Genomic DNA, 143,681 nt, shown 5'->3' with positions numbered 1-143,681 from the left:
GCATGTGGTGAGGCAAGGACAGAGATGAAAATGGAAGCAGAGTCCATCTGCTTGCACTGGGATTTATCCATAGAATCCCAGCCTGGTTTGTGTTGGAAGGGACCTTAAAGCTCATCCAATTCAATGCCCCTGCTTCACTTCCACTGGAGCAGCTTGCTCCAAGCCCCTGTGTCCAACCTGGCCTTGAACACTGCCAGGGATGGGGCAGCCACAGCTTCTCTGGGCACCCTGGGCCAGCGCCTCACCCCCTTTCTTCCTTAAAAGCTCTGGGGAGCAACTTCTCAGTGCAAAGCATCCTGATGTGAGGAACAGCTTCCATCCAAATTCCTTTACTACAAGGACAATAGTTTTCAAAGCCTTAAGGAGCAGAAAGAACTCCTAAATGAAGGTGCCCTGGCTATTGTGCCTGCTTCCAGGTTATAAGTGAGGTGAAGGTGTCTCTATTCTGGGATGTCTGGTGGTGATGATAGTCCTGCTTGGACTGTAAGGTTGGGCCAGAGACCTCCAGAGCTTTACAATGAGCATCACAATAACTTAAACCCATCTTCAGATCTCAGCCGCGACCTGATTGCACTTGTAAATGCTTGACATCCAGCAGGTTGTACACTGAAACCAGACCTCCTGCAGTATCTCCAAACCAGGTTTGTTGGAAGCTCTTCCCCAGCAGCTGTTGTGGAATAATCTGAGCCCATGTGAGGCCCACAGAGCTGAGGATGGGAGAGGACCATCTCCAAGCTGCCACAGAGCACTGGCAGGGGGTCCCAAGGCTGTGTTGGCACTGCAAAGCTGGGTTGATGCCAGGGACTACAATGGGGGGCCCTTCCTATCTCCAGTCCATGACAACATCTGCCCACTCAGCTTGAGGCAACACGAACAAGCCAAAAGACTCTGGTTTATGTCATCCAGAGGGATGGTTTCCTATGCTGGCAAAACCATCCCCGCTGGTATAAGCTGTCTCCTCCTGCCTTGGCACAAGGCAGACAAAGCCTCTGCAGTGCTGGCAACACAACCTGGTGCATTGCCCAGGTCTTCCTGTAAATCAAGGAGGTTCCTGCATCGGCAGCTGAAAGCCCAGTGTGCGTGCTGGGATGCTCACCTCTAGTGCGGTGGCTTGGCCATGCTATGTAAGACAAGGGGTAAGATGTGATGCTCTGTAAAAGCTGGTCCTAACCATATGGGATTCCTGTCCTGTGTCATAGAATCATAACTGAGGAAATACACATCAAGTGACCACCTTCCTTCTGGCAGCTAATGGGAAGAATGAGTGGAGTTGGGTCTTGTTCAGCAGCCCTTCAAACCACACAGCCTGCAAGGGATGGAAGGAGCCTGTTTCTCTCACAGGAGCTCAAACCTCATTTATGTTGGCCAAGACCTTTATCTGGAACTTGTAAACTGAAAAGAAAAGGCTGTGGGTGAGCAGCGCTCTCTCTTTTCCCTGCTCCCACCTCATGCCTTTGTTGAACAACCCCAGGAGAAGCAGTGATGGTGCCAATGCTGAGATCTCCAGCAGGCAGTGCCCAATGCCCCTTGAGAAAGCCAGGCATTGCCAGGCTTCCCAGCTGATGTCTAGACTGAAGAAGCTTGCTTTAACATCCTCGAATGGTTTTCCAGAATGGAGCCCCAAAGCAGCAGGTCAGGTCTGGTAAAAACAAATTGGAGCAGAATAAATTGCAGGCAGGAGGGCTGGGTTTCCACTGCAATCACCAGGTCTGCACGTCTCCTGTTTGAAAGTGCCACTTCTGTCCATACCGGGAATCAGGGATGTGGCACAGCCCCCTTGGCTCAGGGTGGAAGGGTTTTTCCAGCTTTATAAAGGAGGAGCATGGGCTGGGTCCTCAGCTTTAACCTCAGGTTTAAGTTGTTCCCCATTCTACTCCATGTCTATCCTGGCCAATCTCTCTTCTGAGCAATACTAAGTGGCTGAATGGCTTCAGCAAAAGCAGAAGCAAGAGGCTCCTCAAGCCCTGGGAAGGAGCTTTGGGAAGTGGGGTTGGACAACCACCTCTGTGGTGGATACCAAGCCTCTCTGTGTGGACCTCCAGGTCTACATTCCCTTTCCAGTCCACAAAGACACTGAAATGAAGGTGTGTATGGGCTGAAATTCCATCTAAATCCATGACCAGCCGATGGCCTTGGGCTTCAGTGGGAGCTTACAGTTTCCAGTTAATAAATGACCTGAGTACAGCAAACACATCCCCCAGCTATTGCTTTCCCCATGCTTCCGTATCCTCAAAGAATGTGGGAATTCCCTGCCCTGAAGACAAATTCCTCTGCAGTCACTGGCACTGGACCATGACTGGAAACGGGTTTCACCAGTGGATGAACCAGTGGCTTTGTCTCCACTCCCTGCTCCAGCTATGAGCTCTCTCACTTCCTTTTCTTCCTTTCCTTCCTTTTCTCTAGACCATGCATGGCCAATTCCCCCCTTCTCAGCTCCCTAAACTGAAGTGTGCTTCATCCCCAGGCTCATCCTCCTTAAGCCATGCACTGGTTCGGATGCTGTGCAAAGATAACGAGATGGAAAGGTCTCCATGAGCCACTTTTGCCACCTCAACTGGTGGCAGGATGGCCACATATCAGTCCTAAAACGCATCAAGAAAGGACCCAGGTTTGACCAGACAAGAAGGATGGAAGAGGGTAGGAGCAGACATAGGTGCTGCTGATGTCTCTAGGATGGTTATCGACCTTTTGTCCTGAGTATTTGCAGTCAAGGCAGGGTTTACTCATCATGTGTAAAGCACTGGAGTAGGTTGCCCAGAGAAGCTGTGGCTGCCCCATCCCTGGCAGTGTTCAAGGCCAGGTTGGACACAGGGGCTTGGAGCAAGCTGCTCCAGTGGAAGGGGTCCCTGCCTGTGGCAGGGGTTGGAACTGGATGAGCTTTAAGGTCCCTTCCAACCCAAAGCATCCCATGATTCTAGTATATGATTCTATGACTGTGTCCCCTCTGTCCAGCACTGGAGGTGGAAGAAATCTATGTCCTGAAGGCACCCATGTCTCTGACCTCCGTTGCCTGTCCAGCCATAGGAGAAAGGCAGTGGTACAAAGAGGAATTGAATCAGCAAAACTGAAAACCTCAGAAAGGCTCCTTGCACAAAAATAGCTGTTTTGGAAGCGTTTTTGGCTGGAGGCCTGTGATCGTGCTGTGATTTCACCCTGGCAGAAGTGACTGTGAGTCACCTGGGAGATCTTTATACACCCTAGAGCAACCTTTGCAGAGACTGAAGTGTCCGTGTCCCACCAAGCCTTCATCCCTGCGATATTAAACCAGATTTCTTCTGCGGTTCACTGGCAGCCTTGGCATCTCCCAAGGATGAGGAGGGGACAGTGGGGTCTCCATGCATGTGCTCCTCCACAGTGTGCTGGATGGAGCAGATGGCTGCCCGGCATCTGCTGACGTCTAAAGCCATAGCAGATGCCAAGGATGAGGGGAGACCTGGCTGCAACGTGACCCCCTTCCAGCCCATCAGGTGGAAAGGTGAACAGGGGCTTTTTCCCAGCTCAGCTGATGCAAAGCCATTAACTCCTTTTGCTCCTTCACTGATGATGGAAACCCCGGAATGGGCTTTCTACACCACTACCCTTCTGCTTACTGCCTGTTTAGCCTATTGACCTCACCCATCGCCTTCTGAGTAAGCCAGGGAGAGTTTAGGGTGCAAACCAAAAAGGAATGGAAGGGAAAATAGGGCCAGAGAGGGAAACTTTCCATAGCACAAAGCAGCTGATTACATAAAGGCATCTTTGCCTCATCTGTGGCTGGCATCTCCGGAGCAGTGATTGCATCTGCACCAAGCATCTAAAGAAAACATTATCACGTTACCTTCCAACTCTTACAATTAGCTTGTGCAAGATACGTGTGCCAGGGCTTTTATCATTCTGTGTACATTGGCTATGGAGCTAGACACACAGATAGGGGTTTCTTTTTGTTTTCCAGCTAGGAAAATATTTGGAGTCTGGTGTGGCAGCTGACCCAATTCCCTGTGGAAAGGGTGGCTTTGAGGTTTTGAAGTGATGTGTAAAGAGGGGAATATTGTTATGGTCTCCTTCAGTGCCTCCTGGGCTGGTGGGGATCCAGTGGGACGAATGGCAAAGCTACGGCTTGGCTTTCCCTCCTCCTTCCAATGCTCTTTGATTTCTCCCTTAGTGCTCTGAAGGTGGGGAAACCATTTCTCACTTGCTAAAGAAGTGACCTCCTTTGCAGGGAGGTGTTGCTCCCATGGGTTTCTGCTCTGGCATATTAAACAAACTGTTTTGCTCGCCCAGCTTTGGACTTCAGAACCAGATTTGGGCTTTGAATGCTTCTTCCATCCCTCCGGATACTCTACAAAAGGGAAATAAGGCTTTGAAGTGGATGCAGAGGTTGCAAACGATTTGGTTTGATGGAGAGCTTTTCATGTGCTCTGCCTTGCTTGTGGAGCTGGAGCTGGCCATGGGATAAGGCTCTGCTCTCTGAGGGCAACCTGAAGGACATGGCAGCAAGCCTTGGGGCAGGGATGGAGGATGAATGAGGCATAGATCTGGGTTCCTCCTCATTTTCCGTTTGCTTATAAACAGCCTGAGAGCACTGGAAAGCACCAGGTCTGCTGCAAATGCAATGGTGAGGGGATACATCCAAATGTCCCCCAGAGAAGCTCCTACAGCAGCATGGTGTGTATCTCTAACCCCACATTGTCTTTCAGAGCTCTGATGGACCAGCATCGTTTGGCCAAGCACACATTTCCTTACCTCCCCCTTGCTCCACGCTGTGCACCACTATTACCGTGTTTACAGACACGTTTTGCCTTGGGATATCTCATCTGGAAAGCTTCCCAACCTCAAAAAGCGGTGTCTTGGACACCCCATCAAGCCAGTGCATTGCTGGAAAGCGGGGCTGTGCATGGGGGTGAGGACCAACATCCCAAGGACCTGATGGGAAGGTGTTTCTGATTGTGTTGTGGGTGTGTGCAGCTTGGATTATCCATCCTCAGATGGAAAATGTCCATGTAGAAAGGGGTTTCAAATCCTCCCTCTTTCTGTTTTGTGTTTTTCCACCCAGAAGATACAGAGAACCAGAGGATGGAGGAAGAAGGGGACAACAAAGCTCAACAGAGCTGTAATTAGGGCCAGACCTAATGAAACCCTGTGAGCTGCCCTGTGGTGGCTACATAAACAACCCAGAGGATGCAAGGGGAGGCCTGCCCAGAAGGAAAACCATTTTGCTGCTGTTTGCAATCATTCTCAAGACCTGCAGGACCTCTGGTGTCAATGCTCAGAACTGGTCTTTCCAGTAAAGGCAACCCCATAGGGTCAGACAGTGCACAGAGAGCAATCCATGATGTCTCTGTCTCTGCTGATATGCCTCCAGCTCAAACCCTCTTGAGGTGTCCTACAGCCTTCTGGCTTTTCCTACAGCACGCCATGACTGATACAGAACCTTTCTCCACTGCCCCTATCAGCCAGAAGATGACCATCACCTCTCACATCTAATGGGCAATGGCCTTGTTCTTACTGGAAGAACCTGTTACAGGCTTAAACACTGGATTTTCACTTACAGCATGGCCTCCTCCCTCATTTCTAGCCAATAAGCCAATAGCCAACCCAATGAGCATCTCCTCCAAAGCTGCAAATCCTCCCCATGATGATTGGGTCAAGCTCTGCTCTCCCCAGCCTCTCCACATCTCTCAGAGCAGTGAGGTGTGTAATCATCCATGTCTCATGCACAGCCCACCCCTTCCCCTGGTCCCCAAGCTTCAAACACATCTTAGGAGAGGCCTTTAACCTCTGTCTAGTTGGTGCTTCCACCACATGTGAAGCCAAGTGTGCTCTGAGCACTGACACACTTCAGCACCATGGGGAGTGTGTGTAGGGATCCAAGCAGAGCTCAAAAGCAAAAGGAGTTTCAGGCTGTTTTACCCTGGGGCTGTTGGGGCAAGTGTGTCCTAAAGCAGACCCCATCCCCTCTCAAGGACATGCTGATGACCAGGGTACCTGAAGGTGAATGTAACTGACCTCAAGACGATGATTTGAGACCCCTTATTTTCCATTAGGAGAATTATTCCCCCCAGGAAGTGATGACCCTTATATATAGACCTTCTTCTCAATCATTTCTTTCCCAGGCTGGAGATTTCTAGCCTAGGTGGTTGTTCTCATGAAACTCAGCTCCCTACCCCTTTCCTTTCTTTGTATCCTTTCCAATCCTATTGTATCTTTTATGGGATGTTGTGACCTGAAGCCTTGAAGGAATAAAGCAAGGCCAGGGAGAAGCTCCGGGACACTGGTTTTAAGTGGAGCTGTGGTATGTGTTAGATAGGGATGAAGATCATCCCATAGCAGTGCTGGTGCTGGAGCTGGCAAAGGAAGAGCTTGGACACTGGCTACTCTGCTTCACAAAGACACAGCAAGACACGTCTCTTGCCACGCATGGGGACATCTGGCTCTGTGCACAGAGCTCATCCATCGCTCTGGCCTCTTTGTCCTCTCTTAGAGATATCCATAACCCTGCATTGCATTTCTGTCCTAGTTCGAGCCTTAGAGATGACAAATTACTTGAGCAACAGCGTGACCACACACCAGCTCTCCAGAGCATCCCTTTTCCCTAGTTCCTTAATTCCAGCAGGTTTCCATACTGCTCAGCTCACCACAACCACCTTGCACTAAGCAAATAGCCCAAACACCCTAGATCAGGCCAAGGATCCATCCAGCCCTAACGGAATGGGGAGAAGATCTTGGTGACCAAGCCTCACAGCTCCTCCCCAGCTCCCAAAGCCATGCTTTGTGCTGTCCGTCCAACCTGAATCAGCACAGCATCTATAGGTTAGAGCCAGGCAAAGGGTCCTGGTGCTTTGTGCTGGTATAAGGATGTGCAAAGGGAGAAGGAAGCTGCCTGGGGTTGAACCAGCACCTGGTCTTATCCCTCCTCTATTGTTTCTCAGCCCTACCTTGAGCTCAGGGCAGCAGAATGCCTCAGACATGCATGTGGAACGGGAAGCAGTTGTGAAACAAGCTCCAGAGGGGCCTGCGCACATGTTACCAGCTTGCACGTCCTAGATCTGGGGCAGAATTCATCCCAGCACAGCATCCTTATTAATTTGTCTGGGCTGTGAGCAATCCCACGTTGTTCATCTCACCTGCGCCGCTGACAGGGACTGCCGCGGGATCTGCCTCTACAACTAGCACAAGTGTTCTCAGTGTCTCTCCTCTGTAGGCTTTGATATGAATCCGTGCTGATGAATTACTCAGACAACCCCAGGAGGTTTTAGAAGTGTTGGTGGCTTTGGGGCAGTGCTTCAGACAGCGTTCAGCTGGGAGCAGGGCTGCAGTGATAGCCAAGTGACGCAGATGTGGATCTCTGTCTCCGTTCATTGTGGAAAGAAGCATTTAGGCAAAAGCCATCAGGAAGCAGGCAAAGGAAGGAATTAGGAAGGAAAAGAAGAAACCCCTTCCTCATACAGTGGTAGCTGACTGGGGAGCAACCTGCCATGGGATGTAGTTGGTGCTCAGTGCGTACCTGTGTTCGTGGGGAAGCTTGACAAGTTTGTGGACCAGAAATCAAACATGAGCCAGTGCAAAATGCACGAAGTCAAATTACAACCATAGAAACAATCGCAGACTGATTTGGGTTGGATCCAAAGCTCCTCCAGTTCCAACCCCTGCCACAGGCAGGGACCCCTTCCACTGGAGCAGCTTGCTCCAAGCCCCTGTGTCCAACCTGGCCTTGAACACTGCCAGGGATGGGGCAGCCACAGCTTCTCTGGGCACCCTGGGCCAGCGCCTCAGCACCCTCACAGGGAAGAGCTTCTGCCTAAGAGCTCATCTCCATCTCCCCATGTCCATGACTGTATCGAGGGAACATAAAGCAGGATTCCTATTCCTGTGGCTGTGGGGTTTTCTTTCCTGCTTCTAATCTGGCACCGTCTCTGAAGAGCCATTATTGCCAATGTCAGTGTTGCATTGATAAGCCATGCCTTTGTCTGGTCCTGGTCTGAGGTGGCTGCACCACCAGCAAGGCACTGCTGTGGGAGGAGGGAATGGAGTTAACCCCCCCCCAGATGTCAGTGGTCTTAAAATAGCCGGATGTTTCCCGCTCACGTTGACTCATCCATCACAGACCGCACATTCCTGCGGCACGTCCCAGGGATGTGGGGAAATGGCCTTTCTCTGCCCAAACAGCCCATGTGGTTGTCTCCAGAGTGACCCTTGGGCATCCTCGGAGGGACAGCCCTGTCCTCACAGGCATTCAGGGTGGTGGCACTAAGGGGAGATGCGCCAGCATCCCAGCAGAGTGGGCTTGTAAGGAGGGTGGATGAGCATCCTCATCCTCTCCTTCTGTAGGGGTTTGATGGGGTCCCTTTTGGCACTCAGACCTAGCAGTGGGGTTTTCTATGCCTTCAGGCACCCTCCTCCACTGCAATAAGGTGTCCAGCAGAAAGCAGGACCTTATAGGATCATGGAATGGTGGAAAGGACCATGAGATCATCCAGTTCCAACCTTCTGTGTGTCCATCCCCATCAAGCTGTATTTCAGCTGTCTCTGGTTCAAAATGCACTCCCTCCTCCAGCTCAAAGTCCTCCCCATCTCTACCCAAGGGCCAGAGCTTTAGCCCCGCATAGGAATGGCTCAAAGGTCTCTTCTCACTTGGTGTTTCCAGCTAAAGAGCAGAAGAGCTGGAAAGACACAACCCCAGTTGTTTCAGAGATGGGGGGACCAGGGATTTGTCCATCTGGGATCACAGCCAGGGGCAACACAGCCTCCAATAGCCACCGGGCCACCCCAGGAGCCCACAAAGACGTGGGGTCCTGTTGGCAAGAGGGGTGGTGACCACAGGAGATGGGATAGAGGAGTAGGTCCATGTATTGAAGCTTTGGTACCAGCCAGCTCCCTTCTCCATGCAGGATCCCATCCTGTCCCACTCAACCCTTCCCAGCAAGAGGTGTCCCCTCTCCAGCACCCAGATCCTCATGGCCCTAACCCAACCAACCTCTGTGGTTTGATCACTGAGGCCTTCTCCCACCAAAAGAAAGGTGCAAAAGGATGTGCTTACATTTCCTGCCCTGCTTGGTCCTGCTGATGCAAACACCCAACCCATGGCTGCAGCTGGGGTTAAAGGAAGGGTTGTCATTGATATTAAGGGAACCACTTCCTTCCCCTCCCCTTCTCCAGAATAGCTTTTTGTCTTTGGGTTTATTTTCTTTCCTTGCATTAAAAAGGTTTGACCCTGATGTGTTCTGAAGGGGTTCAGCAGCACTCAGTGCCTCTTGGGATGTGGCTTTTTTTGGGTAAGAGGAGGAGGAGGGAATTTCATTGTGTCCAAACAATCTGAATACAAATGCAAACGCAAACCTCAGCTTCTCCTGCTGCTCTTGCTCCCTGCCTGGGTCTGTTCCTCCCGGACGTGACCCATGTCCTCACCCAATTCCTCCTATAGATCAACCGAGGCAGCTGCCCCCACGCACACCACTCATCCCTCACAGAGCTTTCAATGACAGCTCCACCAGCAGCACTCCTCCGCAGTGGTAAAAATGGGGTATCCATCTCCTGGCCAGATCTGATGCAGTCTCTTTATGAGCTGCCAGGGGTCTTCACCGCTCTGCTGCAGCATCACAAGTCACCCCAGCCCCTTGTGCTGCTGAGACCTCCTGGATGGATCTGAGTGCTTCTTGGTCCTCTCCTATGGGGCCAGGCTGAGAGAGCTGGGCTGGGGCGGCCTGGACAAGAGAAGGCTCCTGAAGGGGAGACCTGAGAGCAGCTCCAGTGCCTAAAGGGGCTGCAGGAAAGCTGGAGAGGGGCTTGGGACAAGGGCCTGTAGGGCCAGGCCAAGGGGAATGGCTTTAACCTGCCAGAGGGGAGACTGAGATGAGCTCTTAGGCAGAAGCTCTTCCCTGTGAGGGTGCTGAGGCACTGGCCCAGGGTGCCCAGAGAAGCTGTGGCTGCCCCATCCCTGGCAGTGTTCAAGGCCAGGTTGGACACAGGGGCTTGGAGCAAGCTGCTCCAGTGGAAGGGGTCCCTGCCCGTGGCAGGGGTTGGAACTGGATGAGCTTTAAGGTCCCTTCCAACCCAAACCAGGCCGGGATTTGATGATTGTGTGCTTGGAAACTCAACCACCAAGTAACTAGTGCAAACCCAGGATCTTCCTTAGTACCCACCACAACCTGCTTTCTCCCTCTGCCAAGTGCTCAGAGCACATCACAGATAGTTACAGAGGGTACTGGGAGCCCCAGGTGATGCCAGCCTGCAAACCTGGCTCACAGATGGGTTGCATCTGCCGTGACCGTGACACTTGGCCCTGGGATTCCTTATGGACCCCCTGTGACCCGCACAGATGGCAAGGTGACAGCGCTCTGCAGCAGGGGTTGCTGGCAGTGACTGATGGTGTTACATGTGGTTGAGACCTGTTTATGATATGCATTCATCCCATGGATGAATATCAGCCAATAATATCACCCTCTTGAAAGAAAGAATGAAAGGTCTGGCTAACCATATGGCCTTTTGGCAACACTATCAGAGAGTCAAAGGGTCTTGGAGACCCCAGTTACATTTGGGCTGTCTTTTCTCCCCTATAGAAGAACCAACATTGGTTACCAGAACAAGAGCTTGTTGCTATTCTGACTGCAGAAGATGATGGCGTTTACTCTGCAATTCAGTTGGCAATGAATGAATCCCCATCCCAAACGCTGCCCCTATCAGATCTCTCCTGGAGGTTCACAGACAATGGGGAGGAAGCGACTTTTGATTTGATTCCTGCAGGATGAAGAGCAGTGAAATAACTGAGCTGCAGCAGCGCTCCCCGTCCCCAAGCTGGAGATCAGGAAATTGCTGATAACAACAGAGAATAGGCAGAAACGCTCAATAATTTATCTCCTGGCTTGGGCAAAAGCAGGCTGGTGTCCTTGTATTGCACAGGGGCAACCAAGTGCTTTCTAGTCCATTAGTAACCAAGGAAGGCACTAAACGGCGTGGCCTAGGGATAAACGTTTTTAAACAGTGGGCTCAGATTAATTTGCTCCCAAGAGCCCCATAGAAGCAGGATGAGGAGCAGTGCTCATCCTCTCTAGAAGTCCTGGGATTTCTGATCCCGGAAGGCTGGAATGATGGTAATTGCAGGGCAATATTGAAGAGAAGGGGGAAGAAGAAGAGCCGGAGTGATGCATCTGAAGCTGGCAGAAAGTGATGCAGGACTGGAGGGATGGAGCGTGGGAAGCTGTCAATATAAATAGATGCCTCATGCAAAATAGGACTTTGCAGATTCTTTCAGCTTCACTTGGGGCAGGATGTATTAGATGACCCAGGCAGCTTCACAGATGGGAATATGCGGTGTGAGGTGCTTTGGTTTGGAATGACATGGTTATTCTGGTTAGAAAATGAGTCTGAGTTAGCATTAAAGTGTATGGTGAAGAATGGTGAAGTGATGGATCCGAGTGGGCGCCAAGGGCTGGGATAGGGATGTTTCTAGCTGGGATCCATGGAGGTCCTCCCAGCTTTCATCCTCCCTGTGCAGCTGATACTTAGAGAAAACAGGACCAGGAAGGGGAGAAACTCACTGATCCTTCCCCGTATTTCCCCTCTCACAAAGCTTTTTGGGGATACCTCACACCTGAGGTTGCCTTTGGACCCCCTGAATGGTTTAATGCCATTGGAGGGCACTCATTCTCCATGACTCCCGGTCCCTTCTCACTCAACCTAATGGCGTTTTGTCCTCCATGAATATTTAGCAGTGATTTCTGCAAGGGAATGTGAAAAGCTACTTCATTTGCTTTATCTTTAGCCCAATATTTGAGTGATCTCCAGTTGCATCTTTAGGAAGAGTGCAGAGTGGCATCCACTCATCGCTTCATGCTGTAAACAGGCACCTTAATCCAATTTAGGCTCTGCAGTATGATATGCTTGGAGTTTTGGTGCTTCTCAGGCACTCTGGGAGTTAAAAATCACTGTTTCCCTCTTGGAACTCCTCTGCATCTCTACAAGAGGCAGGGATACCAGTAAGAGGCATCCCTGGAGCAAAAACCATCCCATTGCTGTGATTCCCATCTCTTACCTGAGACACTGGCCACTGCCAACCCCCAGGGAGGCAGAATTCGACAAGGTAATTCATGCCAATTACTGCAATCAGCTAATTAGCAAACAAGATCGATTGGAATGAAGTTAAGGTGTCAACAGCTATTATGCAAGCTTGCCTGTGCTGGAGGAAAGCCATTCTGGGAGAACCTGTGAGAGCTTGGGGGTCAAAAAGCCCCCATGGGTGGGAAATGGGATGAGGAGAAGGGGTTGCAGTGGGTAGCAATAGAGCTAAGGGGGGAAAAACATTGCTGAGACAAATTAAGGAGGAGAAGTGTCAAGAATGGGAAGTGATCCAAGTAACTGCTTGCAAACATGAAAGGAATGACAGAGGGATGATGCCCACCAGCTAGGTTGGGATGAGAGAGGGAAGTCAGTTCTTCATTGGGGAATATCTGGGCTACTCCATAGGGAACATCCCCAAAGGAGAGAGGGGAGAAGGGGGGTTTCTCCCCTCTGGTGCAATGTCAGGGTCAAACAGCCTGGGAATAGCTTTCCTTTCCCCTCCCTGGCCGCAGTGCAGGCAGAGGGCAGGAGGTGATGCGCATCCACATCCATGACCCGCACTAGAATCAGCTCTGCAATTAAACATGATTGCCACTTTGGGAAATGAGTTGCCAGCCTGGGCTTGCTTGCGATGCAACAATATCCCAATGGGAGTTCGAGCCAGGCTTGCTCCATTTCTGCCTGCAAGCATCTCCTTTGGGAAACGCAAGCCTGAAGCTGGATGGGGCAACCAGGGTAGGGCATGGGGCTGAGGGACCAGCTCCAACCCGGAGCTGGCATAAAGCCTGCAGAGGCATCAGCTAATCCTCCCCTAAGCCTGCTGCGATGGATTTAAAGGGTGTTTGTGTCACTCACCCCCGGGATCAAGATCCTCAGAGGATAAGTGTCTGAAGGAAATGAAGGGATTCTTCTTATTCTTCTTATTCTTCTTCCTGCAGTGGGGCTTGAAATAGAGACATGGCCCCTGATGGGATGCTCAAGGGGTGGCGGGGGGGGGGGGCTGGTGTTATCTCCTGGCTGCACCCCCCTCAGAGGAAAGGGATGTGTGCTGTAATCTTGTGCTGGACTTTGGGATGGGAGTTTTGCTCCGGAGCTGGCAGATGCCCTGGTTTTATCCCGGCAGCTGGCCCAGGGAACATTATTCCTCAGCCCAAATCTCTGCCGCTCTTTAAAACCTTGGAGGGTGCAAGATTGCTTTTCACCCCCATGCCGAGGGTGGGGAACTGAAGCAAAAGGGTTTTTCCTGGTTCCTGCCCTGGCCAAAGCTGGGGCTATAACCAGCTATAACCACTGTTATATCCTTATATAGCTTCTCTGCTAAGGAGGAGGGGAAAAGACATCAACAGATTGATCATAGCGTCCCAGCCTGGTTTGGGTTGGAAGGGAGCTTAAAGCTCATCCAGCTCCAACCCCTGCCACAGGCAGGGACCCCTTCCACTGGAGCAGCTTGCTCCAAGCCCCTGTGTCCAACCTGGCCTTGAACACTGCCAGGGATGGGGCAGCCACAGCTTCTCTGGGCATCCTGGGCCAGCGCCTCAGCACCCTCACAGGGAAGAGCTTCTGCCTAAGGGCTCATCTCAGTCTGCTTTTGATGGGGAGCCCATTGAAAAAGCAACTTGAGGAATGCCCTCCAAGTGGATGCATCCACACCACTGATGCTGGGAGAGCTGCGCTGTCTATGGAGGGAACCATGGCAAGGGGACATTGCTCGTGGGACTTGTAGGACTTGTTTTTAGACCAAACAGATCCCTTTTACCCCCTTAAACCCAACAGGAGGAAACGCATTTAACAAAGCAATGCCACCGTTCCTGGTCTCTGGAGCTGGAGGCTATGCTCCTTTCTCCCCAGGTCCCCCGCTGCCAACTAGGCTGGCTGGTACTGCTCACTGCAGGAGGGGGAAATAATCCCTCCTTTCTTTTCCAGCCGTCAGGAATGCAGCTCACCTGCTGCCCCCGGGGAGTGTTTGCCGTCCCGGTGGGCGAGGGGCCTGGGTTTGTTTGATCAGGGATTTATTTCCTTTAACGTTGTTATTAAAAACTACTTCGGGCCCCTGCGAGCGTGGAGGGGGAGGCAAAGCCCTGGGCGGGCACTGAGGAATGTCAAGGGGTTGGTTTGGCCGGTCCCAGCGCTGTCGCGCAGCCCTCCTTGAGCTGCGGCTCACGGGTGAGATGAGTTTGTTCGTGCTCTGCAGGTCACACAATCGCTGCTGTGGCCGCGAGGCTGGGTTTGCAGATCTCTTCTCTGGGCTGCATCAAAAGGAGCGTGACCAGCAGGTCGAGGTGATCCTGCCCCTCTGCTCTGCTCTGGTGAGACCCCGCTCGCAGCACTGTGTGCGGTTCTGGGGTCCTCAACGTAAGGACATGGAGCTGTTGGAGCAAGTCCAGAGGAGGCCACGAGGATGATCAGGGACTGGAGCACCTCCTGTATGGAGATAGGCTGAGAAAGTTGGGGCTGTTCAGCCTGGAGAAGAGAAGGCTGCGTGGAGACCTCAGAGCAGCTTCCAGTGTCTGAAGGGGGCCTACAAGGATGCTGGAGAGGGACTCTTCATCAGGGACTGTAGCAACAGGACAAGGGGGGCTAGGTTTAAACTGAAACAGGGGAAGTTTAGGTTGGAGATAAGGCAGAAGCTCTTCCCTGTGAGGGTGCTGAGGCGCTGGCACAGGGTGCCCAGAGAAGCTGTGGCTGCCCCATCCCTGGCAGTGTTCAAGGCCAGGTTGGACACAGGGGCTTGGAGCAAGCTGCTCCAGTGGAAGGGGTCCCTGCCCGTGGCAGGGGTTGGAACTGGAGGAGCTTTAAGGTCCCTTCCAACCCAAACCATTCCATGATTCTATGATTCTATAGTTCCCAGTTTAGCCCCCACTCAGTACAATCCTCAACCATTGCTGCTATGGGCTTGTGGGGCTGCCAAGCAGCCAAGTAGAGAGAAACTGAGGTCTGCAGGGTTAAGAACATGCTAAGGATGACACAAAATGTCAGCAGCAGAGCACAAACCAAAGAGCAAACTTCTCTCTGGGGACACAACGCTGCAAAACCCGCTCCTGGCTGATGGGGTCATCCCGATTCCCAAAGAGATCAGCCCCTGCGCTGTGCAAATGCAGCTGCATCCTGGCTTGGGAAAGCATAGGAAGGGAGGAAGAGCACAGCAGCCTGCAGATCGGAGGTAAGAGGAGGGCAAACCCCTGCTGTGCAATGGCTGGCCAGGGAGCAGCTCGGCAGCAGTGATTTATGATTCACATTAAAGGAGGAGCTGGAAGCTGTGGAGAACATCAGGGTCTCCCTGAGCCTGGCACGAGCGCTGTGCTTTATGGGCTGTGTTCAGCTCGCTCCTGGAGGTGGGGATTTATGCCTATGCTGAGCTGAAACTGGGGGGAGCTCTGGCTTCTCCTAAAGGCCTTTTGAGAGATGTATGTGTCTGGGGAGGGAGAAATTCATCCTGGTCTTTCCCAGAGCCCCCCTGCCCTGGCAGGGAGAGCAGGACCACAGTGCATGGAGCAGGAGAGCCATGGGAGGCGTGGATCCGCTCTGTGTAATGCAGGAGACCATAGGAGTGCAGCTCAGCATCCCTGATGGATTTGGGGATGTTTTCATCCTCTCCTTTCTGTCCTGGCCTTTCTGAGCCATCCCAGCTGCTTCCCGTTACAGGGACAGCTCTCCCTGGCTTTGCAGCTCGGAGCAGTCGCACTGGGTGGACAACAACAGGGCAAAGACGCATGGTCCGGCCAAAGCAAACATGTCCTTGTCCCATTGCATTGCTGGAGGCAGAAGACCCCACTGAATGGAATTGCCTCTGAGGCGGGATGGTCTTCCCATTCCCAGCATCTCAGGTGGGATGGTTTATGGCTTGGCTGTGCCTCCAAGTGCTTGAGAAGGGGATGTAATGAAGGCAGCGGTCCATGGGGAGCAGGACGTGCTTGCACTAGATCAACTGATATAATTAGAAAGCAGGGACAAGGAGATGAGCTCCTGGGCCTGAAAGATGGGCTGGATTTTTCCAGCTCCAGAAGCTGGGCTAATAAAAGCTCTGACCTCCCCTTGTGCATTGTCTCCAGAGTGTCTGCAGGGCACTGAGATGGACGTGAGCTCCCATCCTTCAGTGTCTCCAGGGATGGGGCCAGGTTGGAGCAAGCTGCTCTAGTGGAAGGTGTCCCTGCACATGGCAGGGGTTGGAACTGGAGGAGCTTTAAGGTCCCTTCAACCCAAACCAGTCTGGGATTCTATGATTTAGCAGGATTTAGTGACAGGAGAACAGGAAAACCCTGGCCATCTGGAGAGTGCAGACCGTGCATGAGCAGGCTGGGGCAAGCAATGATCCATTGCAAGGATTTATTGGACATTGCCTCCTGGTTTGGAGAGGAAGAGGTCCAATGTGCCCTGCTGCCTTGGGGCAAAGGGGAGAACCACTGAGAACCATGAAGAACCATGGCAGGGGCCTTGGGATTAGGTGATCTTGAGGTCCTTTCCAACCCAAAGCATTCTATGATTATATGATTCTATGGGGTCTATAAGAAGGCATCTTGAAAACCTGGACCCATAGAGAAGAGCAGTCCTGTAGGTATATAGGAGAAGCCCATTGATACAGGATGAAACCCAACCAAGTTCGCTGGGCTTGCTCTCACCTCCCCTGTTAAACAAACCCCCCATTCCATTCTCCTTCCTGTCTTGTCCCTGGCATACACGGATCTGTTGGGCATTGCTCTGCTTCCAGAGCTTCCTATCAGGGAGCAAATCTCCCCCCGGATTCACTAGGTGCTGGACACAGTCAGAAATTGCTTATCCCAGCTTATTTTCCTGGCTTGGATCATTATTGTTATTCCTGGTGCTGGGCTTCCAGAGGAAAACATGTCTTTGGGCCTCATACCAAGGGATTTGGTTAATTCATCACCCGCAGACGCACATGTATTTATTCAAAAGCTCCTCTTGTTATGTTCCTTGGCAACTTCTGAGCCCGTCTATTTCTCCAGCTGATAAATATTTGTGAGCTTGGTTGTGTTAATAATATCATCCTCTTCCTTCTGAGCTTCCTACAAAGAGAACGGGATCTGTTTCATCTGCCTAAACCTGGAGCATCCCGCTGCTCTTTGATCGGGGTTTGATCCCTTAGGAAGAGGAGACTCTCTTGTCTCCGTACTGGGGCGAGGATGAGGGATGTGGGTTTGGTTTGCGTTGATAAATGCTGCAGTTCCCACTCCAGCAGCACCCACTGAGGACCGAAAGGCTGGAGGTGGCTGTTGGGTGGGTGGTGAGAGCGGGGAGGGTGACAGGAGATGCTAAAGGGCACGGAGAGGCTCCGAAAGCAACCGGAGAGAAGTCATGGAGCAAAAGGGAAAGCTCAGCTCACTGAATAAGTCCCATAAGAACCAAGTGCTGGAGGCTGGGAGGGGTTCTCTGACGTCTGAGCTGGCCCAGGCTGCAGGTGCAGCCATCATGGACCCTTCTGCACATAAGGGCTGCCCATGGTCTACATGCTCCAGTGAGGCTCCAGCTGCTGCAATCGCGTTATCCCATGGCCTCTCCCATTTCTATCCAGAACCCTAAAGGTTTCCAGCCCCTGCGGCCACTCCACGACTCAACACACATGGGTAAGAAGGAAGGTGCCAGCCACTGCAGTCAATGGGGAGGAGGCAGAAACCAGGTCTCATTTGGGGTCAAACTCCAGCAAGTTCAGACAAAACTCATATTTCTGACCCAGGAGCCAGATAAAACCAGCAGGATCCACACATTCAGTGCAAAAATGAATCCGAAAGGATAAAACTCAATGAAGATCACTGGGAGCCCGATTCCAGCCTTGCAGCAGCTCTGCTGAGATGAAGCAGGAGCTTCTGCAGCTCCTCCATCAGGTCAAGGGGACTTTCAGCTCCCTTTGCCAGGAGAGCTCTTGGCTCCAGCCAACCTTGGATTATCAGCCATAAAGCATCTCCCTCTTCCCTGATAGCTGCTTTAACACTTGGGTTTGCTGCACTTGCTGTTCAAGGACCTATGTGGACCTTCTTGTGCACCAGGAAGGTGGTCCTCCTGTGGCAGTGCTCTCCTTGCCTGGTCCCCTCCTGTTCCGGCATCCTCACTGTAAGTCTCAGAATCATAGACTCAAATAGATAGGAAAAGACCTTTGAGATCATCAAGTCCCACCTTTACCCAGGAAAGAGATGTCCTTCTCACCCACCGCCCCACCAAGATGTTTTCCTGCAGGAACAGTAGGGAAAGGCTAAAGTCCATCCCTTGGCTTCCAAACAATGGGGGGTATCAGTGCGGTCCTGTTCCCCCGTGATGGTGGTCTCCATGATGGGAGAGATGAGCTTTGGGTGCACATTGCTCCCTGCTGGGTACCATATGGACCATATGGTACCCTACTTATTGTAGGGTCTCAAAGCACTCAGACCACCACCACCACCTCCAGGGTGGAGCATCACATCCTACCCAAGGCTCCTGATACCACAACATCCTGCATGGAAAGGACTCCCTGGCTGCAGAAAGCACAAGCAAAGGAGGAATCCAGCCCCCCAGCATGGGGTATAAAGGCTTTATCCATGGAGAAGAAGCTTGGGTGAGGCAGAGGGGATGGGGGGATCCCTGCATGCTCCCCCTATAGCCTGCAGGGCAGGGATGATGGGGCTCCTGGACCTGTGCCTCCATTCCACTTTGAGATCCTTCAAATACTAAGGGTGTTTGCCAGCTCCTGTGACAGGAATGACTAATGGGGAAAGATCCTTGGCAAAGGGAAACGAGAAAGCTCCTCCTTTCACCCTTTGTTTGCTGGATTCCTCTCACAGCCCCGGCCATGGTTGGCCTTTCCCTGGTGTGATCAGTTCCCCTTCCTGAGACAGCACATTTTGAGCCCTACAACAGCTCCAGCAACTCCCTCTTAACTCTTCAGCCTCCTCATCGGGACATGAGTCCCTTCAGAAACTTTTAGCATCCCGGTTTATCCCGGTTTATCCTGCTCCACACGGAGTTATCAGGCAGTGACTGCCTCTGCTGATGCAACGTGGTTTGCACAGTGCATCTGGAAAACACCCTCCCCATCGACCTCCCTTTGCAAGGCAGGGGACTGTCCTCTGGGGATGGATGGGTGAGCAAGGGATGCCCTCATCCTGCACCATGACATGGTGATGCTCTTGCAGTGGGTACCCAGGGCCAATGCTGCGTGGATCTCTCCCACCCCTATCTTTAATAGGGCAAGGTCTCCCGAATACCTTCTCCAACCAGGTGTTCTTTCCAATGCTTTTCCACCTCTTCCTTTTGGATTTGGAAGCTGAGGGGTTGTTCCCTTGCGATATCAGCCCAGTGACCCAGAAAAGAAGAGTTCAAGGAGGAGGGAGTTTCATCCCTGTATGGAGCCCATGCAGCCGCTGCGTTGCTTTCTAAACTCTCACCCCTACAACAAGGAGCCAATGGGGGGGGGGGACGACACTTTCAATCCCTCCACACGTTCCTCCTCCGCCCCATTGTCATCGCAAGCCTCGGGACAACATTCCCGATTCCCTTGTGGGATCCCGGGCATGGAATCGCGCCTGTTTTCAGACCATTCCCTTCCCAACCTTTGCAGCAAACACATTCCCCAGCCAAGCTGAACTGGGATGACAGCATCACATCTATATATAGCCACGGCACATCACCGCTCGCACCAGGGCCACACATAAACAAACCTCATGGTTCCCTGCATGGAGAAGGGGATGGGTGATGGAGGAGCCTCCCACCCCTGGCTGCTCCAGGCTGGGGATGCTTTGAGCTCCTGCACTTGCTTTTAATGCCAGCACCTCCCCTGAGGGCTCAGCTGCTGGCATAATCCGCTGATGGAGAGGGTTTGAGGATGAAGGATGCGCTGGAGGGTGTTGGAAGCAGAGCACAGGGGAGCTAAGGGGGTTGCCAGAGGTTACCCCATGGGGCAAGTGGCATCCCTCGGCTTGAATTGCACCCACAGGCTCCCAGCTTGAATTAAAGATGCTGTTGGCATCACCCCTCCTGTGTACTGTGATGTGGGGCAGGAGATGCCCCTGTACAGCATCTGCCCACCCCTCCTACCTCCATTGCATCTCCCTTCAACCCTCCTGTGTGCTTCTGCCTGCTCCTTGTGCTGCCTCACCCTCTGCCATGGTGCGTGAGGCTGTATGGAGCTGCATGGGGCTGTATGGAGCTGCACAGGATGCATGGGGCTGTATGGGGCTGCACGGGGCTGTATGGGGCTGCACAGGTCTGAATGGGGCTGCACAAGGCTGCATGGAGCTTCATAGGGCTGCACAGGGATGCATGGAGCTAGATGGGGCTGCACAGGGATGCATGGAGCGGCACAAGGATGCACGAGGCTACATGGAGCTGCACAGGGCTGCATGGCGCTGCATGGAACTCCACATGGATGCATGGAGCTGCCCAGGGCTGCATGGAGCTGCCCAGGGATGCATGGAGCTGCACAAGGCTGCACAGGGTGCGGAGCAGAGGGAAGAGGGACCCAAGCCTGGCACAGCTGCAGGCCTTGCCCTGCTTCCCCAGCTCCCCATGCACGTAGGGAAGAGCCAAGGAACGCCTCGGGAGTGTCCAGGGAATGCCCAGGGGTTGCCCAGGGGATGCTCAGGGAGCTGTGGAGCATCCAGAGCCCCGATGCTCTCCTCTGGAGCAGAGGGACCAGCCGGCCTGGGGGGGAGCTGCTCGCAGCCACAGGTCCCCAAGCTCTCCCTATAGGTCCGAGCAGTGCATGGGGTGTCGGGGGGGTCCATGTTCTCCCCCAGGCACACCCACAGCCCTGCATGGGGCTCTCTGCTGCAGTGCTGCAGCTCCAGCCCCGTTCTCTCCCGGGGAGCTGGCAGAGGGGACGCCTGCCTTCATCTTTCCTTCATCACAACACCCTCTCTGCTGCTCCAAACCCGCTGCGAGCAGGATGAGCCATTGGGAAGAGCGACGACTTGCTCCTCTCCTGCATGGGGATGGGGCCTATGGGGCCCCCTGGGGAGCACCCAGGGCTTGGGGGTTGCAATGGGTTGGGGTGGGACGCTCAATGCCTACATCCTTACAAAGCCAACGAGGCACCGGTGCCTCCGTGGGTGAAGTCCCAAGCGGGGAGCCCCATGTTGTGATGTCCCCCCCATGTCCTCCTCATTCCCTCCTTCCCCACCGCTGCTGGGCGAGGGCCACCCTGCACCGAAGTAGATGACATAATTCCCGACATAATTCCCAGCACGTTAATTACTCGGCCGCCAGCAACCTGCTTTGCCTGGATCCATGCATCCATCCCCCCCTCCCATCCCCAGCCACCGCTCCCCTCCCTGACATCACTGCCAAAGAAATAAGGAAATAAATGAAAGAAGATGGGAAAGGGGTGGGAGCGGGATATGGACATGACCTGATCCTGCTGGGCACTGGCAAACAGGTCCGGCCCCCATCCCCCTTTTCCCTCCCTTCCTTGCACTCTATTTTTGGGATGCTGTCATATCCAAACGGCCCCGAGGGGCAAAATCCCGGCAGCTGCGACTTTAGGCACAAACAAGCTTCCCTCCTTTCCATCGCACCAGACATCGGCGCTGGCAGCCCCTCCTCCACCTCCCTTCCCAAAATCTTCCCTTCCCCCACCCCAAAACCTTCCCTTTCCCAAATCTTCCCTTTTCCCTCCCCAAAATCTCTTCCCCCTCCCCCTTCCCCAAATCACATCACCCCAGCGCAGCTCCAGCATCACCTTGCTCCCCGTGCACCCCACATCCCTCCCACCACCAAGGGACCCCCTTCTCCTCGTCACCCCCACCCTGTCCCATGTCCCCCCCGCCACCCTATCCCAGTCCCGCTTCCCATTCCCCCCCCCCCCCCGTATCCTCACTGTTGGCAGGGATGCTCGGAGCGGGCAGGGATCAGGCAGCGCTGGCTCCGCAGCCGGGTGGCCGCTCCCGTCCGAGGGGTCTCATCTCATGTTGTCACATGTCACCATCGCACACACTCGCAGCCACGTTTGTCCCCCCCCTTCTTGCGGCAAACGGCGGCCAGCCCCGACGCCACCCCCTGTCAAAGCGGCAGCCTAACAGCGAGGAAGGGAAGGATGGAGGCAGGATCTGCTCGAGTTGCCTTTAACCCTTCCCTCGCCACCCGAGCAGGACAGGGCTGTGCTGGGTCAAGCCATAGCCCTGGCTGGGGATGGTGGGATGCTTCGTGGGTACCCCCCCTCCCCACCCTTTCCACCCCATGGCTCTGCGACGTGGGATCTGGTGATGCTGTGGCTCTGCATCCCACAACCTCGCCGTGTCTCTTTGCTTTCGTGCCCCCAAAACAAGAGTCCTCCCATAGAGCTGAACCCCATGCAGTGGGTCGGGGAGGTGTGGGGTGTTTTGGGGTCATGGATGGTGTTTGAGGGCACAGACAGCCCCATGGTGTGTGGCTGGGGGTGGGAGCTGTGTCCGTCTGCCTGTGTCCACCTTGGGATCATGGAAAACCCATTTTGGTCCTTGGTTCCCCTTATCTCTAAGAGCAGAGCCCTTTGGGGTGGCACTGATTGACCCCTTGGGGGTCTTCACCGATGGTGGGATGGGGGAATAAAGTCATATTGGAAGTGAAAGCTTCTTTTCCCACTCTATGGAGAGGACAAGGACCTGAGCTGTCAGAGGGGGCAAGCTCCTCAAACTCCCTCAGATGAGCTGGCAAAGGGACATGCAAATGTTAAGCAGATTTGGCCAGGGGCTCACACTGAAGCAGGGCAGTTCCCTGCATGGAGTTGTCTTCTCCAAGGAGAAATGAGAGGTGCCAGAAGGAAAAGGAAAAGGGAAAGGAAAAGGAAAAGGGAAAGGAAAAAGGAAAAGGGAAATGGAAAAAGGAAAAAGAAAAGGAAAAAAGTAAAAGGAAAAGAAAAAGGAAAAAAGGAAAAAAGGAAAAGAGAAAAGGAAAAGGAAAAGGAAAAGGAAAAAAGGAAAAGGAAAAGGAAAAAGGGAAAATGAAAAGGAAAAGGAAAAGGAAAAGGAAAAAGGGAAAAGGAAAAGGAAAAAGGGAAAAGGAAAAGGAAAAAGGGAAAAGGAAAAACGAAAAGGAAAAAGGAAAAGGGAAAGGAAAAAGGAAAGGAAAAGGAAAAAGAAAAAGGAAAAAGGAAAAGGAAAAAGAAAAGGAAAAAAGGAAAAGGGAAAGGGAAAGGAAAAGGGAAAGGGAAAGGAAAAGGAACAGGAAAAGGAAAAGCTCATGATGCTGTCCATGTTCCCACACATGAAGAGGTTGGTGGCTCATATCCCTTCTCCCAGGTTCACCCCAGCACTGGATCCTGCAACACGCACCATCAGGTTCTGGTTGTGTCCTTATTCCCTTCCATGGATGTGCAGTGGTGACCAACCCTGCTCACCTGGTGGGGACCTCAAGAGGGGGAGAAGAGGCAGGAGCTGCTGTCACCTATTGCTGCTGTGCTTCCCAGGGAAACGGCAGCTCAGGTCATGGATTATTCTTGCTAATAGCGCCGGACTCGACTGCTCCCATAGGATTGTGTGCTGAGTATCTCTGCACAGGTCGTTGCTGGCAGATCTCCATGGGGTATGTGTGATCCTCCTTGGATGGAAAGGGCAGCCAAGGCCCTCTGACTTACTTATGGTCACCTCTGGGGACCGGGATTCAAGTGTGAGGTATCCCTACCTATGGCAGGGGGCTGGAGCTGGATGATGTTAAGGTTCTTTCCAACCCAAACCATGCCATGATTCTATGATTAGAGCCTGGGACAAAGCCATGCCTCCTATGGGTGGACTCTGCTGCTTCCCACCAGCACCACCAAGCAAAGGAGCAGTTCAGATCCTGCATGGACAACTGGGTGATCCTTTTGGCTGCTGAGTCCGGCAGGGTGAAGGCAGAGAGCAGGGATGGATGGAGGAGGTCAAGTCAGATGTTCCTGCTGGGGCTGCCCCACCAGAAATGAAGATGTGCCTGGGGCACAGCAGGATTGGTCCCATCCATGCTCAGAGGCAGCTTGGTCTCCTTTGAACATGGTGGTGAAGCCTCTTGCGGGGGACATGCAAGGGTATGGGGTGTCTCACACAGGGGCTTTCTGTGCTGCTGCCAGCCTTGGATCATAGAATCATGGAATCACAGAATGGTTTGGGTTGGAAGGGACTTAAAGCTCATCCAGTTCCAACCCCTGCCACGGGCAGGGACCCCTTCCACTGGAGCAGCTTGCTCCAAGCCCCTGTGTCCAACCTGGCCTTGAACACTGCCAGGGATGGGGCATTTACCACTTATCTGTGAGACTGATGGAGCTCTTTGCTCAACCCTAGGATGTCTTTCCTGCAAGTTCTTCCATGCCTGGAGATAGAATTCCAGAGACCCCATCAGTCCCCGGCTATCCAAGCGTTTGCACTGTCTACAAAGAGCTGGTACTTGCTGAAAAGAGCAGATCTGAAACCACAGTTGGCAAATTGCATCAACAAGCATATTCTCAGCAAGGCATTGTTCCAGTTTGTATATGTCTGAAAAGAACTGTTCAGGCATATGTTAAAGTTGGCACCTTCTCCCTGGGACTCGCTGCAATCTGACGCTGGAGCATGAGAACCACATCAAGACACAGCAAACACTCGGCAAACCAGGGAAAACAGAGTCCACTGGAGGTGTTGGAGGGGCTGTGATGAAGACAAGGAGCAGGGGCAGTGCGATGTCCTCTGGAGAGAGCTCGGCCTGGGCTGCCATAGGAAATGATGGTATCTGCAAGGATGACTTGGAAAGGGATCAACAGCGGCAGGAGGAGGAGAGCAGAAAACCTGCTTCACAGTGCTAGTCCCAGGGTAGTCCTCATGAAAAGACAGGGATCGAAATGGGAGAGGATAGTGCTGCATGAACATAAACCATGGGTGTCCTACAGGCTCTGGGCTTCAACCCAGGCTGAAAGAGGCAAGGCCTTGCAGTAAGGATGGACTCACACCGCACGCAAAGAGCTCTCATCCCTTATGGAGGACTGGGCCTTTCCCCTTTGTGTCCGTGGGAAGAGGAGCTGTACACCCATCAGACCCTTGCTCTGCCTGGGTGTCTTTGTGGACAGCTCACCCTATGGAAACCCCCTGAACTGAAAAAGTTGGAGAGCGTTATGGGGAAACATTGACCTGGTTTTGTGTTTCCTTGGGTGCCCATGTACAGCTGCTATGGAGCTGCAGCATCAGAGCATCCTCTCAGCTACAGAACTGTCCCTGCCCCAGCGTAAGCATGTCCCATTGTTGGGTGGGGGGCACATGCAGATTCCCTCTTCATCCCCTGCTATCCCCTCAGGGTGTCCAGGAGCATCCCAGTGCCCCTTGGAGGGGTGGAGAGTGGAGCTGGAGCCCATCTCCCTTTGTATGCAGCTGTCTCAGTGTTGATGCTCAGTCCTGGAGGTGTGTGGCTGGGGGATGATCAGAGCGGGGTTCTCCCTGTGAGGGTGCTGAGGCGCTGGCCCAGGGTGCCCAGAGAAGCTGTGGCTGCCCCATCCCTGGCAGTGTTCAAGGCCAGGTTGGACACAGGGGCTTGGAGCAAGCTGCTCCAGTGGAAGGGGTCCCTGCCCGTGGCAGGGGTTGGAGCTGGAGGAGCTTTAAGGTCCCTTCCAAACCAAACCGTCCATGATTCCATGAGGCTTCCCATGGATTTGCAGACACCACAGTAACCTTTGAAGGAAGGGTGGGAAGATGATAACAAGTTGGGCTTGGCATTATGTGTAAGGAGATGAGCAAGCTCACCAAGTGCGCAGTGCAGTCTGATGAGACAGAGGTATCTTCTCCCCACCATCGATTAGGACACAGCTCTGTCATGGCCCATGATCTACTTTCAGCTTGCAAACATCCAGGGCAGGGATCACATCCTGCTCTGCACTGATAAAACACCCCATCCATCAGCTGGATGCTGATCCAAGAGCAGAAGGGTCAGTGCTTGGATGGCCCGTTCTCCATGGAGGACTACCAAGGGCGTATGTGTTTAAGACAGCAAATAACCAAGAGACCATTGTTCATAGCAACCTCAGTGGAAATATTTTTGTGTGTGTATGTGTGTGTGTGTGTTTTTGTGCTGGCATCCAACTTGGCACTGGTTACTCAGCACAAGTGGGCGGCCTGTCCCTTTCTCTCAGCTGGAGTCTCCTCCTCCTCACAGGGACCCAGGAGAGGGATGAAAGTGGAGCAGATGGTTTGGGGGTGCTCAGAAATATCAATGCCAAGGGCTGCCTCATCACCATATAGAGCTTCAGGGCATGTTGAACGTGTTCAAGACCAAAGAGGTCTCTTCAAGTAAAGGGGGGACTCAGGAGGCTGCAAGAAACTCTTGGAGATACTGATGGTTTCAGCTTTTGGTTGGATTTTGAGGAAAAGGGGCTTAAATTGAGATCTTTGGGGTGTTGTACGAAGTGTGGAGTTCTGTGTCAAATCTTCCTCCCCAAATCCAAAGGAATTTCAAGCCCTGATGCTCAAGGGACGTTGAAAGAAGCCATGCTGGTTTTGATAGGAAGAAGTCTCAGGGCTTTCTCCAAGTGAGAATCCATGGATGCAAGCCCAGAGACCAAGACAGACTTAAATAGGACATTCAGGTTGGAGATAAGGCAGAAGCTCTTCCCTGTGAGGGTGCTGAGGCGCTGGCCCAGGGTGCCCAGAGAAGCTGTGGCTGCCCCATCCCTGGCAGTGTTCAAGGCCAGGTTGGACACAGGGGCTTGGAGCAAGCTGCTCCAGTGGAAGGGGTCCCTGCCATTAGAACTGAGTGAGCTTTAAGGTCCCTTCCAACCCCAACCATTCTGTGGTTCTAAGCTCCAGATTATCTCCTCTCTGAGTGCTGCCAGTGGAGAACCTCCCAGGCTCCCATTGACAGCTTTGCTGCTGCTCTCATCCCTGCACAAGTGAATGGAGAGATGAGTCCTAACCTCCATCCCCCTTCCGCAGCTCCCGGCACTTTGCTCTCTATGGAGCATCACACTGCTGCTAGAATCAGCTGAGATGAAACCGAGCTGGCTCCTACACACCTTGGGAGCTCAGGCAGGGCTGCTTCCCACGCAGTGTCTTTCACCCAAATGAAGCAGCTCGCAGCTCTTAGCTCATGATGGATGAGCTCTGCCATCCATCATGCCAGCCTACAGCAGAGCTCTGCTTGTTTGCTTTGGGTTCGCGTTTAGCGGGGAAGGAGTGAGGACCTTTGTCGTTGTGGATGTGTTACAAGGGGCACACAGTTGAGGAGGTTATGGGGCCATCCTTGAAATCACACCGAAATCAGTGGGGGTCTTTAAAAATAGTGAAGACCTGGGGATTGAGGGCTATTTTCGGCTGCCTACTCATGTTCAGCATTCAAACGGCATGGAGAGATGTAGGGTACCTGCTCCCCTTTGTGTCACTCCACAAAGAGGTATTGCTGAGATACTGGGTTTCTGCAGTCAAAATAGACCTTGATGTTAGGAGGAATTTGCTGGCCTGGGATTCAGCTGCATTAAGGTGCCCACCTTCAGAATGCACTCGCTTTTTGTCCGTGGTGTCTGGGTGTCATTAGCTGACCATAGCTTGGTGTCTACATCAACACTAAGGGAGCAGCTCTCCAAGCTGCTCTATTGATTAGAGCTCGGTTCAGTTAACCATGTCTAACCATGTACTGATGTCCTGGAGTATTTAAGGTACAACATAGAGCAGATAGACACAGCGTAGGGTTTCTGTTAGCATCACCTATGGTGGTAGTTCTTGTTGGATACCAAATACTGTCTGCTTTCCCTTGCAAATAAGATATCAGCCCATACGAGCTGGCATCTGTGTCGACAAGCGTGTACATCCAGCTATTTGAGATGGGAAACTGAGGAGCTTTGGCCATCTCAGCTCCCTGTGATGGAAACATCCATACTGCTCATGCCCATATCCACACTTGTTTCAGATGGCTGCATCCTTTATATCAAACCCGCTGCACAGAGCATTGATTTCTGGGGTTGGTTCAGCAGCTCTCCATCACATCTCTGGGTGGTCAATGAGCATCTTCCAGCTCTACATTGTGTAGCTTCACCTTGGGCTCACTTCAGCAAGGTGGAAACCTCTGGCTCTTTGCTGTAGAAAGGCTTTTGGGAGAAATCATCATGAACTTGCTTTCTGACTCGCTTTTCAGACCCCCTTTCAGGGAGGGCATAGCCTTGGCCAGCCCCTTGCTGTCTGCTTGCCTGAGAGCAGCCTGAGGGAATGACCTTAGCCTCAAAATGCATTATGAAAGGTCCTCGTTAAACAAGGCTGTTCTCAGAGCCAGCGTTTACAGGCATCCTAGGCAACCGCCTTGGGCTTCTTCCAGTCCTCCAGGGAGAAGCACAGTCCCCAGGAATCAATGGCTGAGTTCTGTTAAAGTCAGCAGGACTTTGGCTGGATCTAAGCCACTCTCTCCAATGATTTCACTCTGCTGGAAGCAAATCAGGGGCCCTAAACAAGAGCTGGAAGAGGATCAGCCCTGGCCCTCTGTAAGGGGATGGTTTAATGCTCCCCGATCATGCCTGGGCGCCTGTGTTTCTGGTGACCGTGCTGCCTACACAGAGCCAGACAAGGGAACGTAAAGCAGGTTTGGCTGAAAACACCAAATACTGTTGTTTTTCTAAGTGGGAACATCACCCTGAGGCTCTGCTGAAGTGGGGAGGCTCAATCCCTCCTTGTCACATAGGGCTCAGCTCCCCAGACTGACTTCATCTTCAGGTGTCCTCCTTCATTCTCTTTAAAACCAGGTTCTTTCCTACCTACATCACCCCAAGGGCTCCTTATTTACCATGAACCCAGCTTCTCCCCCTGTTTATCTTTTCCCCTCCCCAAGACCTCCACAACAGCAAACAGAGCTTGCCTTTATATTAATTGCACTTCCAGCAGAGCTTTCTATCTCTATGTCTCTGGACTACAAGTCCCAGACTCCCCTCAAGCTTAGGTTAACAGCCTTGGAAGGCCTTTTTCTCTGCCTCATAGAATCATAGAATCATAGAATAGTTTGGGCTGGAAAGGACCTTAAGATCATTCAGTTCCAACTCCCCTGCCATGGGCAGGGACACCTCACACTAAACCATGGCACCCGAGGCTCTGTCCAACCTGGCCTTGAACACTGCCAGGGATGGAGCATTCACAACCTCCCTGGGCAACCCATTCCAGTGCCTCACCACCCTCTCAGTAAAGAATTTCTTCCTTAGATCCAATCTAAACTTCCCCTGTTTCAGTTTGAACCCGTTACCCCTTGTCCTGTCACTGCAGTCCCTGATGAAGAGTCCATCCCCAGCATCCTTGTAGGCCCCCTTCAGACACTGGAAGCTGCTCTGAGGTCTCCACGCAGCCTTCTCTTCTCCAGGCTGAACAGCCCCAACTTTCTCAGCCTGTCTCCATACAGGAGGTGCTCCAGCCCCTGATCATCCTCGTGCCCTCCTCTGGACTTGTTCCAACAGTTCCATGTCCTTTTGATGTTGAGGACACCAGAACTGCACACAATGCTCCAAGTGAGGTCTCACGAGAGCAGAGTAGAGGGGCAGGATCACCTCCTTCGACCTGCTGGTCACGCTCCTCTTGATGCAGCCGAGGATACAGTTAGCTTCATCCCCATCCTGCATCAATCCTGAAGGAAAATGCCATAAACCATCAGCTCTCCTAAGCCCTTGGTGAAGGCAGGCTGAGGGCATCCTGCTGTTACCCAGCACAGCTCATGGCTGAGCCACAGAAAGCCCACCAAAGGTCCATTCTGATGCTGGAACACTATGCAGTGAAAGCTAAGGATGCTCTGTGCTCCTCTCCATGGACAGGAGCTGGGTTTTGAGCCCCGTTTAACACAGATGGTACCTGATGCCCATTCAATATGTAATTGTTGGTAATATGTTTTATGAGCCAATGCATGGGATGCATCAAATCAAGCTCCGCAAAGAGCTCCACATCCCATCAAGGGTCAATCCTGCATCCTGCTCATGTGCCTGCGGTTCAGGGGGAACAAAGGAAAATTGAAGGAAGTTCAGGAAAGCTCCACATTTATAATAGCCTGAGAAACCTGATTCATGGCCAGAGATGTAAAGAGGTCGGTCGGGTTTGTGCAAGAGGAGGTTAAGTGCTGCGTGGGTCACATCCTGACACCATTTGCACTGTGAAGACCTTTCAGGGGTTCATGGCTCATCAGTGTAGCCAGGAAAAGGCCCAGTGCAAGGCAATGATGGGAAGATGTAGCTGCCTGCATTCCCAAGTTCACCCGTTTTTCAGCAGCGAGGGTGTTTTACCAGCTGGACAACTTGCAATTGGATCCTCTCCCAGTCTTTAAACTGAGCCCATCTGTGTTTCTAAGTACTAAGTTTAACCCTAGCAATAATGAAGCTGTTAGCCACATTCTGGAAAGATGGGGAGCAGATACACCTACAACCCCTTGGAAAGCAGAATGAACCAAGGCACCTTTCAGTAGCAAACCCCAGGACGTCTTGAAACACATTTGTGCTATGCCTAAAATGAGGTAGCAACAGCTGAAGGTCATAGGCACTGTATAAATAGAAAGGAGATTTGACTGTGACATGTCCATCCGGAGCCATTGCTCTTGGGTATGCCATCTGGGATGGGAACAGGAGCCTGTGCGTTCCTACTGGGATAAAGGAAAAGAGATCCTTGTCTTTGCAAGGAGAGTGAGATGATATTGTGTGTGTGTGTGTGAGGGGGGGGTTAGTGATGAGGTTGTAACTTTGCTCCTAATTTTACCAGTTCTCAAGGAAAATCAGATGTGCAACGGTGACCTTTGGAATGCAGAATCCTCCTGTGGGGATTAAATCACGTACCCAAGCAGAGACAAGGGATGTTTTCACCCAGAAAGAGTGTTTTCTATCTGTTGAAGACTGGCTTATAATGACCGTGCTTCTAAGTTGGGTACCTCAATGTCCCCAATAGCAGAGGTGATGGGGCTCTCTCATGCCCTTTAGCGTGTGCTGGTAGGACTTTGGACTATCAAAGACCTTTCCTGGAGGTGGCCAAACCCCTGCTGCCTGCAATCTCTCTGTGCCATCCATCAGCTCCCTGCACCCAAACATTTGTCCTCCTTATCTATTTGGGTGATAAAGTGTTCAGGATCTGGAGTGGCGGATGCTGAACCCTTGGTCCATGTGCCAGAACAACAGCTCTGGGAGGTTACCTCCAACAACCAGCAATGGTCACTCCAGCAACAAGTCGAGGTAGCCATGGAGGGAAGATGAAACCTTCACTTCCATTGCTTGGCATCAAAGATAACTCCTGGTATTTACTGAAGGACAGCAGCTTGAGAGGAACACAGGCTGCAAATCTTCAGGTCTCATTGCTGGATGAGATCCAAAGGGTCTCCCAGCTCCATCTGAGCGAGGTCCCAGTTCATCTAATGGGGGGATCTGCTTTACTGATGGAGGGAACAGTGTCATGTCCTGTCTCATGATGGGGTGAACCCCAGTGAGACCCAGGACTGGGTTAGGGATCAGAGAGCTGAGTGCTCAGTGAGGACCCTTTCTTTGGAGACCTAACCCTTGCTTGGGAGCGGGTCCTCTGACAGATGCTCAATGCTGCCTCCTCCTCCATGATCCAACCCCTCAGAAGATCTGTTTTCACCATGAATATGGACCAGGAACAGCACCGTGTCCTATAACACATCCCTTTTACAAGATACAGGCTGCCCACACCTCTTTGAGCAGGAAAGTATGGATAACTGCCCAGGGAAGACCTGGAGATGAAGGGATGCCATAGCCACGGCAGAGTAATCAAGAGCTTCAGCCGCCCAGGTAGTGTTAGATGTACTCCAACTGAGTCTTGCTTTTCCCACTTCAGTATAGGATTGCTGAGTTCATTTGTTATTTGTCCTTAGGATTAGTTTTAGCAAGTGATAAGGTCTGGAAGTCTTCTGGAGCATTGAAGCACCTAGAGCTGGCCTGTTGGAAACCCATAGGAATAAAAGGAGGAAGGCGCCAGCTCTTCTCTGTAGTGTGAGGGGAGTGATTTTCTTCCCCTCCTTGAAGGACAGCTCAGTGTGTGGCATCATAACCACGTAGAGGAAGATATTTGCTTTCCTGCTATGATGGCTGATATGGTATTGGATTGTGTGTTGGGTTACACCTATTGATCACAGCAGGCTAAAACAGAAACGACCAATAAATAACTCCTGACATCCCAGCCGTGCCACAAATCCCAAACAAAGGCCTCTTGGGAAAGCTGTTGTTGGTATTTCTTTGTCCTTCTCCTCTGGAACATGAGTGGGACAGGTTTGGTTTAGTGACTGGGGCTCACTAAATGGTTCCGCTGGGCTGAGCTATCTCATTCCTTAATCCAACCGTTCCTGCAAGAGCATCACCAGCCATGTTGGAATGGGGCATTGCTACTGATGCTCAGCCCTGTGCTGTTCACATGCCTGCTCTTGCTAACACCAAGACGCCGTGGGCAGATGGTTAAGAAGGTAAGGATGTCTCTCCTGTTCCTCCACTGAAGCTAGTAATTTCTTGTGCTGAATCTGGCCTTTGAATTCATGAAACTGCATTATTTTGGCAAAAAAAGAGCTGCGATAAATGCTTGCCAGGGAGGCTGAGGTGAGATTGTGCTTTCTTAAGGAAACTCATCCCCAGATGGTTCCGGGGTGAAAGAGCAAAACTTGGTTCCTGCAGAGCACCAGGGACCCATCCAGAGCTTCTGCCAGGATATAGAGATGGTAAGGGTCAAGAGGCTGTAAGAGATGCTGTGGGGAGCAGTGGTACACACGATGCTGAGGGTGCAAACTATAGGATGGGGCAGACAGACATAGAGCAAGAGCAAGGGATCAGCCTCCCACCCAGCCCATTGTGCTGCTGACCAGGACCAGGGCACGAGGGGCAGAGGCAATCCCCTCCATAGAGCACATATGGATCCCACATGCTCTTTGTGGACTGACCATGGTGAAGGACACATGAGGAGATGTGTGGGTACCATGTCTCTTTCTTCCTCTCTTCCTCCCCCTTTGTACTTGTTTTCACACAACTGACATAAATGCTCTCCCCACACAATGACGATTTGGTCTGGTCAAGTCAAGTCATTCTCGAGCTGGGGTCAAGCAGTGATTTGCCTTAATGCTGCTGGCATGGAGGTGGCTGTGCTGAGAGGCTCTTGCAAGTGAGGTCCCACCAGCATCACCCTCCTGCTCAGACCTACCCTTTCCACAGGAGCAATGGTTTAGGTTGTAAGGGGTCTAGGAGAGGCTGGCCACAAGCAAAAGAGGCTTTGACAGCTTATAACTCATGGTCTGGGGGCATTTCCCACTTTATAAGGGGCAGTGGGGCTAGGGGTTGGACTAGATGACATTTGAAGGTCCCTTCCAGCCCAAACTATTCTATAATTATGATTATGGCAACGTGTTTGCCTACTAGATGAGTTTTCTCTGCTGCCAAACTCTGCAACGTAGCACAGGGCACACTGTGTCCTGCATTTCCATTGCAGGAGGGACAACGCATAAACCAACTTTGCCAAGAGCAAGACGGATCCAAAGGGAATGAGGAGTTCCAGGTTCCTTCCAAAGGAGCAGGGTAAGTGCTGAGAAAGCTCCAGAGGACACCCAGGCCCCGCTGTGAACCCAAGGAATAAATCCATCCCATTGCAGAGAGATGGAAAGTCAGCCAGGGAGGGGAAGGTTTATTTAGAGAAACAACCGTGGGCTGTCTGCCCACATCAGCCTTTTAGCTGATGAGCTGCACGTGCCATCGCTGGGGGCGGCTGGGGAAGGAGTCCACTATTAAAAGCCTTGCAGCATCTCTACTGAACGCTGCTGAAGCCTGGGGAGGGCCTGATGCGGCAGGATCCCACCTCCAGCGGTACCTTGCCTGACCTTGGCCAAATCAGAGACAGCTCCATGGCCTGTGGTCCCCTGTTGTTCCTGGGGAGCATCCAATGGGGAACACCAGCGATTAGGGCTGGAGCAGCTCTGCTCTGGAGCCAGGCTGAGAGAGCTGGGCTGGGGCAGCCTGGACAAGAGAAGGCTCCTGAAGGGGAGACCTTAGAGCAGCTCCAGTGCCTAAAGGGGCTGCAGGAAAGCTGGAGAGGGGCTTGGGACAAGGGCCTGTAGGGTTGGAACTGGAGGAGCTTTAAGGCTGCTTCCAACCCAAACGAGTCTGGGATTCTGTGAGAGTAAAGATACTTTCCTTACCTGGAGTTTACCTGCAGGAGGTGACAAAAAGGGAGGAAACCCTCATTTGCATTGTTTGACCTGAAAAAAAACATGTCCTGGCGCAAAACCAGCCATGGAGCAGGCAGGGCTGGTGCTGTCTGGGCATTGCTGTGTTCACCCTTTGCACCCCATGTACAGCAACACCACTAAACCCCATTGCTCAACATCATCCTGCAGCTTCCCTGCCCTCCCTGCTGCTCATAGGGTCCCATTTGGCTAACACTGATTGATTCTCCATCCTTCTCCTGCCTCTCTGCAAGGATGAGCTGTGATTTGCACTGGGTAAACCTCCCAGGCACCACCTGGGATGGAGCAAGGGGAGACCAAGGTCAATAGTGCAAAGAGCAATGAGGCCAATGGGGATTTCATGCATCAGCATCTTAATGGGAATGGGTTTCTCATCCAACTCACCCAGGCTGCATCAAGGGCACCCGGCTGACTGCTCTCTCTGTGCTCTGCATCCCTCATGTACCGCTCTCATCTCTTTAATTAAATGTCAAGATATGCATTTTAGTTCTAAGAGCCCTGTGCTCAGGAAGATTCATGGAGAGCTCAATGACTGTGCAGGGAGCAGGTGAGGGAAGGAGCTTCGGGTAGGAAAACTATGGAGAAAACAGGGATCAGAGCCAGGCAGGACAAGGGCACTGCGTTAGCTTTGCCTTGGCTGTGTCCAGGGCTGCAATTCCAACCTTATTGCAGCAGGAAAGATGCTGAATGCTGGCGTGTCTCCTCAATGCAGAAGAAAACCCATCTCAGTGATCTTTAATGCAATGAAGCCATTAAGCCCTTAGATGAGGAAAGCAGCACAATTAAGACTGATACATGCTCATGGCCAGCCTGCATCTGGTAGAAGTACTTTGGGTTGTTTATTTCCAAGGATCTATTAAAGCAAAGCACCTCCATGAGGTGCAGCTCCTGCATCTCCAAAGCAATGGTCAGTCCTTGGGCATCACCCCAGGGAAGCCAGCCCCATCCTGTCTCAGTATGGGCTGTCCTGAAGGGCCCAAACTGCTTTCAATAGCAAAAGGCTGCCTGGCATGGACCCTTCGGAGGTGTAGGTAGATGCTACCACCCTTTGTTGCTTCTCCACACCAAGTCCTCTGCAGTCACCTCCTTTCCTGCATGCTTCCACGTTAAAGATGCCCTATGGAAGACGCGGTGACCGATGTGGAGAGATGCCAGATGTGCTTTCTTGCAGCTGATGGAGCGCTGGATGCCGAGTGCTGGCACTTCTAATGGAGTCATTTGGATGGCTCTGTACAATTTGTGCTCCCAAGGAGGTCTGGAGATGAAGCAGGAGATGAGAGAGCACAGCAGGAAGCAGTAGGCATTTAAGGTAGGACACATTCATCACCTCCATCTTCCCATCATCCAGTGTTCGGATGCACACAGCTCCTGCCCCAGGCCACCACCTTGGATCAGCTTCACCTCCTCTCTTGGCTCATTGCTCCAGCCTCAGACCTGGCCGGAGTCAGCACTAAGGCTGGGAAAAGCCTTTCTTTAATCTTGATTAACTCTCAGATCTCAGCCTAAACCCTGCAGTGCTGACAGTGGGGCTTGGAGCTGCTCTGATAGGATGGGATGTGGAATTGCCAGCTTCTGGGGAGCCCACAGCACGAACCAGCTTGGAAAAGAGAGGATTTCAGTGGTCCAAAAGAGCCATCATTTCTCCTGGGAAGCACTTCTCCAATGGCAACAGGAACAGGCAGCCCTAGACCCCCCTCCATCACCCTAGGCTATAGCGGGAGCTGACATGTGCGTATAGACCAAAATTCAGGTGATGTGATCTCCAACATACCCCATTCTGTCCATTCCAGCATTCCAAGGATGGCCCAATGATCCTAATACGATCCTGAGGATCTGTTGAGTGCAGCCATGCGCACGTTCTCCATGTTGCATCACTGCTCCAGGATGCAATGCTGGTGCTTCCCACCCTCCTTCTCTATAATTCACAGTTGCTTTTCTGTTTGATGCCTGCAATGGAGTGAAGCAGGAGAAGGGTGGAGTGGTCAATCCCTGCGCTCGAATAAAGGGAATGGTGCCTCTGTCTGGACAGAAAGCCCTTGGCACAGGGAAAAGGAGGCTGGAAAGAAGCACATCCAAGTTCGGGTGAATCCTTCAGGATTTCTGTGCTTTAACATAAAAGAAAACAGATTTTAGAATTAAAAATCCTAAACATAATATTTCAGACTCAGAATTCCTGGCATCTTGGGTAGGATGCCAAAGGACCTGGGAAGCTGACACCAGCGTGTTGGTCTGGTCCCGGTGGAAAGCCATGAGGACCCTCTCGGGATGCTCAGCCTTGATGAAGCTGCTCCTTCTCCTCATAGTGCTTGGCTATCTGGGAGGCATCACAATACAGTTCCTCTGGTGGGATCTCATTATGTGACGAGCTGAACATCTGGGTTAAACAAGATCAAATAGTCACTAAATCCTAAATAAGCCTGAGAGCTCAGCAGCAGCCACATGCTTCCAAGTGACAAGCCCAGGAACCGCTCTCCTTGCCATTGCCTCACACTTCATGCAGTGATTTATCCCCCTCCAACCCAGCTCTGAGGGGAAACCTTCCTGCTTTTCCTCCCCACCTATCCCTGCTCTGGCCATCCTCTGATCCAGTAGCCTAAAGCTCTTCTTTGCAGGGACATGTGAGGGCACGCATCGTGTCTGAGCTCTGTTCACTATGAGATGGGTGAGCGTTTACCCCATTGTGCAACAGATTTGGTGGTAGCAATTAAAGGAATACAACTAATAATAGTAAAAGGGAGCTGGAAAAGAAAGAAACGCAGAGCTTTGTTGCTTAGCATTCCTGCTTGGCTCAGACAGGGGTTCAGCTGGAAAAAATCCTATAGGAGCATGGTAAATACTAATGGTTTGTTGCCTGTATCCTTGTTGGGGACCAGGAGGAAGTTGGAGGTCTAGTGGGCTACAAGAGCATCTTCATCTGTTTAGAGAGCATGGAGGGTGGGATGGACTGTTGCAGATGCAGGAGGATGCAGGACTTGCAGAGATGCTGCTCTTAATCATAGAACCCCAGCCTGGTTTGTGTTGGAAGGGACCTTAAAACTCATCCAGTTCTATGGGCAGGGACCCCTTCCACTGGAGCAGCTTGCTCCAAGCCCTTGTGTCCAACCTGGCCTTGAACACTGCCAGGGATGGAGCAGCCGCAGCTTCAACTGCTCTTGTCTTAGCAAGGCAAAGGCTGAGGTCTTGTGAGGTCTTGGCTGGAGCTGTTTTTAGCTGGTTTCAGCTGTAACAACGCATTGCCCAATGGTCATCGGAGCGGCGCTGGCTGTGACAGCCCTGTCTGCCCAGCGGCCATGCAGAGCCCATCAGGCGTTAGCAAAGCCTTTTGCAATGGGGTGGTTTCACCCTGCGAACACCCCATCAGTCAATGAAGGCCTGAAATACAGAAGGGATCGTTCCAGGACCTGATCCGCCGACTGGTGAGACACAAATGCCAGCAGCAGCCTGCTTGATGGGGTGTGAAAACAGCACCAGTGACTCCCCAGCACCAAGCAGGGCAACAAACCCACCCTCAGCACCTCCAGCAAGAGAACTGGGGTGCTTTGATTTGCTGTGATGGCTCTGAGGGAGCACAGAGTCATAGGAGGGGTGAGCACAGCATTAGAGATGGTCAATATTATCTATCTATCATCTATCTATCTATCATCTATCTATCTGTATCGTATATATATTATATATATGATATAGATAACAATTGCAATTGAATTATTAATGGGAATTAGCAGTGATTGGGTAGTTTGGGTGCCACATGGGTGTCTCATTGCAATGAGGCTAACAAAAATGACTTGCTTCACTGTGATCTGAAGGTTAATGAGACCAACACTAAGCTCCCTGCTCTGTGCATAAGGTCTGCTCCCTTCGTGCCTGCTGCTGCATTTGGAGTGCAACGCTTTCAGATAGAATAACCTGGAAATGGCATCGGCTGCTGGGCATGGAAAAATCAGGACAGGCCATGATCCAGGCTGGATGGAGACATCCTGCCTCCTTCCTTTCCTCCTTCCCTTCCCACGGTTTGAGGGAGAGGAGGATGGTGGTGGCTGAGCCATGTTGGATCAGCCATTAGTAATAATGACATCAAATGGGAGCATGGAGGTGTCCCATTGGTGTCCCCTTCTCTCCATCACCCATGGACCCGGTGGCACCAGGACACAATTGAAGGTGAAGGATGCACATGGTAGCCCATATGTAATACTTCATAGAGGCCAGATCCTTCTGGGGGGAGGTTCAAAGGCCCAATTTGGGCTCAGTGATGCCTCTTGGCAGAGGAAAGGATCAGGAATTCACCTCTGGGATGCACAGCCTGAAGGCCCCAGCTCTTTGTTTGGGGACACAACTCCCCAGCCTGCTTCTTTCCCATTTTTCCACAGAAAAGCAGTTTTTCCTGCAGGAGGGGCTGGCTGTGCTGTGACAGCTTCGGATCCACGCAATCCTTTACCCTTCCGGGCGAGATCTCTCGATTTTGCAGATCTCTCATTCTTTTGGAGGGGAAATGAGGAGGAAATGCCATACAGGAAGGGAACTGCTAACCAAGGAGCCCCCCCCAGGGCTTTGTTTCAGCTGGAAAACACCTTCTTTCCGCCTTTCCCTACCTGCTTTTCCTTCTGCATCCTGGGAAAAGTCTGGATTTGGGGCCAAGGACAGCGCTAAGGGAAGGAGCAGGGTGATGGGGGAAGGGATGCTCTTCCCACATCCTTCTCCTGCCTCCGGTCCTGCCTGCTTGTGGCCGATCCCTCCTCGGTGCAGGGTGATGGTGATGCGCAGTGACACTTGACTGTGCAGAGCAGGGAGACGGCAGCTCCCGCTCCCACAGCACCGGGGCTGAGCCAGCAGCACCCCAGGAGCTGCTCCCGTGGTCCCAGTACCACATTCCCTATGTTCATCCCTTCAGCCTGGGGTGAGGCTGTTGGGGGGTCCTGGAGCTCTGGGGTGATGGGGGAAGGGGTAAATGGGACCTGGTGCCACCGGGCTAATAAAGAGCCTCTTGCTGGTGAAGAATCACCCCATGGATGGGGCTGTGCGAGGGCACGAGTGCTCCTGGGACAGGGGCTTATGTGGGGTGCAGGTTTGGGTGATGGGCTGGGGGGGAGTACCAAATAGCTGGGGGGTAAAGGTGCCTGTTCAGCCTGGTGTCACCTCCTCATGGCTCAAACGCCAGCCAGGCTGTGCCTTCTCCACACCCAGCCTCCATTTAGAATCATAGACTCATAGAATAGTTAGGGTTGGAAAGGACCTTAAGATCATCCAGTTCCAACCCCCCTGCCATGGGCAGGGACACCTCACACTAAACCATGGCACCCAAGGCTCTGTCCAACCTGGCCTTGAACACCGCCAGGGATGGAGCATTCACAACCTCCCTGGGCAACCCATTCCAGTGCCTCACCACCCTCACAGTAAAGAATTTCTTCCTTAGATCCAATCTAAACTTCCCCTGTTTCAGTTTGAACCCGTTACCCCTTGTCCTGTCACTGCAGTCCCTGATGAAGAGTCCATCCCCAGCATCCTTGTAGCCCCCTTCAGATACTGGAAGCTGCTCTGAGGTCTCCACGCAGCCTTCTCTTCTCCAGGCTCAACAGCCCCAACTTTCTCAGCCTGTCTTCATACAGGAGGTGCTCCAGTTCCAGCCTCCCCATCTCTAACCCCAGCTTCCCTGCACCATCCCCCACTGCCCTTTCTCCATTCTCACACTCACAGCCAACCTGTATCAACCCCAGCCTTCCTTTCTCCACCTCCAGCCTTGCTTTCTCCATCTCCATCCTCCCTATCTCCATCTCCAGCTCCCCATCTCAATCCCTATCCACCCTTTCTCCACCTTCAGCCTTTCCTTCTCCATCCCCACCTCCCCATCTCCATCCTCAGGCTCTCAGCTCTTTCTTCTCACTGTGTGCTTGGGAAAACCTTGCCTGGAGCCAGGAGGAGGAGAAGGATGAGGATGCTCCACGTCTCTGCTTCATACCCAAGGTCAGTGTGGGGAGAACCTGAACACTGTCTGCAGGTGACAAACCCGATTCCTCACCCCTGGATCAAGCAGACAAGGAGCAAGGGATACAGCATAGCTTTTAATGGCAGCATTTAGTAGTTCCCTGCAAGGCAAGCCAATCCAGCTTCCTCTCCTCGATGCTTCCCAGCCAAGCTGGCCTGCTGCCTTCCCAGGGCTTAAGAGCTCATCCACATAGGATGGAGGGGAAAATGTGACTGTGCAGCCTCCTCGGGAGCCCAGATGTGCTGCTGATTCATGGGATCATTGCATAAGCCCCGGGAGTGGGATGCTCTGGCAGCCGGGAAGCATCTGTTTCCTACTTGTGCACCAGCACAGGGGCTGTGTGCAGGGATCACCATCCCTATGGGGGGAGAAGGACCAGCCGTTGCTCAGGGTATAGGGCAGAGGGATCAGGATGGGATGCAGCACCTAAACCCCACAGCACCAAGAGGTGAAGGAGGTGGAAAAGAGAGCATCATCATGCTATGGCTGGTGGGAACCAGGTGAGAAGATGCAGGAGCACTCAAGAGAGGCAACCAAAGGTGGCCAAACCAGTCCTCCCATCCCTCTATTCAAACCCCAGAGGCGCGTTTTGCCAGCCTGAGTGATGCAGTGGCCCTCGCAAAGGGGCAGATCTCTATGGAATGCTCCATGCAATGGTGTGGATATAATGTGATTATTCCTTCCTAGGAGTTCAGCATCACAAAGGGAAAGCTGCCTCCAAGCCGAGCCCTTGCAGCCACTGCTATGACATTGGTATCGGGGCGAGAAGGGTCAGAAACTGATGGGCTGGAGAAGCCACAGGATGGCTGATGGCATTCCAAGTGCCCTGTTCCAGCCCATTGCTGTGTCCCCAGCTCTTGGCTGTGCCTGTGCCAGGGGTAAACCAGACTGCAAATGCATGTGAGTGGTCCTGTGTTTCCTTGGCACTGTCCATGCATCACAAAGATCACAAAAGCTTCCTCTGAAGGACTCACTTGCCTTGGTCTGGGATCCTGGAGCTCACCTTGGTTCACCCCATCCCTTGTGAAGCAGGGACACACTGGATATGGAAAGACTTGGGCACAGATGTGGGGATCCACCTGAACCACTGTGAAGGTGTGCAGGGGCTTCCCCATCCATCCATTCCCCCAGTCCATGAAGAGGAGTGTGGGGCACTCAATGCAATGGGAATTGCCTGGATGTGGAATGCTTTTAGGATCATGGACTCAACCAGGTTGGAAAAGCCCTTTAAGCTCATCCAGTCCAACCATTCGCCAGCACTGCCATGGCCATCACTAACCCATGGCACTGAGGGACTCATCTACATGGTTCTCCCATGAATATTCTCCCAGAAGCACATAGGCTGGGCCCTTCTGGAATACTTGGAAAGCCCGGACACTGCTTTTGCTCCAGGGTACATGGAAATTCATTTATTTTCCAATAAAGACACAGAATCATAGGATTATAGAATCATAGAATTATAGAATCATAGGAATAACCAGATTGGAAAAGACCTCGAAGATGATCAAGTCCAAAAAGGCATCAACACCAAAGACCAGGATAGTCTTTCTAACAGGGTTGCACACCCATCCTGCAGAGCGAGGAGGTTTCACCAAGACCCCATAACTGCTGATCTGGCTTAGCAAGAGCAAATAATGAGTGATAAGATGAGCTTTCAGCAGGTGGGGATTTCAATAGAAGGCTTGGTAGTGGATGTATGTGTGCATCTCTTGAGTGTGTTTGGTCATGCGCAAGGCAACAGAGGTTTTAGAGGACAGCATTGCTCAAAGCAAGAACAGCATAGACTCATAGAATGGTTTGGGTTGGAAAGGACCTTAAAAGCATCCAGTTCCAACCCCCCGCCATGGGCAGCGTGTGTTATTCTTTACCAAAATAGCATGAGCAAGAGGAGAATATTGGGGTGCTCTACGTTAGAAAAGAGCTGTTACCTTGTGAAGGACTTGCCAGTGTCTCCTGCACACCCATCTTCACTCAGCCTGTGCTGCTACAAGTCTCTATCTGCAAGTTTGGGCCATTGGGTTTTGCAGGCTGGTGTCTATGAGGATGAACAGGTCTGCCCCACTCTTGTGTTGTAGGACAGAGAAGGCACATGGGTCACATACACAGCTGCTGTACTGAGATTTGAGCCCTGTTTTGGGGGTTCCCATAGGATCTTCCCCACTCTGATGTCCAAGACAGTTGCCCACTTGTGTGACCATGACCTGCTCCTCCCAGCCAAGAACATTATCCATGGACCTGGAGCAGGAACAGAGAGGCAGCTGTGGGAGAGACCTGACTCCAGCTCATCCCACAGCCTGGTTGCAGGGCTTGGAGCAGCACCATCCCTCCTTAGCAATGCACCCCCAAGCCACCAAGTCCTCCAAGGCTGGAGCCTGGATGGAGCAGCCGATCAGCCCAAGCATCCCCATAGCAAATCCCTGATGGGATGTTAGCAAAGCTCACTGAAGGGAGCCAGAACAACGTGTGCTGCAGCCTGTCCAAGCCAGACGCCCCGAGCCTGCCCTCTGTGCTGACTGCTTTTGTTCCATGCTTTATGGACACGATTGCTCCGGCTGGAAAGTTTGTGCAACCCTCAGCCACGGCCGTTGCATCACATCTCTGTTTGGTTTGGCAGAGCAGCAACGAGCATCCTGACCTCATCTGGATCCCATTGACACCCTGAAAGAGAAGTGGGGTTCGAGAGAGGTGGGGAGATGTGCATGGAAACCCAGCACAGCCGGACCAGAAAACACCTCTGGTGAGTCCGGCCCTGGGCTGTTTCTCATTCAGAGAGGGGTGAGTTATAGGGAGAGGTGCTAAATAAGAGCTGAGATTTGTTGTTCTTTCCCTCTGGCCCACAAATCTTCCTTCCTAAAAGGGAAATGCGTGATTCCATGACTTCAGGAGGTCTGGCATCAGGGAATGAAGCAGCCAGCACCTTTCATAGGAAGTGGAGAGCAGAGATTTGACCATGCATGGTCAGTAGAGAGCCTGTATGATAGCAGATCAATTGCAATGGTTTAGATGGAAGAGGTTACCTTAATTTCCCCTTGGGGCCATCTCGGCACAGCGCAGGTTGTCCTGGGAAGGTCTCTGTGAGCATCTGTCAGATCCTGATGTGCTTTGCTCCGTGCCTCAGTTTCCCCTGCTCCGGAATAGGAACCTGCACAACCAGCTTTGATGGGAAGCGATGGAGTTTGCTCCGCAGGGAGAAGAGAAGTAAATCCCTGGGAGGAGGTGTTTGCTTTCCACATGGAGTTGCAGCTTGTTATTAAAGCAGAGCCCAAAAAGCCTGTTTGGGACAAGGCCATGACAAAAGAGTTCCATTTCTCCAGCTAAACAGGACGGTTTGTGTCCTCTGTCCATCCCATTACTGCCAATGGTCTCCATGGAAAAGAGGACACCTCCCACCACCTTTTGATACCATCAAAACCCCTCTGTTGATCCACTGTTGGTTAAGTATCAGCGTCAGCTCATTTACAGGGGCGAATCTCTGCCTCCTCTGCGTTTCCATCCCTCTTTAACACATCCAGATCTGTTTCATTTCCAAGCCCCCTTGCTTTGGAGTGTCCTGTGGAAGCCGGTTTCATTCCTCATCCCCTGCTTTGTTAGCGGATCCCATTTTCATGGTTTCTCATGACCTTCTGGATGCTCCCCTGCATGTTCTTGGCCTCAGTGCCTGGTGAGGATGAGTCAAATGGCTCCTGCCTTTTGTTTCCTGGATGGAGGAAGGATCAGGAGTGGGAATCGTGTCCTGCTCGGTGGAACACCGGCTCAGCCTCCAATAAAAGGACCTCAGAGGTATCAGCAACCAGCTCTTGGATGGGGTGAGAAGATGGGGAGAGGGTCCAGGCAGGCAGGTTGAGGAGCAGGCGCTGCTGTGGCTGGTTTCACCCTTCCCAGAGCCTGTTGAGGATGGATTAAGGATGCTGAAGGTCCTTTCCAACCCTAACTATTCCGTGATTCTGTGACTCTATTACTGCTAAGAGCAACTTGGCTGCACGTGTGTGGAGCTGGCACCCATCTGCTGACACCTGGCCTCAGATGGAGTCATCGTCCTGCCATGAGGCTGATTCACTGCGTCATGAGTCCTCATTAGACACAACGTGCTGTGTGATGAGCATCTGTGTTAGCAGGAAACACTCCGTGGGCAGTGGCCATGGAGGAACAGGGGATGGAGGCAGAGGAAGGTCCCATTTGCACCTCGAATCCTGTGTTCAGCTCTGGGCCCTGCACTACATTGAGGTGCTGGAGCAGGGCCAGAGAAGGGCAATGGGGCTGGTGCAGGGCCTGGAGCACAGTGTGATGGGGAAGGGCTGAGGGACCTGGGGGGTTCGGTGTGGACAAAAGCTGATGCTCTGAGTGATGGGCGATCATTGGCCTCATCTTTACATCACCATCAGTGCAGAACAAGGTTTCCCAGAGAAAACAATTTAGAATGAAAACCAGAACTGTTGTCATACAAGGAATGTGAAGCTTTGGGGTTTTGTCCAACAGCATCGACCCATCCTGAGGAGAAATGTGGTCAAAAGCTTTAGTAAAAATGTTTTGATATGGGGGGAAAGGGCAAAGCGGGGGATTTCTTTTCTTTTTCCTTTTGAATGAAAGGCTTCCCTGCAATGTTTGGCAGAGGCTGAAGCTGGCTCTGCTCATTCATATCTCCACCAGCTTCCAAATGCGCAGATGGGAACAAGCCTGTCTTGATACGGCAGAGATGGGAGCCTGTGGCTGATGAAATACTTGTGGGGGGTTCACCATGACCCAAATCTAGCTTTGCTTCCCATTAATTACAGCAGCATTCCCAAGTCCCAGCCATGTGGGATGGATCTAGGAATGGATCCAGGCTGCTTCATTCCTACTTGCATGGGAAAATCACAGTGGTACCTCGGACAACAAACAGCTGCTGTTGGAGGGAGCAGAGCATCACACCCGGGCAGGCAGGACATGAGGAGACAGCAGCTCTCTGGTTTCTATGACAACCAGTTCAGGTGTCACCAACGGAGGGGATGCAGGTGGAGATGCCTCCCGGGGCAGGGGACAGGAGGATGGGGTCGACGCTTTGCCATGGATCCGCATGCTATGGAGCATCCGAAGTCTCCTCAGGCAAACATCAAAGGGGAGCTGGGATTGACTTACACAGCTCGATCTGTTTGGCTCATCTCAGCAAGTGAGCTCCCGTCTCCTGCAAACCTAAGGACGTGGTGTGACAGCAGCCAGCAGGGCTGGGCAGGCATGGAGGGGACGTGCTCATGGTGTTCTTCACACTGGGAAGACCCTGTTACCTTCTGGGACCTGGTGGAACCACACAGCCTTTCCTCAGTGCTGGCTCCAGCTCCAGGAGCCTCCAGCTCCCACTGGGACTGTGGATCTTAACAGGGTGCCTGAATCTGGGTGGTTTCCAAGCTGCTGCAAACCCAGACACTCTCCTGGGATGGTGGAGAGGAAGAGTGAGGCTGAGAACATTGGGGCTGCTCAGCCTGGAGAAGAGAAGCTGCGTGGAGACCTCAGAGCAGCTTCCAGTATCTGAAGGGGGCCTACAAGGATGCTGGGGATGGACTCTTCATCAGGGACTGTAGTGACAGGACAAGGGGTAATGGGTTCAGACTGAAACAGGGGAAGAACAGGTTGGGATAAGGAAGAAGTTCTTTACTGTGAGGGTGCTGAGGCACTGGCACAGGGTGCATGTTTCTGCCATGTCCAAGAACATTGACTACAGTGGGGTCTAGGCTTGGAATGAGCATTTGAGAAGAGGATGGTGGGGGTGAACTCTAGTTCCTATGGTCTATAAGGGAGGGAGCCTTTGGTCCTTGCTATGGATGAATCCTTGTTATGTGAAATGGGGAATGCCCCACCACATTCTTATTACAGAGCTATATGAGACCATGAGGGGTGTGCTTCTGTGTTGGGATTTCTCCTTTTCCGCTCTTTAACACAAAGAGAAGACCCAACAGGCAAAGGGAACACTTCAGAGACGCTTCCAATATTTAAAGCTCTCTTTGGTCTGAAAGGCTGGGGTTATCTCTTGGGTGGGTTTAAGAACAGGACCTTGCTTCCTTGGAAGCAGCTGGCCTGGACATCATTGGTGCAGCCTCTCATAGCTTAGAAATGAAGTCCACCCACAAGTCATTTCTGAGGCTGCTTTGGACAGACCACGACGTTGCCCGGTATAAGGAACCCTCGAGCAAAGGATGCCGCCACATTTGCAGACATCACTGGTGCTTTCTGCTGTCTGCAGAAGCAGTTCACTTTGTATTCGAGCTTTAGTCTATTTATATGTGCCCAGACTATCTTGGTGTGCTGTGAGTGGCAGCTCTTTAGGAGCACTGTATGTGAATAGCCTCCTGCTAACTCCGTGTGAATGCCTTCTGCCGCTCAGGCAAGTGATTACAGCAGGGAAATCAGGCAAGGAGAAGAGAAGAAGGACATGCAGCAGCTCTGGGAATGACCAAGCAAGCCCTGACCTGTGCCAAGTGCCTGCTGTTGTGTGAGGTCCCTGAAACGTGATCCTGTAGTCAGAGATGTGGCAACTGGCTTCAGTTCTTAGCTTTTCCATTCACCAAGGTGCAGGATGAGCAATGGTTTCCAGTGGGTCAATGGATCCCATGGGCTGTGTTTGAGAGGCACCCTCCCATTCCAGCTCATCCCACTCCCTGTCCAAGCTTCTTAGGATGAGCGCTGGTCTCCAGCTTAGCCATAGCCATGCCCATGCCTGGCTGTGGACCCTTTGGCACTGACCTTGGACCTGCCTCATCACCACCAACTTGCCTGAATGGTTGAGCAGAGCTGTCATCCATGGGCCTTTTGTGCTCACCTTGTCCATGTCCTATGGAGCTGGGCACCATCAGAAGTCCCTGCCCTACCTCCGTGCCATGCCACCCAGCTCCTGGCTCTCCATCCCTTTGGGATGTAGCCTGCACATCACAGACTGCTGAGCTGATGAAAGCTGCAGCCCATCAGAGCTGTTAACATTACAAGCTGAAATCAGGTGGCATCATCCCAATGCTCAAAGAGGCAACTTCCAAAGGGAAAGTGGGCGTAATCCTTATGGAGAAGAAACCTGAAAGTATACACGAGAAGGAGCCATCTGGCAGATACCTATGGATCCCAGGGATGCTTGTTTTCCTAGGGAGCCATATCTGCTGTGTCAGTCCACACACCACAGCACTTCATCAGCCAGAACAACACAAGGGAAAGGTCTGGTTGTGCTGTGTCAGGTCCTAGCAGGGTGACACCAGCATGGTCAGCACCTCTTGCTGGGTCTACAGGCCCAAAGGGAAAGATCTAGCAACTAGAGAGCAGTGCTGGGGCAGGAGCAGCATCCCTCCTGCTCTCTGTTGGAAGGAGCAGGTTGAATCAGCTCCAGGGTTCAGTTTGTGAGTCCACAAACAATGTGGAGAACATGTTTATGGGTTCAAAATTAGACAGGGGAAATTCAGGTTGGAGATAAGGAAGTTCTTTACTGTGATGGTGGTGAGACACTGGAATAGGTTGTCCAAAGAAGTGATAAATGCTCCATCCCTGGAAGTGTTGAAGGCCAGGCTGGACAGAGACCTGGGTGACATGGTCTATTGGAAGGTGTCCCTGTCCACGGCAGGGGTTGGAATTAGATGATCTTAAGGTCCTTTCCAACCCAAACCACTCTCTGATTCCATGATTCTAAGTTACAGTTGCTGGCTTATCCTCACCAGCATGGAGGGGCCTAACATTTGATGAGGAGCTTTGAAAGCATCACATTGAGCACCCAAATGTAAAGCATTAGCAAAGCAGCCTTGAAACCTTAGTACAAATCCCTTTCCAAACACCTTCTCGAAGATCTCTTTGAGCTATTCCCTGACTTCAAATCATGTTCATGCCAAAACAAACCCCTTCTTTCTAGTTCTCCAGAGCAGGTCTGAGCTGGGTCCATGGGCTCTGCTTCATGACCTGCCTGTAATCCACCCCTCCCGTGAATGGCATCAGCCACAGATGGAGGGACAAGTCCCCAGCGGCCACTCAGGGCTCTGTGGTGCCTAATTGCATATATACAACAGCAACTGTAATGATTTTCCTGCTCCAGGAGCTGGATGCTGTTAACATGAGTATTAGTGCCTGCTAATGAGCTCCCAGTGCTGCTCCTGCCACAGGCCTGGAGATGGATTACAGCACATGTGCTAAGCAGCTTAGTTTGGGTGGTAGTGCCCTGGGATGCAGGGAGCCGAGGGGGAGCAGCAGGAAGGGATCTAAGCTCACAAGTGTTTCCCTGCCAGTGGCATCAGGCTCACTTGATGCTGCTGCAAACACTCTGCTGTCAATGCTGCCATTTCCCCCTCCTTGGTACATGCAGGAGCTGTGCAAGTGTTGTAATAGCTTTTCCCTCCTGCTAAAAGAAGCCTGGCATCATTAGGGTTGGAAGGGACCTCTGGAGAACATCCAGTCCAACCCCCTGCCAAAGCAGGGGCACCTAAAGCAGGTTATACAGGAATGCATCCAGGCAGGTTTGGAATGTCTCCAGAGAGAGAAGCAGCAAAAGAAAGCTCAGTAACCTTGGCTAATTCAACTGGTTTTCACCTCAATTCTCTCATTGCAGCACAGGGCAAGGAGCAAAGCTCCAAGCAGCCTCTTCCCACCTTTCTCCAGCCCTGGGAAGCTGGGACACGGGCTGTCTGGAGGGGGGAAGGAACGGCTTTTCCTAACCTTGTGGTCTCCCCCCAGGCTCTGGGGGATGCTTCACTGCGGTTGCCATAGAAATGCTGCACGGGGGGGGATGCGAGATGTGCTGCTGCCATCTCCTGGAGGAGGCCTGGATGGCGTGGGGTGGCTCAGGAGGAGCTGGGGAGATGTTCCAGGCTGAGCTCAGCCCAGGGACGTGGGTACCACGCCGTTTGGACCACGGTGGCACTCATCTGTTGCCACCTCTTATGGCCAGAAGCTTGCAGAGCATCATCCCAACATCAGATTGCGAAACAAACCATGAACTATTCAAACAGCCATGACCCCATGGAATCACAGCATGGTTTGGGTTGGAAGAGACCTTAAGATCATTCAGTTCCAACCCCCTGCCATGGGCAGGGACACCTTCCACACACCCAAACCTGCTCATGTGGTATTTTGACCTTAGGTTTGTCCTTGGTTAGCTTCACCCTAGGGAGATTTAAGCACTTATTCTGCTTGACAGGGCTCTCTGGGAGGATGCTGAAGGGCTTGTGAGGTCAGCTCAAAGATAGAGAATGGCTTGGGGGTGATGGCTTTTGCAGGAGGAAGCCCTCAACCAGTTACTCCTGGTCCTTAATGAAAGTAGCAGCAAGGAAGTACTCTCAGTAGTACAGGGTGGTGTGTAAATCAGGCAGATGGAAGAGATGGGTGCGAGGTTTAGCTGTGTGCAGGGAGGAAGCACAAGACAATGAATGTGGGATGTGTTAAGAGCTGCAGCTGGTCCTTGCTCAGTGTTACGACCAAGATCTGTGGCTCTGCTGCAGACTGGAGTTTGCTTGGAAGCAGGAAGCCCACATTGAGCAGAGACCCCAGAGTGGCTGCTTCCATCCAGATAGAAACCTCAGGCTGTGGATGGCTTCCTTATAGCGAAGGTGAGGGGAGTCATGGACCAGGATCTTCAGTGGCAGGGACCCAAAGTGTGTCCCCCTGTGGGGCAGCTGATGGGAGATGCAGCCTGGAGTCCTATAGCTGATTGTTATGGGGACAAAGTGATCAGTTGAAACAGGACTGCTTGTGCTGCTCACAGACTGGTTTGGTTGGAAAGGACCTTAAAGCTCATCCAGTTCCAACCCCCTGCCACGGGCAGGGACCCCTTCCACTAGAGCAGCTTGCTCCAAGCCCCTGTGTCCAACCTGGCCTTGAACACTGCCAGCGATGGGGCAGCCACAGCTTCTAATGGCCAAAATCATTGCAGTGTGACATGATTTTCAGTGGGGGTAACCTGACTGTGCTGGGTTGTCATCCCCCAGGGAAAGGTGTTCTCAAGAGCTGCCATGCTCCCTTGGGATGACTGCATCTCACCCTGGGGTTGACTTTGCACTGGAGCAGATGGGAAATGCTTGCACTATTTGCGCTGCCTGCTCAGCTTCAGCAGCACCTCTTGCAATCCCTTCTGCAGTGGTTGCCCCATCACAGCCTTTTTCCTTACTTGGAGCCTTCCCTCCACGATTCCCACTACTTCCCCTCAGCCACCTTAATCTTGCCTTCCCAAAGACCTCATGCAACACATGAGAAGCTCACACACAATAGTCCAGAGGAGCATCTTCCTAGCAGAAGGAAGAACCTAAGTAACACAATGCTCCCCAGCTTTTCAGTGGGACACTGTCCAAAGGTACCAGCACAACCAGGGCACCGTGTCCTGCACTGAGCAGTGCAAATGTGACTGCGGTACCCACGCTCCTCATTCCTCAGTCCCTTGCCAGGCTGAAATGAGGCCATTGTTCTGCTCCATCCCATGACCTTAATTTGATGCTGGCAGAAGGTTTTCCTCTGAGACAAACCTGAACTCTTTGTCATTGCAGTGAGCCTGGACCCACCTGACCAGGAGGTGTTTTAGGAGGAGATGCTTGTCCATTCCACAGTTCACATCCAATAGATAACCTTAAGGTCCTTTCCAACCCTAACGATTCTGAGCAAACGCCATAATCTTCTCTGTAACCATTCTGATCCTGCTTTTAGGTTAACCAAGCTTCAGGCCACTAAAATGGCCTGAAAGAAAGAGAAAACGGAATTCTGGGCCAGATCCTCAACAAAGCAGCCCTGAGTACAGCCTAAATGACCTCCAAATAATGATGTCTCCAAAACTGGCTCTCCCCCAGAGCTCCGCTGAAGGGCTGGTTTTCTTTGCCACCTCCCCTGCTGATGGGGCAGGCCATGCCAGTCCTTTATCTATTTGGGATACAGTCATCAAAGCTTGTTCGCCTTGCTTGATGCTATGTGCAAGCTCAGCACTTTTGAGAACATGAAACAGCTGTACAGGTGCTTTCAGAAGGAGATAAACAACATCAGGGGTTGTCTGGTGTTAGGTAAGTGCAGATCTTTGACTCAGAAGGGAAATGAATTGGGTTACTGGTCAACAAGTAAAGCTGGAGTTGTTCCTCCAATCCACCACCAAACCAGCCTGTCCCGGAACAAGAAACTCTATTAGGAGACAGTTCTTCCCTCTGAAATACTGGCACAGGGTGCCCAGAGAAGCTGTGGTTGCCCCATCCCTGGCAGTGTTCAAGGCCAGGTTGGACACAGGGGCTTGGAGCAAGCTGCTCCAGTGGAAGGGGTCCCTGCCCGTGGCAGGGGTTGGAGCTGGATGAGCTTTAAGCTTCCTTCAACCCAAACCAGTCTGGGATTCTATGATTTTGAAGGGTTGTCCTGGTTTAGCAGTAGCAGTCATTTTTTCTCCTTAGTAGCTGGTGCAGCGCTGTGGTTTTGACTTTTGGCCTGGGAATACTACCGATAAAAAGCTTATGTTTTTGGTTGCTGATCAGAATGTTTACCCTCACCAAGGACTTTGTGAGTCTCATGCTCTGCCAGGGAGTAGGAGAAGCCGGGAGGAAGCAGGGACAGGACACCTGACCCAAACTAGCCAAAGAGGTATTCCATACCACAGCATGTCATGCCCAGGAGGTAGAACTGAGAGCTCCCGGAAGGGCTGGATCACAGCGGAGTGGGAAGTATCGGTCGGTGAGGTGTTGTATTCTCTTCCCTTGTTATTTCCTTTATCATTATTATTATTGGTGGTAGCAGTAGTGATCTGTGTTATACCTTAGTTACTAAATTGTTCTTATCTCGACCCATGGGAGTTGCATTCTTTCAATTCTCCTCCCCATCTCTCCAGGAGCTGGGGGAAGAAAGGGTCGGGGGGGGAAGTAGACTGTGTGGTTCTGATTTACGGCCTGGGCTTAAACCACGACAAGGGTGAAGAAGAAGAAGACAAAAAGCAGCTCATATCACAAATAAATACATTGAAAGGTTGTGATGGTTGTTGTTTTTACATTTTTAACCTGTAAATGCTTCCCATAGACTAATTCTTCCACTGAAAAAGAAGCCGGAGTTTCCCTTGATGAGATCTCACCTTGTGTCATAGCAAAACAAGGTTTTCAATCTCACTTTTTCTGGCCTTTGCCTTTGGCAAAACTAGGCCAAGCTCACACAAATGAGTTCATTATTCTTATTACTCATTCCATCTACAATCCGGGAGCTCCTGTGCTAGTTCAGAGGAAGAACATGGTGCTAAATGCTGCATAATGCATGGGCAAAGTTTAACAGAAAACAGGGATCCCCCCAAGTAATGGGGGGGATGTTCCAGCTTTTTTAAAAAGATAAAAGTAGATTGGATAAAGCAGCAGGAATTAAACCACCAAAACCATCCTAATTCTAACAAAGAGGGGGAACAGGAGTAGATGTCCTTGCCCAAAGGTAATTCTGATGAGGGATTTGCATCCTCAATGAAGAGTGTGTGTAGAGCTTGGCTGAGCACTGAGCCTGGTTCTGAGTTGTAAGCTCTAAACAGGTAACACGCACTGGCAAAAGTACGAGAAATCACAGAATCAGCATGGTCTGGGATGTAAAGGACCTTAAGATCATCCAGTTCCAACCCCTTGCCATAGGCTGTACTAGCAGGGCAGAAGGAAGCTTCCACTACAGTGAACATGGTGTTGTTATGTGCACAGAAACTGAGTGTATTTTGGAGTGCTTTCTGTGGATTTAATGTAAAACCTTGGCTCTTTGACCACCACACTGCGGGCTGCAACACTGCTACTGGCTCCATCTCAAAATCCTTGAAATCATTGAAAACACCATCTCTAACAGAAATCTCTGCAACTCTTCCCATGCTGTTTATTTTATTACAAGAATAGTTTTAAGACAGAATAAAAATATCAGGTTAAAATCCATTTTTGAATAACAAAGAGACTTGGCAAGCCTCAAATCTCAAGTCATCTCTGCTGGCTCTCACTGTGTGCAGCACAGCAACAATGTACCGATCCCTCACCTCAACATGCGGTGCTGCACCATAATCCTGCACTCCTGCAGAGCACCCCATGCAGCAGCAGTGCAGACGTTACAAAGGAAATGCTCTTCTTTCCATTGTTTTATTGCTATCTCATCGCAGTGATGATGCAGCTTTCAGTCTCCTCGTGTTATCTCTAAATCTGGCAAAGACAAAAGCAGCCCCTTGTGCCCTCCCCAATTACTGTATAACCACATAGATTCTGTTGACTTCAGGAAGGAGAATTAACAGGGCATCAATTAGCCTATTAAAAATTACTATTCTTGTGCAGGAGTTATATTGACCCCTACAATAAATACATTAATCATCATTAACTTGTTCATTACATGACTCACAGGGCCTGAGTTCTATTTAGAAACACCCAAACATCCAGAACACAAACTCCATGGGGAAGGGGTGGCTGAGGGCCTCAGACCCACTTACTTCAAAGGATGAATCATCAGCGGCTGGTTGGTATCAGAAGTGGCCTGGACAAGCAGTGAGGTGAGTTAAGCTTTTCCCTGGAGGTGTTTCTGTCTCTTGGCTACAGAGAAATAACGCAGCTTGGCTGTGAGCAAACCTTTTATACTACATAAACCAAGCAAAAATGTATTTATACAGCAAACCTCTGGGAGCAAGTGCTCCTTCTAGAGCTTCAGTACGTATTTCAGTAAGAACAAAGACACTTCACAGTATCTTCTTTTTACTCTATCCTTCCAGTGTTGACACAGAAGACAAAAATCATGCCTCCCCCCTACACACCTATTACTCTGTGTTGTAGGTGTCATTGCTCAAAGTTATGCAGCTCTAAGTGCAGAGCAAGCACGTGGAGAATTCTGAATGCCATCAGAATCAAATATATCTGATGCAGACATCAATGTGGAAACAATAAGTTTGGGTATAGGCACATGAGGCTGCCCAGGTAACTGTGTGTAACTTACTGATATTCCTGAGGTACAGATACAGAGTGTCTTAGCCCTAGTTCTTGGCTACCTCTGTTGTACAAATGACTGTCCTATTGTATAGCATCTCTAGCAGAATGAAAAGCAAAACTTGCCATCAACTCCTGCAGCTGACACTTAAAAAAGCACCATGACTGGACTAGTGGGGTTCCTGCTTGGTTTTAATTAAGTGGCTAATTCATTATAAGGGTAAACACTTGCTGTATCTTTCTCACACCGGATTTTATGCCATGGTTGAAGCAGTGGCTCTGCTGTCGGGCTGGAGGTTGATGAGGGAATTGCTCGCTTGGGCCAGCTCTGCGATGGAGACTCGCCCTCGCTGTTTGATGTACTGAGCCACAGCAGCCATCTCCTCTGGAGTGATGTAGATGAACTTGCCTCTGTCATCAATCACACCTACAGGGGGAAAAGAAAGGACCTTGAAGTCAGCACTTCGGCTCCTCTCACTTCCCCACTGACATCAGTCGCTTCTTTTGGAAGGGCCATTCAAACTGCTGAGGCTGCATACCATATCTAGGGCAGGCAGAACAACGTGCCAGCAGCCAGGCTTTTATCTCCTCTCTACTGCTGGGTCTTTGACTAGGGCTATGACAATAGGCAAGTGCATTGGTAAGAGTGTGTTCAAAGTAATACATTCTTTTTATTGTATACAGCTATTTGGGAGTACCACAGCAGTTACTTCAGGTACATAGTTTTGGTGCTGATGTTCTGGGTCCCCAGGGGCTGGTGGAGAAAGGCAGAGAGCAGGAGGGTCCAAGAGGTGCTTCAGAGCCCCTGTGGGGCCCAGCTCAGCCATTCCAACCTGCCCTCTTAAAGGAAATGAAGCTTAATTCCCATATTTCAGTTGCACCATCAAGAATGAGAACAGAACTCTCTGTTCCTAATGCATTACAGGATCACACACAAGGCAGAAAACCTTGCTGCGTGTCTTTGAGGCCCCAGACACAGACAGGGGAGTATACACCCTTTATGCTTTGATTCAGAGCACTTTTAGGTCATTGGAATGGGTATCCACATGCATTCACTAAGACAGTTCATTCCCAGCCATAAACCACAGTATCAGGTCAATAGATGTTTGTGTTGGCACCTTCCCTGACTTCATCCTTGGAAACAAAAGGACTGCCCAGCAGTAAACCAGACTTGTGCAGACAGGGAGCTGCCCACAGGCTTAGTCTCTGCTTACATTCCAACTTTGATTGTGTGGGCACATGGCTAGGAGCAAGCACTTCACTTACTACAGCATCCTGGAGAGCTCTGGGATGTTTGCTCTCCCACAGCATGCCCTACCCCAGTCCTGGCTTTAGCCACAGCACCTTTGAAACAGGTTTGCAAACCACCCCAATACATCCAAGGGATTTCTTCAAATTCAAGTTTCAGAAGAGATCATTTTTAGCTGGCTCTGCATCTCCTGCAGGCCTTCAGCAGGGCTCAGGCAACACACAGAAGCCTTCTGCTGGTTGCTGCACTGTTGCGAACATTCACCCTCCACCTCTGTAAAATGTATCCTAGGAGCAATCATGTCCCATTGTGCTTTAAACAGGAGTTAAGCAGGGATAATAAAAATTATAGAATCCCAGACTGGTTTGTGTTGAAGGGACCTTAAAGCTCATCCAGTTCCAACCCCTGCCACAGGCAGGGACCCCTTCCACTGGAGCAGCTTGCTCCAAGCCCCTGTGTCCAACCTGGCCTTGAACACTGCCAGGGATGGGGCAGCCACAGCTTCTCTGGGCACCCTGTGCCAGCGCCTCAGCACCCTCACAGGGAAGAGCTTCTGCCTAAGAGCTCATTTCAGTCTCCCCTCTGGCAGGTTAAAGCCATTCCCCTTGGCCTGTCCCTACAGCCCCTTGCCCAAAGCCCCTCCTCCAGGTTTCTTGTAGGCTCCCTTCAAGCCCTGCTAGGATCCTTTACAGTTTCAAACAGGCATTACGCTGGAAGTCTCTCTCTACCATAGCAAAGGAGTTCTCTGCACCACCTATTCAGCAGCTGTCATAGAGTCCCCTTTGTGTTTTGGCTGTCACCTGTTAGAGTGCCATCTGCCATCAGGTCCTGGATTCTGTTAATTGCATCCTGTTCAGAAAAGAGAAAGGAATAACAAATGGATCAAGAGGGAGGCAAAAACCATTTCACACATTCAGATGAATTACAGGTGGAGGCTTCGATTTAATTGCTCAGTGTTAAAAACTTAACTGAAGGATACACATGAGTATTTCCACACAGACAGATGCAATGAGCCCTTTGGTTTTAGAAGAATAAAGTAAGCTTCTACATTCTGGGGCATTGAAATAACTCCCCTACCCCCAAAAGAGACTTCTATTGCTAGGTTACCTGGCTGATTCCAGGCACTGGGGGTGGTTATAGCAATCTTCCCAGGGAATGGCTGTACAGTGCCAATGCAAATCTGAATACACTCAATATATTCCAGAGCTTTTTATATTTTTCCCTCCTCCATCAAAGAGGAAATCTCTTTTACCAACCCAAAGCAACAACTCATTGCATTTATTGTGGGTTAACTCTATAGCTACTCCAAGCACACAGATCCATTACACCTTAAGCTAGCATCTCAGCCTTGGTTTCCACAGTTCTGCCTCTCCCCCTTTCTTGTATTTATGTGACTGCAGAAGCAGATTATAATTTAGATTTCAACCACATCAATTCCCTTAATGGACTCACTGGATGCTTAAATGAGGTTCTGGTTTAAGAGAGGCAGGGGCACAGCAGCCTGGGCTTACAGCAGTGCACACTGCTGTGAAGGGGCATCCTGAGATCAGAACAACAGAAAACATTGGTCACTTAAGAGATATACACCAAATGTGCTCTAATTAAAATGAACCAAGACACAAGTATTCTTCCGAGTTAAACTATAAGATGTTTAGAGAACAGAAAAAGGATGGGGAGAAAACCAGCCTTTGCTGTTTTTCACCAAAATCCAAGCATCTTCAGCAATGCCATGACACGGAAATGGGTTATTAAGAATAACACCTACTTTCTCTCCTCTCCTTCTAAACCCATTGTTTCACTTGCACTCCAACAGTTAGCACTTACCTGTGTTCTTAAACCCAGATGTGAAGCCAAGTCCTCCAGCTGGATGACCTTTGTTTTCTATGGGAACAAGCAAGAGTTAACTGCAGCTGATGAATTAAAGGGTTAGCATACTTTCTTTGCTTTCAAACAAAAGATACATCTAATAGACAAAGTAGAACCTGTCATTCTACTAACTTTGCCTAATAAGCACTTTTCTCTGATGAAAAAAACTAAAGTTACTTAAATCAATCTGCTTTGTGGAAAGACTGAATGCTCCAATGCACTTAAGTGAAGACTCAAATACTTTTGCTAGTGTTCATCCTGAACCTTTCCTTACATAGTGGAAGGCATCCCTGCTCATGGCAGGGGGTTGGAACTGGATGATCTTGAGGTCCTTTCCAACACAAACCAGTCTGATTCTATGATTAGAAGGACAGGATGAGCACAAGGACAAGAAACAGCCATGGCTCTGCTACCTGAGCTTCTCAACTTTACTTTTCATTTCCAGTGTGCATTAGCCAGATCCCTTTTTGTTTGAGAGATGTTTCAAAGTACCTTTGAAAATGATCACTGGTATATCAATGCATACATAAAAATCCAGGCAGGACTGGCAGTATTAAGTGCTTTATTCTGTTTTACTAATGTCATGTGTATTAATGCCACAGTAATCTTCCTAAGCAAGTGATCACCTTATTCAAGTTGTCAGTGTTGGAAGTGTACCGCTAACATGCTCCTTTGCAGGCAGTGTGATGATCTGAGAGCAAAGGCAGAAGCAGGAACTGCAAATACTCATTTTGTTGGTGACAGAGATTCTTAGCGCAGCCTGTCGGGTCAGGATGCAGCCACCACTGCTCACATCTGGTTTTATGCTTCTCTGTAGCTCCAGAGAATCACAGAGAAACACCTCGTGCACTCATTTGGAGCTACTTGGTTCCTGTTTTCTGATTGGCAGGAGTTCTCAACACTCATCTGTTTAGATGCAGTAAAAGGATGCCCTGTTTGTAAGGAGCTTGGAAAACATAACACCTTCGAAACATTCTGGACTACATTCCTAAGAACTCATATATACAGCCACAAGAGCTTCATCTATAGTATCAGATGCAATACTTCTAACATAAATGCATTTGGTTCTAATCTTGGAGGACACTGAAGAAATAGAGGCTGAAACAGATAAAGCTTCTTAGTTAATAAAATCAGACCCACGCGCAAAAAGCCACACACAGACTTAGTAGTTGTGAAGTTTGATGCAGCCAAGCTAGAGAACTGAATACCATGGACTGAATGCATGGAATGGGAACCAGTCCATGGAATTCAGTTCTCAGAGCTGGGAACTGCCAAGGTTCATCACATCTTCTTTTAAAGGATGGGGGGGTGGGGGTGATGCAAAGTCACAGAAACAAGAAAAACAGAATTTAAACCTTCCCTTCCAGATATTCACCCTCAATGACCAAGTTTAGTGGAAGCTTTCCAAGATAGATCCTGCCGTGAATAAGAGCCCAGAGGGTAGGGTGGAATTAGGATGCATTCCCCACACACACTCTGAAATTTAATGACATTGATCAGTGGGTCCTCACAACACACTTCACCACACGCTTCATGTTTTAGAGACAGGCTTAACTTTCATATGGCAACATACACACACCCACATTTACTGAATTCATTTAACTTCAGGTGTGATCCTGCTGCTGTTCTCAGCAAGGGACGAAACAGAGCAAGAGCTCTCAGGATTAAGATGAGTATGAATTGGATCTTTGTGTCCTTATCCTGTAAACATCATTTTTCTTAAAGGAAAACCAGGAAGGGGTAAAGCCTCTGAGCCCTTCACTATCCCTTTCAGATGCAGTTTGCTGTTTCAATTCACTGGCTGTAATTGGATGCATTCAGCGATACCCTATCAAGCTGGGTGAGAACAGTCTGATGGACAAAGTGCAAGCTCCTGTTTCCCTGGGCCAGCAGAGCTGGTGCTGCAGAGGCAGGGAACTGCTCAACCACTCTTTAACCTCTGCCTTTTGAAGCACTCAGAGAACCCACAGAGCTGGTTTGGAAGGTGAGTTGCCCAGCAACAGCACTGAGCAAAACCATAGAGCTCCTACTAAGAGTTGCTTATTCTGCTCCTATGAGAACAGACCCATTGAGTATGACTTGAGGACTTGCTGCTGTGAGAAGCAAACATAAAACTGCAGCAGAGATGGTGGCACGGCCTGAGAGTAATGTGGTGACACTGCAGCACATGGGTTAAACAGGCTGTGGCACTGCTGTGAAACCCCCGCAGGAGGGGAGATGCTCAGCTTTCAGACAAGCAGAATTAGGGGGTGTCAATCCTTTTGGTACCTTTAAGAAAAATCCCATTTAGAGCAACTCCACGTGGCAGAGCTGGAGGAAAGAGGCTGCATTTTATTTCCAACACCGATAGGAACAAAGCATGGGGCGAGTTATCTCCAGCCATTTATACCAATAAAGTTATTCAACAGAAGAGCTAAAGTACATTGGTTTTTAATCCATCCATTTTCAGACTGCTACTTGCAGCTTAGCACTGCTTTTTGATACAACTCAGTTTCTGTAAATAGAAGAGATGGGAGCAATGCATAATCCATATATTAAACATACTTCATATTAAATAGATTAAAAGCAGTATTAAAACTTGTAGAAAAAAGCAATGCCCCACTTCTGCAACTCATCTCCACAGAGGAAATCAGATGTCAAAGTGCTTCTGAATGAGCTTTTCAGCCTGTGCTTAATTTCTCTGACGTCAAGTAGAATTGACTAATATAAAACTACACATGTGTGCTCAAACACTGAACCGAGAGCTTGTGACTAATCTGTTCCAACCACCACAACCACCAGCGCAACGTGCACAGTAAGACCCTCCTTCGTTATCCCTTGGAAATGCTCCCAATTTTCATGGAAGATCCCAAGGGACACTGAAATATCCTATTGTTCTACCTACTGTTGCCCCAGGGGAGCTTGTTTATCAGAAAGGAACAGCACATTTTCCTTAAGCAGCAGCTTGGCAGTATCTTGAAAGCCTTGGATGGAGAGGTGAACTGGGATCACAGTGTATCACATAGCTCATAGTAATTGAGACAGAGGGAGGTCTTAACAGACATGGCCAGTTCAAAGTTCCCATCTCTTTCACAGAAATTCCTCTGGCTTCCATGGAAAACAGAATATTGAAGCCCCTTTTTGCATGGCTGCAAAATGAAATGTGCCATCCCATGGTTCACTGCTGCCCCATGGTTTTATTTAGGCTTTTCAAACATGTTACCCATAGGTTTTCCAATCTATTCTCAGCTGTCTCATCCACTTCTGGTGGTGCTTCTGATCAGAGCTGACTGGCTTAAGCTGGGGACTTACTGAACAGGGGCTGTTTCTGTGTGAGCTGCAGCAATGAAGGTATGTCCTAATCTGAGTGCTACTAGCTTAGACATTTCCACATTACTACCAGAGATCACGTTAATCAGGAAACTCCTGACAGAGGCAAACCCAGCAGCCTCTCACTGCAGCATGATGGCAGTGGGATACACCACCAAAGTGCCACTGAGACAGGAGGCAGACAGCAGCACAGCAAAAGATGCTTGTGCCATAGGTGTGCAGCGACTCTACACCGAGCAGGGGGTTGGAACTGGATGAGTTTTAAGGTCGCTTTCACCCCAAACCAGCCTGTGATTCTAAAAGCCTTTGTTCAGACTTGTGTGGCAGTCAGTCAAAATTGACTCCTTATGGAAAAGTACCCGTGAGACAAATCTGTTCCTGCGTCTGGGGTTTTGTTGGGATAACGGACATGCAAAACTGGCCCAGTGTGTGAGATTCTGGAATAACAGAATGATTAGAGAAGCTGTGGCTGCCCCATCCCTGCAGTGTTCAAGGCCAAGCTGTACAGGGCTTGGAGCAAGCTGCTCTAGTGGAAGGTGTCCCTGCCTGTGGCAGGGGGTTGGAACTGGGTGAGCTTTAAGGTCCCTTCCAACCCAGCCTGTGATTCTATGATTAGGACTTCACTAAGTATAGAAGCGATTTGCTTACTAATGAAGCCTTTCACACACACACACGCACACACCATGCACTGTCAGATAAGATTCCAGTTTCCAGGAAAGGAAGGAAAGGGTTCATTAGGACAAAAGATTTGCATAACATTGTTAGAGTAAGAGTAGAATAAATGCAATTGACCTTTGATACATCAGTTGTGGAGAAAGAAGCACTGTCCTTACAGATCAAAAGTAGAAATCCTCCTGAGCACACCACAGCTTTTAAATAACCAACCATACAATATGCTGAAAGGGAGACTGACACACCCTGTTAAAACAAGTGATCTGCTTAAATATCCCTTCCGAACATTAAAACAACATTGCAAATTGCATAGATTCAAAACAAGAGAAGAAATTGCATGAGGAGCTGAGTTGACCTTTACAAAGCCAGTGTTTCAAACACAAACACATCCTGCATGGCAGCCACACGCTGGCACAGCAATTCTCATTCACGCTGAGCTGAGATGTAGAGATTTTTTAAGTCAGCAGCTGATGTTCACAAACAAAAAGCCTGAATGTCCCAAATCCCAGTCAACAGCAAACACTGCTCTTCATAAACAGGGAGGGTGATCCAGCAGGGACAGAGTTCATAAAGCTTGTCCTTATGAAAGAGGGTTAAGAGCTGCAATCCTGCCCCCAAAAGCCAAGACACAGCTATAATTACAAACCATTTTAACAAGGATGGACATGCTCATGCATGGTTAAGTAAATAACACAGGCTTTAGCTAAGGTAGCACTTTTGTTACTTATTAAACATTGAAGTAAATCAAAGAGGAAGTAAAGATTTCCCTTCTTTCTGCAGCTCAGCTCTTAGACAAAGGTATTTTATACAATTTAACAAGTATGGAAAGAGGAGAAAGACCAGTGGTAGCTTACCTTAACGTATTCCAGAAATTCCATTAGGAAGCTGCGAGACTGGATAGAGCAGGAAAACAAGTGTTAGTTTAAACTCATGAACATTAAACACATCACAGCCTTGTTTAGCCTACATCCTTCCAAAGCTTTAAACATACACTGAGGGAGATTTTGAACTGGAAAAGAATATGCATCCAGATTTAATCTTAACTAGGAATTTATGAGAGGTATTTTCGAAGGCACAACGTGGCTCAAGTACAATTTGTGTTTCAGTGTCTCTTAAAAGGAAATCTTCAATCTTCTCTTCTTCACATCCTACATACCCCGAAATAAGCACATCTGGGTGAGTTTGTGTATTAAGTTACGCACACACTGAGGACATTTTGTACAGAGGTAGAGTACAGAGCAATTGAGGAGACAGAGCTCATGCAGATGGTCAAGGGTAGCACACAGCTGTGCAACACATGTGGCAGCTGAAGCCGTTTTCAAAGCTACACACCTGAAATCCGGCATTTCAATATAAGCAGCTCAATTTTCAAAGGCAAATGCAAACAATGTGCATTAGAGTTAACAGGGGATCAAGTTCCTCTACAACCCTGGAAATCAATCAGCCTTCATTAAGTGCTTTGCTCTGGACTCAGGGTTGTAATTTGCAGCATGAGTTCCAGCACGCTGGCCTCAACACAAGGCAGTCAGCTCTTTGTAACAGGATGCTAAACACTTCAGTACATCATCCACCACAGGGCAGAAGGGTGGTTTGCCATTTCTGCAAGGCTGGTGTCTCCAAATAACTATGTCCCTGTTATTGTTTCTGAGGATGACTTTTAAATCACCTACTATTAAAGTTCTAACTCCTCACTCCTACAAAAGATAATCTTACATTGAGATCCAGGCAGCATCAACTGCCTCCCAAGCTCTTTTGAGTGAGGAACACCCCTCTCTGCTCCCACACAGAGAAAGATGAATATCTCCTTGACAGGCAGCTTTAGGAACACATTCTGGCTCTAAAGGGTGGTCTCAAGTGGAGCAATTTAATATTTAGGTATAATCTGATCTTCTAAGAGGCAAGCATGCATTTCTGAAGGAACTCGCAATAGAAAGTATGCATTTCGCTGTTCTCTGCATCTTAAGGAATTCCCCATCACCAGATACAACTTCTCTTGGAATGGTGGAGGAATTATGTTAATGGAAAGGGATCCATAGTGAGACCTTGTGACTAATGTCAAGCAGCACTGGCTCATTACAAACTCCTCAGCCCAAAGCACCCTCAGCCATGCTAAAGGCAACTCCATTCAACTCAACAGGGTCCTTTTGGCAGCGGAGCAAATGCATTGGGCAGCCCAAGTTTGGCAGCTTCAACTCAAGAGCACTTTCAGCACTTGATAGCAATTAAAACGAGACTAACAGGTTTTCAGCAGGCAGGAGAAGAACGCTGCCTCCCACAACACCGAAACTTCTTCAAGTTTGCTGTGATATTATGTCAAGTACCACATCTCAACCACCATCCCCGGCAGTGCGTCTGCAGGCAACCACAGCAGGAGCATGCAAAAACGTTATGCATGAGTTTGAAATAATCAACCATAGCTATCATTTGCAGCACTGAATGCCCAGTTTTCCACTGGACAACCCACAAGCACACAGGTTATGTCCTGTGAATTCTCTTAACAGCAGCCTCTAAGGCAAGAGGTTGGTTTTTCATTTGATTTCACAACAGCTCCGTTGGTCTCGAAAATAAAACCAAAACCAAGCAATTCCCCCCAGATATGTGGGCACTACCAAACTCCAAATTTAGCCTTACTTTCATCTGGCCCACTGTAAGTGGCCAAGGCAGAGCTGATGACAGTAAAAGATTATCTGAATTCTAGAATGAGTTTTATTCCAGTGCTGAGATGAAGGGAGGAGAGATCTCATTTCAAGCAATATGCATTTTGCCTCAGCACTCTAAGTTGTAGGAGTCTGGTATGAGGAACTACAGCATTCCCCAGGAAATACTCCAGGTTAACCTGTGCCATATACACAATTTAGCTTTAACAAGCAAAACTATTTGGCTGACTCCTGCTTTAAAGTTCTTTTTCATGAGACAGAATGCACTAAAGACAACCTGAGCCTTAACAAAGAGAAAGGGAACTGCAGGAACAGCCTAAGACACATACCTGTTCTTCTGTCATTGATTCTTCAACCCCTTCCTCTTCAACTACAAAACTCTCCTTCAGCTTCAGGTACTCTTCATACTCTCTCTTTTCCTCTTCTTCCTTCGCCTTCCTTTTTTCCTCTTCCTGTATGGAAAAGATGACAAGTGATCATTTTGCTCCTCCCCACATCAGGTTTAAAGTAGAGTCGCATCTTCTTTATCTGGTTTTACTAGGACAGGCAGCAGATTCTAACAGGTTCTGAAATGAATCTAAGTTCTCCCTTGATGGCATAATTAATTTCAGAAGCCACCCTTCAGGTAGTAACCATCTCACAAGGCAGTAAAGCTTGGACACAATACACCTAGGCTGGCTCTTAAACAGATCTGAAAGGGAGAAAACCCCTCTTATATTGCAACCTGCTTGCTTCATTTGCATGAATAGGTTTCTTCTGCAGATCCCATGACAGGAAGTCCCTGCCCCAACTGTACTTTTGATGCAACATCTACATTGTCAGTAAGTGCCCCAGTTCTGCTCTGACATGCACTGATGTACATTGGGTGCAATCACAAATAGTGGGGTTACACTGGCATCCATGTGTGTGTGAGAAGAAACTCGCTTGTAAAAGAGCTTCAAGTAAAATCTCTTACGATTTACAAGCAAACTGTGCCTACAGGGAGTGTAAAGACCTGTATAAAGTATTTTAGGTATAGGAGGCAAGATGTGATTGTATTTAAACCAGGAGTTTTTACACGTTGGATTGTTAACCAAAACCTATAGGCTCTGCTTTTAACTAACTGCAATAAAAGCTCTTCCAGTTACCCACCCTCATAGAAACGTTAAACACTTAAAAGCGATAATGCTGACCCAGCAAACTCCAAGCCTGGTATCAGTGAAATGGTGATGCATTGTGTAGAATAGTTGCACATTCACAAAGCAAAACTCTGGTTAAAAGTTTTGGAATGTGATAGGTCACTGGAATGTTTCAAGTAAAACCAGAGGTTTATTGGTTTACTTTGGTTTTGTCCTTCTCCAAAATACTTCACACATGTAACATCACACAGAAGGAAAATGTTTCCTTACAGAACAGTTTCTTCCACAGAGAAACTCATGTTTGTCCAGCACATGGTACAATGAGAGTCCCATTTGCTATCACATTGCAAAGGCTTGATTAAAAGCAGGAAAGATGAGTCCTTGAAAGTCTAGTGACAACCTCAAGGCATTCCTTCACTGTTAGCACAGGAACTGATCTCTCAAAGAACAATTATATTGATTTCTAAATGCTTACCATGCTGCATCTTTGACACTAATATGGTAATTGCTTCCTTAAACGGCTGGGAAACAAACTCTTGTTCCATTAAATCAGGAAGAGACAGGAACAGGTCATTAAGTATATTGAAAACCATCCACATTAAAAGAGTTGCCATGTAAGGCCAAAACCATCAAGGACCATGAGGATGATCAGGGGCTGGAGCACCTCCTGTATGAAGACAGGTTGAGAACATTGGCGCTGTTCAGCCTGGAGAAGAGAAGGCTGCGTGGAGACCTCAAAGCCGCTTCCAGTGTCTGAAGGGGGCTACAAGGATGCTGGAGAGGGACTCTTCATCAGGGACTGTAGGGACAGGACAAGGAGTGATGGGTTCAAACTGAAACAGGGGAAGTTGAGGTTGGAGATAATGAAGTTCTTTACTGTGAGGCTGGTGAGGCACTGGCACAGGGTGTCCAGAGAAGCGGTAAATGCCCCATCCCTGGCAGTGTTCAAGGCCAGGCTAGACAGACCCTTGGACAACATGGCCTAGGGTGAGGCATCCCTGGCCATGGCAGGGGGTTGGAACTCTTAAGGTTCTTTCCAACCCTAGCTATTCTATGATTCTACGATATCAGAAATGGGGATAGGAGAATTGCCCTTCAGTAAAATCTCAAGAGAAAATGTGCTTGGTCCCAACTTTATCTAACCAAACTTCCAGAAAGTCACAAAAAGGAATGCCACCAACATGCAACTATGAAACAACAGGACTGGAAGGATCTTACTGTACACACAAAGTCAAACCTAGCTTTTAAACCACTCTCTCATGACAAAACCTACAGATCAGAGGGAGCTCCTGAGACAAAACAAGACCATTTTCTGGGTCATTCATCACCGTAACATTTATAAGCAAAAGCCTAACAGCAGATTTTTTCCCTATAAGCACTACAGGTGCCAAGAGCAACAGAATCATATTTCATTTGGAAGTGACAGCAATTCTTCGTTCCTTGCAAGTGCATTACATTTAATCTCGATCTTGGAAATAGAAGAACAATGTTCTTCCCCTGGTCTGTTAACAGAGGTTGGAATTCTACAGGATTTGAAATGAGGAAGAAAACAATCATGGCAAAACCTGAAAACTCCTTTGGCAAATAGTTTCTAGATGGTTCTATAGGAAAACACCAGGATACAAAGTCCCATTTATAACTGAGAGCAACAATAACTAAGAAGTATTTTCCTGTTTCTGGAAGGTCTAACGACAAATGAACAAGGCTTGTTCCTGTTTTCTTTGCCTATTTGAAGAACATTAACTTCTATTTTATTTAAGCACACCAGCACTTTACTATGTGGGCTTCCATTTCCAATACATGCAAAAAAGCAGTTCTGTTGTGAGACTGGCAAAGCACTCAGCTCCCAGTCCCTGTTTTAAGGTCTCCTTAAATGCCACCATGAGTTTGTTTTCTAGATCCTAAACTTTGATGCTACAATCAGCAGAGCATTTCCAAGTGGTCTCCGCCACCACTTTGGTATCTGAAGTGTGTCAGCCCTCAAAGCCTCACATTTCCTGGTGGCTGCAGCCTCCTCCTTTAACACTAAGTATTTCCAGAAGCTTTTTTATCTAATAACTACCAGTCCCAGCTGCGTCCTGCACAGTTTCACATGCTTTGTTACCTAAATTCACCTATGATTCAATTTGTAGAAAAAGATCTGTAACCTGGTTCAAAGCCAAGAGAAAAGATGACTTTGCACGACTGCACTGGGAGAAGTCGTCAGTGAGTCAGGCTGCTGTCAACACATATTCTCAGCTATTTTATTCCACCATAACACTCACACCCAAGTTATGCAGGAATTGCATGGAAGGTGCAGGGTCAAATTTAGGCAGGTTGCATTCCCACAAAAAGCAGCCTGTCTGTATGCACAACCCACACGTGGAAACAATCTCAGCGCCCCAGGGTCTGTGGATGAAACAGAGCCAAATGCTTGCTTCATGCAAGTCACATGGAGGGCACCCAGCTCAAATACAAGTTTAACCCCCACATCTTTATCAGCCAGGTTTCTTTGCCTATCCCCATTCTGATCTCCTTATCTGCTGTAGTGAAGTGGTGAAGCATGTGGCTTAGGCGAGAGGAGAGCTGGGCCACCTCCCTTCAGCAATGGGTGCGGTGCTGGGGAAACCCCAGCACCATGGAAATTTGTAACTGCAGATGCTCACCTGCAGCTGCTTGGGTTTTATCGAACCAGGTTTGCTTCTCTCCTCCCCTACATAAATGCTGCCCAAACTGGGGTCTTGCTCCAGCATACAGACTTCTTTTTGATCAGTTTAATACAGTGCATGTGATGAACAAACTCTCCCCCTTGATCATAGCATTATTGGAATAAAAACAGTCAAGTTAATCACACAAACCTTCTGCCTTCTCTTTCTGACAAAATGTCCACATAATCACTGCTGGATCAACATTACCTCTGCTTGCTTGCTACAAGTCTGGTCAGCACCAACTTCCCATAGCACCCCATCCCAGCCCTTCCACTGACCCCCAGGCTCCCTCTGTCTCACTTGCCAATCAAGGACCTGGATTTGCAGTGATGCTCCTTTCAGATCATTACCTTCTGTTCACTTTTTACCTTGATAACAATTATTTCCAAGGCATCAAAAGCATTGTAAGAGCCTGTAGGGACAGGCCAAGGGGAATGGCTTTAACCTGCCCGAGGGGAGACTGAGATGAGCTCTTAGGCAGAAGCTCTTCCCTGTGAGGGTGCTGAGGTGCTGGCACAGGGTGCCCAGAGAAGCTGTGGCTGCCCCATCCCTGGCAGTGTTCAAGGCCAGGTTGGACACAGGGGCTTGGAGCAAGCTGCTCTAGTGGAAGGGGTCCTTGCCCATGGCAGGGGTTGGAATTGGATGAGCTTTAAGGTCCCTCCCAACTCAAACCATCCTGTGATTATATAGTTGTGCCAACTGCACAAGAGCCCAACCTTTCACCAGGTGAAACCCACAGCATCTTGAAAACTCTTTCAGACTTAGAGCTGGAAACAGACCTTGACTCTTGAGATCACAAATCCCAAATCACACTCTTGGGATGCTGTTTGAGCAACTGCACTGTTCCAGCTGGTTGACAGGTTACAGCCTTTGAAGGGTTATCACACATTACTGTTTTTAGCAAAGGGCGAGGACCCTTGCAGTACTGCCCAGCAAGATGATATCAAACCACCACTTCCAGCTCTGTGTAACCCCTTTAAGGTGGGACTGAGACAAAGTGATATCACCTTATGGAGTAAGTAGCTTTTCTGAGAGCTTTGCCTAAGCAGCTTTCCCAGAGAGCAAACTGGTAGCTGTGTGCTGTGCCAGCTCTCCTCCAGATCAGATAAAGGACCAACTTGCTGACAAACAAATCATTTATAGGCAGCTTATTCGACTGCTAAGTGGAAGAGATCTCATTGCTGGTGAGGAAGGGAGCGCAAACACTGGACTCTCTTCACCTACCACTTACCATGAGTCATTCCTTGTTTGTGGCCATTTCTTTTAACACACAGAACGAGAAAGAACATACTGGTTCCTATGCCAAATGCTTCGAGGATCACGGACCAAAGAAATGCTCCTTGTAGAGCATCCAGTTTTGTGCTGTTAGTGCAAGGAAGCAAAAAGGGACTTTACAGTAAACAATTTGCCATAGAGCAGATGGATCTCCAGGATTCCTGCCTCCCTCCCTGTTCAGACACACAGTAAATACCTTTAGAAAGGGAGATGAGATGTTCATCATCTCCTCAGAACCAGAGCAGAAGTTTTCTGCAAGCTTGCATGACTTGGACTTCCTTAGGAGAAATTAATGCTTAAACTGAAACTACGCAGTAGTCCCCATTGGCCTCCAGAAATACACCGTTCACATATGAACAGTGGCTATAAATGCCAAACAGATACTGAAAACCTCTGCTGGAAGCACAAATCTTGATATTCATATAATGCTACATGTAATAAAATATCTCAACCAACATTTAAAACTTGGTGCCTATTCTGATCAAATACCAAATCAAAGAGGCAAAAATTTAGGGTCTTAGTTCACAAAAGCTTCACCAGGACCCTTAGGATCATGAGCTGATCCTCTATTTCTACAGCTCTGAAGATCAGACCACTTTTATTTAGGCACTTAAATGCTGAAGTGAAAGCCTAAATGGATTTGCCCTAATTGGGAGGCTTTGGGCACAGCTATGCTTGAGCAACACAGACCTTGTTTCAATGTAACAGAAAACAAACACCAATCCCCTCTCCTGCTGTGGGGCCTTTTGTTTCACAGCAGTTAAAAGCTTGCTTGCTGGATCACTGGTCGTTTTTCTTCTGTATCAAGCTTTGTTTTCCAGAGCAGTTCATTCTGTGATGGATTTACAGCAACATGCCCTGTTCAACACCACGTTTTAATATGGAATAATGATAGCTGTGAGCCCTGCATCTTCACAAGAGCTTCCTTAGCGTTGCAAAGCTAGGCTGAGGGAGTAAAATAGGGAAAAGCTCTTATGAGAGCAACCTGCAAAGCTTTGTATGAAGGCACTGTTTTGCAACATCAGAGGAAGTTCGCTCTCATTGATAAGGTGTCCGTTGGTAAACCATCTCACCACTAAAAAACTCCAAGAGTGAAAGGGAAATCCCCAGGGGTAAAGCAGAGCTGAAGCAAATGCCAATTATAAAAGGAGCTTCCTCACATGCAGAGCCAATCAGGTCATCAGAACGCTGGAAAGGAAGCTTGAATTTAAAAATACATTATCTGGTTTGCAACACTGCAGCCAAGGGGCAACCACACTTTATTTATATGTACATACAAATAACTTTAAATAGAATCAGGTGGTTATTACTCTCTACAATATGCAAGATTTTAGCCCCCATAACTCCCTTGAAGGTGAAGTTCCCACCTGTACTATAGCTGCGTGTAGAGCTGCCCAAAACCAGTTGGAGATGTCCATTTGCTTATAAACCAAAGTGAGTTTTCGTCTGATTCAAGAACTCAGTATTTCCACTAGACTCCATACCTCAAACTGCTCGAGGGGTATGTGTGAAAGGTTTAACAGTGACTTTATCACGGATCAACATAGGGGAATTTCTAGATGACCTGCAAGCTGCAACATGATTTTCCAACCCTGAATCTATTTGGCTTCCCCTCACCATCGGACACACTTTTAGATGGTATTTAATGATACAGGAATCAGCTATTGCTGTTCACTAGGATTTAACTATTGGTTTAAGGCTGTAGCTGAAACACTGAAAGGAAGCTCTCCTTTACACAAAGCCAATCTCAGTGTTCACAGAAGTCAGCGCAATTTAGGTAGCACTTCTTGGGCGAGAGACTGAAATAAAGATTCAGCTGAATTTTAGCTAACAAAGCTGGTTGTGCAGTTGAAGACTTGCCATTGTCCCTGTTACCTGCAGAAATAACCTGAAGTACTAGAAAAGGAAGGGGGAAAATGAAGCTATTTGACAGCCATAACATTTGTCTGACAAACTTTGATGATAAACTCCAAGTTTCTTGTGCCTCGTGGGATTATATGAACTACAGCAGTGGCAACAATCAGACTGCCTCCAGAAATCATACACCCAGCTACCCTCTGATTTTATCGTGTGACTATCAATCACTACTTGAGCTACCTAGTCTAATTCTGCCTTTCCACCTCCTAACTTACACAGGGGACAACATGACTTGTCGGAATGAAGAATCCTTTGTCTAGAGGAACATAGACATGACATTTGTTCCTATGTATTCTGTAAAAGCACAATAAATCCAATGATCTCTTTATCACTTATAGGGTCCTAGAAGAGAGAAGCAATATCTTTTACATCACACCATCAGTCTGTAATAAGATTTGAGAGGTGCAGTGTTACAATCATAAAAACAGGCTGTGCTTACATGCACAGCAATCCAGAATCTTTTCATTCTATTTGTTTCCCCTCCTAGTCAAGCCTAACATATTGAAGTCTTGTTATGCTCCCCTGTTATCACAGATTCCCAGCCTGGTTTGCGTTGGAAGAGGCCTTAAAGCTCATCCAGCTCCAGCCTCCTGCCATGGGCAGGGACCCCTTCCACTAGAGCAGCTTGTTCCAAGCCCCTGTGTCCAACCTGGCCTTGAACACTGCCAGGGATGGGGCAGCCACAGCTTCTCTGGGCACCCTGGGCCAGCGCCTCAGCACCCTCACAGGGAAGAGCTTCTGCCTAAGAGCTCAGCTCAGTCTCCCCTCTGGCAGGTTAAATAATACATAAATAACAATGCTGCTTTCTTTGCAGACTGAAGCAGGAACTTGACCAACACAGCCTAACCATCTACAAAGACTTGGAAGAAGATGGAGACTTAAAAGTACTAGAAAACAGTTGAGGATGGACATTAGATATTGTCAGACACAGTTACTTGGATCCATGCTCAAAATGTTCAGTGGTTACTGGAATATCAACTTAGAACCAGGCAAAAAAAACAGTACTGAAAGCAGTTTTCCCTGAGCAGCAGAAGAACATTTGTGATGTAGAATGGTGGGTTGGCTTGATGCCACCACAAAGACTACTGGAAACAAATGAACCACACAAAAAGAAGCTTGAAATGGCAGACTTTAAGTATTTAAGGAAGGTATTGGCTAAAGCAGGCTGGATTCAGGCATCTGAGCTATTTTCACAGTTCTAGGGAGGGCCCCTTTGGGCTGTGTCACACAAAAGAAAACCAAACCAACAAAATCAGAGCCTTAGTTCATATTCCTCTTTTCACTGAGTCTTGCAACATGGAGGTGGGAGTGTTCTAGTGCAGTCTTTAGGAATACTGAAAAGTAGAAGTGTTTCCTCATTCAGCCAACATAAATTATTCAGCCCTAAACTGAAAAGCAGCAATTCAAAAAAGCAGCTAAATATGTTAATAAGCACCTTCTGCATGAAGGCATCTCTAGTTTGAATGTCACCCCTATTTTCTAGTCAACTTTTCAACCATGCCTGACTGGTCCTGATAAGCCAGCTACACCGCTAACCCGCGGGTCAAACCCCTAGGCAACCAACAGGATAACAACTTTGTGCTGTGCTACAGCTTCTTAGGAGCAGGCTGGCCAAGCTCAACTGCAGTTTGCTTAGCAATTCACCCGTCCTGCTGGCTATCGCTCTGGAAGGAACTGAAATTGTGTTCATAAGCCTCTTCTGAAGGAAGTGACAATTAAACAATGCATTCAGCCAGTGTATCCTTCCAATCCCCCAAAGTATTGGAGGCATCTGGTTCATTTCAACCAACTGTTCAGGGTTTCAGGGATATTAAATTCAAAGAACCTCAGGAAAAAAAAAAAACCAACAATGAAAAATAATAATCAGGGAAATGGATGGCAACAAAACACTTAAAAACACTGAGAAGACTACACCACAAAAGGGAAATCTGCTGAGTTACCTGTTATGCCAAGCTCCATGGCAAGAAGGATGTGCTTTGGAAGCAGTCAGAGCTCAACTTGCCTCTTTCAAAGCTGGAATTATGAGGAGAAAGTGGAAATACTAAAGAGAAAAGCAGAGCGGTCTCAGGAATCACAAGGGTAAAGCTGGTGCCACTGGAGTGTGTGGACACGGATCCAGAGGATCCGGGTCTGATAGTTCTGCTGCTAATACCTTGCTAATCAGAGGAGTGAGTGGCTCAGGCTAGCTGAGATCAGTTATTCAATATCAGGTTTCATGCTCTGACCACTACCAGGTACTTCTAAATTTGCACATCTTTTTTCAGAAGGGATAACTGAGGGACAGCTGAGGGATAACTGGTCCCCGGGAAGTTTGTTTAAGTTGCTTTAGAAGTCAAAGCCTCAGACCATGCTATATACCCCGATGCTGTAGTGCTGACATACTCCTCATTCATTTCAGTTTCTGACATTCATCAGCTTCCCATTGATGAAGTGGAAATGAGAGTTCAGAAGATAAAGGATTTGGAGGGGGATAACCTCAAAGGTAAATGTACATTCTACTACAAGCTGGGGCTGCACTCCCCTGGGATGGCAGCTATTCACTCAGCATGGGGTTGTGCAGAACACCTTGGTCTCTGCTTCCAGAAGCACACTGCAAAGCTACCACACAACTTGTTCAAGCACTAGAGAGCATGAAGCTCATTCCTGGTTCTTAGTAGCACTGATGGCCAGGATATACAAAGCAGCTCTGAAATAAAGCTCGCCTCCCTCACAGATGAGAAGCATTCAACAAAAGCATTTCAATTGCACAGTACTTGTTTTTCTGGGTCACTCCTGCTAACACATACCTTTGTATGAATAGTTTAGACACCTTTAATTGTGAAGCACGTGTAAATGTGTATAATTTGAATCAAATCACAGAATGTCACACAACAGTTGCTGATGTCTTTCGCTTTCTGCCCTGCTTGGTTACATCTGCCAGGCCAGCAGCTCAAATGAGCATTAATCATAGAATCAGCTGGGTTGGAAAAGACCTTTAAGATGATCAAGTCCAACCATTACCCCAGGACTGCCAAGACCACCATCTAAACAGTGTCAGAACATGGAACAGGGGCCCAATGAAGTTCTGACATCTTCTTGAAGGGACACTTGAAGTTGGGCTGGTCAAGATCCTGAGCAACCTGCTCAACTGGACATGGTCTGAGCAGGAGGATAGACCCGATGGTTTCCAGAGGCCCCTTCCAACCTATTATTCTATGTTTCTGTATCACCCAAACTTCTCTGATCATACCCAAGCAAGCAACCCCCTAAATTTCTCTAGTGACTATACCTCCTTCCTTCATATATCTGCACTTAAACATCTCCCAGATGAACTAACAGCCAACTTTATCAGCTGTGCCTGTCAACAGAACAAAGTGACCAAAGAATGTGTTACTGTGGCACACAGCAGCAGCAGAACCACTACCAGAAGCCTGGGTTTCATTTTGCCCCGGACTCGACCATGGGTGGGTGCTTGCTGCTACATGTGAGTACTGATGATTGGAGCAGTTTTCACTTCTGCCAAGCAGCTGGCGGAACAAAGCTGGGATCTGCGGTTGAAATAACTGAGTATTACTATAATTGAAACAAAAGGGATAAAAGAAACCCAACCCCAAATAAAAGATGTATGCAACAGTAATGAAAGCCAAAGGGAGTTCTGCTGATCACAGGACTTCTACAGAAGAAAACTCAAAGACAAACCTGGTTCAAAGTTTCCATCTATAAATACAACCAATCCCACCTGCCGTTCCTCCTCAAGGCGTATTCTCTCCTCTTCTTTCCGCCTTTCCTCCTCTCTTTTTGACTCAAGCTTTTTCCGTTCTTCTCGCTCAGCTTCTTCAGCCTAAAACATAAAATACATCATGCAGGCCAAGCCTTTACTCTGCCTTTGTTAATTCCTATCTTCCTAGATGCACGTTCAGAAAGAAACAGTAAAGAGAGTAATAGAAAAAGTCATCATGGTGTGATTTAACACTCCCCCATGGCTCTTTCGCACACTTGATGTGGTAAACATAGAAATTACCCTTCTCACTTGCATTAGCTGTATTTCAAGAAGGGTTTAAGCTTCAAACTTGCATATGAGCTTATTACTATAGCGAAATTAGGTAATATTGTGTCATGGTGTCTGAGAGTGCAGGGAGGAAGAAGGGGGGGAGTGAGTGAGTGGCTGTGTGGTTCTGAGTTGCCGGCTGGGCTTAAACCACAACACATGGCATTCCATTTCTCCTCACTTAAAATTTAGTTAGGATGAACCATAAGGAGAGGGGAATATAAACTCTCTAACACCAAGTACATCCAAAATATATCATTAACCTGGAATCCTTTAAAGAAAAAGCTGTACTGGTCTATTTAAATCAATTTACTATTAGTTTTTAAACCAAATTTAGCAAAGGTATTGTTACAAAATGGGACACAAATATAAAGGGTGTTTATTGGGTTGTTTAGATGTTTAAGTTGTTCTTCAGTCTCTTCAGTATATTGCAATTTGAAACTATATTAAGAGAGCAAGCAAAGACATTCAAATGGAGGATTTCTGGCTTTGAATGCTTCAGAGAAAAAGACCTAACTGAGGAATTTCTCTGTCTACATGGGAAAATAAAAATCAGTGTGTTTTAAATTGAAGCAAAAGATCCCTCACTCCAGCATCTGATACTTATCTAACTTCAGCTTTGCTCCAAGTTTCCACAAAAAGACAGGTTCATTGAACAGAACGAATATGGAAAGTAATGAGGAAATGGTTAAAGCACAGAGTGAGAAAAGAATCATAATAGAAGTTTATATATAAACTTCTATCATATATATATTATATATAAAACTATTCTATATAATTACAGAAGTTTATATATAAACATAAAAATCAAGTTTATTGCTTACTGTCCTGTCTATGGTGTCTATCACTACATTGCAAAGCAGAAACTGGATTAAAACCTCAGGTGATGCTAAAATTCTTAAGATGGGATTTCACTACACATTAAAAATGTCAATAGTCTCATAAACCCTGTCTTTTTAGAAGGTGCAAGTCCACTCGGCACCCCAGCCTCTGATATGCAAAAGCTGTTGAGTTATATCTACTCTTGCAACCCCAAGTTACAAAACAACACAGGGTATGCAAAAGATACATAGAACAACTAAAAGGAATTAATGCATGAGCTGCTGCCATCCACGAGCATGCTTCAGAAAGTGAGTTTCTGTGTAATTAACAGCACAATGCTGGGCAAAACTGAGAAAATGCAACAATATTTAAGCACTTTACACACAGATTTAAGAAAGAACAACTGAAAAGCTACAGTATGTTCACTCTGCATACTTGGTCTCTATCTTAAGAGCCAGATTTCAACCAAAATCTGTCTGCATCACAGATTTCAGTGGATACTTCTCATCTCCCCCAGTCCATAAAAACAATAAACACAGATAAACCCATGCAAAGCTTTTGCACTATGAGAGCACATGAAATAGCACTGCTCACGGTTTTGGTCACAGACCCAGGGTTTCAACAATCCTCTGTGGGCTTGAGGGTGTTTTTAAGGGGAGACAGTGGTGACATTTAAGGGGAGACAGTGGTGACATTAAGCTGTAAGCCAGGGGAAATATCCACTGAATGTATATGTGTGTGTGTGTGTGTGTGTATATATATATATGTATATATATATAAAAAAAAGAGCATTTAAGAGTTTAACTCCTCTCTCCTCCCCACAAGAATGCCAGAGAATCTGACAGAAAGAAAACGAGACACCATTTTTCCATGGATCTCTTGGGATTTTTTATTGTCATATTTTGGGATATGACAATAAAAAGCTGAACTTTAGAATTTAAAATTTAAACCAAACCCACAACTGCAGTGATGACACTGCCTTTGCCTTCTTGGGGTGCCTGTTACCACCAGTTCTTTGCTGAGTGCTGCTATTCAGGCTCTGCTCTGGGCTCTATACGTGGCAGGAAATGCTTACCTCTCTCTGTGCTTTTCTGGCTTGTTTCTCTTCTAATTTCCTCTGCTTCTTTGCTCCAATTTTCCCAGACACCTGAAATTCCGGCACGTCCTCAGCATCATCTTCCTCTGCAACATCACACAAATGACAAATGTGAGATCAGTTGTGGAGAATCTCTTCGAGAAACTCCACTGCTTCCAAGGAAAGCAGCAGCAGCAGATGAAAAGGAGACACACATGCACTTCAGACAAGGCCTATTAGATGGAAAAAGGCAAAGAAAACTCACAAGAGACTGCCAAAGCCACAGAGTAGAAGTAACAACGCAAACACAAGCTCCAGTCAGAAGTAAAACCCGACTTGATCTTTTAAAGGAAGGTTTTCCATTAACATTTTCTGCCCTCACAAATTAAATACCTTTTCATACATAAAATGTGCTGATGGCTGTAATTATAGCAGCTTAACACTTGTGCACAGAGACTTTCTTCCCAGTTACCTTTAAGCTTAGCACATCAGATACCCATTAAAAAAGAGAGATTTGGGGCATGCCACTCATCCACTCGTTAAAATAGACATTAAGGGAGGAGGAGAGGGGGAAATAAATCCCTGTAATGCAAATCTTGGGAATGACAGCAACAAAACTACATGCAAATAGCTCCCTGTTGTACAACAGTTGGTTGTTTGTAAAGATTATTTCTGCAACTGTGAAATACGAAAGCGTCATGCTCAAGTGGTGTGCAAATGCCTCATTTTCTGCTCACCCAGGGGCTAAGGAACACTAAAGAAAGAGCTTTGAAAAACTCTCATTCCTCCCCACCCAACGCCTCAGGAACATTTGGCCACTTTATTTGCTAATCTAAATTAGCCCTTGATCCTACAACATAAGTACTGTGGATTGACCTCAGTGTTCAAAGAGAAATCATTAGCTCACTTCACGGAACACTACACAATATAGAAAGATTTGATGTCTGAATCAGATGGCAGAATCAAAATGAAAGATCTTAATCACACTGATACCTTTTGGGGTAATTTATACTTTGAGCATCCACAAGGCTGTTAGACTTGATGCCAGCTTCAGATCCACACACTCAAACTCCACTGGGTGATCTGAGCAGCAGCACTGCCAGCTCCTGCTGCTTTCCTGCAATGTGGGGTTGATTTCATAAAATCACAGCATGGTTTGGGTTGAAGGGACCTTAAAGCTCATCCAGTTCCAACCCCTTGCCATGGGCAGGGACACTTTCCACTAGAGCAGCTTGCTCCAAGCCCTGTCCAAATGACTTTATAATTCTGACTGCTGGTCAGCAATAAAATCCCCGCTGTTTGAGGGAGGACTGAAGTGCAGTACCTTTGAAGCTATTTTCCCTTGTCCTCTCCCTACAGGCCCTTGTCCCAAGCCCCTCTCCAGCTTTCCTGCAGCCCCTTTAGGCACTGGAGCTGCTCTCAGGTCTCCCCTTCAGGAGCCTTCTCTTGTCCAGGCTGACCCAGCCCAGCTCTCTCAGCCTGGCTCCAGAGCAGAGCTGCTCCAGCCCTCGCAGCATCTCCATGGCCTCCTCTGGCCTCGCTCCAGCAGCTCCACGTCCCTCTTGTGCTGCTGCCCCAGCTCTGGATCAGGACTGCAGGGGGGGTCTCCCCAGAGCGCAGCAGAGGGGCAGGATCCCCTCCCTGAGCTGCTGCTCACACTCTGGGGGTGCACCCCAGCTGCATCAGGAATGTGCATTCAAGGGGAGAGAGTACAGAGGAACTTCTCTCAGTTAAGTTTTAGCCCTCATCATTGGGGGGGGAGAACCAAACAATTCCCCACTCTCATCTGAGCCCTTGGTTTCCAAGACCAGGCTAACAAGAAGAAAAAGCCCCTGGTATTTGATAAGCAGCTTCATGAGAACCTCTGGCCATTACACCCAGAGCTGATTGTTCTATGGCAGTCACCAGAACTGGTCTGGTAGGGCTGGTGCCAGGATGTTTTCCATATGAAGCTTCCTCCAGAGCACCCAATCCACTCTTTTGGGAACTTAAAAAGCTGCTATTAAAGGAGCATATGAATAAATAAGCCTCCCCCTTCTCTAATATGTAGAATTAGGTTTGAAACAGTCTTGTTTTACTAATTCCAATACATGCTATGGTACTATGGTTAAGCCACTGAGACACATCATCAGAAACAAATGCAATTGAGAGCTGTGTAGGTGGCTCTCAAATAGCTGAGCTGTTTTCAGGCTATGGAAGTTAATATGAGGCAGGCTTGCTGAATTGGGCTTCAGAGAATTGCTGTTCTCTGATTACTGAGATGATCAAAAGGGTTCCCCCTTCCTACACCACAAAGAGAGCAACAGGGGACACTCAGGCTTGACACAGTTGCTTCTACAATTTTGCTGAAGCTTAAAATAACCTTATTTGTGTTTTAAATACAGGGCCAAGGGGAGTTCCAAACACAATGAGTGAGCAACCCAGCATAAGCAGGTATTACTGCAAAATTAACAGCTCAACACTGGTATTATTCTTTAGAAAGTTATTTCTGGGAAACACCCCAAGTATAAAGCACCATCTATGACACTCTTCAACCTGAGGCTCTGAGAGCTTCTCAGATCTCATCTACATTAAAGAGTACCTGAGCCAGAGGTTAGGCAGAAATCTAGGGAGGCTTTTAAATTCTTTTTCCAGTCCTGGATCAAATATGCCTTTGTTCTGTAGCTTTGCCTTCCTCCTGTTTGAAGCATCTGACGTGATCCCTTAAGCACCACTTCCTCCAAGCTTTCTCTAGTGCAGAGTTACATCCAGCAAAGGACAGACAGTGATGCAGATACAGCCCATGATTCAGCAGAGCTTTAAAGGTCAACAATGCATTAAACCTGGGTGCAATTAATGCTGACAAGAATGTAAGTACATGGTAAAAGGATTTGCTGAATCAATTGGTTATTACAGCAGAATAGCTCCACCAAAAGCAGAGCGGATGCTGCTCACCATCAGCAAGGTTGTATTTTGGTTTTTAAATAAAGAAGCTACTGCTTCAGCAGCTTTTAAAAATCACTTTTCACACACTCCAAGATGCCAACACTTGTAGCTCTTATGGGAGGTCAGGCCATAGGAACGTGCACTCCAGATAAGATGTGAGGTGCTCAGTTAGCCGTGCTTGCTTGTTGTGAGAGCAGTTTAGCATCACAAAAAGCACTAGGGGAAACCTAACATCAGACATCATGGTATAGTTGAAGCTGAAAACGTATTTTTATTTGGGGGATACTGAAGGTGCTCTGTAATTTATCTGATGTCTTAAAACATTACTGTTCTGGGAAGTACACAGGGTTGTGGCAGGAACAGGACAGAAGTTTAGTGCTCCAAACTGGACACAAGCAGGTTTCAGTAGTGGCTTTCCCTAACAGATAAACAGTGGTGTTACAAACAGATACAAGATACAGTCCTGGTAAAGAAGACCAAACCCCAAGGCACACAGGACCCTCTTCACCTGAACTGCTTGGACTGTTTTCAACCCCAAACTCAACCCTACCAACACGTTCTGGTCCATCTTTACAGAGTCCAACATAACTATGCCAATGCTTCCAGAGCTTACAAAGCATTCCCACCAGCTCTCAACTCAAAGAGACACAAAGCAGAAATAGTCCAACTTAGCACAATACTTTCACTTCACACGTTCAGCTTTACACAACTATGGGTTGGCTCAGGTGGCCAGCTGAGTGACAGCTTCAGGGAATCTGAGCTTTTCCTTAAAGTTTTCAACATATGGAAAGGCAGGACAAGAGGAACAGGTAATGGTCATACAGTCTTCCAATCCTTGATATTTAAAGACTACTTAAAAACATTTCCAAGTAACCTTTAGAAAGTGTACTGGAGTGCTGATGGTCTCTGTCAGGACAGGAATTTATCAGCTACTGTGTACAGAATAAGCAAAAACTCCAAATGAGACAACATATATATATGACTATATATAATATATGACTATATATATACACTATATATCATAGAATACATTATATTCAGTGATTTTACTATGGCAAAGGGTCTGTCTCTCTTCCCATTAAGTTTTGAAAATCAAACAACTGGATTGCCAGAGTCACAAACTGGTTTACTTAGAAGGGACCTTAAAGCTCATCCAGTTCCAACCCCTGCCACAGGAATGGACACCTTCCACTAGAGCAGGTTGCTCCCATCCAGCCTGGCCTTGGACACTGCCAGGGATGGGGCAGCCACATTTCCATCCATGAAAAATGATGTGAGCTGCACATGAGGCTGTTCACATGAAGTCCTTTGGGCACAACTAGCTGCTTTACTTACTATTTATGCAGCAACTAATGAAAGGAGTAAGAGATGGGAGGGAAGATGCCAGGCAAAACAAACAGTTCTGCCTTCCAAAGACATATGCACTTTATTAACATTGAATAGATGCATGACACCCAGCCACCGGAAAGGAACCAATCCACCCCATGGAAAGGTGTGGGCATTCATGAGTAACACAGCCCTGAGGTGGCATAGTCATAACAATATCCAACTTACTTTTCAATTTGGTATCTATCCAGTTTAGGAACCCAATGAGACATTGGCACTAATGTGCAGCCAAAAAATCACCTTATACTTTGGACAGCAACAGGACAGCAAAGAAAGGACGTGAGCCCTTTAGAGCAGAAGTCAAAAGACTTGAAGTGTTTTCTCAAAGCCATATGGCATAAGTGAGAAACCACACACCTACCTCTTCCACACACCATCTGCACTTGCAATGTCTCAAGGGCAGGCACACACTGTGCATACTTTGACAACGCTGAAGTCACTTTCTATATGAACAGCAGCAAGTCAAAATTAACTTTTGATTCACCAGTTAGGATATTAGTAGTCAAAGTTTAACTGTACTAGAAAGGTTTTCCTACTGATTAAGCATTAAAATGATTTCAACTGCTACATCTATTAATATTGATTACCAGCTTGCTCATGAGAACAGCATGGGACCACATCAGTGCTTCTAAGTTTACAGTTTCCAGATTGTTCAGCACACCAAGAGTATGGGGAGATGAAATGTTCCACGTGAGGTAGAGCTTTTGCTCAGAAACACGCTTTTTACTTTGAGAAATGCAGAACAAACATTCTGTTCAAAGTATCCAGTATCCATCACCAAATGAGGATTAAAAAGAAAATAGTTTATTCTATTTCCCCCCCAAAAAAAAACCTACTCATGCAAGATTTTTTTAGATGCAAGATTTGAATGCTGGACTTAGATGTTCCACAGAGCAACAATGGGCATTTTAACATAGTACCATAGAATGGTTTGGGTTGAAAAGGGCCTTAAGATCATCCAGTTCCAACACCCTGCCATGGGCAGGGACACCTCACACTAGACCATGTCGCCCAAGGCTCTGTCTAACCTGGCTTTGAACACTGCCAGGGATGGGGCATTTATCACTTCTCTGGACAACCCATTCCAGGGACTCAGCACCCTCACAGGGAAGAATTTCTTCCTTATATCTAACCTGAACTTCCCCTGTTTTAGTTTAAACCCATCACCCTTTGTCCTATCACTACAGTCCCTGATGAAGAGTCCCTCCCCAGCATCCTTGTAGGCCCCCTTCAGACACTGGAAGGCTGCTATGAGGTCTCCACGCAGCCTTCTTTTCTCCAGGCTGAACAGCCCCAACCTTCTCAGCCTATCTTCACACAGGAGGTGCTCCAGTCCCTGCTCATCCTCGTGGCCTCCTCTGGACTTGCTCCAGCAGCTCCATGTCTTTCTTATGTTGAGGTCACCAGAACTGCACGCAGTGCTGCAAGTGTGGCCTCACGAGAGCAGAGGGGCAGGATCACCTCCTCTGACCTGCTGCTCACACTCCATTTGATGCAGCCCAGGATACATGTCAAATTATCACGTTTTTTAAAACTCCTAAAAACTTCTATTGTTTGTCCTGTGCTTTCTTCCTCACCAGTGATTAACACTTACAAAGAAAAACACGAGATTCTGATCTTTTTCTTCTCTTTTGCCAAGCCAAAGAGGAGAGGAACTTACAATTTAATCTATACTGGAATCATTAACTTGCTGTTATCATGTTTTAATTTACATGCCAAAGCACTCAGTCTGTCAAAAGCTGTTGGCTTTATTATTACTGGTTCTGTGGGAATTAGTATATTTAACCCAGTATTCACTGTACTGGACATTCCTACACCTGTGCTCAGCTGTACAATCGTAGAACAGTTAAGGGTTGGAAATGACCTTAAGACCATCCAGTTCCAACCCCCCTGCCATGGGCAGGCACACCTCACACTAAACCATGTCACTCAAGGCTCTGTTCAACCTGATTCTGAACACCACCAGGGATGGAGCATTCACAGCTTCCCTGGGCAACCCATTCCAGTGCCTCACCACTCTCACAGTAAAGAACTTCTTCCTTATATCTAACCTAAAACTTCAGCTGTTTAAGTTTGAACCCATCAACCTCTGTCCTATCGCAGCAGTCCCTGAGATGAAGAGTCCATACAACACTAAAAGCTCAAGTGGATGTTGGAATGTTTAAACTTTTGGAGTTATATCCTGCAGCCTAAAGCAGAGAGCTCATAGCTTGTACCAGTTTCAAAGAAAGGTTGTTGTCATGGTTTAAGCTCAGCTGTAAATCAGCCACGCAGCCTCTCTCTCACTCCCCCCTTTCTTCCCTCCACCCCGGCTCCCAGAGGGATGGGGAGGAGAATCAAAAGAATGTAACTCCCACGGGTTAAGAACAGTCCAGTAACTAAGGAATAACACAAACCACTACTGCTATCACCAATAATAATAAGGGAAATAACAAGGGAAGAGAATACAATACCACCCGCTAATCGATACCCAGCCTGACCGAGCAGTGATCTAGCCCTTCCGGGAACTCTCAGTTTACATCCTGGGCATGACATGCTATGGTATGGAATACCTCTTTGGCTAGTTTGGGTCAGGTGTCCTGTCTCTGCTCCCTCCCGGCTTCCCCTCCTCCCTGGCAGCACATGAGACTCAAAGTCCTTGGTCAGACTAAACATTTGAGCAGTAACTAAAAACATCGGTGTTATCAGCGCTGTTCCCAGGCCGAAAGTCAAAACCACAGCACTGCACCAGCTACTAAGAAGGAGAAAAAAAATGACTGCCACTGCTGGACCCAGGACAGTTGTTAACAAAACCCAATTATCTCTTTGATGCAGTGAGCTCTGTTCGTTACAAACCCCAAAGAAACAAAAAAAGCCTGTAATAATCCATACAAAGACCCAGTTTTTGGCAACACTTTGTACAAGTCAGAGAAGTCATTTGTTTGTAAGATTGAGCATCTTTTAAAAGCAAACCTTTGAAAACATGTCCTGGAAATGTCCCAGGCTACCCAGGCTCTCCTGGCACCTCCTGCTCTTTTGCGTGGTTTCTTATCTAGCTCAGCCTCACCCTTAACACCCACCAAAGCCTCCCACCTAGAAGATCACCCGGTGGTCTCTGCTTGGTGTTTTGGAGATTGCCATCGTGTCTTAGACAAATCTGTTTCTTTGTACCTACCCTGAATCATGCTGTGGTGACACCCACCAGTTTCAGCCAACAAAAATGCCACCCTGTCAAATCAACAGCAGCAAGTTACGGTCCAAGAGACAACCTTCAGTGACAGAAAAGCTGCGTCCTGCTCACCAATAGATTGAACAAACCTGGAAAAGGCACTTTGCCTATGCATGCTTCTGTCCCTTCACAAACTCTGTATTGTGTGCTGCGGCAGGCAGGTTTCACTGCATGTTCATACAAAGTCTCTGTCAGAAGTAATGTAGAACAGTCCTTCAAGCAAACACATTTAGCTCAGATCATCATCATCCTTGGTATTTTTACCACAGCAGGAGCAAGACGACCTGGCCATACTTGCTGTTACAAGTTCATCCCCATGAGTTTCTTATCACTTGATAAGAAATTACAGTACTAATGTGTTTCTGCAAACATCAGATTGGCTGGGTCACTTTCTGTTCCACAAAGGTTGCGTCAAGAGAAGCACGTACTTCACTGCAGAGCAATCTGCAGTGTTCAAGGCATGAGGAGAAGGTTGGAAGCAAAGGCTCAAGGTGCGAATCGCACGATTGCTTTTACTGCAGGTAACCAGAAACCAAATAAAAGCTTTCAATAAAACATCTTTACATGTACCCAAAGTGATCAAGTCCAAGTGAATGAACTCAGAGAATCAGTCAGGCAAACCCAAGAGTCAAAGACACCCTTTTCAGTCAATAAATAAGTGGGATCTGAAATTGGAAACTATTTAATGCTATTTATTCACACTACCCCACATCCCAAACAACCCTCAATCTGACTCCAATTTATCCCCTTTCCCACACTTCCTTCCACCACTTAGCTTGGCCTTTCCTGCCCTAAATGATTAATGCCTGAAATCCACACACATTTATGCCTTGCAATGAATTTATTTTCCTCTTGGTTGTAGCTAGCCATACAAAGCCACTTCTGTCTGGCTTCAATTTAAACTAAGATACAACAGAGCTAATGAAGTCTGCAAGCTGGGATATCAGAAGCAATTTAACCACATGAATACAGAACTCTCCTTCCAGACTCATTATCCACAGGGAAAGGCACAGAGACACTGCTACAATGTGCAGAGCAGATGTGTTCTGAGGCATATAACAGCTCTGTAACAGTCACCCAAATTGCACTGGGCTGCATGAAAGAGAGTAGTGTTATGACTAGAATTAAGTTGGGCAGTAGAAGTCAACCAAACCCTGTTCTCTAACGCCGGGCTGAAGTCACACTGGTGGAACACAGCTCAGGGGGGTCTCAGTCATTTTGAGAATGACTTTGTCAGCCATGAAAAATCTCTTTGGTCATCAGAGGATATTAATAGCTCTTGATATTCTCATCAAGTTACCTCCTTTGAGTACTCAACTAACCACTGAAAAACATTACTCAGGCAAACCAAGCCAGCGTAGGCACAGCGGGTCTGTCCCCCATGTACAGCACAGCCCACACGGAACCCATGAAGAAGGAACCTGTGTACACCATGTGGGTTGCAGTTCTGGTAGGAAAGTCAAGGCATTTAGTGTTTCACTGTTTGCTTTCTGTCTGTGACAATCAGCAAGCAACTTAAGTGTCTTACCCCACCCCACGGAGCTAAAGGAAGGATTAACCGCTCCACTGGGGATGGGTGTAGAGCTGAGTATTCAAACACTCTCCTTGTCTGCATTAAATGAATCCTTATCCAGACTTACAAGGAAAGAAGATGAGGATTTCAACTACAGAAAACACAATTAAAAGTTACTAAGGTTCTGATCCTAGTCCTGCAATTTGTTTTGGTGCCCTTTGAGACAAGGGGGGCACAAAATTACAAAATGAAATATATAACCCTTTAGAATCAGTTTTAAGTAATGTTCAGTTTGATGGCTTTGTAACAGTAGCAATGGAAAATTACTGAGGAGCATGACGCACAGAAAAAAATAGAGTACAGCTAGAGAACATACTGAGAATTCTTGTACAAGATAAACCATTGTAGTTAACATAGTTTTAGGCCCTATGACCTTAGTACAAAATGAGTGTAAGAAAAACAAGCTAGAAGAACAGGATGCAAGGATAAGGAGTATCTGGGAATGGCAGGTGTCCAGGATGGGCTGCAGTTAAACTAACTGATAAACAGAAGGACAGAAGGATTGCTGTGTCTGTGGTGTTAATGAACCAGTTAAGCTGGTATAAGCATCTACTGAGTGCTTCAAAGGCTGCCAGAAGTGACAAAGATTGTTGGAAGAAGTAAACGACCCTCAGAGACCACCACATTTTTGTTCACATACAGGGAACTTTCTAGAAAATGATGTAATCCATACGTAGCCTTATGAATATGTATATATGCCCAGTAGCTATATAAGGACAGCTTGTGTAGCAATACAGGGACACATGTTAGGAGGAGCTATCCCCCATGTCTCCCGGCCCCCGCAACAAAGAATATCTGCTTGTTAATTTGAAACCTTTGTTGGCAAGTTTGTTCCTGGAGTTTTCACCCAATCACCCCCATTATACTGGGAGAGATTCAAGCACAGGCAGGAGAAACCGTGAGCTACTATTTCAGCCTTGAAGCTTTCTTTGTCATTCTGGAATGGAAATGTGATTGTTAGATGGAAAACAAAAAGCCCTCGTGCTAACCACAACTCCAAAGCCTGCAAGTGTTGACTTGAGACCATTTCCTAGAGGCAGAAGAACTGGCTCCCAACAGGCAGAATGCTTTGGTGGTAACAGCAGCTCCTACTTGACTCCATTTCTGTGCCTGTAATGGTAACATGAACATGGCCAGAGCACCCTTAACGCCCTTCCAGAGTTCATTGCCAGATATCTTAACAGCAAAGTCCTGCACCTAGGCTGGGACAATCCCATGCACAACTACAGACAGAGAGACTGGATGGAACAGCCCTGAGGAGAAGGACTTGGGGATGTTGGGTGAGGAAAAGCTCCCCATGTCCCAGCTGCAGTGCGCGCTTGAGACCAGAACCCCACCATGTGCTGGGCTGCACCCCCAGAGCGTGAGCAGCAGCTCAGGGAGGGGATCCTGCCCCTCTGCTGCGCTCTGGGGAGACCCCCCCCTGCAGCCCTGATCCAGAGCTGGGGCAACAGCGCAAGAGGGATGTGGAGCTGTTGGAGTGAGGCCAGAGGAGGCCATGGAGATGCTGTGAGGGCTGGAGCAGCTCTGCTCTGGAGCCAGGCTGAGAGAGCTGGGCTGGGGCAGCCTGGACAAGAGAAGGCTCCTGAAGGGGAGACCTGAGAGCAGCTCCAGTGCCTAAAGGGGCTGCAGGAAAGCTGGAGAGAGACTTTGGACAAGGGCCTGTAGGGACAGGCCAAGGGGAATGGCTTTAACCTGCCCGAGGGGAGACTGAGATGAGCTCTTAGGCAGAAGCTCTTCCCTGTGAGGGTGCTGAGGCGCTGGCCCAGGGTGCCCAGAGAAGCTGTGGCTGCCCCATCCCTGGCAGTGTTCAAGGCCAGGTTGGAGACAGGGGCTTGGAGCAAGCTGCTCCAGTGGAAGGTGTCCCTGCCCGTGGCAGGGGTTGGAGCTGGATGAGCTTTAAGGTCCCTTCTAACAGGAACCAGTCTGGGATTCTGTTATTTGGTGTTATGCTGCACCGACCTGTGGCAGAAGTCAGAGTAACACAAAGCAACATTAGGTAGCTTTGCCCAGAGCTACCCACAGGCCTAGAGTGGAAATTCCCCACAGAGAACAGAAACTTATTAGTAAAACATTTCAATAAATTTAACCGTATTTTAACAAGCCACTTCAGGTGCAGATGTTCTAAAGCATCAAGAACATTTACAAGTCAAGACTGAAGGAACCAGACTGGCTTGTTTTCAGTGTTTGTGCCTCCATTGCCAAAACGCTTTGCTTTTCAGTCCTCAGTGCCCCAACTGGTCCTGCACTGCCTGCACTGTATGTTGCTGCATTCATTCTGGGCTCTCTTGCCATGTGAGTCAACTAATTTTTGTAACACAACTCTGCTGTAGGGATAACCTGCTATTTCAAGAGGTTCAAATGGAGGAAATTACTAGTCAATGCTGCTCTATATTGCAGTGACACAGCAAAAACGCATGAGAGGAGACAAATCCAGAAGTGATTCCAGCCTTATGCTACACGTCCACTGAGTGAGCTTCAAATCATGTAAAACATCATTTGTTAACGGATAAACACCCCCAAAAACCATAGATAGCTCAGGGCCTGGCTAAAGGCTTTGCAGCACAGATGCATATAGTCCATGACAGAGTGGGGCTGATCTCAAGTAATAAAGGCCACTAGTCATTGCACACCTCAACGTCGGGGAACCAGGGACAGATGCTCCTCTCCACAGTTCTACTGAAGTCTATGCTGTTTCCAAAGGCTTTGGTGTTCCTGTTGTGCATCCATGCTCAGGCACTGGGGAAAGACTATCCCAAAATAAGAGTAAAAACACACACAGCAGCATGAAACAGAAGCAAAGAGCAAGAAGTTGTTTTAATTTGAAAAAGAAAATTAACCCCCCCAAACAAATAAACCAGGGATGACATTTCAAAGGAAACTTAATGCATGAGCTGCAGCATCTGATGTACAGCAAGCTGCAAAGGAATTATTTATAAAGCCCAATGATACAGATTCTTCCGTTCCTAAAGTGACAGAGATAAGCTGCTTGCTTTGACAGCTTCACTGTCGGCCTTCGGCATTCAAATTTTTGATGTCTGGAGTTTAAGGCAAAAGCTTTTTAGATTCTATTTTCTTTTCCAGGATGTTATCACATGAAAAGAAGGAAGCAAAGTTGAAAAGTTCAGACCTGCCAGTTTTCTACTTGTGAAAGGGTTGAATGTAATCAGCTTGAAAAAGCACGTTTACCTGCCAATATGAGCATGAGATGCTCTAACAAACTGCAAGACAAGTAAAGCTGAAGTGCAACTAGTCCCTACTCAAGGCATCACACAGATGCGCTGTTTCTCACCTACAGACCAAAAAGAGGCCATGACCTTCACTGCAAACCCACTTTCAACAATACTTGTGCAGAAACCCTCAACACTTAACACACCATCTGAAAAGTAGAAGGAATCTATTTAGGTGAATCATGATATCACCTTCTTTAGCAATGAAGATATGTGTGAAGTTTCACCAGAAAAAGGAATGAGGTTTACAAGGTATAGTAAGATTTTATCATCATATTCTTGTCTACAACACCACCACAGAAATACAGCCATTAACTGTAGATCCAGCATGGGAACTGAGGACTTATCAACAACCTGCTGGCATCAGATAAACTGCTACAGTCTGTGATGAGCTCCAGCTCATCAGCTTGATTCTGATCACCACCTGGATGGCTTCTTGGAAAGAAAACTCTGGATTCTGCAGAGTACATTGGGGAATTAATGCTTTCCACCAATTTGCAAGGAACCAATGCTTTAATATAGCTTGTCGCTCTACTACAAGATGGGGATTCTGTTTACTCAACTTTAACCTGCATGGCTAAATAAGAAATACTTCCTAGAAGCTGCCTTTTGTAAGTGAAGAACATGTTGTGATGCCGTGCAGGCACAACACATTGCCAGAATTCACCACAGGAGGAGGTAGACACTTGAGTTAAAGGCAGGTGGTATCTAGAGATAAGTGATGAGGTATGGAGAGAAGCTGGGCAGTCAAATTGATTATAAAAATGAATAATAATAATAATCCACAGTCAGCAAAACTGGAAAACTTTCTTTAGGAGCCACCTACACCACTTCACCAACTTTAACATAGAATGGTTTGAGTTGGAAGGGACCTTTAAGCTCATCCAGTTCCAACCCCCTGCCATGGGCAGGGACACCTTCCGCTAGAGCACATTGCTCCAAGCCCCGTCCAACCTGGCCTTGAACATTGCCAGGGGTGGGGCAGCCACAGCTTTCCCAGGCACCCTGTGCCAGGGACTCACCACCCTTATAATAAACACAGTAAGATCTGGTGTTAAGGTCCATTTCTGTGTTGGCAAGTTGAACTGAACCAAACATTACCTTCACCCCAGTCCTGGGCCTGCTGCGCTCTCCTCTGGGCTATCAGCCGGTTTGCCATGTTCCTCCGGCGCCTTGGCATCCCATCTCCCCTCTCATCCACATGGGGCCGCGGCCTGGCTGCTGCTGCTGCCACATCTCTCTGGTGTTCCTCATCAGCTGCAAAAGGGAAATAGAACTGATGTGAGACCCATCACCTCTGCTTGCTGCAGTTGTCCTTTTACCAGTCAGCTGTTGCAATCCAAATGGCAATGCCAGTGATGCTTTTCAAAAGAGAAAATGCCACCCCACTCTCATGTGGTTTTTTCCTCCATGGCAGGAGATACCTGCAAGTTGCTTTCCATGATTAAGCAGGATCACGCACTGGAACTTTCTTATTTCCACTCTGTGCAATGGAGATTTTATTCTGACAGCAGTCTCTTCTGCAATAACATCTAGATCATTGTAAAGAAAAAGCTAATGTGCTAATTAGTTATGTGCTAATGTTATTTCAGCTGACAGAACCCACCCACCCACAACAAAAATAAATCAGCCCACCAAAGACAGCCCCCCAAGTGCTCAAAATAATATCCTTAATGTAATAACTTAATCTAATAGTAATCTGTTTTTCCCTTCTGCTAGAAAACTATTCCCTTTTATATGGCACTCTAGTAATTTCTGAGTTACCAAAAGGCAAGGACCCAGAAGCACTTTTTCTCCTTCTAAAGTTGTACTAACTTAGAAGTAAATTCATCTGAACTCAAACCTCAGAGCATGCATGTTCAGAGTGGAATATGTAAATCCTTATACCTGAAACAAAACCTGAAGAGCAAATAATCATTACAAGTTCTAGCTTGAACACATAGAATAACTTCATTCTACCACCCTGACTGAACTGTGGGTCTCCCAACAAATATATGTAGGGGAAGACAGAACCCCAAAGGTTAATGCAGCTCCATTCCATCCTCTCTGCTTATGCTTCAGTTACTAATTAAAATGTTACAAAAGAGGAATATCCTAACAGAGGAGCAGCAAGGAGACAGCATGATAGGAAGCAACAGACCAATGGGCTCACTTCAGAAGGTCTCCACAGAAAATCCTCCACCAGCTTTTTCTCTGAGACCTCCATGATCCTGTTGGTATAAACAATGGTAGTCATGCTCAAGCAGTCAGATAATGGTAAAACATCACCATCTTTGATACCTGCTTTGCATATTCTGTTGATAAGCAGAACTGATATTTGTGTAGGTTGCTACTTGCTCAATCCTGCAAAGAATTAACTGCTGTACCCTCATTCAGATAAATATTCAAATGGTCTCACGGAAAGCTGCACAACTACTCATTTACTTCAACTTAGGACACTTTCTTGCATTTTGCTGGATAATATTGTGTACCAGCAGGGACACAAAATGCTTTTCCCATTCTGCCAACTCTCCAGCATCCTCTGATCCTAAAAAACCCTACTATTAGCATATTTATGACCAGAAAATAAAATTCATTACAACTACATCTATGTGACAATCAAAGCTGTGCTTGGAGCTCATCTTTCTGCATCTCAACTAGCTTCAAAGCAGCTAACCTTGTTTCTGATAACACTATAGCTGAAGCCCAGGTTGCAAACCAGAGTAACGTGGGGGAGTATTTGGCCAGCAAAGCCTGTAGCAGTTCAGGATCGCTACAGCAATGATGTTAGCACTGCCCCAGCCAACTCCAGCACTAACTCACACTGGGACATTCTGAACTGAGTCACTGCACTACCACACTGCTGTCACTCTTTTTATCCACTCCTTTTATGTGTGGACTGCAACAGGTCTACCATAAATTACAGAGTGCTGGCTCCAGAGATCTGACAATCTTGCTTCAAGGCTTGCCCAGTCTTATTTATAGCATGATAATGCTTATTTTTGAATGCCACAGAACATGCAAAGGCAGAGGAACAGGTCACTTACTGGGACACTATCAAATGCCAGAAATACTCAGTCTGCCAAAGACTTTGTACACAAAGGCAGTATTTCTCTTAATAAGCTTTTGAGACACACTGCAATTCCAACCGTAGCATCCTTTCACCGGGAAGCTTCAGTGGGTCTAGCCCAGTAGCCTCCAGTGATGGTCCTGCATAGCTAGACATTTGCTCATTCTGGGGCTTGGTTTCGCTTCTCAGTGTCCTGTGAAACAGAGACTGGTTTGCATTTTGTGAAAGAGGAATCTATTTATAAGCCACATATTCATTTCAAACTGAGGTGATTAACCCTCACAGAGACCAATGCGTGAACCAAGCCACCCTGTCTTTTCAATTAAATTCTTCACAGGAGACTCCGTAATTCCTCAAAGCTGACCAGTGTTAAAGGAGCTTTGAAAGTCACAAAAATTCCAACCCATACCGTGGTCAAATATACAAGGCAGTTGCTGGACAACACTTGTCAGACCTCCAAAGCATACAGACAAACAGCAAAAGACACCTAAACACTATGGATTGTTATTTAGTAGAAAATAACATGCTTTAATAAAGCTTTTTTCGTCCCTCCTCCCCCTAAAGCTTCTGTTTGTAGGCATTCATCTGGACAGACATTTGAGAAACATGAATGTTAGTCACTGCATTTCTCCCAATGTTTCACGAGGGGGAGGAGAAAAGAATCATTCACTCCGCCTGTAACATGTTTCTACCTGGCTGGCTCTTCAGGGGTCAGTGACTTGCCTAAGTGGCTCAAGACACATCAGTTGGTGCAATGCCTAGAAAGTCAGACAAGCTCTTTCTCCCTCCAAGTTGGAAGTATCACAGATTGTCCAGAGCTGCATGAGTGGGCCTGTAACCGGTGGTCTCACAGAACACAGAGGATACACTTAAATCACAGAGTGGTTTAGGTTAGAAGGGACCCTCATTCAGTTCCCTTGACCTGCTCCAGCACCTCAATGCCTCTCTTGTAGTGAGGGGCCCAGAACTGAACACAGGATTCGAGATGCATCCTCACCACTGCCCAGCACATGGGGACTATCACTGTCCTGACCCTGCTGCCACACTGGTGCTGATACAGGCCAGGATGCTGGTGGCTTCTGGCTGCCTAGGCACAAGCTGCTCATGTTCAGCAGCTGTCAATCAGCACCCCCAGGTCTTTGCAATGTTATATCATTGGAAAGAACACTTTCAGAACCCAGACTTCTCAGGACCTAATTTTACATCCCCCAGACATAAATCTGCTCTTTCACAAAGCCTTGCAAATTTCCACTCAGAGGAAAGACATTTTCCCTTGTGAAGCAATCCTCTGATATCACAGCACATCATGATCAGTTCTATCAGATAAGCAAGTCCATCAGGGTAACACCTGGGCTGGCAAGTTTTCAAGCAAGACAAAGTTCTTGAGCTCCCTCATCCCACACCAACATGGAGAGAGCTCCACCTACTGCACCCTCACACCTTCATGGTACTTCCCACCACACCGGTGGCATCCAGTATCTTCCACCTTCACACTAACCTAATCTGGGATATTCAATGAGAAAGCAATTCAACATGCCACAAGTGGAATTGTGCTTGGCTTTCCCAGGGAGGTACTTTTCCCCAGTCCATCTTATCACTTTAAGGCTTGTTCACAAACAGATATGCCAACCACAGATAAAAGCCAGCAAGGCTACAGATTTTCTATTCTCAGCAGAACAAGCCCAGACATGATCTTGCTGGAACCACTCTGCTGCTCCAAATGACCTTTGAAAGGAAACAGGAAAATGTGTTACAGGATTTACCTCTGGTGACCCTTAGCTCCTTCATTCTCTAAAGCAGGCAAGTTTAAAAGGAAATTCCCAAAGAGAGAATAAAGAGAAGCTGCTGCTCTAACCCCCAAGACTTTAACAACAAAAGAATAAGTGAGGCCACCACCAGTCCTCTAGGTTAAGTGTCTCTGGTTTCAAGTCTCTTCCATGTTTACAGCCTTAATAGGTGAATTCACACAGCTTTACTAACAGAGCTGTAGCAGCTTCCACTTACCACGTAGGAAAAAGGAATACGAAAGCAAATTCCTGCTTAAGACCAAGTTCTGCAGCTATTAAATACACCACAGGTTTTGAAAACTAATTTCTGTTGTGTAAGAATAAAGTCATTCTGCAAACAATTTTATAATGACAGAAATCAGGATATTAAGGTAGAAATTACCTTAAACTCACAATAAAATAAAGCGAGACCAATATGGAAGGGTCAAAAAGCTGCCACTGAAACAGAGGCTTCAATACGATTAAATTATCCTGGGTATAAACTAACTTTAACCAAGCCGCTCACAACCAGATCGAAGCTTTTGGAGAATCCACACCGTTTAAAACAGATGTTTGGGCTTCATTTTAGTTAGAACTTTTTATGCTTAGGAAGAAAATAAATCCTCCCAAACCTCATAGCCTCTGATTTACTCAAGTCAATATCAGGAAATCATGTATTTCAGTCACTTTTATCAAAAGCTTAGCTCCAAGTCACCAACTTCATCAGTTTCCAAGCTATTAAGCAGTATTAAGACAAGGTCTATATAAGAAGAGGTGTAAGGAAATGTGTTCTTAAACTTACTGATTTGGAACAGTAACACTGAATAACGGAACAAAAATAACATTTACTGAAATGTGATTTTAAATTTAAGTAATAATTTCATTATTATCTGCAAAGCTTTTAACACAAAGTCTACCAGCATACATTCCCTGTATATGCCCTGGAATGCCTGGGTTTTGTGGTTTTGTCTCTGAAAAAAAGAGATTATCAAAGCTACATCCCCCCTTAAAAGAAACGCAAAACAAATCAACCCTAAATCACCCTAAATCCCAGGAACTGGTGGTGTTATAATAACAAAGGCTTCAATGTTTGTGCTGCTTAAACATATGAAGTTGAGACTTCACAGCTAAATGCCATCCCTTCTTCAACTCTGAAAACTCAGAAAGGCTGCTACAACAGACCTGGCACTGTTTGGTTTATGGTTGGACTTGACGATCCTAAAAATGCTTTCCAACCTATATTACAGAACAGTTTGGGTTGGAAAGAACTTAAAAGCTCATCCAGTCCCAACCCCCTGCAACAGGCAGGGACACTTTTCACTAGAGCAGGTTGCTCCAAGCCCTGTCCAAATGACTCTACGATTCTGACTGCTGGTCAGCAATAAAACACCCTGTTTGAGGCAGGGCTGAAGTGCTGTATCATCTCCCTATTCCCAGGATGGGACTGCACACGATGCAAATGCATATAGTGGGTAGCAAGCCCTTCTAGCACCAAGTGAAGTGGAAAAGAAGTGGGTACAGCTGTCATGGGATGGAGAGACTGGCCTGCTATTGTGGTGCCATGCCTGGCAGCAGCACTAACCTGCCAGGGAGGACCCGGCATGTCCTCCTCACACCTTGGCTTTCACTCCATTACAATAGGGGCACTCTCCTTTCCACCCGCCCATCGCGAGAGCACAACCCAGGCAGACCTCAGCCTCACGGCAAACCCGCTCAACCCGGACCCGCCTGGACTCGGGCACCAGGCCCATCCGCCAGCAGCAGGCCTCATCGCCGGTCGGGGTTCCCCGGCGCCTGAGGGGCCACCCCAGCTGGCGGAGTGAAGCGCAGGACACCGGGGATCCACCGGGATCCCCCGCCATAGCGGCTCCCTCAGGGTAAGGCCTCAGGCAGGGCGCCCTCACAGCGGTTGCCATGGAGACGCTCACCCCCCCCCCCTTCCCCGACCCCATTGAGACAGGGGCGGACCCGGCGGAGGTCCCACCACCGGAACGGGGCGGGAGAAGCCCCGGCGGGGCCATGACTCACCTTCCCTCACTTGGCCGCGGAGACGGGTGGCGAAGAAGAGGAGCACGGCGAGGAGCGCGGAGGCGATGGCAAGCAGCACCACATCCATGCTCTGGCACGGTACCGGCCGCCGGTATGTGTGTGTGTGCGGGGGGACGGCGCCTGGTACGCTCCGCCTCTCCCCGCTGCAAGGCCCCCGCGCTGGGGTGCCCAGGCTGCCTGCAGCGGGGCGGCTCTGAGGCGGGCGCGTAGGGGATGCGCAGGCGCGGCGTGGGGCAGCCCACGCGGGGAGGGGGCCTGGTAGGGGAGGTGAGGCAGTGAGGGAGGGCGGCTCCGGAGTGGTCGGTGTTCGGGGTTTGGTTCGTCGCGTTGGTAACGGGAGGGAAGTGGAAAGGAAAGGTTGGGAATTATGAGGTAAAATTATAGCTTCATCCATAACCATAAACCTAGGTAATGCATCGGGTCATAGAATCATAGAATGGTTTGGGTTGGAAGGGACTTTAAAGATCAGAGGTCTGGAGCATCTCTCTTAGGAGGAGAGATTGCGGGAGCTGGGCCTGTTTAGTGTGGAGAAGAGCAGGCTGAGAGAGGGGGTTCTCATAAGTGAAGATCAGTATCTCAAAAGTGGGTGCCAGGAGGATGGTGCTGGGCTCTGTCAGCAACAGGACGAGGAGCAGTGGCCATAAACTATAACACAACAAGTTTCACCTCAACATGAGGAAGAGCTTTACACTGAGGGTGTCAGAGCACTGGAACAGGCTGCCCTTGGGTGTTGCGGGATTTCCCTCTCTGGAGACATTCAAAACCCACCATGGACATGTTCCTGTGTATAAGCTGCTTTAGGTGGCCCTGCCTTGTCAGGGGGTTGGAGCAGATGATCTCTAGAGGTCCCTTCCAACCCTAATGATGCTGTCATTCTGTGATTGTCTGTTTCCAGCCCCCTGCCACGGGCAGGGACACCTTCCATGAGAGCAGGTTGCTCCAAGCCCCATCCAGCCTGCCCTACCAGGGATGGGTCCACCCTAGGCAGGCTGTGCTGGGTATGCCATCTGTCAGGGCATCTCTGGCAATGGAGCTTAATTTACCCCTGTGAGTAATACCTAACTTTTGGCTTTAAGGCAGTGGTATACAGACGTGGAATGAAGCTGGAGCTGCCTGGCTCAACAGCTGAAGAAACCAAAGGAAGTTTGCCTCTTGACAAAATCTGAGAGTCTGACCCTGAGCTGGCCCAAACCAAGCTGTTTCATGTAGTGAACTGGCTTAATTTGGTAAAAAAATAGGAAACCAAGCTGCCCAGAGGAAGGTGTTTTGTTTAAAAGTCAAGTGAGACTTTGGAGCAAGTCCAGGGGAGGTCACAAAGATGATCAGGGGCTGGAGCACCTCCCATATGAAGATAGGCTGAGAAAGTTGAGGCTGTTCAGCCTGGAGAAGAGAAGCTGCGTGGAGACCTCAGAGCAGCTTCCAGTGTCTGAAGGGGGCTACAAGGATGCTGGAGAGGAACACTTCATCAGGGACTGTAGCAACAGGACAAGGGGGGCTGGGTTTAAACTGAAACAGGGGAAGTTCAGGTTAGATATAAGGCAGAAGCTCTTCCCTGTGAGGGTGCTGAGGCGCTGGCCCAGGGTGCCCAGAGAAGCTGTGGCTGCCCCATCCCTGGCAGTGTTCAAGGCCAGGTTGGACACAGGGGCTTGGAGCAAGCTGCTCCAGTGGAAGGTGTCCCTGCCTGTGGCAGGGGTTGGAACTGGATGAGCTTTGAGGTCCCTTCCAACACAAACCGCTCTGGGATTCAATGATCTGTGCAGAGCCAGTGCAAGGTGGGTGGCCTTTGGCTGTAGATTGGTAATTGCTTCAGGCTGATCTCATGCTGGTGCCCAGCCAAATGGAGGATCTGCCTTCTGTCCCTCCCCTTCTAATTGGCAGCAGCACTCCATGGCTGTGCAGTGGGCCAGAGCAGAGAACTAATAAGGGAACTAATACATGTTTTTCTTTTCCTGGGTTTGTTTTTTAGCCAGATCAGAACAAGGATCAGCACAAAAAGATGCTGCAGGAACTTGCAGCTGGGGGTGGAGAGCAAATCTGAAACCAGTTGTGGGGCTCTGCCCCAGTCCTTTTATCAGCGAGTATTTTCTCTTTTACTAGTTTTGACCTGCTTTGTGGTTGTAAAGTTGTGACAGATTGAGCCCTTCTTGCTCTGGAGATCCCTTTGCTGAGGCCTTTGAGAGAACTGCTGTTGGGGGAAATGTTTTAATATATGGAAAATGGAAATGGGAGGCTATTGGACATCTAGACATGATCCAAAAGAACTTTTAGCTGTGACAGACGTAGACTGTCAGGAGCTCGAGATAAAGTCAGATCTCCTACAGTAAAACCAGCTTCTATAAGAAGTTTGTAAAGTCTTACCACATCCCAGTGGGATGTGCTCAGAAAGGAACCAAATTACAGATGTAATGTTTTATTACAAAGTTTGATTTTAGTACTAATCATTCAAATCTCATTTTGGAAATCAATGTTGATGCCCCTTTGCTCAAACTCTGTTGCTTGTGGTCTGTTTCTGTCTTAACAGGTTAGTGGAAAAAGGCCATGGAACAAGTCCAGAGGAGGGCCACGAGGATGATCAGGGGACTGGAGCACCTCCCGTATGAAGACAGGCTGAGAAAGTTGGGGCTGTTGAGCCTGGAGAAGAGAAGCTGCGTGGAGACCTCAGAGCAGTCTTCCAGTATCTGAAGGGGGCCTATAGGGATGCTGGGGATGGACTCTTCATCAGGGACTGTAGTAACAGAACAAGGGGTAACGGGTTAAAACTTAAACAGGGGAAGTTTAGATTGGATCTAAGGAAGAAATTCTTTACTGAGAGGGTGGTGAAGCACTAGAATGGGTTGCCCAGGGAGGTTGTGAATGCTCCATCCCTGGTGGTGTTCAAGGCCAGGTTGGATGAGGCCTTGGGTGACCTGGTTTAGTGTGAGGTGTCCCTGCCCATGGCAAGGGGGTTGGAACTGGATGATCTTAAGGTCCTTTCCAATCCTAACTATTCTATGGTACTATGATTCTCTACCATGTGGTCAGGAAGGACGTGTCCTCTGGCAACTTCTGAAGCACAAGGAAAATTGCACCTATCCACAGTTAGATAAATGATGAACTGAAACTCTCCTGGTGGGTATATTCAGGGTATGCTTCACACATAGGTTATTTTATATGTAATGGTCAGGATTCTTTGTAAAATACAACCTGAATGACAAATGTTTGGAGTGTTCTCTATGTCTTTGCCTGCACATCTGAAAAATGGTGACTCTTTAATGAGAGTTTAATGGGGTTTGTCATCATCCAGCTACTGACCTTGCCCTGCAGCCAGACCTTACTTGTGTGAGTGATGTGTATTTTACTCGCTTGTGTGGTCCCTCTCGCTTTTAGTAAGGAGGTGATATTGATGACTTCCTCTCCTCTCTGGGCTGCAGATGAGGTTTTGCCTGTAGGTGTCACCATTATGCCGTGTAGAAACAGAGCTTAAACTTTACAGAGAAACGTCCGTGCCTCCCGTGCTCCGTTCAGTGTGGTTATGACAGGGGGTCATCCAGTTAAAGCTCCTCCAGCTCCAACCCCCTGCCACGGGCAGGAGCATCTTCCACTAGAGCAGCTTGCTCCAAGCCCCTGTGTCCAACCTGGCCTTGAACACTGCCAGGGATGGGGCAGCCACAGCTTTGGGTGCCAGTGCCTCAGCACCCTCACAGAAGAGAACTGTTTCTTTGTATCTTACCTGAACTTCCCCTGTTGCAGTTTATACCTATTACCCCTTGTCCTATCACTACAGTCCCTGATGAGGAGTCCCTCTCCAGCATCGTTATAGGCCCCTTCAGACACTGGAAGCTGCTCTGAGGTCTCCATGCAGCTTCTCTTGTCCAGTCTGAACAGCCCCAGTTTTCTTAACCTGTCCCTTTCATGTTTTTCCTTGCTTATATCTGAAAAGATCCCTCTGATTTCTTCAATATCCATGTAGATTTCAGAGGATTTTAAGATTGACTTTCCACCAAAGCACCAAGAAGATATCTATGAAGGCTGTGATAAGTGATGGGAGTTAATTGAGTGAAGTGACCATGGTCAGAGCATGACTTGTCCCACTCAGTCTTCAGATACAGTGGGATCACAGTAATCCAGAACTTGCAAACCTTTGTGATTACCTCAGCCAGCATCAGGGCAGCTCCTGATCCTGATACAGGCAGATTTTGGGGCAAAATATGTGGCTTTTCAAGGTATTTTGATGAACAGCCAGATAGCACATTCCCCCCTCAAATACCTCATTGTACATAGGAATTATATACACTTGCACAAGCGATCATCACTTCTTTGTAACACCAACAAGGAATAATCCTGCTGGAAGTGCAGTCCCAGAGTGTTTGATTCCCTAAGTGCATGGTGGCATCATGTATTGATGTCTGGTAATAAGACTCTAAGTAGAGGCAATGCAGCTTTATCTGTGCTAATAAACTAAGTGCATCCAGGAACTAAATGTATCCTGGGCCCTGTGGCCAACTGGCACAAGATGCTGCCTTCCATACTTGTAAACTCTTTTTGCCTTCCAGAAGAGGGTAGCTGGATTCAGATTGCCTCCTGGGAGTTGTTTTTGGGCTGGAATTATCTAGGAAAATGCAAATTGGCACCTACATTTACACTTTCTAGCATTTGGTCTCATACAGATGATTGTTTTCCGTGGCTGGGCATGCCTGAATTTACAGTGTGGATGTAACCTCTGTGGAACAGAACATATTTACAGGGAGAAATAATGCAGGCACTGCCTTCAGGCTCCCTCCCACTTGGACATGGACGTCTGGTGTTCTTCCAAATACTTGTCTGTAGATGAATGGAAGCATTTCTGGATCCACTCCTTTGTGCCAGTGGGCACAAAAGGTCTTCAGCTCCTTCCAGGAATCACTCTGGATTGCAGGATCAGACTTTGGGAGGTGTTGGAATCGATGTGCAATGAACTGGTAACCCTGCATGTGGGCTGAACTGCACCCAGGGCCTTCATGGTACCTCAGCACCTCCCCAGAGCCTCTAAAGAAGCTTCGAAGACCTGTCCTGGTCTGCTGAGACCCTGATGCTTTGTTCTTACTGCTCTGCTTGGATTGCTTGCTTTAAGAGAAATAACATGGTTTACTGTTGCTTGAGATAACTTAAATTTGCCTTAAACCAGACCTTCAGTGCCGGTCCTGGGGTAATGGTTGGACTTGATCTTAAAGGTCTTTACCAACCTGGTTGATTCTATGATTCTGTGCTTTAAACAGTAACAGGCATAGTCCATCAAAACAGAGTCTTAGTTCTTGAAAAGAAAACTGCAAAATTCAGACATGCATGAAAATAAGATGGAAACAAGGCAGAGGAAAATTGGATTCTGCTTGCTCAGGTCTCTCATTGTAGAGATACTGAAGTTTTTATTGTTTTAAAGGGAACAATTTGTCATGGCTCTGTCTCAAGAGCAGAACCACAGCCCTGGGTTTCCATCTCCTGGGGAGACCCCCCGCAGTCCTGATCCAGCTCTTGGGCAGCAGCACAAGAGGGACGTGGAGCTGCTGGAGCGAGGCCAGAGGAGGCCATGGAGATGCTGTGAGGGCTGGAGCAGCTCTGCTCTGGAGCCAGGCTGAGAGAGCTGGGCTGGGGCAGCCTGGACAAGAGAAGGCTCCTGAAGGGGAGACCTGAGAGCAGCTCCAGTGCCTAAAGGGGCTGCAGGAAAGCTGGAGAGGGGCTTGGGACAAGGGCCTGTAGGGCCAGGCCAAGGGGAATGGCTTTAACCTGCCCGAGGGGAGACTGAGCTGAGCTCTTAGGCAGAAGCTCTTCCCTGTGAGGGTGCTGAGGCACTGGCCCAGGGTGCCCAGAGAAGCTGTGGCTGCCCCATCCCTGGCAGTGCTCAAGGCCAGGTTGGACACAGGGGCTTGGAGCAAGCTGCTCCAGTGGAAGGTGTCCCTGCCCGTGGCAGGGGTTGGGACTGGATGAGCTTTAAGGTCCCTTCCAACACAAACCAGTCTGGGATTCTATGCTTCTATGAGTGTCTGGTTCAGTTCAGCCACTGCTGCTTCTGGGCTGGACGTTCTTTGCTGAGTGATGCTTGGTGATCAGATAAAGTCATCTTTCCCCTTAAAGGTGGGGGAAAATTTGGAACAAATAATGCCAGTAAAAATACATATCTGAAAGAATTTCAGCCAGGCTCAGGATTTCCTTGTGCAGGTCTTCAAAAATACTTGGAGATAGGGACCGCCGTGCTAATGGGGGCTTAAAGAAGAGAAAGAGTGGTACAGTGAAATCCCTAGGGCTGGAATTGAGATGCTTTCCTTCTGCGTGGGCAGAGAGGTGGGGCTTTACCTTTGAGTTTAACTAAGCCCCATGCAACAGAGTCCAGCATAAGGAGCTGGTGTAAGACGCATGAGCAGCTGTAGGGAGAAGTGATTCTTAGCAGTCTGCTGCCATGCACTGAAGCAACCCCAAAACCTTTCAAAGGCTCTTTGTTGAACAGTGAACACATGCAGTGTGCATGGATTTGGATGTCTCTGATTTCAAGCAGGGGATGTCCGTGGTTAGTGCCCTGACCACCCAGTTCAGACCATGTGGCTTCCAACAACTGGAAGCCTTTCCAGCCATTCATCTGCATTATTTTCTTCATCTGTTTTGGCTATAATTTATACCAGATGGCTCCTAACCAATGTTTCTTGGGAATGGGCACATTCCTAGAATAGACTTGTACTTCTAGACCTGTGTTTGCTGCTGGAAATCATCCTTGACTAATGTCGTGTTGCTCATCTCAGTTTAGTCCTAGCACTGGGCAGGTTACTTGTCTGTGCCTGGCATTTTGCAGTTGAAAACCAGAGATAAAATCATTGGTCTTCTACACAAAGTCAGTCCTGGGGTGGAAAACCATTATATAAATAGTGGGGTTAATGGTCAGTGGTTGCTGTCCCTCTGGGTATCATTTTCATACAGTGCTGCTTCGGCTGCAGAGTGCTCTCCTCTGTGCTCTGACCCACTGAGCTGCTTCCCTAAAGCCCTAATGAGCTTCCTGTATCTTCTCAAAGTGTAAATTGTAACCAGTTTGGAAGTTATTAGTTATGAAGCCTGTCACTGCAGCCCCTGTTTAATTCACCTGGCCTTTTCCATGTTTCCATTAAACCCCATTTAATTAAAGAGGCTATCTCCTTCTCAGGGCAGTCATCTCCATTGGCAATAAATGTCCTTCAAAGCCTGTGACTCAGCTGACAATATGTGAGGAGTGACCACGACCCGGATGATCAGGCTTTCCAGCACAAAGTAATGAAGAACTCTTCTCTCTCCACGTATCCCGTATGAAGACAGGCTGAGAAAGTTGGGGCTGTTCAGGCTGGAGAAGAGAAGGCTGCGTGGAGACCTCAGAGCAGCCTTCCAGTATCTGAAGGGGGCCTATAGGGATGCTGGGGATGGACTCTTCATCAGGGACTGCAGTGACAGGACAAGGGGTAACGGGTTCAAACTGAAACAGGGGAAGTTTAGATTGGATCTAAGGAAGAAATTCTTTACTGTGAGGGTGGTGAGGCACTGGAATGGGTTGCCCAGGGAGGTTGTGAATGCTCCATCCCTGGCGGTGTTCAAGGCCAGGTTGGTCAGAGCCTTGGGTGACATGGTTTAGTGTGAGGTGTCCCTGCCCATGGCAAGGGGGTTGGAACTGGATGATGTTAAGGTCCTTTCCAACCCTAACTATTCTATGAGTCTATGACCCACAACGTGAAGAGAAAACCAGAGGCAGGGAGGTTAGAAATGGATGAGCTTTAAAGTCTCTTCCAACCCAAACCATCGTGTGATTCTGTGCCATCAAAATGCAGTTTGGCTTCTTTCCTGCATGGGGACATGTAGAGAAGAGAGGGGTGCAGCTGCTGTCACCCAGCAATACCTCTCATAGCTTTACTGTGAGGGTGGTGAGGCACTGGAGCAGGTTGGCCAAAGAAGTAAATGCCCCATCCCTGGCAGTGTTCAAGGCCAGGTTGGACACAGGGGCTTGGAGCAAGCTGCTCTAGTGGAAGGTGCCCTGCCCATGGCAGGGGTTGGAGCTGGATGAGCTTTAAGGTCCCTTCCAACCCAAACCATTCTATGACTCTATTTGCAACTGTAATGCAGTCACTGCTTGAGGCTTTAGCTGCAAAAATCCATGTTTCCAGCCAAGTTACTTGAAGCAAGCGCACTTAGCTGGATTGTAAACTCCATTTAATGGGAATGTTGCTCACTGTTTAACATCTGGTTTTCAGCATGAGCAGGTTGAGTCATAGCCTGCATTTCTCTGTCTGCATGAAGCAGAAGAAAGCATTTGTACTTTGTCTTGGCTAGAGGCAAAATTGTGCTTCTCCCAGGCACTGTCTCTGGGGTAAAGCCTTCTCTTTAAGGGCTTCTTCCTGCCATTCTCAGCATCCCTTCATCTGTGCTCATGAGCATGTGGTGGAATAGGTCAGGGGACCTATCCTGCCTTCTGATAACCTTTTGATCACCAAAACAAGTGTCTGTGGAACAGCAGCATTAGAAAACACCGGTGTAACCCAAGAGAAAACTGTTTACCAGCCTGAGTTCATTTCCCTGTCAGATGAGGCTGAACAAGCCCAGGTCCTCTTGGTCCCTACCCTGCTGATTCCACACTTCACATCTTCATGTGTCTGTCTGCCTTTCTGTCTTGAATATGAACAACTTGGCCAGTTGAGGTCTTGCCTTGCATGTAGAACCATGTGAATGTCCTAAGGAATGCGGGCAGGAGGCTGGAGCTCATGATAAGAGAAGAGACTGAGGGAGCTGGCTTGGTGTAGCCTGGAGAAGGGAAGGCTGAGTAGGACCTAAGTGCTCTTTAAGCTACATAATTAAGATTATAGAGAAGGGAGAGCCTGACTCCTCTCAGAGGTGTGTGATGAAAGGATGGGAGACGATGGGTGCAAGCTGCAGCAAGGGGAGTTCCAATGAGATACAAGGACCAGTATTTTCACTGTGAGGATGGTGAAACACTTGACCACAAACCCAAAGAGGTGCGGGCATTGCTTTCCTTGGAGGGATTCAACACTCAGCTGAACAATGTAACTTCCAGCCTAAATTTCTATGCAATTCTCCAAATGACCGTGAAATAAACCAGAAGGAATTGCATGTACAAAAAGAGATCATAGAATCATAGAATCATAGAATAGTTCGGGTTGGAAAGGACCTTGAGATCATCCAGTTCCAACCCCCCTGCCACGGGCATGGACACCCCACACTAAACCATGTCACCCAAGGCCTCATCCAACCTGGCCTTGAACACTGCCAAGGATGGAGCATTCACAACCTCCCTGGGCAACCCATTCCAGTGCCTCACCACCCTCTCAGTAAAGAATTTCTTCCTTAGATCCAATCTAAACTTCCCCTGTTTAAGTTTGAACCTGTTATGCAGTGTGTGCAGCCTCCTTATCTCGCTTTGAAATAACACTTCTCCTTGCAGCAAGCAGCTCCTTGCTGATGCTTGTCCAAGAGCTACACATGCAAGCTGCATCAGCAACGTGGGATAGTTGCTGTTCTACTCGAAGTGCGTGGAGTTCACAGATAACTCCAAGCAGCAAAGCTACTTTCATCTCCCTGGAGCTAACCCAAGTAGATTACGTTGCTGGAGGATGTTGGGGGAGAGCAAGAGAAGACAGAGCAGCTGTATTTAAAAATTAAGCTTAAAACCCCATAAAATCAAAGCTTTTAGGAGGGGACCAGCATTATCAGTCCTTGCTCAAGCTGCATTTATTGCCTGCGTCATGTGTCTCGACTGAATTGCCTTCTCTCTCCAACAAGTGGTGCTCCTGGCTAGTGTTAAGTGGGCAGTGTGGGAAAAGGAACTAGCAGTTGTCTCTGTTGAACCTCATCTGTGGATAACTGGGGGAACATAAGATTGTGAGGACTGCCAGGCTGGGTTAGACTCAAGGCATGTGTGTTCTAGTACCTTGCTTGCTTTGATGGCCAACACTGCAGGTTTCCAGGGATCATTTGAAAAGCTGTACTGAAGGTTTCAGAGAAAGAATTGACTCTTTTCCCCTCTTTCCCCCCAAATATCTGCCTTCCTTGCAGCGTCAACTTCCAGAAATTGGGAAGATTTTGAAGAGTCTCTTGATGGCTGTTGAGTTGCTGGTGGTGGCATAGACCCACAGTGGGTCGTAGTGGTGAGTGGTTGGGGTTGACATGGCATCCAGAGCTGCAGGGACAGCAGGGGAAGGCAGCTGGCATCCCCTGGGTAGGTGAGAAGAGGTCAGAACTGATACACAGCCTTTGCCAGGGGCTACCAAAGGTCTTGTGCTGCCTCTGTGTATTTTACATGTGTAGTGTGTTGAATCATGAAAGCCTGGAGCCTCTAAATAAAGGGACAGGGAAACCTAGGCAATGTTTGTCCCTCCAAAGCAGTCAGAAAAGCACCTTTGCAGGGATCTCTTTCTGCAGGGATCTATCCCCAACAGAGGTTAAGATGCTGAGATCTTTGCTCTGTGTTGCACAGCCTAAAGTAAAAGAAGCTAAACTGGATCTCCTGGAGAGAGATGCAAAAGCAGTAAGCCCATAAGCAGGATTCACTGGATTTCATCTGCCAATTGCAGCCCAGTTATAAGGGGAAAAGCAGTGTAGAGGTAAGGTAGCTCTTGCTTGAGATTTCTGCACAGCACATCCCTTGCTGGGCATCTGTTGAGGTGCTCCAGGCACTTAGCATCATATCTGGATTTCAGGCAGGGTGAGGTATATACCCCTAAATGGCAAAAGATGCCTACATGCAGCTATTTAGCAAGCTTGTGTGAACAAGAGGGCAAACTGGACCAAGGCCAGATTGGAGCAAGCTGCTCTAGTGAAAGGCATCCCTGCCCGTGCCAAGGGGTTGTGGCTGGATGAGCTCTTAGTTCCCTTATACCCAAACCGCTCTGTGAATCTATGAAGACAGGCAAGAAGAGACACAAAACCTGCATTGCATTTAGGGAGCACAAAAGCAGATGGAGGTTCTAAGGCAGCACAGGATGGAAGGGTTTGTGCTGGGTTTTGGCTGGGGTAGAGTTAATTTCCTTCCTAGTAGTGGATTTGTGCTGGGAACAGTGATGATCACCCAGGGATGTTTTCCTTACTGCTGAACACTGCTTACACAGGGTCAAGGCCTTTTCTGCTCCTCACTCCACCAGCAAAAAGGCTGGAGGTGCACAAGGAACTGGGGGGGACACAGCCATGACCCAAGGGCTGTTTGAAGTTCTGTTGTCCTTTATTTTCCCAGCTGAATGATATGATGCCAGAAAACACACCCTGGCATCGTGGGGTTTGTGTTTGAGACATGAATGTTTAGTGCTGGAAGCTATAAACTTCTAAAGCCCCGCACCATTTGCCCAGTCAGATTTTCATCTTCAGAATTCATGGGTTTATGAAAACATAATCTTGCAGTGATTTTTCCTCGACTCTTGCAGTTCTGCCGGCTGCTCGCATTCCTGCAGTGTCAGGGATTTCAGAGGGCTTTTTCTCACTTGTTTTCTCTCAATGAGCCATTATGGAAATGGAAACACTTGCCTGGCAGTGACAATACTGAAGAATGCTTCCTTTGCCTCTTACAGCTTTCAAAAGTAACAAGACCTCAGGGCCTGTACATACTTGATCTCTTGTTTATTATAGGCTGTCACTGACTGGCAATGATGAGAGTATTTCCATTTGCTTTCATGGGGCTGAAGGCAAATGTTTACCTGCTGCTGCTCCTGTTGAAATAAGGGCATTTTCTGTGACACATCTCTGGGCAAATCCATTGTTTGATGTCTACCGGATCTGTTTTCTGATTAATTCCCTTGTCTGGTTGATGGTCTTAGAATCATAGACTTATAGAAAGGTTTGTGTTGGAAAGGACCTTACGATCATCCAGTTCCAACCCCCTGCCATGGGTAGGGATGCCTCACACTAGACCATGTCACCCAAGGCTCACAAGGTAAAAGAAGATGAATGGGAACTGCCTGAATTTTAAGCATCAACCAAGAGATGATTCCAGAAAGCTGGTAAGGGTTCATTTTAAATGTCTGAAGAAATTCCTCATGCTTTTCTGTCTGGAAAACCGAAAAACCCACAGAGGATTTGGGAGGTTGCATCTCTGTGCTCTGGGTAGTGGGAGGCTTCTCACATCTTGGGCTTCAGTGAGGTATTGCCTGACTTTCTTGTAGCTGAGCACAATGACATGGGAACTGGATGAGTAATAGATGCAGGACAGCACTCTGCAGAGACCTCTGAGGATGCTGCTCTCAAAGTTGGGTTTAAGGAGTCCTGAAACAAAAGCAAGCCAAGTGATGCCATTGAAGAGCCAGCAGACAAGGTAAACAGAGAGCAGTGAGAGCAAGATCTTGAGCTGTGTGCTTGTTCCAGGTGCTCGGAGGCAGCCTTTGTCTTTCTCCTTTGCCTCCTGAGGAGGTCAGTGATGAATCCATTCAGGAACATCACAAGGGTGATGAAGATGATATCCAGGCTGATGGATGTGTAGGGGGTGAACTTCATGATGAACCTCCCTGGAGAGCTTAAGCAAGTGCTGGTAGCCAAGAATACAACAGTTCCATTACTTACCCTCTCTGCTGTTGTGTTGTACTGAAGGTAAGGCAGTTGGAAGATGATGCTGAAGATCCAGCAGCCAAGCAAGGATGCCATTTATGTACTGCCTGTGGTACCTGTAGATGAACTTGGACCAGTGATGGTTTGCTCTCTGGATTAAATAGAAAAACTTTGGCTCTCCACTGACCAGATGCTGATCAGCCTCAGCATACAGTATGTGTAGAGGAGGATGCGGCACCCCCTCTTATCGAAATCACTGCTGCTGGCGAAGGGGAGGTCTGCTGGAATCTCACTGTAGCAGTAGAGCAATATGTTCACCAAGGCCATATGGACAGTGATCCTGGCTGAAGGACTTAGTGCTGGATTGCATTACTGATAAAGGCAAAGAGCACGATGAGGTTGCCTATTGTGACAGTGAATACCAAGAGATAAAGATGGAAATAGGGTTGCATACCATAACTGATACCTGAAGAGAGGCTCCCACAGCCTTTCCCAGCTGCTTTCCTCACTTCTTTCTCCTTGCCTTGCCTGCTAGAACCTACCACATCTCCCTCTGTACCATGACTTGGTGGTGGCAGTGTTGCTATCACCTCTCTCCATAGGGCCATATCTGTGCTCCCCACCAAGGTTTACAAGCTACAGCTCCTTTAGCTTTGATTCCTTTGCTGCTCTTATCTCACCTGGAAGCACCAGGCAGAGTGGGGATAACACAGGGAGCTGTGCTGCAGCTGAAGATGCTGCATGTGTAATCCAAAAGGCTTGGAGGTAAAAAGCTCTGCAAGAAGTGATGGGCTTGGAGGTGGTACATGAGAACTGAGGTTAGCTGGAAGCTTGTGTTGAGCATTGGGAGGACTTGTCCTTTTGTGGCTGATCACTTGGTGCTGGTTAATGGAGAGTGGTTCGAAGGGACAGGATGGGGTGCGTGTCTGTGTGTGTGAAGGAGAAAGGGCAGAGTTGTTCTGAGCAAACACTGGGGGAAAATGGTATTAAGAAGAGCCCGTGACTGAAACACAGAGGTGTGTGCCTTAACTATGGTCCATCCCCCCTCCCTTCGTTAACTCCCACCCATCGCACTGAACCTCATCAAACTCCTCATCTTGCTCTCCTGTTCCCTCAGGGCTGTCAGACCTGCCTCTGGGCACACACAGAAATCATAGAATAGTTTGGGTTGGAAAGGACCCTAAGATCATCCAGTTCTAACCCCCTGCCATGGACAGGGACACTTCACACTATGCCCCACTCACATAATCAGATCAAGTGTAGGGATCCTGCACTGATGAGAGTAATTAGAGCTCATCAGAGATCATCAGCATGGCTGGGATCAGCATCATCAGACTTTTAGCATGAGGCAGCTGTAGCTGCTTTAGTACAAAAAGGAAAAACCTGGTATACAGATCCCCTTTGCATTTAAAAGGAGAGCATCTGCCTGGGGTTGTGTTGCTCTATGGAAGAAGCTGCCTGATATTCTGGCTCCTCACCATGCAAATCCTCTTGGAGCAGGGGTGGGATGCTGGTAGGAGCAGCCTGGTTATGGTGGGAGAATGGCTCTGGCTCCTACAGAAGCTCAGGTCACAGCTTCTGAGTTTCTTTCTGTATAAAGCAAAGGTGAGAGGTGTTCCAGGTGCTCAGTTCGTATCCATCTTCCCCTTCTGTGCCTCTTGTGAAGGGAGGCATCATTGCTGGTACACAGAGACTTATAGGGGATGTTCTGCTGCAGTGGTGACTGGGCACCCTTAGATGTGGTGAGGACTGCATCGGCTTTCAGTGGTTAAAATAGTTTCTCTGGGGAGAAGGAAGAGAATCCACTTTTGCTTTTAGGCTTCTCCAACACTCATTTCTTTCAAGGCAATGCTTCAACATCAGAGGCTGGGTTTGTTTCTGGTTTACAAGACTTCTCAGAATCACTTGACGGTTTATTTTACTGATTGCAGTTGAAACCATGTAAAATTATATATATATATATGTTTCCATTGGAAGCACAAGAAAAAACACATTTGATTTTTATTCCAGCTTTGTTCCCAAATACTGGTTCACAGCAGCTGGATCAGAGGGGGAGAATGGGACCTCCCCATGATGGAGATCAGTACCCTATTGGATTCTGAGGCCCTACTGGGGAAAACTGCTTTTGCTGAATGTGATCTTCTTGTGGCCATGCATGGAGTTGAGCAAATAACCCTGCTACTCAATTGAGGGCTCCTATTGCAATCCCTATTGAGGTCATTCCCATGCAAGAGCTCGTATTTGGTCTGTGTTGTCTTTCTGGCCAACAGCTTCTTGCTGTAAAAGTGGCCAAAAGCAGATGCTTTGAGATAAAGAAGTGGCAGATCTTTACTCTGCATTTAGGAATCAGCAGCTTAAAGCATCTCCTGATTGGGGTTGTCTTTGCTTTAGTGCCTTCAATTGACCTTTCCTCCCTGGGTTTGCATCTTTGCTTTTGAACCCATTTAAAAGAATGCCTCCTGTAGGTGAATACCTATGGGAGGCAGGAAAGTGGTCATCCCAATGGGATCCCTATAGCCTTCTCCATGCCTGACAACCACAGCCTGCTTCTCAGGTACTTCCCATCCCATTGTTGGGTGTTATTCCAGGTACAACTTGGGTGCACAGTGAGGAGCTGAGGTGGAAGATTGTGTGGAGATTAATGAATACATCAAGGTGATGGTCGTGGGGACAGGTAGTGTCTTCTGTGCAGGGCTGGAAGAACAAATGGATGGCCAGTGATGGCTGCTCAGCTTACTTTGTCTTTGCTTTGATTTAATCACTCTATGATTAGTCCAGAGCTTGAAAATTACACTATTAAACATTGTACTGTTCCTTTTATTTGATGGCTACGGGGAGAAGCTTCTGGAAGGTTTCCAGTACTTCTAATTCCATAGAAACTGTGCGGAAGTGCAAGGGCTGTCTAAAATCCCACCCAAATCAGCATCAGCTCTACTAGCTGCACCCCTTATATTTGCCTGACCAGCAATGGGATGCCTGCCCTATCCCAACCCCTTCCAGTTCATCACTGTCCTGTTAATAAGGCTTTCTTTTATGCCTGACCTAAATCTTCCTGGGGACCATGTAAGCCCAATATCATTGCTGTTCTGTAATGAATATTCATTATAACTCTGTAATGAATAACAAAGGTCAGTGTTCTTTAATAAGGTAGAAGAGGTCCATTTAATAACAGAAGTGACTGGTGTATAAAGCAAGGAGATAGAATTAATATCACAAGAGTGGTAATGTGCTAAGGGCTGCCATGAAGTTTTAGCTTCAAGAAGTCAAAGGAAGCATTGACTGAAGTTAATGGAAATTCTGCCTGCATAAGAAACACAGGTGGAAAAGGAAATCAGCTTATTTTAATCAAAGCAAGAGGAAAAAAGGCGCTAATTTAAATCAGTCCAAGTGATTGCAGGCTTAATTCTTTCCCCTTATTAGACTCTTCAGTCCCAACCCTACAGTCCTAAGAGATCTCTTTACGTTGGAGACGTAGGTGTTTGATTTGTATGCATGCTGACCCCTCAAAGAGGCACAGCAAAGCATCCTGTCTTGGTGGGGTGGCTTTTGAGCCGAATCTTCTTGTAAAGATGATTACATTGAAACCATCACTTTTGGGAAGTTGTGATGGGTGGGGAGGAAGTGTCCCCTCAGCCAGTGATCACATCTATGTGGTTTAGAGGGGCTAAGTAATTGGGATTGATGGATTGGATGGAAGGTCGATGAGAAAATGAACATGAGCCGGCTGCAGTGTGCACTTACAGCCCAGAAAGCAACCGTATCCTGGGCTGCATCAAGAGGAGTGTGACCAGCAGGTCGAAGGAGGTGATCCTGCCCCTCTGTTCTGCTCTCGTGAGACCTCACTTGGAGCATTGTGTGCAGTTCTGGTGTCCTCAACATCAAAAGGACATGGAACTGTTGGAACAAGTGCAGAGGAGGCCACGAGGATGATCAGGGGCTGGAGCACCTCCTGTATGGAGACAGGCTGAGAAAGTTGGGGCTGTTCAGCCTGGAGAAGAGAAGCTGCGTGGAGACCTCAGAGCAGCTTCCAGTATCTGAAGGGGGCTACAAGGATGCTGGGGATGGACTCTTCATCAGGGACTGCAGTGACAGAACAAGGGGTAACGGGTTCAAACTGAAACAGGGGAAGTTTAGATTGGATCTAAGGAAGAAATTCTTTACTGTGAGGGTGGTGAGGCACTGGAATGGGTTGCCCAGGGAGGTTGTGAATGCTCCATCCCTGGCAGTGTTCAAGGCCAGGTTGGACAGAGCCTTGGGTGACCTGGTTTAGTGAGGTGTCCCTGCCCATGGCAGGGGGGTTGGAACTGGATGATCTTAAGATCCTTTCCAACCCAAACCATTCTATGATTCCATGATTCTATGACCTGGGGGGTTCAGTCTGGAGAAGAGAAGGCTCAGGGGGGACCTGATCGCTCCCTACAAGTGCCTGACAGGAGGATGGAGCCAGGAGGGGCTGGGCTCTGCTCCCAAGGAACAAGGGATGGGACAAGAGGAACCGGCCTCAAGCTGCACCAGGGCAGGTTTAGATGGAGCTGAGGAACAATTCCTGCCCCAGAGGGTGCTCAGGCATTGGAACAGGCTGCCCAGGGCAGGGCTGCAGGCACCGTCCCTGCAAGTGTTCACAGCCCGTGGAGACGAGGCCTCAGTGCCATGGGTTAGTGGTGGCCTTGGCAGTGGTTGGACTGGATGAGCTTGAAGGTCTTTTCCAACCCAGTTGATTCCATGGTTCTAAGGAGGGCTCTCTGCCTTGCCTGATATCTGGGACATGCCGTGAATCAAATGAAGCACTCAGAAATTACAGCTATGTGAAGGCAGTAGGTTTATGGGGGCTAAAAAGGAGGAGAGGGAGTGAATCAGGGAATATTTATTTTAAAAATACATATTTAATTCCCAAAAATATCCCTCTCCAAAACTCACCCTTTTAGTGTTGTTTTCCTCCTTCCTGCAGTTTTCTAGAAATGAGAGAGGCAAGGGAAAGGACATTGGGTAGATGCTAGTTTAGAAAGCCCTGATTTACCTTGGTTTTAATGGGGTTCAGCCAAAATTCCTCCTGAGAGATAGATGGAAATCCATTCCTTTTCTTCCCAATTTGCTTCTTTTTCATCACAGAAATGACACAGACGGAAAGGTTTTCAGCGGCCAATTCAACAGAATAAATAGAGGAGAGACCCCATTTCATCCTGGCAGTCCTTCTGGAAGTGAAGCCAAGTCATTAGCCAGAGATCTGTGCATCTCTCAGCAGAACAGCCTGTTTTCCCTGCCCCAAGCGGGCTGTGGTTGTCTTCTGCTCCCCTACCATCCGCAGAGGTTAGGGCTTGGGAAGCTGCAGCCTCAGTGCTGCTGAATCTTGCAGCTTCCTCTTGTGCCCTGCCATATCCATATATATATGTGTGTGTTTGCAAAAGAAAAGGGCAGCTTTTGCTAACACACTTTGGTTTTCAGCTCTCCCATTCATCTTCTGCACCTTCCATAAGAAGCATCCAGCCCTGAGCCAAAAAGGAATGGAAATATCCTGGTGGGATTTTGCAGTTACATTGGTGTTGGTTTGAGGATTTGCATTTCAACAGGAGAGCAAAAATAACCCTGAGAAATGGAGCTGAGAGTTTACATTCCCTCAACCCCATCCCTTTGTAACCTTGGGTTGGGTTCTGCACTCAGCTTGTATTTACTGGTGCCACCAGCCAGGAGGGACTGGGGAAATTGGGTGTGGGGACTTCATCAGGGATGGATTTTGCTGTCATCCTGTGGTCGTTGCCTTATGAAGCTACTGAATTGGTCTAGAATCACAGAATGATTGGGGTTGGAAGGGACCCTAAATCTCATCCAGTTCTGATCCTCTGCCACGGCTCCAAGCCCTGCCTCAAGGCAGCATTTTGGTGATCTCCATCCTGCAGCAGGTCATCTTCCTAAGAGCTCATCTCGGTCTCCACTCTGGCAGGTTAAAGCCATTCCCACTTGTCCTGTCCCTACAGGCCCTTGTCCAAAGGCCCAAATCCCATCAACCGAGCACAGAGCAGTGAAAGGCAAGAGGAAGGGAAAGGGAAGGTGGTTTGCTTCTCCCAGCTCCTTCTGAAACACAAGGACAGGATGTATAAGAGCAGATGCTGGAAAGGTGTTTAATCACCATTAGGCACGCGAATGCCCAAGGGATGCTATTCTCACCTGTAGATACCCCCAGATATTTAAAGGACACAAGCAGGAAGGCTGGGTGCCGTGAGAAGGGGCTCATCTCCCTCTGATGGCTGCTGCTTGACAGAAGTTGGTATCATTGCTCTGTGCCTCAGTTTGCCAAGTGTAAAATTGGGTTGATAAAGGGTGGAAGGAAGGATGCCCATGTGCTTCTGGCTGGTCAGCCCTCCCTCATGCAGTCCTTGGTTAAGGCTTGGTCTGCTCTGTCCAAACTGGACATTTTTCTGACCCAGTCCTTCATGGAGCCTCAGGCTCTGTTGTTTTGCCCTCCACCTCCCTCCTATTCCCCTGATGGTCCTACACTTGTCACTGTCACCCCTGTTTTCTGCCTCCTCAGAGAGGTTTCACCCCCAGCCTTATCCTGGTGTCAAAGCCACTCCTATCCTATGCAGCATCCCTGCCGCAGCTTATCCTTTTTGTGGACCCTGAGTAAGCCCAAGGTCCCCCTTGCTCCTCAGAGTCACTTGCAAGACTGTTACCACTGTCTGCATGCATTTTCCATCACCCTTATGTATGGGGATGGAGCATCCTTCTGCATGCGATCAGGCACTATGTGGTGCTCGGACCATGTTATGTCCTGGTTCACCATGGCATTGCCTTTAACAGCCAAGCCTTGGGGTAGAGTATGTTAAAGGACATCACAGCTATTTATTTCTCCTTCACTGCTGAATAGAGCCATCCCCTTTCAGGGTCCTGTTATTGATGAAGTCAGGAGATCTCTGTTCATCCCTGTGTCTCCCACTGAGCAAGTCAGTTGACCTCTCCCAGCTTTTCCTTTGCCTGTAAAGAGAGGACAAACATGAGTCCAAACATGTCTTTGGTGTGATCCAAGCAGGATCTTCGTCTACCCAACATAGTCTGGATCATAGAGAAGGAAACAAATGCAACAGGACCTGAAGAAGAGCAGCCACTGCCACTTCCCCGCTCATGGGGTGACTTAAACAGCTCATGGATGTGTGTCCAGGTCCCTTGAACTCTTGGCTAGACCCCATCATGGGTTGGAAACTCTTAACACCAAATAGCCTTGTGCAGACCACGTCAAGTGAGGTGTTTCTTGTGTTTCCTGGGTCTGTGGTTGTATCTATCGTCAACCCAACCAGGGCTTGTTCTGTGGCCTCAAGTCCAACTGGCCTCCTTCATACACTTCAACCCTCTCAACCCCTAAACCAAGCTCAAACCTTGCTGAGGAGCTGGTTCACTGCCTCCAGCATTGGCACTTTGGACAATGACTTCCCAGTGGGTGCTTGAGTGCTTAGTGTAGATCCAGCATGTCAGAGCAGAGACTCCACAAGATGCAGCAGCCGTATTTCAGCATTGAGGATAATTCTGTATCCCCATCTGCTTTATTTTAAGCAGCTCCAGGGATGGAAAGAGCCACCTTAAGAGAATGCAGCCAGAGCTATCCTGCTCCATCCACCCACAGGCTAACAGATTAAATCTGGCTTGCTTGTGCCAGCAGTCTTGCTCACTTGTTTGTCATTATCTGCAGTTTTGTTAGGCCATGGTAAAGGGAAATCAGCACAACAAAACTTTAGTTTAATAGCAGGAATGTCAAGCAAGGAGAGCAGCAATGGTCTGGGGCTGCTGAGAACATGTGGAAGGACAGCTCTGGAATCATAGAATGGGTTGGGTTGCAAAGGACCTTAAGATCATCCAGTTCCAACCCCCTGCCATGGGCAGGGACACCTCCCATAGGAGGAACTTATGGCCGTGCCTCACCTCGGTTACCTGTCTCAAGGGCTTGTGCCTCCTTTTCTAATTGGAGTCTTCAAAGCTAACAGCAAATCTGGGGAAGAAACTGGAGTTTTTCTTATCTTGCACATCTCTCACCCACGCTGGACACCAAAACTAGGATATCGCAGTGAATGATATCCTCCTTCATTCAAACTCCTGAGGAAGAAGTACAGATAAGAGCTGAGAAGGCACATTTTGCCATCACACATCAGAGCTTTCCATGCTGATATTCACATCTCCCTTAACATCCTCTCCCCTCCTTTTGTTTTTTCCTCTTCCTGCTTTCTCCTACTTGTTTCACATCCTGATCCAGAGAATACATCAGGTGAACTGGATTTCATTGCTCGGAAGGCCTCTGATTTCCAGATAGATGTCAAATACCAGCTTTTCCTAACCTCTCCCTATGGTGCAGGGCTAGTTCTGACAGTTGCTAAAAGCGCCTCAGAAGAGCCATGAGGAGGTATCCCAGGTTCCTGTAGCTCATGCAGACCAGCCTGGCACATCTTTGGGACCTTCAAGGTCACCTAAGTGGTGGATGTGCATGTGAAACACAGTTGTGTCTTAGAGTGCATCCAAGATCCTCTTGCTGGCTGCAAGCATGCTGAGAGAGGTAGTATATTGGTAGAGAAAAGGTAAAGGTCTAAGGTGGGAGTAAGTTTGGTCTAGAACCACTAAAGTGGGGTTATAGAGAAGATGGAGCTGGACTCTTCTGAGAGGTGCATGGGGAGGTGACGGAGGTGACAAACCCAGTGAGATGCAAGGAAAGATTTTTCACTGTTGAGAGTGGTCAAACACAGGAAAAGGGGATCAGGGAGCCTGTGAATTCACCATCCTTGGAGGTTTTAACAAACCTACTGGTTGTGGCTAAGGACAATCTGCTAAGTTAGAAGATGTCCCATCTTCGATCAGAAATTGAACTGGAGACCTCCAAATCCCCCTTCCAACCTCCACTGTTCTGCAGTTCTGATTGAGGCATGTTTCCTTGGGGTCCATCTGCATCCTTCCTGCTGCAGGACCTGATCTGTGCTTTTCAGTGCCTTTCCCCTCCCAAAACCCTGGGAGGAAGGGGGATCCCTCAGGGAGGCTGAGAGGTGCCAGGAGACTCATCCATGCACACCCCCAAGTTGACCTCCCTGCAGCCCACCAAGCACTTCAGTGACAGGCTCCTTTCCATTAAATCATTAGAAGAATTAATTCACCAGGTCACTTTTAATGACTCATTACAGCGCTGCTATGCAGAGGAGCATGGCAGTGGCTTTTCAACTGGTCCTCTTCCCAAATTATTCATGTCAGATCACTCACAAAGTAAGACAGGCTAAGAAAGTTGGGGCTGGAGAAGAGGAGCTGCGTGGAGACCTCAGAGCAGCTTCCAGTGTCTGAAGGGAGCTACAGGGATGCTGGAGAGGGACTCTTCATCAGGGTCTATAGTGATAGGACAAGGAGTGATGGGTTCAAACTGAAACAGGGGAAGTTCAGGTTGGAGATAAGGAAGAAGCTCTTCCCTGTGAGGGTGCTGAGGCGCTGGCACAGGGTGCCCAGAGAAGCTGTGGCTGCCCCATCCCTGGCAGTGTTCAAGGCCAGGTTGGACACAGGGGCTTGGAGCAAGCTGCTCCAGTGGAAGGGGTCCCTGACTGTGGCAGGGGTTGGAGCTGGATGAGCTTTAAGGTCCCTTCCAACCCAAACCATTCCATGATTCTATAATGATGAATTTGCCCACCTCTATATAAGCCTGGGTGACCTTCTCAGGAGTGTGGGGTAAGTCATTGGCAGGGCTGGCAACAGGATCCAGGCATCTGATTTCCAGTGGGCTGAAATGCTACCTGAAAGTGCAGTAAGCAATTTATCTAGATCAAGAGCAAGGCCAGGTTTAAGCCTGTTTCTCTGCCTGTGGTACATAAGCTTCAGTAGCACAATCTGTAAATCATCCTTTTCCACTGAAGGGTAAGAAAAGCCCACAACTAAAATCAGCTTTTCCCTTTCTCACCCTTCCCCAAAAGCCTCACCAAATTAATAAAGAACAACCCACACAAAATTGAAGAGATGGAGCTGCACTTATCTCTAGTCTGGCAGGTAATATATTAGAGCAAATAGCTTGAAAGACCTGGAAAAGTTACACTTTTATCATCAGTGATAAGAAAAAAAGGGACAAAAGTAGCCTCTGGATAGACTTAAACACGGAGCATCTTGTTTTGTCTTCACAGCCTATTTAAATGTTATTACATTGAATCAAATTAATTGCCCAACAATCAGCCCATTCCTTCTATTGACCTCTAGGGACTGAAGACAATAAAAGCTTTAGTGCTTAAATCAGGCCTTAATGAAAAGATTAATGTCTTTGGGAAGACTTGCCGGCTGCTGCTTGGACCACTATGCCATCAACTGGGGTTTCAGGGCTTGGCTATGCAGAGGCTGCTCCTCTCCATCTGGCTTTTCTGTGATGGGGCTTACTGGGAGCAAATGTGCTCCAGGCAGCCTCCTGCTCTTGGCTGGAGCAATCCCAGTGGGTTACAGTTGAACTGACTTCCCTGGACGTGCTGGTGGGTGAAGAGGTGTTTTTGTCATGTGTAGGAATGCTGGAAGAAACTCCCAGAAAGTGGCTTTTGATTTTTTCTTGGTATTAGAATTTGATCATTTTTGAGATCATTTTGAAATTTTTTTTTATCATTTTGGGAGTGATTTTACCTGATCTATGCCTTTCTCCATTGCCAGAAATATGTTTTTCCCACCCTGTCCTAGGCTGTTGTGCTGTATGGATCCATGACCATGTCCCAGCAAACCCCCATGTCCCAACCTCCCACCAGGACTGTGCAACCACCACTGCTGGAGATGTTCAGGTTAGGTATAAGGAAGAAGTTCTTTACTGTGAGCATGGTGAAGCGCTGGAACAGGCAAATGGTAAATGCTCCATCCCTGGCAGTGTTCAAGGCCAGGTTCGACAGAGCCTTGGGCGACATGGGCTAGTGTGAGGTGTCGCTGCCCATGGCAGGGGGGTTGGAACTGGATGATCTTAAGGTCCTTTCCAACCCGAACCATTCTATGATTCTATGACCTTGACAAGGCTGTGATCAACCAGCTCTGGCTTTTAAGTTGACCCTCCTTTCAGCAAAGGGTTGGACTAGACACCTTAGATGTCCCTCGCAACCTCACTTCTTCAATGGTTTGTGAAGGTAACCTTGTGGGGCTTCGAAACAGCGAGAAGTCCATCAAGTCAAGGATATGAAGGGAAACAAACACACAGACTTGCATTTAAATCCCTTTGAATTTCCTCAAGATTAGCCACAAGTTCTGATTTGCTTTGATTTTTGCCTCTCGCTTTACAGCCTCGACTCAAAGAACTGAACTAAAACCCTTGGAAACTGTTAATTGCAAACTAAGTGTCAACAGCAGCTCAATGCAAGAAGAGTTTCAATTAAAAGCGATCTCTTCTTGCCATCCAAAGGAATATTTTCCCTCCTGGCTAAATTTGAAGTGAAGCACAAAGTGATTGCTTGTCATTGCTCTAATGGGATTGGAGCTATTGTGTGGGAAAACTTCCTTTCACTCAGAGGCCAAGGAGCTTTTAATTTATCAGTGCTGAAAGCAGGGAATTGCTTTTTGGTGTGATCTGTCCCATTTGCTTCTGTCTTTCAGGCTGTGTGGGTGAGGAGTGAGGTAGGCTGGAGGTCACATGGAGAAGACTAAATTCAGAGCTGGATGGGGCAGGAATCAGTGTTTCTCACTCTCTGCCCCTCCTAGACTTCCATCCATCCCTCTTCAGGTCAATGCTCCGCCTGACTGTGGTATTTATCCAGGCTGGTTGAGCTGAGTGTGATAATTCATGGCTAGAAGGTCCTTGGATGCCCAGAAGCCTTGGCAAGCTTCGTGTGGGTTTGTGGCTGATTGATGCTGACTGCTGGCTGTCCCACATGGATGGGCAACCCTAAGCCATGAATGGAAGGTTCCCGAAAGAGGAGAGCAGAGGAGGAAGAAGTGCTAAGAGGGTAGTGAGAGATGTAAGAGGGGAGCTGGGTCTGGGGGCATGGGGAAGGCTGCTGTCAAGCCTGGTGATGTCTCCTGGGGAAGGAGGGCTTCTTGCAGAAGAAGGTCTTGGATCAGTTTCCCTCGTGTCACCTGGGATGGAGACCACACAGCAGTGAGTTGCATGATTGGATGAAAGGAAACAGCCTCCAGCTGCGCCAGGAGAGATTTAGATTGGATATTAGGAACAATTCCTTCCCCAAAGGGTCCTCAGGCATTGGAACAGGCTGCCCAGGGCAGGGCTGGAGTCACCATCCCTGGAGGTATTTAAAAGATGTGCAGATGTGGCACTTAGGGGCATGGTTTAGTGGTGGCCTCGTCAGTACTGGATTGACAGTGGGATTTGGTATTAAAGGTCTTTTCCAACCTATTCGATGTGACGGAGGATCAGGGGAAGAGATTGGGGTGGTGCTTGGATGGAAGTGGGTAGTGATGCTGAGACAGAGGCATGAGGGGTGAAAGGCTGTGTGCCAACAGCAGCCAAAACCTTTGCAGTCCCACTTTGATAATAAAGGAGGACTTGAACAATAAGCTGCTGTGGCTGGCACTGCTGGGAGTAACTTGGGAGCAGGGCTACGTCCTTGGACTGGAGCAGAGTCTGTAATTAAACCATCCTCACAGCCTTGCATCCTACTCCCCTCCCGAGCCAGCCTGGGTGGCCTTGCATCAATCACTCCTCCTCATGGTCCCAAGGCACACAGTGAGGATGTAGCAGGGTGTCACCTTCCCGGCTCAGTGTAATAACCGCTAATCAAGCGTGTGGGTTATGAAGAGCATTCCCAGATTTATTTTCCTGGAAAGGTGTCTAAAACCCCTAAAAAGGAAGCGATAAAAGGTGACAGATGATGAATAAACTGCTCTTCATCACTGTGAAATGGAGACAATGATCTGCCCACTGTTTAAGGGCTTTCACGTAAGAAGCGTTCAGAGAAGGTTATGGGGGCTGTGTCTTTGCCAGCCATTCAAAACCAGCAGATCATTTTAGGAACTAAAGTACTAAATGCTTCTTTGTGCACCAGTCCCCACTTTGCTGTCTGATCAGCACCAAAATGTGCCTTAATGTGAAATTAAGGGTGCAAGGTTCGTATCAGCAACTGGCCTGCAGCAAAAGGGATTTGCAGCTGCTCTCAGTTGAGTTGGGGCCCTCTTCTTCAGGGTTTGACTAACTCTGCTTTAGCCATTAATAGGGATATAGGATGATGCCTCCTGCAGATCCTGGAGCTGAGGATGGTGCACATGGCCAATGAGGAACACAGGAGAGACCAGACCAAGGCTGAGGAGCCTCCAGCCCCACAGCCCATCCTCTGTCCATCTCTGCCTGGGCTTTGTTCTGCATGCACAGCATGCTTCAGGCTGTCTGTTCTGGGCAGATGTGTTCGACATGCTCCAATCTGATGTGGCTTTGGGCATCCAAACTTGTATTTGTCATGGTGGCAGCACAGCAGATAGCCGGCATACGGACAGTTACATCAGTGATGATAGTCCTGGAGGCACCAGTTGGGGCTGCGTTGGCCAAAAGAGCTGTTTGTCATGGTGGGTGGCTTTCTGGCATGCACAGAGTAGCCAGTGCTGGATAAAGTGAGAATTGCTTTGCTATAAATGTGTGATCTGATATTTCTTTTCCTTTTTGTAAGAAAGGAAACTGCTCAGGTGGGCTGGGGAAGATGTGGGAGCTGGAGCTGAAGCATGTACCCGATACAGAGTCCTACTGCTTTTTGTCTTACACAGTGAAAGAATCTCCGATACTGTGAAAATATGAGGACAAACATTATTATTATGGCACTTTTATTATTCTATAAATGTATTTTAATCAGTTAACCCCTTCATAACCAGTTGGGAACAATTCACCCTCTGCTTTCTCATCTGTAAAACGGGGAGATGGCAGCTACAAGTTCTCACACAGGTCTTGAGACCCTGCAGAGGTTACCCAAAGAAACCCTTCTTATCCTGTGCTTTCATCTATTCAAGTTTTATGTTTGGGTTCTTTCCTCCTCCTTTATTTAAAAGGTGCTCAGGAGATGAGCCCCACGTTAACTGCTTGCGATTCCTCTCTGTGAACACACATGTTCAGTAACACCCATCAATCACCCTTGAAGTAGGTAAAGCGAGCAGAGAAGGAGCATTTTCATCTTCTTTTGCTACAAAAGCTCCTGGAAGAGCCACGGCAGGTTGCCTTTGTGGTAAAAGACACAATGAAGTTGATGAAGAACTGCCAAGCAGGGCTGATGTCAGGAGGAAATCTGTGTGAGACAGATGGGGCTTGGAGCGTTGAATGTAGATAAATGATAACAGGAAAGTTGAAAAGCGAGCTGAACAGCCACTGCCTGTCCTTATGACTTGTAAAGAGGATGCTGATGGCTCTGGTAGCCTCGACTCACATTTGTCATGGCAGACTTAACACTGGTGTTTGGCACATTGGTCTAGGCAGAGAATGATGGGGAATTGGGCAGCCCTCCTGAGTGTGAGATTCAGCCACTGGTCCTTCATGTTGATCTCACCTGAGCCGCTCCATGGGCATGGTTTACAGGTCCCTACCTGTAAATCACAGGAGGTGTTTCTGCCTGTTGTTTTGGGCAAGATCTGACTGTGGTTTATGTCCATCTGTCCAGTGTTATCCTTCCAGCATCATCTCTCCAGTATGTTCAGACATCAATCTAGAAGCAGCGTGGTACACAACAAGGAAACAGACCGTGTGCAGCAAACCTGGGCGGCCATCATGGGCTTTCCAATCCTTTGAATGTGCCAAATTCTCCCGTTGTCCAGGAACTTTCCATCTGACTTGCAGCACTCTCTGTGTTCTGGCTTGCAAACAGGTACTTGTGTTTGTTAGCTGATGCACAAAGGGGCTGGGAGACCTTCTTCTGTGAAGCCCTCATTAAAAGAGTCTGAATAGAAAAGTGCAGCTAAATAGTAAGACAATTGTTCAAGAGTCTGAATATAAAAGTGAAGTTTAATGTTAAGACAATTGTACAGGAAAAAACCCCAAACAACAGCAAACAAACAACCTAAATCCTCTCATTTTTGTGTTCTCCAGGATAATCATTTCCTTACAACCTTCATAGGACAGCAAGATGCGATCCAGCTGAGGATTCACTGCTCTCTGGTGCTCTCAGCACAGCAGTTCTGTCTGCAGCACCAGGGCCATGGAGGTGTAAAAAGTCTGGGGAAACAGGTGAAAACAGGATCCCTTGGGCATTCCCATGCCTAATGGTGATTAAACATCTTTCGAGCATCTGCCCCTATACATCCTGTCCCTGTGTTTCAGAAGAAGCTGGGAGGAGCAACCACCTTCCGTTTCTCTTGCCTTCCACTGCTCTGTGCTTGGTTGATGGGAGTAGGACCAAGGGTGAAACACTGCAAGACCTGCTGCAGGATGGAGGTCATCAAACTGCTGCCTTGAGACAGGGCTTGGAGCACCCTGCTCTAGTGGAAGGTGTCCCTGCCCGTGCAGGGGTTGGAACTGGGTGAGCTTTAAGCTCCCTTCCAACACAAACCAGGCTGGGATTCTGTGATTTAACCCAATGCAGCTCTGCTTATCAGACTTTACCTGAGATAATTTGCAGGGAATTACCAGAAGTGAAAGAAGATTTGGCCCTGAGCAACCTTGTCTTGACTCCTCTGTTGTAGATGAGCTATTGCAGAACTCACAACATCTCTGCGCATGTCCTGGCTGTGAACGTGCACACGAGAGGGACAAAAAGTGGTCAGATTCTCCCATGAAACTCCCCAAATTATTATCTTGGGGAACTTTTAGCCCTGTTTTATTCTGAGCATTCATGAGCGTTTCAGTCACAGTGATGCGCCATCCAGTTTTGATGTCTAACAAAGGAACAATCGTCTCTTCACTTCCCTTTTATAGCAGCTTTCAGCAACATTATCCTGCCATGTTTTGACATCTGGCTTGTCAGTGAGAACATTGTCTGCGACAATATGGTTTTAAACATGAGCAAAACTTTGACATGAATCCCCTGGCAGGCTGGGCTGATGCTGCTGTGTGCAACACCCACTGCTTCCAAATAGTAAACACAACCCCAGAGCTTGGAGCCTCTGTTTGATTGCCAGACAAACTGAGATGTGAGATGTTGCACCCAGTGGCAACCCTTGAACTGTGCCATGAAATCCCAGGATTCTTATTTATCATAGGATCATGGAATGGTTTGGATGGAAGGGACCTTAAAGCTCCTCCAGCTCCAACCCCTGCCACAGGCAGGGACCCCTTCCACTGGAGCAGCTTGCTCCAAGCCCCTGTGTCCAACCTGGCCTTGAACACTGCCAGGGATGGGGCAGCCACAGCTTCTCTGGGCACCCTGTGCCAGCACCTCAGCACCCTCACAGGGAAGAGCTTCTGCCTTATCTCCAACCTGAACTTCCCCTGTTTCAGTTTGAACCCATCACCCCTTGTCCTATCGCTACAGTCCCTTATGAAGAGTCTCCAGCATCCTTGTAGCCCCCTTCAGACACGAACCTGCTCTGAGGTCTCCATGCAGCTTCTCTTCTCCAATGCCCTCAGGTATCTGGGATGCTGGCAGGTTGGACACAGATGGGCAAGGTGGGTTTTCCAGCTGGGATGGCACATCCAGGTCCAGCTGCCATCTATGAACCTTTCCATGGCCATATTTTTTCCACCAGTGGTTTTCAACCTGTGCTCTGTGCATGCAGGTTTGTCCATGGGCTGTTTCCCACCCCGTGATGGACCACCAGAAGAAGACCTGTTCGCTGACCCTTGTTCATCCACGTTGTTCTACAGGCTTGTTCAAGGATGGTGTGTACCACCCAGACATCTTCCTGCCACCGTGGTGTTCTGGGACTCGCAGCCATCCGCCTCCCTCCCTGGCTGCAGCACTACTGCCAGGAAGGATTTAACATCTCTGATGACTTCCATGGACTCCGAGAGAGCTTCTGGCCTCCTTCCACCCCTCTCCAAGCCCTGGGCCAAGTGCAGCTGAGTCGGTGTGTTTGGTCCATTGCCACTTTATCCTGGAAGGCCTCAGCAGTGCTTGGATTTGCCAAGAACATGGATCTCGGGAGCGTCTCTGCCAAGACCAGATGGTGCTTTCTGCTTCCCTTCAAGCTCCTACCCATGCCCTGGCCAGCACAGAGGGTGGGTGTCTCCAAATCCCTTTTTGAAGACTGCTGTAGATTCAGGCTAATCCTCTTGCTGCTCCCAGGGTAAATGTCAATCTTTGCCTCTGAAATGAAACACTTTGTGCCCTCCAGAATCCAAACTCTTCCACTGCTTTGGCTGGGAGCCCTGATCCAGCTTAGTCACAAGGGGAAGGTTTGCCTCACCTGATTTTAAATCTTTAAATACTTATCTAGTCATCCAGGTCTGTCTTGTTAGTGCAGAGACAGCCAGTTCTGGAAGTGGCTCAGCTCATTTTGACCTTGACTTTAGAAGGAGGTGATTTGCACACCAGAAACATTTGCTCTTCTTTATTGACTATAATGGATCTACCCTGTAGATCACTGTCATGACCAAGCACATCCCATAGTGTGGTGCACAGTCCAGCTTTCATAACTTGCTCACCCTCCCACCTTTCTGCCCAAAGACCAGCATGGTGTTAGAGCTGCTCTCAGTACTGCCCCATGCCAACCTTTCCATCAAACTGGACTGCCCTTTGTTATCCCAATAGCTTGAGAAGGAAGCTGGTGGATGCTTCTCCCCCGGGTCTGATGACTGAGAGTGGTCTCTTTCCCAGCCCTCTCCCACTTGGGAACGTAGATGCATCCCTCTTCATCAGGGACTGTAGTGATAGGACAAGGGGTGATGGGTTCAAGCTGAAACAGGGAGAGTTCAAGTTGGAGATAAGGAAGAAGTGAGCGTGGTGAGGCGCTGGCACAGGATGCCCAAAGAAGTGATAAATGCTCCACCCCTGGCAGTGTTCAAGGCCAGGCTGTACAGAGCCTTGGATGGTATGGTCCAGTGTGTGGAGTCCCTGCCTATGGCAGGGGGCTGGAACTGGATGAGCTTTAAGGTCCTTTTCAAACCAAACCAGTCTGGGATTCTATGATTCTACGCTTAGGGGGGAATTTCAGGGAGAATTCTTCTTTCCAACCTCACCCAGATAACTTGGCTGAGCACCAGCCTCCCGCCCCGTGTCCCAGATGTTGAACAGCAGTACGCTTGGGGGAGAAGTGAGAACGTGTCGTTGGGGGAACCCAACTTTTCATGAGAGGTTTATTCCCTCCCTCCCTTGCTGCAGTTGGAAAGTGACACCCAACAGCAAGAGAGGGAAGGATGCGATCCTGCAGCACAGTGCAGCCTGCAGTTTCCTTGAGCCTTGCTTTGCTTCCCCTCATCAGAAAGTCTCCTTGGTATTCCTATACACTGTGCCAGAAGAGCAGGAAGGCTCAAACTCAAAGAAGGTCACCAGCTCCTGTGGCATTTCTTGTCATGCAGCCGCATGCACACAAGGTTAGAGTGGGCTGATGCCAGCCATAAATCACCTCCCTGCTCTCAGAGTGCTGTAACCAGCTGAAATCTTCATGGTGAGATCACACAATTGTTTAAGCCCAAATCTACTCATGGGACTTTGGTCAAACCAGCTGCTGGCCCCATCTTTGCTGCTTAGAAATGGAGTTTGGGGATGGATTCGTGTTCCATTTAAAACCTATGACCACAAGCTGGCCATGGAGCTCTGCAGAGAGATGCTGGGTCACAGCTAGTAAGGAGGAAATGAAAATAGAAAGGGTTATCATCTATTAAATGCCAGCCTCTCGCAGCACGGATATCTTATTGTGTGCTTCTTATTCAAATACTGAACAACTCCAACCCCTCAGGGCTTAGGTGGGTGCTGCAGGGAATGTTTGCTGTTTATGCCATGGTTTAGAAACCTTTATTGGATGTTGTGCAAGGGACCTGCGTGGTTGGCTGGGAAATGACAGTGCACCTTTTCTGAGCTCCTTCCCTCAGTTCTTAGTTTTCTTTTCCCTGGATATCATGGATGCAAGGAAAGACTTGAGGAATATGCACTAGGACTTGGTCAATGGAGTCAAGAAGCCCCCAAGAAGGAGCTTGTAGGTGGTCTGCACCATCCCTCGCAAGACCCCAAAATCTCAGCTCAGAGAAGAGAAAACCCTTTTTCTCCTCCTGCCCTTCCTCTTCATTCTGTTGATCTGTTCGGAGTGGGGCTGGCAGAAGGAAACCATCTTCTTCTGGACAAATTGAGCAAAAAGGTTGGAAGCCAGATGAGGCAAAATGCTATTAAAGGCTCTGCAAGAGCAATGGGCAGTGGTCCAGAGGGAGCCAAAGGAAGCTGGGTTTATCTGTCCTGGCTGCGAGGGATATGGGGACTTGGGGCTGGGGACTCCCTCCAGCCCCTGCATACAGGGATGAGAGCACTCTTCTTTATTATGCAGACAAATCCCTTATGCTGATATGAAGACATCACCATTGTAGAGCTCCTGGGACTGTGTGCACCCAGTTGTCACCATTTCAAGGCACCCTTTTGGATATCTGCACACCCAGAGGTGTCCCCAGAGGGTGACATGACCCTCAAGCAGAGGGTTTTCAGTTGAGGACCACGTGGGGCCCGCTGTGTGTTTCGCCCCTGTATCACATTGCCCTCCAGTGTTAGCAGACAGGAAGATTTTGTTCTGTCTGCAGCTTCTCCCACTCACCAGCCCTGAGTGTTTTCTCTTCCTAACGAGATGTGAAGGCAGGCAGGCCCTTTGCTGGTGCATGCAGCTATTTTTGGCTGCAGAAGGACTTAACTGTAACTCTTTCTAATTGCATAAGCATTTGTGTAATTCATTGGCATGGATTTCATCACTGGAAGCCCGGCACATGGAATAGAAAAGGACTTGTGCATTTCCTCCCTGTCTTCTCTCTCCAGAGACTGTTCTGCAGGCAATGGGTTTAGTGCCAGGTCAAATCCTCTCCATTCGCAGGAAATGCTCTGGTTTATCCCATTCCTGGTTTCTTGAGGAGTTCAGGACAAACCTGGGAGGAACGGAGAAGGCATTTCCTCCTGCAGATTGCAGAGCACATGCCTAGGAGCATCGTATAGGGAGCTAAAAGCCAAACAGCAGGGAAGACTCCCAAGGAAGGGCTTATGGAATGACATGGATGGGTGAGGCACTGGGAATGACTCACACATCCGAAGCTTTGGGATCTCCAAACCCTATGCAAACAACAGTGGAAAACAAACCTGTGGACACCCCTTCCTCCTTGGTGACACACAGGCTGAGGACATGTGGTACCCATCAGTGCAGAGGAAGGGCGGCTCCAGGGAGACCTTGTTGTGGCCTTTCAGTACTTAAATGGGCTTGTAAGAAAGATGGGGACAGGCTTTTTAGTACGGACCTGTAGCAACAGGACAAGGGATAATGGTTTTAAACTAAAAGAGGGGAGATTCAGACTAGATATAAGGGTTAAATGTTTTATAATGAGGGTGGTGAGACACTGGCAGGGGCTGCCCAGAGGGATGGTAAATATCCCATCCCCGGCAGTGTTCGAGGTCAGGTTGGACGGGGTTTGGAGCAATCTGGTCTACTTGAAGATGTCTCTGCTTATGGCAGGGGTTGGACTAGGTGACCTTTAAAGGTCCCTTCCAATCCCAACCATCCTGTGACGCTGTAACTGCTAGGGATGCTTTCGAGGAGGAAAGCAATGGGGAACATGAGAAACACAAATGCTCTTTGCAAGCTGAAGTCCAGCTTGCCTTGACCATCTCCTGTGAGTGGTGGTGCCTGCAAGCGCTTTCATCTCCAAAAGAGCATCTTTTCCCTCCCAAACAGCATATTTTCACTCCTCTCCATTGAAACTGGTCAACAGGTTGTGAAGATAAAAGCAGAGGAGAGGTGTGAGCAGGAGAGGAGCGGTAGGCACAGACACAACCCTTGTTTCCTTAGGAACCTGGCAAAAAAAATACCACTGCTGGGGTTTTTTCAGTCATGTGACAAGTTGAGACAGTCTGTTCGGTGCCTGAATGCAGCAAGGTGTTGTGCTTAAATAGCGAGGGGGCTCTGCTGCCTTCCCTTCCCTTAATCACCTGCGCCTGGGATGTGGCTGTGGCAAAGCCGAGGTTAACAAAACCCCAGACTGAACACGTCCAAAGTGATGGGAAGGTCTAAAACAATCCATAACAGACTAAAATTAGACTGAAACAGAGCTTTGGGATTGAACTGAGACAAAATCCATGTAAGCTGTGACTTGCTTCATGCTGAGTAGCCGTGTTAGTTCAAAGTGTTCACTCTGTTTTAAGAAATAAGCTTTCTAAATCCAAAAGCAGTGTATTTTTAGGCATCTTGGGCAAATAACTGCTGAGAAAGAGGGGAATTGCTTGTTCCATGAAGAAGAACAAAACCTACCTGGCTCTTTTCACAGCTGCCTCCGTCTAGCAATGCACCGCTTTATGCTGGGTAGACCTGAACAACTTAAAACCCCCCTCACCAAAGATACTCATCAGTAGCCTAATTACACGTGGGCTCTGGTCATTTGGTTTCTCACACTTGAAGCCTTAATGCTCTATTTTATTATTGTCTCTTTCCTTTTTAAATGCACACATTGTTGCTGGAAACAGCCTCCACAATTAGAGGGAGGATCCACGTTCATGAAGAGATGTTTTAATTGCGGGCTCCACACTTGGAGCTGTACAGGTCCCTCTGAGCTGTGCCAGGCATCCAAAACACCAGGTTTGTTAATACCTTGGATGTGCTGTAACACTGGCAGAGGGCTTGCAGGGAGTTGCATCTTTAACCCTCTTTTTGCCATCTTTGGGCTGATTTCATCCATCTGCTGGGAGATTTATTTAGGGGTGCAGTGCTTTGAGCTGTGGCCTTTTGTCCTATTGCGATGCTGGTGGTTTCCCCTTGGTGCCTGTTGAGGTCAGATAGAGCCCAAAGGAGCTGGTTCTGCATTTGTGTGATCTCCTACATAGCAATTTGTCATCTTCTCAGCAGAAAATGTTGCTCTCTTCCAACTGTTTCTGCTGGCTGCTGAAGAGGAGCAGATGGAAAGGTGTCTCTGTGCGTGGTGTTTCTCCCTTCCCTTGCCAGACAGCAGGTGATTCAGGCTGGAAACAGCTACAGGTACAAGCAAACAGGCTCTGATTGCGTGCTTATGTTATCTCCAATGTTTACCGTGGAGCCTCTCCTGTCTAGAAGTTAACCTGAAGATCATCTGGCTGAAAAATACCACCAGAGGCACATCTACTGCTGCATTTCCCATTCAATTTGAAGGGGAGACCTTAGAGCAGCTCCAGTGCCTAAAGGGGCTGCAGGAAACCTGGAGAGGGGCTTGGGACAAGGGCCTGTAGGGACAGGCCAAGGGGAATGGCTTTAACCTGCCCGAGGGGAGACTGAGATGAGCTCTTAGGCAGAAGCTCTTCCCTGTGAGGGTGCTGAGGCGCTGGCACAGGGTGCCCAGAGGAGCTGTGGCTGCCCCATCCCTGGCAGTGTTCAAGGCCAGGTTGGACACAGGGGCTTGGAGCAAGCTGCTCCAGTGGAAGGTGTCCCTGCCTGTGGCAGGGGTTGGAGCTGGAGGAGCTTTAAGGTCCCTTCCAACCCAAACCAGGCTGGGATTCTATGGCTGCTAGGGAGGCTTTTGAGGAGGAAAATGTAAATCTCACTTCCAATCCACCTGAAGACCCTATTTCATCCCAACGTGTGCTGGGGAGGTCTCTCAGTGTAGCCAGCACTCCTGCACTCCATTTTTTGGCCAGCTGAGCTCATGCATCCATCTTACAGCAGCATCCGCAGTGCTGAATCTTAACAACATGGCAAGGAGAGCGATCATGGCCCAAAAAGCAAGTTTCCCTTGAGGTGAAGGATTGCATCGTGCTGCCAAAGAGCTTACATTGAGCCCACAAAGCCCCAGAAAGAGCAGGGCAGAGATCTGACTATTCCTCCATCTGATGGCAGCGTTTTGGAGCCCTGCATCATTTCTGGTCCTTCTATTACTCACCTCACTGCAGATATGTGATTGTCTGGGCTGAGCCATGGTTCACCCACGTTAGCACAGCTAAAGGAACCAGCCAAGTAAAGAGCTGCCGTTTTCAGCTGCTGGAGCTGGTTGGGATTGAGGTGCTGAGAGAACATTCACAGGAATGGTCCTGGCAGCACATATGGGGGGATGTTGACCTCTAAGAGTTGGAAATGCTGCAGGCAGAGGCTCTGTACCCCTGTTGGTGTCTTCTTCCTCCACCTACAGAGTCTCTGCTCTGTTCTGAGTAGGGCAATGGGCACAGCAAAGAGGATGTGCCACCTCCTGGTCCAGCAGGGAATGTGGGCATCTCTGTGAATGCCTCTTCTGCTGGTATTTCTATCACTAACTTAGCCCTGCCTCCACCCATCTCATGACTTGCAGCTCATCCCAAAGCTCCCACCTTCTCTTTCTTATCTGATATGAGTTAGACCTTCCTGGAATGGATCTTAAGGAAACTCACCTCCCATCTCAGGCTGGTCCTTGCACTGTTGTGGGAGGAAGGAAGAGCAGATGCTCAGATAGAGCAAAAGCCAAGAGCAGGGAACTGCAGAGATTGCTGCTCTCTGTTTTCCCATGACTACAGCCTGGATGCAGGGGTTAAGTCCCATCCCTTTGTCAGTTTGTTCCATTAGCATTGGTATAGATGAGGAGCAGAGAGATGCTCCCCCAGAAGATGATTCCCTTGGGGTGAATAAAACATCAGGATGCTTTTCATGGAAGACAGAAAAAGGCTTTTCTGGAGTTAAACATCAGGTTTGCCTGTTAGGTGGTGGTAGGGGGATGCTGAGGCATAGCAGATGCTAAACTCAGCTTAGTTTGGGGACTAAAACTAGAGCTGGATTTCTGGATGACCCAATGGGAAGTGGATATAAACAGGCTGTCCTGGCATCTGAAGGAGGAGTAGACAAACCTATAGGTTTGTACAGGAAATTCCTGTATACAGGAAAGCACAGGAAATCCCGAGGCAAAGACAATAAAACCCATGGGAGGAGCAAGCGAGGAAGAGAAAAGAGCAGCCACTTTCTCCCTTGGCAGCAGGTTTATGCTCAGCTCTTCCCATTTGCATTTTGTGAGACCAACGCGATACTTCAAGGTCACACAGGGGAATTGGTGAGAAAGATGAGAAATTCCTGGAGAACACAGGAACCCTCCTGCCGTGTTCCTGCTTTGCCCTTGCTCCAGCAAGTCCCACGTATTTTGGGAACACTCATGTTTGTAGGTGTGGTGGAAGCCTCGGACTGAGTAGAAGGCAACGCAAATGGAATCGACGCATTTTGTGCCCACGGAGGACTTCTGTAACCTCTGTGGGGGGAAAAGGAAGGCAGAGATGTAGCTGCTGATGCAGATGAGCTCAGTGAAGATGTCATTTTGATCTCCAGCAGTGCTTAGTAAAGTTACAAACATGAGAGCGGAGATGGAGCACAGGATGGGGAACACAGTGTCCTCTGCCCACCGAGGGGCACCTTCACCTGGAATAATGGCTCTGCTCAAGGAAATAGGCTTTATAGGGCCTATAAAAAGAGCTTGTTCCTGTGTGGGAGAGGTGCTACAGGAAAGGAGGCTGGAGATGGGGTTTGCTGTGCACTGGGAGAGTGAAAAGATCTGAATGATTTGGTCTAGGTGTTTGGATAAGACTGAGGATAGGACTGGGCTCCTGGAAGGGACGTCTTGTAGTAACACCCTTGTCGTGTATTCATACAAATCCTTGGCTTTTTTAAGGATGAAGAGGTGTCCTGTTGTCTTTGGAGGCCCATTACATAGGAGGCAAAAGGCTTTGCTGGTCCATATCTGTAAGCAGTTCTGCCAAAAGTGGTGGTCTCTGCTAATGGTTGCCCATCTCATCCCACTGTAGTCCCTGGTAAGGCTTCAAATGCTTCCCATGTCCCAGCCACAAACATGGGGACATGTGAATATATGGGAATCCTCTGTGATGGATGGCAGAGTCAGGAAGAGAAGAGAGATGTCCAAAGACACTCTAATGAGCTTCCTGGGTCTGAGCTGGGGGGCAGTCAGTGATAATCCATCTGGGCAGGTTCTGATCTGATTGTCTTATTAATAATACCTTTACTAAATAACTGTGGTCCACTTCCCTGCCTCGTCTGTGGACAGATCTAACAGTGCATTAGCAAACTCTCTGGCCTCATTAATCTCCTGTTTAAAGCAAGCGGAGTGAGCAAGGCTTTGCTGTCTCACCAGCCTCAGGGGAACAGCCGTCACAGCATCACCCAAGAGGATGAGAGGTGAATCCTTCCATAGAAAGTCCCTCTTTCCACAAGGTGCTTGCATCCACAAAAAAAGCAGCATGAATCATGTCCAAACAGAGGCTTTATGCATATTTCACAGCAAGGATGTACCTTGGAGAGAGGACAATGTTGTATCAGGTGCTGGAGGCTATTTTTGTTGGGAAGCCGCGTGGTCCAGTCGTCAGAAGAAGAACAGCAATCACAGCTCTGGGTCCCCTTTCCCTCCTCCTGTCCCTGCTCTCCTTTGTGATGCTCTGCGAATTACCATCTACATCCCAGGACAGCCTGGCCTCAGATGAATGCCAGGGAAAGACTCTTACATAAACCTCTTCATCCATAATGGATGAACAGCATCAAAATTCCACGGCAGCCTCCGGAGCCTTTCCGGTGCCTCGCCTACAAATATCTCCAAGAGGCTAAAATCCCCCCTGATTTAGCTCTGCACGCTGATTAGACAGAAACCAGGGTGTTTGGGCTCCCTCCTGCCTAGGGATTCTCCATCCTCAAAGGGTCTTTTAATGTAATCAAGTCCTTTTTACACATGAATGCGATGCTCAAGCCTGGGCATGCACAAGTCCAGCTCTGGGCTTGTTCAGCCCTGAAGAGGCTGGATGTGAGATTGCTGTTGGGAAAGATGGTACAAATAAAACTACCAATGACAGGAGCTGCTGGCACTTTCCCCTATGTGTTTAGCTGCTCTTTGGTCACATAGAGGCTGTTTCAGGCCTGAGATGGTCCTTTATGCTTTAGGGTGAGATGTGGGGGTGAAGGAGGATGGGGATTTCAGTGCTTCATCTTGAATTGCTTGACTTTGAGAGCACAGTGGAGAGTCCCCATCTCCAGATCTCTCTCTGCTGGTCAAGGTTTGTAGGTAGAGGTGCTCTCTTTTCCTAAACCAACTGTGGAAAAAATAAGACAGGTTCTGGGCCTATGTTGGGGTTGGAAATGGAAATAGCAGAGCTCCAAACTGAGCCTGTTTGCCTGGTGAGAGGTTTGCACCTCTGTAGGAGCAGGTAATTGGTACCAATGGAAGAGGCTGTGGAGGGAAAAGGGAAAAGATAAGGATAATGGATAAAGAAAAGGATAATAGAAGGGAGGGAGATTGTAATGAAAGATAAATAGCTGAGTTTGTGGGTTTTGGTTTCTAGAAGATACTAATTTTAGCTACTAAGTTCCTGAGCTTTGGAGGTGTTTTGGCTCATTGCTCCAAGCACTGGAAGGGCCAAATGTTTCCCTTTAAAACCCATCAGGGAAGACATGTCCCTGCTGGCTCTGCAAGAGGTGGAGCAGAGGTCCAAGTCCATGTTGGTCACATGGCACTGAGGGCTGAGTCCATGTCTGGCTGTGGGATGGGATGCCATGGGACATCCATGCAGCAGGAGATGTGCAGTGACCATTTCTCCATCACTCTAAAGGCTCAGAGCATGGCTGGGATCTGGCAGGTCAGGAAAGGAAGCAGTGTGAAAACCCACTGCAGATGCTGTAGAGAGCATGCTGATCATCTGCTGCAAGTGGATGGATGCAACCTGCCCAGTTGTGAATGGTGAACTTGGATTGAAGTAATGGGGAGAGAAAGAGCCTCCTGGACTGCATTAGCTGCTGTTCCTCAAGACTTTTGTATCCAAGGATCTCTTCTGGATCTCATATCAAAATCCACTGTTACTCAGTGGTAGATCAACCATTTCCACATCCCACCACATACAAATAAGGCTGCACTTCTGTGAGTCCATCATCTTTCTCCATTCTGTTTGTTGTCTGATTGACTTGAATAGCACAAAATTTTCCCTTGATCTCCTGGGCCATGGACGTACAACACTGCACAAAACAGCACTTGTATTCTCTTATCCTAGTTGTCTTTTGCAGATCTGCAGACAGCCCCAAGATGCTACATGGCAGTTCAGTGCCTGATTAGAAATGCATGATAATGGTTATTTCTGTGGATTATCCCACTTCAACATCTGCAGCGATGCTGTCGGCATAATATGCAACAGGGGGGAGAACATAAGCTTTAGCACCTATCAGTGTGCAAGCTTATGAGTACCCAGCCTCCAAGGAAAATGTGTTTTTGCTTCCTGTGATGCTGGAACTAGATGATTAGATGAAATGAGCTAGGACAGGCTGCAGCAACGGGGTCCACTCTCTCCTATAGCAAATTGTCCATTTGTTGGTGTGTGTGGACCTGCTGCAGTTAGGTCTCTTGTTAATTCCTGTGCCTGATGGCACTGCTCAGCACTGGGAGACAGTAAATCCTTGCAGTGGGACACATCTCACTTAATTCTAGCCATCTCGATGTTAGATGCATTGTCTTGACTTGGCAGCATAAGGTTAATCATAGGATGGTTTGTGTTGGAAGGGACCTTAAAGCTCATCCAGCTCCAACCCCTGCCACGGGCAGGGACCCCTTCCACTGGAGCAGCTTGCTCCAAGCCCCTGTGTCCAACCTGGCCTTGAACACTGCCAGGGATGGGGCAGCCACAGCTTCTCTGGGCACCCTGTGCCAGCGCCTCAGCACCCTCACGGTTGGTTGGAATTGATGGGTCTTTTCCATCCTAAATGATTCTATGATTTTATGATTCTATCTCAGTCACCTTTCTAAACTCCTTCTGTAGACAATGAAGAGACCTTGATGTCTGCAGTGACTCAAACCTTCCGTTTTACCTGCCTACCATAGGATGAGTTGCCCCATCAGAGCCACCCCTTATAGACCATAAAGGGAATCCAGGCAACGCACTGAAGCGCAGTCCTTGTCCTAAGTGCTGAAGTTAAGCACGATGTCCCCATCATCATGAGCAGCCGGAGCTCAGGCCGTGGTTGCTGTCAGCATCCTTTGTGCTGCTTTTGACATTTTTCAGCTTTTTCATGTGTGATAAGCACAAACCCAGCTCCTTCAGGATGTGATGTTATTTGCACAGAGGTTTGTGGGTTGCAGCCTCACTCTCCAGGACAGTTGACAAGCACAAGAGGGTAAAAGTCCCAACCAGGGATGACGTGAGTCGAGTCTCATCTCATCTCACTGCAATGTGGCTGCAATTGTTGGAGTAGCAGCTCAGGTTTGTGGTGGTGCAGAATCTGACCCATTCCCTTGAGAGTGAGGGGCAATGGGAGATGCAACCAAAAGAGCTGATCTGGTTGTCAGAAGGCTGCATGGAGACCTCATAGCAGCCTTCCAGTATCTGAAGGGGGCCTACAAGGATGCTGGGGATGGACTCTTCATCAGGGACTGCAGTGACAGGACAAGGGGTAACGGGTTCAAACTGAAACAGGGGAAGTTTAGATTGGATCTAAGGAAGAAATTCTTTACTGTGAGGGTGCTGAGGCACTGGAATGGGTTGCCCAGGGAGGTTGTGAATGCTCCATCCCTGACAGTGTTCAAGGCCAGGTTGGACAGAACCTTGGGTGGCATGGATTAGTGTGAGGTGTCCCTGCCCATGGCAGGGGGTTGGAAGTGGATGATCTTAAGGTCCTTTCCAACCCAAACTGTTCTATGATTCTATGAACTCCTGTTAATTCGCCCATCACTTCAATTGGGAAGAGCACTGCAATAGCTGAGGCGTTTTGACAGTTGGAACGTTTTAATGCGCTTGCATGAAAATCCTTCAATTTTGAAAGTTCTGTTTAATTTCTTTCAAACTTTTATTTGAAAAGATCCTCAAAATACCTTTTTGAAAAGGTACAAACCAAAGCAAAATGTTCCTTTAGATCGCAGGTCCTTTTTAAGGACGTGTTTCTCAGTAGTACGAAGAAACAAACAATCTGTTTTTCCCCAAGTATGGTTACAGGCACAGCTTTGATAAAAAACATTTAGACCAGAAAATAGCATCAGATCCTGTAGCCTTGTTCTGGTGCCTCACTGTTGCCTGTAAGACATCAGAAGGTGGTCCATGAAGTGGATATAAATAACCCTTTCTCCCCATGTGTTCTCTCCCAGGCAGCTGGTTGGTACGTGTTACCACCCCTGCCAGGCAGCACTGGGAGAAGGCGTCAGTGCCTAGTTAAAAGCCAAATTATAGCAACAAAATTGCAGTTTTTGCAAACCAATTAAACTGTGTTTACCTAAAAGTCCCTTTATTTCCATCCAGCCTCCCAGCAAGTGAAATTCAAGCAATCTTTACTCTTTCTTTCCCAAATAAAGACAAACCATTAAACCCATCGCTATGATACCAACACGGGATGCAGTTACTATTGATAGCTGGATGTTAGGAAGTGTCAACCATGGATGTAGCTACCTCAGTTCATGCGTGGTGTTCCTTAAGTGAGCAGTTGCACCGTTACAACAAAATAGGCACAATACAATAAATTCATAGCCTCTTTATTTCTCTCCATCCATAAAATGAATCAAAGCCCTTGTAGGTACTTAGGAGCACTCAGCAAAAGCTTAGTTTCTAATATAAGAGGTGAACACCAGCAGAGCTTGCTCACCACCCTGGCTTGGGGGCATGTGAAGAAAATGTGGCTGGAAAGACCCAGAAGACCAAGAAAGATCCATGTGATGAATGTGAGCATGGGCAGCCCAGAGATGAGCACACACTGGGTATTAACAATTCAGCATCCTGGCCAGAGCTGAGGCCTTTAAAAGCCATTTAGATCTTCCTATAACTCTTTGCCTTGGTTTTCTGGGGCGTGCTGGTCCCCTGGGACTGATGGCAGCTCGGTGTGCAGCGGTGAAGTTAAGCACTGTAGAGTTTGATGTCTGCACAGATGAACTATGACTGTTGTTCCTGCGGTGATGGGTTTCTCATGGGACCTGTGCTAAGTTCTGCCTCTGGGGGCTGCAGAAATCCCCTGCAAGGGCAAATCCTTTCTGCAGCTTTAGCTGCCTGCTTTTATTAGTTTCTAATGCCTACTCCTGAGACCAGATCAGGATGAAACAAAGCTCAAGAATTGGGCTGAAGGTTGGGGCTCAAGAAAAGGAGCTTAAATACGACAAGAGCAGTGAGGTGCTGGTGGAGACTAAGGAAGTGGGGCCAGGGCTCCCCAGAGGCAGAAAGCTGGATGGAAGATTGGGAGGAGGCTGCATTTGGCCAGGCAGGAGCCAAGATTCTTCCCTGTGAGGGTGCTGAGGCGCTGGCCCAGGGTGCCCAGAGAAGCTGTGGCTGCCCCATCCCTGGCAGTGTTCAAGGCCAGGTTGGACACAGGGGCTTGGAGCAAGCTGCTCCAGTGGAAGGGGTCCCTGCCCGTGGCAGGGGTTGGAGCTGGATGAGCTTTAAGGTCCCTTCCAACACAAACCGTTCCATGATTCTATGAAATCTACTGAAGTACTTGGAGGGAAAAATAAAGCAAACAATCCCCATGCTCTGCTGCCTTTAAGATGTGTTTTTACACAATAGCTGCCTTTTGAAATGCAAAAAGGAATAACCAGATTCTCACTGGGAATGTGTGTTGGATTCACATGATGAGCTCTAGGATTCTCCCTCACCAGTTGTACAGAGATGAAAGCAAAAGCACTCACAATCTTTTATTCAGGAAGGCAGTAGTAGTTAACATGATTAACTGTTCCTTAGGAAACACCATCCAAAGAACTGTGCTGGTTTTATGTCCAACCCAGAAATGAGCTGGTAAGTTGTTTCCATAGGCCTGGTGTGATAAGGATAGCCAAGCCAGGTGGGGACGAACCTGCAAGATGTGCTCCGATACTATATCAAGAATCTTCATGAATAACAAAGACTCAAAGGGATGAGAGTTTACATGTAAAATTATGCATTGCTTGTAATGAAAATGTTATATAGTGCAATGGATCATTGATCTGTACAACTACAGCATCCATCACATCCAAACAAGGGCTGCTGAGTGCTTTGCGCTGCTGTGTTTGGTCTTGTTTCACCTTCTCCCTGCCTTCTGGCTAAAGTCACCATTTAAATGGCACAAAATAGGCCAATCTTAAATATTCTGTCCCCACAGGCCTGTGGTTTTTAAGGTTGTGTAGTGGGAGTCGCTGAGGTAAACTCATTTAGTACGGAATATCTGTAAATGTGAGGAGAAATAGGGCAATCCGATTCCTTGGAGGAAACAGCCATAATTGAGAATTTGATCCAAACTTGGTCCTGAGTCCATCCATAATGTGTGAAAAAGGCCAGGAACAAACGAATGAGGTAATTAAGCCCTAAAATAGCACTCAGTAACTTCCACAGGGCTTTTGATAAGGGCATGTAGGGATAGGACAAGGGGGAATGGCTTTAAACTGGGTAGATTTAGATTAGATAGAGGGCAGATTTATAGGAGGGAGGCTTGGCACATGGATTTTAAGCTGTAAATTCTACATTTCACAGAGAGATGGAGAGCAGAGGAATCCCAGAGCAGATGGGGATAAAATTAGGAAGAAGTTGTTCCCTGTGAGGGTGCTGAGGCGCTGGTACAGGGTGCCCAGAGAAGCTGTGGCTGCCCCATCCCTGGAACTGGATGAGCATTCATGGGAATCTCCCACCTTTATCAAGATATGGCTGGAGGTCAGCTGGGATAGCCCATAGCATTTAGAGAGCTGAACCCACACTCAGTGACTGCTTATTATTGGAGTTGACTTTCATGCCTATTTTTATGATGTGTGAGTGTAAGTAGGAACCTGAGGTAGCACGATGTGATTGGCAGGGCGTAGGAGACATGAATCCATAAATCTGTGCCTAGACATAATTGCTCGAGAGTTTTTTTGTCCTTAGCTCCATCCCCACGAGCATCCGTCACAGAGTTTCTGGGTAGGTCCCTTGAGGACTTAGAAAATCACCTGCTGTGTGCTGTGGGAGGGCAGCACTCAGGGACCAGGAATCATGACTGAAATACAGATTCTTAGGTGGGCGGCAGAAACAAGGTCCTGTGGCAGAAAAAGCGATACTGGGCCATACTTGGTATGGTGCATCATTTGAAGGGAGCCTAAATGTAGGGGTTTGACACCAGGTCAAAGAAATCAAGCTCCTCTGGAGGGTGACTCCTTTCTTCTTAGGGTTTATCTTTGCACAGTGTGAAGATAAAGAGGAGCCCAAACCTATTGTGCTGGAGGTGGTGGACTGCTCCTTCCAGGACCCATGTTTGTCCCTGGGTACCAGCTGGTTCCGTGTATGAGCTCATGGCTTTGGCCATGATGTGTCAACATATACATGAGTCAAACTCCTCCATGACCATGACATCTTAACTGTTACCAGCCTCTCTCAATTGCTTTTTGTTAGGCAGCTCTGTCTCTGGCACAAATACCTGGCGAGGAGCACGCAGGTTTATGCTCAGTCCCTCTTTGGGGAGCACTGCAGAGCCTGCAGATTTATGGAACCTTGTAATCTCATGTGACAGATGCTCTGACGATGCACAAAATTGGAAGGTAAAACCATGCTGATGCCAAATTGGGTGATGCTAACAGCCAGAATTGGCCATGATCTGACAGTGACCAACAGCAGATGATTGAGGAAGAGCATCAGCATGTGGTATGGATTATAGAGTCCTCCCTCAAAAACCCTTCAATCTTTGGCCTATTAAGTTAAGGGTGTCCTGAGGATGAATAAGGCCAAGAGAAGAGAAGGACATAGGAAGGAAAAATACATTTATACATGTATAAATCCTTCCTGCACCACCCCATCCTCATCCTATCCCCAGCACATAGCAGAGCAAAACCCAAGTAGTATTGCTAAAAAGATGCAATGGGGGACTCTCAAGAGGCTTCTTCCCTAAGTGGGAAACTGTCATGAAGATGCCCCTCTTTGTTGGATTTCAGGCTGGTTTTCAGTGTCCAAGGATGCACTTGAACTGTGGAACAATCCACCACTCTTGAGTGCTTTTGTTGGATAAATGCATGTGTGGCAGAGCTGACGCGGTTAGTCCCAAAAGTTGAAGAAACATTCCCAACTGGTTTCATCTTCTTTAGCTGGGCTGGAGACACAGCCCTGTCCTTGCACAGAGCTATAAATTAATCTTTCTAGACAAGCAAAGGCCTGTTCCCTCCCCTATTTTTGCCTTCCTCCCTGTAGCATTGCCTGAGATGTGAGTTGCTGTGTTGGTGGTGGTGGTTTTGTTCTATATTGTTGCAGACCTAAACCCTTGGAGGCCAGGTTTGCACTGTAACAAGCAAAATCCAGCTGACAGGTAAAGACAGGCTTGCAGAGGAGAGCTGGGTCATCTGGACTCATCTGACTCATATTGTGAGAGGCATAAAATCTCTCCCACTCCTTTCCCGTCTCATCCTCACAACAAATATCAAAATAATCAAAATAATAATAATAATCAATAATAAAAATAATCAAAATATCAAAATAGTCCCAAGAAGTCTCTTGTCAGAGCCACTCATGGTAGTAACCAATGTGTGTCCCACTGGGGGTCCAGCCTGTCTCAGCAAGGACACCCTGAAAAAGCAGAGCTCTATGGGCAGCAGGAGATGTCTGAAGTGGCAGGAAGCATCTGCCCTGGAGATCTGCTGGGAGCCTGTGATTAATGATGAGATGGGGAAGAAACGAGGTCTCCAGAAAAGCATCCTACAGCTTCATACATACAGAGAGGGAAGGCTGCGGTGTGGTAGAGCTGTGTGCATGGTTAACGTGGTAGCCCTCTGTATCCGCATTTGGGGTGCCTATGCGTCTACATGTGAGAACTAAGCAGCCCTGATTTCTATAGGCTTTTCCAGCTAAGATGGATACCCAACTTCATCCCTCTCTTCTCTCCCTACAGATAATCACAAACATTTTGGCTCCTGGGTGCCAGCTATGGCTAAAATATGAATGTTGAGTTCATATAATCCTCTAGCCAAGTCCTAGGGTCACTAATGAAGATTGCTAGCCACTAAAGGAGGCATAATGACGCTAGCACTAGAGAAGCATCTCATATACCTTCACAAATATCTCATATACCATCACAAACATCTTTTCTGCCCTGAACTTCGTTTGTCTCCCTGCAAACTCCAAGTTTACAGAATTTCAGATTAGTTTTTAGGATAATTAGAATTACAGAAGAGTTTTAATGCAAACCATGTACCTCGTGTGTTTGTGATTTCCATAAGCAACAGGGGCTTGGGCATTGGTTCAGTTGGGTGGGGAACTGCAAACGTCCATAGAAAGCAAAGCAAATCTGTGGCAGAAATAAGGCTGTGATGGATGTGGCGTGAAAGCTCATCTATCAGATGAAGCAGGTACCATTTGGGCTAGGATACCTGGAGGAGCAAAGACTACCAAGTAGAGAGCAGCAATTGGAGAGCATAAGAGTGCAGGGAAGGTGGTGAAGGGCGGCTGAGAATGGCTGTAGAGGGAGATACCTCCAGGTTGGAAAACAGAGGCCGGGAAGAGCCAGTTTCAGTAGGAGGAGAGATAGGGGATTAAAATAGGGGGAAAACAGAGGCTTGGAGCATTAATAGAAAAGCATACTTCTTCCCTGTTCCTTTACAACCAGAGAAACATTTTCATCCCCATTTTGCTTGTGTGCAAGCTTCTGAAAGACCTCTTCTAACAGCTGCTTTATCCCATTGCAGAAGAGACAGCAAGATCCTGAATACTGGCTAAGTGCTTGATCAAGAGGGGCTACCAGCCGTGTCCAAGCTTTCAGGGGGCTTGCAAAACTCATCTCTGCAATATGCTTTTAGATCCCTGGATGGAAAAGGCCAGGCTAAGTGAGATGCTAAATGTACCTGATGATGTGGAGCATGAACCCAACTGTTATGGCTCCTGCATTAGCTGAGATTTCAACCCTGAAGCTTGGCTTTTTGCAGTCCAGTAAAGAGAAGAGTTCCCTTTTGGCCACAGCTTGCTGCCACGCTCTGTAACTGAAAGTAAGAATCTGGGCTTAAGAATTTCATAAATAGCTGCTCTCAGACACAGATAAGCAGCTGAAATCTTGCTCAAACAGCTCCAAAAATACATGGCTTCCTGTATCTTCCTGCTCATTGAGCTCAAGAGAAAACAAACAACTGTATGGGTGAGTAAATGAGTTTTTATCACTTGCAAAGCCCATGTGATGAATGATTACACATCCAAAAGCAGTACCACTAGCAGGATAGAGGGAGGGGTTCTCCGCAGGCTTTTGGCCAGGCTTCCCATCCTGCTGATGTTTTCCTTGGCATTTTCACTGGAGTTAAACAGCTCCAGGGAAAGAGTTTCCTTGCAGCTTTCCCAACCCGATCCCGCTGGGACAGTTTCATCCTGTTGCCTGTTTGCAACTGCCCATGTCTCCAGTTTGGGGAGGTTGTGGTTGGGTGATCCTCAGGTCACCTTTTCCCAGGTGCTGGTCCATTACTGAGCTCTGGAGTCACCTCAGCAACACAAAGGGTCAAATTAGGCTGCACCAAGGGTGAAAGCCTTCATTGACCCATGCA

General features: G+C 48.3%; 1 protein-coding gene across 2 annotated transcripts; it reads right to left on the bottom strand.

Annotated features, from left to right (window-relative positions):
- Positions 1-44,132: 44,132 nt before the first annotated feature.
- On the bottom strand, positions 44,133-95,899 carry DDRGK1 (DDRGK domain containing 1). 2 transcript variants are annotated; one of them, XM_080635519.1, is made up of 9 exons: positions 95,777-95,899; positions 90,035-90,190; positions 76,612-76,718; positions 74,406-74,507; positions 64,020-64,142; positions 61,888-61,926; positions 57,011-57,067; positions 55,987-56,035; positions 44,133-44,560 (listed from the first exon to the last, which is right to left on the bottom strand). In XM_080635519.1, exons 1-9 carry the CDS (start codon positions 95,862-95,864, stop codon positions 44,451-44,453), a joined length of 831 nt encoding a protein of 276 aa, XP_080491645.1. In that variant the 5' UTR covers positions 95,865-95,899; the 3' UTR covers positions 44,133-44,450. The 2 variants fall into 2 exon arrangements, with proteins under 2 accessions (XP_080491645.1, XP_080491644.1); XM_080635518.1 differs by lacking the exon at positions 44,133-44,560 and adding an exon at positions 52,853-54,364.
- Between the last annotated feature and the right edge of the window lie 47,782 nt (positions 95,900-143,681).

Source organism: Psittacula echo (assembly GCF_963264785.1).
Source record: "Psittacula echo genome assembly, chromosome: 1".
NCBI classification, from domain to species: Eukaryota; Metazoa; Chordata; class Aves; order Psittaciformes; family Psittacidae; genus Psittacula; species Psittacula echo.
This window is presented reverse-complemented; position numbering and strand designations above follow the sequence as displayed.

Coding starts and splice junctions, on each gene's coding strand:
- DDRGK1 (XM_080635518.1), bottom strand. CDS start 95,864: ATGGATGTGGTGCTGCTTGCCATCGCCTCCGCGCTCCTCGCCGTGCTC. Junction 90,191..95,776: donor CCGCGGCCAAGTGAGGGAAG/GTGAGTCATGGC, acceptor TCCCTTTTGCAG/CTGATGAGGAACACCAGAGA. Junction 56,036..57,010: donor ATCTGGGTTTAAGAACACAG/GTAAGTGCTAAC, acceptor TTTTCTGAACAG/GATGCAATTAACAGAATCCA.